At 45.2% G+C, this 142,408-nt stretch overlaps 8 protein-coding genes and 1 pseudogene across 10 annotated transcripts in view; 6 read left to right on the forward strand and 3 right to left on the reverse strand.

Annotated features, from left to right (window-relative positions):
- dusp27 (dual specificity phosphatase 27) overlaps nt 1–11,616 on the forward strand; it is a 13,895-nt gene extending 2,279 nt beyond the window's left edge. Inside the window, exons 3-6 of the mRNA XM_056301461.1 lie at nt 619–737; nt 5,180–5,411; nt 6,350–6,567; nt 8,281–11,616. Coding sequence (XP_056157436.1) covers nt 619–737; nt 5,180–5,411; nt 6,350–6,567; nt 8,281–11,117 — 3,406 coding nt within the window. The 3' untranslated portion in view covers nt 11,118–11,616. The remainder of the gene's footprint in view (nt 1–618; nt 738–5,179; nt 5,412–6,349; nt 6,568–8,280) is intronic.
- A 13,381-nt stretch (nt 11,617–24,997) lies between these two features.
- On the forward strand, nt 24,998–39,312 carry LOC130131375 (zinc finger protein 513). Its single transcript, XM_056301048.1, has 8 exons — nt 24,998–25,111; nt 25,400–25,608; nt 27,065–27,187; nt 30,564–30,698; nt 30,827–31,348; nt 34,511–34,695; nt 35,035–35,651; nt 38,233–39,312. The coding sequence occupies exons 2-8, from the start codon at nt 25,569–25,571 to the stop codon at nt 38,288–38,290; spliced, it is 1,680 nt and encodes a 559-aa protein (XP_056157023.1). The 5' UTR covers nt 24,998–25,111; nt 25,400–25,568; the 3' UTR covers nt 38,291–39,312.
- LOC130131377 (small ubiquitin-related modifier 1-like) lies at nt 35,664–37,825 on the reverse strand (annotated as a pseudogene).
- Nucleotides 39,313–39,460: 148 nt separating the features above from the next.
- plaat1l (phospholipase A and acyltransferase 1-like) lies at nt 39,461–42,895 on the forward strand. The gene is made up of 5 exons (XM_056301049.1): nt 39,461–39,645; nt 40,285–40,414; nt 40,942–41,030; nt 42,071–42,235; nt 42,470–42,895. Exons 1-5 carry the CDS (start codon nt 39,637–39,639, stop codon nt 42,533–42,535), a joined length of 459 nt encoding a protein of 152 aa, XP_056157024.1. The 5' UTR covers nt 39,461–39,636; the 3' UTR covers nt 42,536–42,895.
- A 1,122-nt stretch (nt 42,896–44,017) lies between these two features.
- On the forward strand, nt 44,018–60,974 carry ndufs1 (NADH:ubiquinone oxidoreductase core subunit S1). Its single transcript, XM_056300946.1, has 19 exons — nt 44,018–44,104; nt 46,169–46,245; nt 46,938–47,029; nt 48,367–48,474; nt 48,579–48,655; nt 48,917–48,998; nt 49,889–50,019; nt 51,285–51,470; nt 52,361–52,495; nt 54,156–54,270; nt 55,149–55,294; nt 56,505–56,633; nt 56,748–56,877; nt 57,321–57,481; nt 57,673–57,827; nt 57,963–58,138; nt 58,612–58,746; nt 59,896–59,968; nt 60,839–60,974. The coding sequence occupies exons 2-19, from the start codon at nt 46,173–46,175 to the stop codon at nt 60,928–60,930; spliced, it is 2,196 nt and encodes a 731-aa protein (XP_056156921.1). The 5' UTR covers nt 44,018–44,104; nt 46,169–46,172; the 3' UTR covers nt 60,931–60,974.
- Nucleotides 60,975–61,907: 933 nt separating this feature from the next.
- arl6ip6 (ADP-ribosylation factor-like 6 interacting protein 6) lies at nt 61,908–63,872 on the reverse strand. Its single transcript, XM_056300948.1, has 4 exons — nt 63,311–63,872; nt 62,708–62,761; nt 62,286–62,418; nt 61,908–62,041 (listed from the first exon to the last, which is right to left on the reverse strand). The coding sequence occupies exons 1-4, from the start codon at nt 63,570–63,572 to the stop codon at nt 61,948–61,950; spliced, it is 543 nt and encodes a 180-aa protein (XP_056156923.1). The 5' UTR covers nt 63,573–63,872; the 3' UTR covers nt 61,908–61,947.
- Nucleotides 63,873–68,404: 4,532 nt separating this feature from the next.
- On the forward strand, nt 68,405–93,526 carry arhgap1 (Rho GTPase activating protein 1). Of its 3 annotated transcripts, XR_008812374.1 has the most exons (15): nt 68,405–68,526; nt 74,475–74,718; nt 77,896–77,994; nt 78,664–78,751; nt 80,332–80,463; nt 81,097–81,183; nt 81,433–81,531; nt 81,896–82,003; nt 82,223–82,299; nt 84,921–84,998; nt 85,273–85,401; nt 86,667–86,770; nt 87,874–88,094; nt 90,869–91,015; nt 92,844–93,526. XR_008812374.1 is itself a non-coding variant. In XM_056300947.1 (13 exons), exons 2-13 carry the CDS (start codon nt 74,595–74,597, stop codon nt 88,039–88,041), a joined length of 1,293 nt encoding a protein of 430 aa, XP_056156922.1. In that variant the 5' UTR covers nt 68,405–68,526; nt 74,475–74,594; the 3' UTR covers nt 88,042–88,735. The 3 variants fall into 3 exon arrangements, 1 of the variants encoding a protein (XP_056156922.1); XR_008812373.1 differs by having other exon boundaries at nt 90,869–93,526; XM_056300947.1 differs by lacking the exons at nt 90,869–91,015; nt 92,844–93,526 and having other exon boundaries at nt 87,874–88,735.
- A 2,924-nt stretch (nt 93,527–96,450) lies between these two features.
- Nucleotides 96,451–116,725, reverse strand: LOC130131407 (neuronal acetylcholine receptor subunit alpha-2-like). The gene is made up of 9 exons (XM_056301084.1): nt 116,635–116,725; nt 112,204–112,275; nt 108,072–108,223; nt 107,699–107,743; nt 104,404–104,513; nt 103,059–103,278; nt 99,307–99,800; nt 97,841–98,363; nt 96,451–97,082 (listed from the first exon to the last, which is right to left on the reverse strand). The coding sequence occupies exons 1-9, from the start codon at nt 116,723–116,725 to the stop codon at nt 96,957–96,959; spliced, it is 1,833 nt and encodes a 610-aa protein (XP_056157059.1). The 3' UTR covers nt 96,451–96,956.
- A 4,927-nt stretch (nt 116,726–121,652) lies between these two features.
- On the forward strand, nt 121,653–137,700 carry ephx2 (epoxide hydrolase 2, cytoplasmic). Its single transcript, XM_056301163.1, has 19 exons — nt 121,653–121,819; nt 122,052–122,130; nt 124,479–124,638; nt 125,345–125,535; nt 126,897–127,019; nt 128,308–128,379; nt 128,524–128,619; nt 129,367–129,445; nt 129,601–129,635; nt 130,637–130,663; nt 131,614–131,699; nt 132,046–132,157; nt 133,191–133,265; nt 133,407–133,449; nt 134,336–134,438; nt 134,704–134,773; nt 135,245–135,325; nt 136,973–137,031; nt 137,139–137,700. Exons 1-19 carry the CDS (start codon nt 121,716–121,718, stop codon nt 137,224–137,226), a joined length of 1,683 nt encoding a protein of 560 aa, XP_056157138.1. The 5' UTR covers nt 121,653–121,715; the 3' UTR covers nt 137,227–137,700.
- Nucleotides 137,701–142,408: the final 4,708 nt, after the last annotated feature.

Consider the following 142,408-nt stretch of genomic DNA (forward strand, 5'->3'; position numbering starts at 1 on the left):
GAGTCTGGAGAGTTGGGGGACATAGGATGTCACATTTTACAGCAACATAAGAAAGAGCTTTGAAAATGAGATATCTACACTTAATGTGTGTGTGTGTGTGTGTGTGTGTGTGTGTGTGTGTGTGTGTGTGTGTGTGTGTGTGTGGCTGGGAGAATGAATTTTCTCAAATATTGCTGGAATTTGTGGTGACAACATTGGTGTCCGTCTTCTTTGGAAACCTACACTTATGGTTATTACCATATCAAACGTGGGTGTAAATGCCTTGAGTGAATTGTAAAGATTATTTCCAGAACTGCTCTGGGTCAAAGGTATAGCGTGTCTTCACATTACTCTTTCCCTCATGTCTTATGTATGGGGAGGAAGCAGTTCAATGGACTGTCTTGATTAAAGCATTGATATGGTTTGGATGAACACTGTTTCTCTAATACCTTATATGTGGATTCTTCTAGCAATCAGCCTATGGTCGTTATCAGTTTATGACTATAAGATTAGTCTGCATGGAGATATAGTCTGTATCTCACTCACTCACTCACTCTCTCTCTCTCTCTCTCTCTCTCTCTCTCTCTCTCTCTCTCTCTCTCTCTCTCTCTCTCTCTCTCTCTCTTGCTCTCTCTCCAGTTTCTCCACATCATCTGAGTCCAGGTTCTCCATGATATCTGGTTCTGACGCTGAGAGCATCTTTATGGAGCCCATCCACCTCTCCTCTGCCATCGCTGCGAAGCAGATCATCAATGAAGGTAAGAGCGATGACAGGGGGGATTTAAAGGTGGCATCGAAATGCTATGACATTTTTTTTATTCCAGTTTAGTTTCTTCTTGTTTTTCCTCTTTGTGACTTCCTTTTGTAAAAGTATATGGTCGTTGAGCTTGACAGTGGTATTCTTGATAAACGTATCTGGATGAAGAGAGTGCATCAAGACTGAGGCGGTCAGTTGGAAGGACACACTGAGGAAGGAATTCTGGTAAACCATGTGTTGTTTATTGTGCAGCACAAAAAACAAACCAAGAGGCCGTCCAGGTAGCGTGGTGGTCTATTCCGTTGCCTACCAACAGAGGGATCGCCGGTTTGAATCCCCATGTTACCTCTGGCTTGGTCAGGCATCCCTGCAGACACAATTGGCTATGTCTCCGGGTGGGAAGCCGGATATGGGTATGTGTCCTGGTCACTGCACTAGCGCCTCCTCTGGTCGGTCGGGGCGCCTGTTCAGGGGGGAGGGGGGAACTGGGGGGAATAGTGTGATCCTCCCATGCACTACGTCCCCCTGGCGAAACTCCTCACTGTCAGGTGAAAAGAAGCAGCTGACGACGGCGCATGTATCGGGAGGAGGCATGTGGTAGTCTGCAGCGGGTGGAGGGGGTGGAGCAGCCACTGGGACGGCTCAGAAGAGTGGGTTAATTGGCCGGGTACAATTGGGGACAAAAAAGATGAAAAAAATCAACAAAACAAAACAAACCTGACGTTCAGCCTCGAAATTTTCCCCAAAGTGGAAACAGTTCAGTACCAAAACAGTCTCAATAATCAACAGTCTTTATCCATCCTTTCCAACTAATTCCTGTTTTTAGGCCACTCCAAGTCCAAAGTGACAGGGTGTCCATAAGCTTCTCTCATCTTCTGCTTGAACGTTAACAAAAATGTAGACGGGAAGATCCATCAGGGACAGGTTCGCCCTGTGTTCAAACCAAAGCATAAACCACAAGTAACAGCAAGATTTAAATAGATAAAACAACACAGACTATGTTTAAACTGCAGGAAAATCAGATTTGCCTAAAATCCAATCTGCTGGACTGTCTACTTATAGATAATTTGTTAGAAGTGATCAGGTCAAATTTGTGCACTCAGAAAATACTGAGGTTGAAATATGCAGCCGTGTTTCCCACTGCGGTCACAGCCTGGCGTCACTGTGCTAGCAGCATTGCAAGTGACATAAAGGACAGATCAAAGTCCAACACGAGCACCCAGACCGAGACACATATCTAGAAATTAAATCTGAATCGCATTACAGACCATCAATGAATGAGGTTTAAATCTGATTTGCAAAAATTTCTGAAGTTTCCCAGTTTTTTTGTTTTTTGTTTTGTTTTTTGTTTTTTTGCTGTTCAGACTTGAGGAGAGCAATCTGATTACAATCTGGATATGCCAAAAACCAGATCTGAGCTGCCAGTCTGAACATGGCCGTGTTGACTGGATACAAGAGGCCGACTCAATGGACTTGCACTGGACTATATTAAAAGTTTGAACTCGTGATTCTGAAAAAGATTTGCTCATAGTAGTTTAAAATGCATTCTGGGTAATCAGACAGCAGTCTGATTTGGTTTGACCACATGAAAGTTCAGCTTGTAAGTGGACCAGAGACACACACAAGTTGGACTGTAATCCAATTGCTTAATGGGACACTTCACACCAAAATAAAAAATACTTGTTTTTCCTCTTGCCTGTAGTGCTATTTATCCATCTAGATCGTGTTGGTGCTGAGTTTTGGAGATATTGGCTGTAGAGATGGCGGCCTTCTCTGGGAGACAATGGAACTGGATGGTACTCAGCTTGTGTTGCTCAAAGCGCCAAAAAAATATGTTTGAAAAACTCAACAGCAATGTCTCTTTCCACATATCATGTCCCGGTTACTTGAGAAAATCCACAGACCTTGTTGCTAGCATGTAGGAAGTACTTTCTTAGCCCGAACTACACCTACATGAAACTGTTCACTACAAGATCTGTGGATTATCTTGAGTAACCAGGTCATGATTTCTGGAGAGAGACATTGCTGTTGAGCTTTTCAAATGTTTTTTTTTTTGCACTTTGAGCAACATGAGTGTCATTCAGTTCCATTGTATTCGAGAGAGGGCAGACACCTCTACAGCCGATATCTCCAAAACTCGGCAACTCACGCCAAAACAATCTAGGTGAGGGGCGCCTGGGTAGTGGAGCAGTCTATTCTGTTGCCTACCAACACAGGGATCTCCAGTTCAAATCCCCGTGTTACCTCCAGCTTGGGCAGGCGTCTCTACAGACACAGTTGACCATGTCTGTGGGAGGGAAGCCGGATGTGGGTATGTGTCCTGGTCGCTGCACTAGCACCTCCTCTGGTCGGTCGGGGCGCCTGTTCAGGGGGGAGAGGGAACTAGGGGGAATAACGTGATCCTCCCACATGCTACGTCCCCCTGGTAAAACTCCTCGCTGTCAGGTGAAAAGAAGCGGCTGGCGACTCCACGTGTATCGGAGGAGACATGTGGTAGTCTGCAGTCCTCCCCGGATCGGCAGAGGGGTGGAGCAGCGACCGGGACAGCTCGGAAGAGTGGGGTAATTGGCTGGATACAATTGGGGAGGAAAATAAAAGAAATAAAAAAAACAATCTAGATCGATAAATAGCACTACAGGCAAGAGGAAAAACATGTATTTTTGATTTTGGGGTGAACTGCCCCTTTAAATCACTCCTAAGTGTCCGCGGATGTGGCTTCCTATGCATCGCTAATGGGAAAGTTACATTCAAGGTGACTCAACAAACCGAACCCCTTCAGAAGAGATTGGTTAGTGTATTAGAAAAGCAAAATCAAATACCAGCTCTCCTTCATTATCAGTTCGAGTATCGAATATGGTTTCTAAATTGTCATCAGATATGAGTATACTTTGAGCGCTCAAACCGTGTCCGGTTCAGCATTGAACATACTTGTGATTTCTAAGCCCACATTCAGCAAGCTTAATCTCTTTTAACAGTCTGCGAATTCCTATAAAAGAATCTTTCATTTCCATAATATTTCATTATGGTGTGGCGAGACTGAAATGTTCTCATGTGAGATGTGGTGTCCCGCAGATTGAGGAAATAAATTCTCCCACAGTATCCAACACACACACGGCCTATTACTGCAGCGGGGGAGAGGTTCTTAAAGTGATGATATATTAGCCACTGCAATACATAATGCATGATTGCTATGGCTGCAGAAAAATCTTTCATACATGTCCAATTTTATGTTCATAAAAGTTAGTTACTGTGTGACTGTGTGCTTGTGCTCTTGTAACTACAGAAGTTATGAGCCATGTGCAGTTTAATGGTACTACGCTGGGAAAAAAATAATCAGGAAAGTGTGTGTGTGTGTGTGTGTGTGTGTGTGTGTGTGTGTGTGTGTGTGTGTGTGTGTGTGTGCGCACTTGTTGTTTTTCCCACGTGTCCATGTGTGCATGCTGCTATATCCAAACACTCCCTTATGTAAATCAGTTAGCTTTATGGACCACTGTCCACAAAACACACATGGGTTGAGCATGGCACTGACACAGCTCTCAACAAGGATTTGATTTCCTTTCCTGCAACCACATGTTTAAAATATTTCTATATGAGGGGTAGCGTAGCGGTCTATTCCGTTGCCTACCAACATGGGGATCACCGGTTTGAATCCCCGTGTTACTTCCGGCTTGGTCGGGCTTCCCTACAGACACAATTGGCCATGTCTGTGGGTGGGAAGCCAGATGTGGGTGTGTGTCCTGGTCGCTGCATTAGCGCCTCCTCTGATGGGTTGGGGCTCCTGTTCGGAGGGGAGGGGGAACTGGGGGGAATAGCGTGATCCTCCCATGCGCTACATCCCCCTGGTGAAAATCCTCACTGTCAGGTGAAAAGGAGTGGCTGGCGACTCCATATGTATCGGAGGAGCTATCTGCAGCCCTCCCCGGATCGGCAGAGGGGGTGGCGCAGCAACCGGGACGGCTCGGAAGAGTGGGGTAATTGGCCGGGTACAATTTGGGAGAAAGAAGGGGGGGGGGCAAAAAAAGACTCTATTATCAGAGGGATACATATATCACAGCAAAGGCACCTTAAAGGTAATTTTTCAAGGGTATTTCAACAGCTTGGTGAGAATTAAGAGACGCTTATTGTTTATGAAGTTATCTTTAAAAGTAGTATGCATAAATACATTTAAAAATAAAGAAGAAAATAAACAATTGCTAATTTCATCCCTATATCAGGAATCGGGAACATTTGTTTGTCACGAAATGTAATTTCCCCCAGCCCACAGCAGGGCAACACAAAGACAAAAACACATCCAAAACCTACAAGAACACTTGTCAACAGTGCAGCCAATACAAGTGGCGTGTCTTCCACCATTTGGATTGCTTGGCTGAAGTCTTTTCCTTGCATAAATTTCAGTTACTCAACCTGATGATGGTGGTGATGACGATGATGATTCCTTCGCAGAGCTGCCACCTCGCAGTGTGCGGGTCGAGTCCATCCCAGAGTCCATGCTGGAAACTGCAGAACAGCTGATGGTGGAGGACCTCTACAACCGGGTCAAGGACATGATCGACGACCGCAGCCCGTACAACACCCCCTGCGTCCTGGACATCCAGCGGGCCCTGGTCCAGGACCGTGTGGAGGCCCCCATTAATGCCGTGGACGAGGTGTGGCCCAACATATTCATAGCCGAGAAGTGAGTCTTAACAGGTCGACCTCCTTCTCCTCAGCTCCCAGTGTGTTTTTCTGTGGGGGCCTGTATTTGCACCCTGGGCATTCTGACATGTATGTGTATATATACGTATATGTATGCTAACAGGTATGAATAGTTTCGAACGTGTCTATGTGTGTATGGATTCATCATTGAGGGTCGGCGCAGTGGTGTTGTGCTTGTCGCTGTTGCCTCGCAGCACAGGTTTCGATTGTTTCATTTGCATGACATACCCATGTCTGTGTCACGTGCAAGTCCAAAGAAGTGCACACCGCTTTCAAGATTTAAGTTTACTGACACGCATCAATATATACCACTCAACCATGAGCTAGTGTTGTCATTTATTTGGCTGAAATAGTTTTTCTTGACTAATTGGGACTTCACTTTTAAATGAACACCCATGGGGTGTCTGGGTAGCGTAGCAGTCTATTCCATTGCCCTACCAACACTGGGATCACCGGTTCGAATCCCCGTGTTACCTCTGGCTTGGTCGGGCGTCCCTACAGACACAATTGGCTGTGTCTGCAGGTGGGAAGCCAGATGTGGGTATTTGTCCTGATCACTGCACTAGCGCCTCCTCCGGTCGGTCGGGGCGCCTTTTTTGGAGGGGGAAATTGGGGGGAATAGCGTGATCCTCCCGCGCGCTACGTCCCCCTGGTGAAACTTCTCACTGTCACGTAAAAAGAAGCGGCTGGAGACTCCACATGAATCGGAGGAGACGTGGTAGTCTCCAGCCCTCCCTGGATCGGCAGAGAGGGTGGAGCAGTGACCAGGACAGCTCGGAAGAGTGGGGTAATTGGCCGGATACAATTGGAGAGAAAGGGGGGAGGGGGGGTCCAAAAGAGAAAAAAAAGAACACCAGTGCTGCATGGGTCAAACTTAAGCTAATGAAACACGAGTTTACGGTCTCTTGTTTCTTTTAGATCAGTGGCGGTCAACAAAGCTCGACTGAAGCGCATGGGGATCACCCACGTCCTGAACACCGCCCATGGCACAGGCGTCTACACAGGCGAGGCTTTCTACACCGGCATGAATATCCAGTACATGGGCATCGAGGTGGATGATTTTACAGATGTGGACATCTCCCCTCACTTCCGGACGACGGCTGAATTCTTAGATGAGGCCTTGCTGACGCACAAAGGTGGGGTTATCTGTTTGTTCATCCATCTGTGTTTGGGTTGTCGTTTGCCCATTTGGATTTGTTTTTTCATCGTCTTTCGGAGTGAGACGATCAAATCACCTTAGGTTTCCCTTGTCTCAGCTGAACAGTGTGCATTTTAATCATGGTCATGATTTCCTTTGTTTCTGTGCAACTGAACTAAACTAGGCTAAACTAAATTAAGCCAGACAAGACTAAAGTAAACGACATTAAACTACCCTAGTCTAAACTCAAATACACTATGTACATCAAACCTGACAAAGCAAAACGGGAATAAGCTACACTAGACTATAAAATACTCAACACCTGACTAAAACTAGACTACACTGGACGAAATCAGCCTAATTTAGCTCCTTTCTGTCCTTTTGTCTGTTTGTGTTCTGCTGGCTAGTGTATTGATGTGTATATTTTTATTTTTGCTCTTTAGAATTAATTAATGAGAGATGAATTCAGATCCGTCCGTTGGAAGGTGGCTCACATGGAGAAGCCAAATAATCCTTATCAGTCTAATATGAATTCATGGTTGGAGGTCACGTGCGAGCTAGTCCTCTGTCCATACATATCTTACATGCCTTTGGCACTCGATAGATTAGTAGATGTCTTATCACTGGCATTTGGAATGATTGAGCAACAAATTCCCATTATATTGAATTGCTCACGTCTCTCTGCTGTTTTAAAGTATGAGCTGTGGCTTAAAGCACTCATCCTTCCTCTTGAAATCTACTTCGTGTAATTAAAGCGCTCATATGACGAATGGCTGTGACGTCTCCTTAGCTAATCAGGTGGTTGTTGATGCGGCTTTTCAGAAAAAGACATGTAGCCCTCCCACCAAATGCTCATTTAGATAATGTACATAGGTAGTAGTACTTTTGTCCTACAAACTGCCACAAATACATTAAAATGCATGGGAGGGGGCGTCTGAGTAACGTAGCGGTCTATTCCATTGCCAACCAACACAGGGATCACCGGTTCGAATCCCCGTGTTACCTCCGGCTTGGTTGGGCATCCCTACAGACACAATTGGCCGTGTCTGCGGGTGGGAAGCCGGATGTAGGTATGTGTCCTAGTCGCTGCACTAGCGCTTCCTCTGGTCGGTTGGGGTACCTGTTGGGGGTGAGGGGGAACTGGGGGGAATAGCATGATCCTCCCACGCGCTACGTCCCCCTAGTGAAACTCCTCACTGTCAGGTGAAAAGAAGCGGCTGGTGACTCCACATGTATCGGAGGAGGCATGTAGTAGTCTGCCCTCCCTGGATCGGCAGAGGTGGTGGAGCAGCGACCCAGACAGCTCGGAAGAGTAGGGTAATTGGCCGGGTACAATTGGGGGGAAAAGGGGGGGGGGGGTCCAAAAAGTAAACAGATGAATTGACTTCCTTTATGCTATTAGGTGCTCTTCTGGGTTGTTGGTCAGCTAAAAACATGATTTGATTCAGCACCAATTTATTTTACAATGTTAATGTTAAGCATCCAGTCAGTATTGGATGCTAAATTGAAAATGAGCAGTCAAAACTAGACCTATTTCCAATCACAAACTTAACACAAGGATCCTGTATAGTTCTGCTCACAACAAAGTCACGCAACAGTTGTGCTTTGCCTCTCTGATGCTATGTGTCCTTGTTTGTTTTTTTTGCTCCTACTGAAAAGTAATTGTGCTCAAATTGCAGAATAATTGATGAGAACTTTTTCTTACCTGCAGGTAAGGTACTTGTGGACTCTATGATGGGCATGAGTCGCTCTGCTGTCCTGGTGGCATCCTACCTCATGATCTTCCAGCACATGACCATCATGGAGGCCCTGACAACACTGAGGAAGAAACGTGCCATCAGTCCCAATGAGGGCTTCCTGAAGCAGCTGCGAGAGTTCAACGAGACACTCATGGAAGAGCGTGACGACGATGATGACACCCTCAGCCAGTGCTCCGTCATTGACGCGCGTGCCCGTGCTCGCATCTTCGGCGAGGGCGCTGTCAATGACGATGATGACGAGGACACGGAGGAAGAGGGGGAGGAGCGGAGCATGATGGGTGTGAAAGCACACTCCATCATGATGGAGGAAGAGGAGGATGGGGCCAGCGTCATGAGCAGTGTGGCCTCCAGCGCAGCTGCTACGGCCCTCAAGAGCGGCTGGACGGGAGTTACAAACAGGCCAGGCGACTCAGGAATGACGGAACCCCAAGGGGAGCTTGTCCTACCTGGGACAGAGGGAGCAGAGCACAGGGAGGAGGAGGATGATGGCGTGGGGAGCATGATCCGCGAGTGGCAGCGGAGGAATGAGAAATACCAGAATGAGGAATGGTGGGAGGCACAGCTGAACAGCGACACAGAAGATGAGATGTCGCTTATGGGGGAACAGCTGGGGAGGAGGACCAGGGAAGGTGCAGATGCCGATCTGGAGAGCATCACGAGTGAGGATGTCCGAGCGGTGAAAGAACGGGTGACGCGGCGAACCAGGCGACCGCCCTCTGACACCATGTCGACCTCAAGCTGCACCAGCTATTCCGACTTGTGGAAACAGCGCCTGAGAGAGATTGAGGAACAGGCTGCTGCTCGTTACCGCGTTAAAGATGAGGATGGAGATGGGGAAAGTACCGCCACAGAGGAGGGAGCAAAAAAGATTGACGAAGACTTGGAGAGCATTCTCTCTGACACCAGCTCCATGTACAACTTCTGCCAGAAGAACAAGGAGAAGCTGACGCCTCTGGAGCGCTGGCGCATCAAGAGAATCCAGTTTGGCTGGAACAAGAAAGATGGGGAGGATGGAGAAAAAAGCTCCATAGGAGGAGGAGAAGATGATGGTGAGGGAGAGGCTCGGACGCCGGCTTTGGAGGACGTCAACCTGACTGCCTACCAGACGTGGAAGCTTAAGCAGCAGAAGCGTTATGGGGAAGAGAATAAAGATGAAATCCTGGAGATGAGCCGAGGCGAGGACTCAGCCACGGCCAAGAGGAGGCAGAGGCGCGAGGAGCTCCTGGAGCGTTCCCGGAAAACCCTGGAGGAGAGCCAGTCCATGTGCGGTTGGGAGGCGGAGAGCTGCGTCAGTGGGGGAACCATTCCTCTCTCTGCCTTCTGGGCTGGAGCCGGGGTGGCGGGCCCACCGAGCGTCGCCAACGATGACAACATGTCAATGCTCAGTGGTAGGTCATCCGTCATTTCCTCCGTCTCGCAGGCTCGGAGTAACAGATCGACACATCCTATGGGTCCACCTCACCCTATAACTCCTGTCCCTCCCATTGTTCCGGTGCCGACTGTCCAGGGCCCCGGAGGGGAACCCATGGTCAACCTGGCCAGCATACAGAACTGGATTGCTAATGTGGTCTCAGAAACGCTAGCTCAGAAACAAAGTGAAATGAGCTTGCCTCCTCCATCACGCGCAGGGTCAGTGCTCAGCTGCGGAGGAGCCTCCAGTGTGGTCTCAAGGCGTGGCGTGAATGATGACAAAGCATCCATGTTGAGCGGGGCATCATACTCCAGCGTACTGTCCCGTGCTCATGCCGGGCGTACAGAGTCAATTCTCTCGGATGGCGGTTCATCTGGTGTCTCAGGGCTCACAGGGCCGGGCTCCAGCCTTGCCTCCAGGAAAACTAAAATCACCACCACCAGTGTTCCTCTGTACAGCCTCTTCCAAGACCATGTCAATCTAAGCAAGCTGGACTCCATGGACAAGGAGATGAAGTCTGAGATGAGAGACAAGATGGCTGTCTATGAAAAGAAGAAAATCCTGGAGGACAACAAACGCAGCACGCTATACAAGAAGAAGAAACCAAAGGACGATGAAGATGAGGAGGAGAAGGAGGAGGAAGAGAGAAAGAGGAAAGAGGAGGACTTTCTCAAGGAAAAGAAGAAAAGAGCTGAGAAACTGACGAGGAGCTATGGCCTCTCTGGGTGCCTGAATCTCAACACGGCACTGGAGAAAGACAAGAACACCAGCATCGACGACTGGCTGAAAAGCGTCAGGCCTCCACCGAGGAAACCCACCACAGACGGAGCAGAGCCCGACCCTTTGGAGGGCGCCTACGACGACCTTGATGCGTCCGCCTCCGAATTCGACTTCTCCAGTCGTAGGGCCTCCTGCACTGTCGATGAAGAAGAAGAGGAGGGGGAATACAACGTCACGTCCAGATACAGGTCAAGGTTTCACACAGACTCCTCGAATGGGGATGTCAGCCCGGAGCGTCTTTACCGGGGCGCCGGGTCACCTTTGGGAACAGACTTTGCCTCTAACGGATTCAAGCAGTCCACGAGATCATATGGCACTTACGAAGAGAGCCGCAACGGGACGAGCAGCTACCGCGACTCCTCCACCAAGACGAAGTTCGGGCACCCCTCACGATACGAGAGCGGTGGGACGGAGGGTGGGCGGAACCGAAGGGAGGTGGCAGGGGAAGAGGAAGAGGATGAAGTCGCGGCCTTCATTGCCCAGACCAGGCAGAGGATCAGGTCTCGGGCCACCACCACGGATTATGAGAGCGACGAGGTGCTCACTGCGTGGAGGGCGCAGCAGGAAACCAAGTTGCATGGCAGGAGCGAATCATAACAGCACGTACCCACGAAATGGGGACGATTTCCCTTTTGGTAGAGAGAAAAATAAAATGAGAAGTGATCCCAAATAGCGATACTGCTTAGCGAGAGACATCCACATGCAATTCTTTAATTTGAAGTTTGTCTCAAAAGCAGTTACGACACAGTGTTGTGTCCCGTTGATATGAATGACATTTATACCGTCAGAGAAATAAGCACCTTTCCCGCCTCTGTATTTTCTATAAGAGAAATATGCAGCATGCTGTGATGTCTTCTGGTAATGAGTAGAGATACTGTTGTTCCTTTCATTTATTCTAGATGTAACATGTAGGGTTTCTACACTTTAAAGGCACTCTCGCTCTCTCTGAATGTCCAGCTGATGTTACCATAATATGCTAAAGCGTCACGGGTCATCTACATATCTTCACAAATGATCCTGTGCAATTTCTGGAAGGAGAGGTCGATCCAGTTTCTATTGTTACAATATATATTTTGTTATCGCAATAAATTATCTGAAAAGACCGGCTTGTCTCGTGTTGTTGCTTTTTTTTTAATTAAAAACATGAAAAATTGTGACTTGGCAAGTCTTTAAGATGATCATATGTGCTTAATTGATGTGTGTGTGTGTGCGTGTGTCCGGATTGTCCCCCCCCCCCAAAAAAAAATGGTGGCATTTGAAAACCAAATGTCACCAGAATTGTCTGTTTTACAATTGATCCATATTAATTCGTTAGCCAGCCTGGGAGATCATTCATGACTAAATTAAAGTTAGAGAGGAAACAGCATTGCCTACCAACACGGGGATCGCCGGTTCGAATCCCCATGTTACCTCCGGCTTGGTTGGGCGTCCCTACAAACACAATTGGCCGTTTCTGCAGGTGGGACGCCGGATGTGGGTATGTGTCCTGGTCGCTGCACTAGCGCCTCCTCTGGTCGGTCGGGGCGCCTGTTCGCGGGAGGGGTGGGGGGGGGGTAGCGTGATTCTCTCACGCGCTACGTCCCCTTGGCGAAACTCCTCACTGTCAGGTGAAAAGGAGCGGCTGGCGACTCCACATGTATCGGAGTTGGGAGGAGGCATGTGGTAGTCTGCAGCCCTCCCCAGAGCGGCAGGGGGGAGCAGCTACCGGGGCTGCTCGGAAGAGTGGGGTAATTGACCAAGTGCAATTGGGGAGAAAAAGGATTTTTTTTAAAATAGAGAGGAAACAGCAACGGGGGGGGGGGGGGTTGTCAGATTTGGCAGAAAGTACAGAAAACAACAGCAATCGTTTGTGTTGCGTCCGTTACAGTGTGAGCCGAGAATAAGCAAGATAGCGCTTGTCTTTGCAAATGTTCTTTACTCATTACAGTAGTGTTGACAGTATGTTTCAGCATAAAAGCATGCATCTTATAAAAAAAAAAACAAGAGTAAATGAAAATGTGCTGTGAGTGATATACCAATTAGTTAACAACAGTTTTGCTATACACATGTTCCCAGTTGTATGGACGTGTGCCATAAGGTTTAGGCATTTTTGTCAGCCATGTAACCATCTAGTTATAATTTTCATGTGTCACAGCGCCATCTAGTGGAGTATTTTCCTATGGGAGAGGGAGTAAGTGGATACTATGACGCCACAAAATATTTGCTGTTTTTAATTAAAGACATGCTTGACGATCACTGATGGGTTAATTAATGATTTCCTTTGCCATGCTTTGGTTTTCATGGAGGGTTTTATGGAGGAGTTTCAGTATTTTTCGATACAATCAAATATGCCTTATTTTGTCAAACAAAGAGTTAAACTCCCAACCTAACCCCTAAAAAGTGAAAACAAACCTTTGTTAAACGTTTAAATGCTTCTTGCTTTTTACCCGCACATCTCTGTGTGTGTAACCTGTGAAAGAGATAAAAATGTGGTCACATGAAGAAGAAAAGAAGTACGGTGTCAGCATCGTTCCCCCTCACAATACCCAACAGCCCTGTGTCTACCGTGGAAACTACTACTTCCAAAGACCTGAAGTGGGGGACCAACATCAGCTCCATCCTCAAAAAGGCCCAGCAGAGGAGAGCAATTGAGGGAATTTGGTTTGCCACCCCAGATAGCAAAATTCCTGTGGGCTGGACCCGTCCCACACCCGACATTTATCTTTCTTTCATCCGGCCCACATACCACGTGGAATGACGGCACTTGGGCGGTCCGTTCCTGTTTGCAAGATCTGGGCCAGAACCGAGCCATAGCAATGCCGCATGTGCCACATATTTGCCAAAGGTGGCCCATATTTGTTTTGTGATATTTGGGCCATATTCACCGTTTACCACACAGGCCGCTTCAGGGTCACATCCAGATCACATGTTGCCCAGAGCACCGCATCTTTGCCAAAAAAAGGCCCACATTGGATTTGGCATACTTGGGCCATATTTGCTATTATACATGTGGGCCACTTCAGGCTCACATCCGTTTTGTCAGGGCCAGAAGAAGGCCATCACTGTGACATCATAAGTGGCCCGCATCCGGGTTGAGCCAGTTCTACACCGCAGTCATTGCATCTGTCCTGTGCACATCCATCATGGTCCGGTTCGGAGCAGCAACAGAACAGGATGGGAACAGACTGCAGCGAACAGTAAGGACAGCAGAAAAAGAAAAATCATTGGCGCTCCCCTGCCCACCCTGCAGGACTTGTACACCTCTAGAGCCCCGAAACAGGCAGGCAGAATCAGCACAGACCCCCAAACACAGGATACAGTCTGGTTTGATCTCTGACCCTCTGGTAAGCGCTGCAGAGCAATGTGCACCAAAACCACCAGACATAGCAACAGTTGTTTTTTTTCTCACAGGCAATCTCTCTTAGGACCACTTAACACCGACATGTCTTTATGCATGCTCCATCCAGGTAAGATGTCCAGGTAAGAATCCAGGTAAGAAAATCAAAGAAGGTTGGATCAGTTCATCTGGACACAACGTTTATTGACAGATACGTGTCATCACTCATCTAAGTGACCTCTTCAGTCTCAACTGACTGCAGGTATCCCCACCCTTATAAACAACACAGTGGCATAACGCCCGAAACCAACGATCGGTTTCATAAGCAAATATGGGGGTGACCATTAACTAGAGTTTCACTGGCCATGTGTACTATTCACTATCCTCTGTGACTAGTACACATGGCCATTGAAACTCTAGTTTCACTTGGATGGGTGACCTCCCGGGACACCGAGTTGCTGCTGGAAGTGGTGTTGGTGGGTCAGTAGGAGGCAGTCTTCTCTCTGGTCCTAAAAAAATCAAATCCCAATGTCCCAGAGCAGCAACGGGGACACAGTGTTGTAGGAGATGCCATCCGAGGTCCCGACTCACTGTGGTCATTAAAGATCCCATGGCACATATCACAAAGAGTAGGGGGTCCCCCGGTGTCCTGGCAAAATTCCCCACCTGGCTCTCTCCATCTGGCCACCTAATCATCCCTCCATGTAATTGGCTCAATGAGTCTTCCCTCTCCACCTCAAGCTGACGTGTGGTGAGCGTTCTGACGCAAAATGGCTGCATCACCCGGGTGGGTGCTACACATTGGTGGTGGTTGGAGTTTCCCCCTTTCTCTGTGAAGTGCTTCGGGTGTCTAGATCATGTAACCCATTAGCATGGTGCAATAACCGACACTTATTATGTAAACATGACACTTTGCAAACAGCCCCTTCTGGGCAAGATGTCCCACCTACACATCTATGATGTGCACTACCTCTTTCTAAACCAGATGTGCAATACAAATGTTTGTGCAGTACAAATGTACAATTGTAAATCTACATTCAACTGCGCTATACTGGTTACAAATTATTGCTGTTATGGTTGTGGTTGTAACATGGGTGTATATAATATAGATGTAGTTGTGAGGTGGATGGTAGGTGAACATATAGTGTATACTTCTGGTACATAAGATAATATAGTGTGATATAGGAGGAGTATATAGCATTGTATATAGGCATGATCAATCAATCAATCAATCAAGTTGCATGATGGGTTGTGGAGTTGTGGTATTGGTATATGGTACAGTGTATGGGCAATATAGTGTATAAGTAATATGGTATATTATATAGGCATAAGTTGTTGATTATTCAGCCATAACAAGACTGTGATACCTGTTGTGCATATGTGCTTGCCTCCGATGTCCTGTTGTTGTTCCACTTATTTCTTCTGTTTTTTTATTCTCTTTCATTTGTATTTTTTTTCTATTTGTGTGCGTGATGTCTGCAAGTGCTAGAAGCTGCTGTGTACCGGAGTCAAATTCTTCATGTTCATAGGCACACTTGGCCAATAAAGCCGATTCTGATTGGGATCCTGATTCTGTTATCGCCCAGCTCATCTCTCAGACACCAACACGTCGGCGGGTAAGTGCCTTTCCTCTGACGCAGAGGCCAGGGATCTGCATGCAGCCCACCGTGTTGCTATACAGGCGGATTACGTCAGAGCCGTTGCATTGGCCTACCGTGCATGATTTCGCTTTCTTATGTTGCAACAGCCTGGTGAAATTCCCCATAAGAGCTTATTGAGAGGCTTTGCATACCACAGATAAACCACCGGAGACACCGGAGAGAGAGAGATGAAGATGGCACTGACGCGCACCCACCGAAAAGACTTTCAAGAGGGACAGCTCAGGTTGGACGGTTTGGAGACAAAGCAAGAGAGGCAAGATTGAGATGGTTTGGACATGTGTGGAGGAGAGATGCTGGGTATATTAGGAGAAGGATGCTGAATATGGCGCTGCCAGGGAAGAGGAAAAGAGGAAGGCCAAAGAGGAGGTTTATAGACGTGGTGAGGGAGGACATGCAGGTGGCTGGTATGACATAGGAAGATGCAGAGGACAGGAAGAGATGGAAACGGATGATCCGCTGTGGTGACCCGTAATGGGAGCAGCTGAAAGTAGTAGTCTCACAGACCCATCTCAGGGTGCACACACACACATCACTCATATGCATACGCAAACTCCTCATCAACACGGGGACAGGATGTAGACTACAGACAGAAGGCCTGCGATTGAACCCAGGAGCAGTTGGGAGGCAAAATGTGCACACCAGTATGCTGCCAGTATAGTGTAATATACTTTGAATTGTTAATCACTGAATGAAAATGTGCATTTGGATGGTTTCCTGCGGTGCACAGTTATGTGAAACTGGGTTCATGCTCAGTCACAGATCGTGTGACGCATAAAAGAAACGCATTAGCATTGCTACAACCTGCTCCCCATACTGTTTCTACTGTGGAAACTAATTTGGCTTAAATCATGATGAGGGACCACCATGAAACAAGACTCTTGTATTGGGCTGACACCTCTGACGACTTTACTTAATATAACAAATCCCATCAAGTTTGTAGTCAATCATCACATTTTCCCCCTTAAAGTAAAAAGAAAGCACGAGGAGAAACTTGCCGACTCCTGAAGTAAAGGATCACACTGAAGGGATTAAAGTATTATACACACGAGTCACCAGACTGCAGATTGCGAGATGACGTACTTGGTTTTTCTGCCAATCATTGATGATGATGGTGAAACTCACCTCCGTCTTTCTGAGTGGGAATGGTTGTTTCACATAGACGGGAGGTTACGGCCAGGCAGGGAGCTCTGACGGACCTGAATTAACAAGGGAAGAGGTTTTTTTCGGTTTGTTTTGTGTCTGATCGAGATCATTTTGCTGTATTGCTTTCCATCTGTTCACCATTTTCAGCAAAGTAAGAACAAACGGTCACTGCCGGCTGAATTGATCATGGCCGTCTGGTGGGACGGGGCGGACATGCTGGATGATGTGGATCTGGAGGTGAACTCCATCGCCTCTCGTGTAATTCAGGCTATTGGCCTCTTTGGAGACATCCTGTCTCTGGAGGACGCCAGAGGGCTGACGGGGCACTCTCCTGAGGACTCGGGAGAAGCTGGAGTTGGAGGTGCGGTGGAGAATGCGTCGGTCACAGTGGACGAGAAGACACGAGGTCTTACTGACACAGATGAACTAAAGACAGCAAAGGAATTATTCAGAAGACAAAGAGAAAGCTAGGGAGAGACGGAGAGATGAAGAGCAAAGCAAGGGCCGGAAATATGGAAATGGAGAACAAATGGAAGAGGAACAGGAAGGAGCAGAGAGAAATGAAGAGGCCAAGCAGTTGGACATTGACGAAGAGGGGCGCATCATGGAAGATGAAGAACAGGAAACCATCGAAGGAGATGAGGATGAAAATGTAGAACCAGAAGAGGACACAACAGCAACAGCCGAGGAAGACGTGGGAAGGATAGAAGCAAGGAAAGAGCAAAAGACGGAGATGGAGGGAGAGGAGGAAGGTACAGAAAGGAGTGAAGGAGAAGAAAAAAGGGAACCTGTGGGGGAGGAACAGGAAGCTGTGGAGAAAGAGGCCACAGAGGACAAGAACACAGAGAAAAGGAACGAGCGAGAGGAGGAGGAATTAAACGTGACAGAAAAAGATGAAGAGGAGAGAGCTGTTAAGGAGGAAGGAGCAGATGCAGAGGATGGGATGGAGAAAGATACAGCGGAAAAAGAGGAAGAGGAGGACAGCGGAGGAGAGGAAGATTTTGAAGAAAGCCCAATGGAGAAGACGGACGAAGAGACGTGAAGAGAGCGAGAACAGGAGATGGAGAGAAGGGAGGAGGACGAGGCAGAGGAGTGACAAGACGATAAGGGGGAAGCGAGAGACCAAAGAGAAGAGGGGGGGAGGATGAGGAAGAGGAGGCAAGTGACATGATTGAGGAGAACCATCCCATCCAATCAGATTCATGCAAATCACCATCATCTTCACCACCGTCATCATCATCACTGCTACCACAGCTGCAAGACTGAGTTTATGAGAACATCTGGTGATTACACTGGTGAAAAGGGGAATCTTGAAATCACTGCAGCTCACTGGGATCAGATCACTGAAACTCCCAGTGTCCCTCTAATTGGACAAAACACTGCTGCCAATGACCACAGTGGAGGTATTTTATCCATATCGCCGAGCAATGACAATGAGAGCGAGGGCAATTTGCCTAGCTTCCACCACACACCCTGATGATGCCCCCATAACACACAGTCAAACTATTCTCCCACTGACTCCCAGAGAGACCGTCTCTCTGTCCTCTGCTCCCCTTCGTCCAACCGACCCCGAGGTGATTTCAGAGAAGTCGCAGAAAACTCTGAACTGGTGTGGGTCAGAAACTTTGGGTGGAAAACGCTTTGCGTTGACTCCGGCCGAGTTAGAATCGCCGGCCTCAGATAACGAGGAGATCTTCGGGGTCCCATCGCCGCCATTATCACCACCCTCGGGACACCGAGGGGTATTGGAAACACTGACTCTGGAAACGTTTGTGGTAGCAGGCCAAACTCCACCTGTACCAGCACCTGAAGAGGAAACCCAACGCTTAACACGTGGAATAAAAGTTCCCACTGAAAAAGGTGAGCTGAATATAGTGTGGAGAAATACTACAAAAACCGATATTACTACCACTGCTACTACTACCATCAGTACTTTTGCTGCTTCTACAATTACTATTACCAGAAATATCCATATAACTAGGCAGTAAGTAGTAGTACTAGTATAAGTACTGCTACTAGCACAAATATAACAGTGACTACTACTATGAATACTACAGTGAATACTCCTGTGACTACTGTTACTACTATGACTACCTCTATACTACTGCCATCACTAATAATAATGTGATGATGTCAAAGTCAAACTAGTGATGTCTTTCAAGAGTGCTTTCAGTAAGGCCGATCTCACATCAGGCCACAAAAAGCAACACAACTGTTTGTGGACATGTTGCACTGTTTGCTTCTAAAGAAAAGAGTGCAGATTTGAGCAACGTAGGCGCCTCTGTCCACGGCACCGGTCTTACATAACCGCAATTACGGTTGGCCGGAGTTTCAAAGCAGCCCAAATTGGGCAGGAAAGTTAGTTCGCTCGTTAAATGCCAATTAAAAACTTTGCACCACTGCCAAAACCAAACACGCGATGACGTAGCTTCTCGGACCATCAGATTGCTTAACGACTTGATACGGTTTGGTATTTTAGAGACACGAACAAGCAAAGAAATGGCCAAAAATGAACTTTTTTGATATTCTGCCTCGACAGGATTGGATTCTGCGTCGCTGGATGAGAAAGCGACATTGATGGACGCCGCTGGTCAATCGGGGATGGGGGCCGGACAAGGAAACAAAATGGTGGGGCCAACACAGAAGTCATCCAACGGGGGGGCGATGAGCAGCCCTGTGCTGGAAGTGACACAGGACGAGGACGAGGAGATGAAAGGACTGAGACAGGATGCCGAAGGGCCCTCCCATGACACGAGCGGGGAGGCCAGTGAAGCAGATGACAAGAAAAGCGGCGACAGTCAGTCGTCAAAGTACAAAACTGTGTCATACCGACGGATCCGGAAAGGAAACACCAAACAGAGGATTGATGAGTTCGAGTCTATGATTAACTTGTGAGCAAGAAAAAAAAGTTTTGTTGGTGGGTTTGGTTTGATGTACAAAGTGTGTTTTCCTATCGATGCAATGCAGTTTGGCCTCCGCCTAAAAACCAAAGGGTCAGTCTTGATGCGCGCTCAATAGAAAATCAAAGAAGGCTGAATCAGTTCATCTGGATACAAGGTTTATTGACGGATACGTTTCATCCCTCTTCAGTCTAAACTGGCTGCAGGTGTCCCCATACAGTTGCATAACCACCGAAACCAACGATCGGTTTCATATCCAAATATGGGGGTGACCATTAACTGCAGTTTCAGTGTCCATGTGTACTATTCACAGAGGATCATCTTACAATGCTGTGACTGCTAAAATTCCCAAATCCTCCCTGAAGAGTACACATTGACCAGGTTAATGGTCATGCCCATATTTGCAAATGAAACCAGTCATTGGTTTCAGTCGTTATGCAACTGTATTGTTTAGCAGGGGTGGGGATACCTGTAGTCAGTTTAAACTGAAGAAGACAACGTATCTGTCAATAAACGTTGTGTACAGAGGAACTGATTCAACCTTCTTTGACAAAGGGTCAGCCCCAATATGCGCCGAACCCACACCCACTTATTTACAGCGAGTGGCTCTGAATAAGATCAGCCAAATGCATAAGATATCTCTACTACTACTACTACTACGGTCGGCTGCTCCCATTAGGGGTCGCAACAGCGGATCATCCGTTTCCATCTCTTCCTGTCCTCCGCATCCTCCTCTGTCACACCAGCCACCTGCATGTCCTCCCTCACCACATCCATAAACCTCCTCTTAGGCCTTCCTCTTTTCCTCTTCCCTGGCAGCTCCACATTCAGCATCCTTCTCCCAATACACCCAGCATCTCTCCTCCATACAAATGCACAAGATATGAATGCTGGATAAAACTTGCTCCTCATACTGACCAGGAAGATCTTCATCACCCTGTTGAGCACTAAACACATTTTAAATAGTGGAAGACTGTGATTCCCACCCCTTCAACGGGGAGCACACACGCGCGCACACGTGCACGCACACACAGACAGACACATGCACATTAGTTTTTAAATAACAACCAAGACCTTAATGGTGTATTTACTGGAGCTATGCTTGTGTCTACTTTGTGTTAAAACTACTTTTGTGCATTAAACACCACTCATCCTCTAACTGTGTGAGGAAGATTACAAAAGAGAACATAGAAATGAAAAAGGCCGTTTGCAACTTGCAGGGGCACCCGTGTAAAGTCCTTGCTTGGATGCCAGAAGGGATTAGGGGCCATATTATACTGGGGTTAAGGAGGGAGCACTTAACCCCCACAGAGTTTCCATGTTGCCTCTTTCATTGAGTCCTGCTGCAGAGTGAAGCCAGTTCTCATTAAATCTTCCCTACGCCTGCGACCGGTTTCACTGTGGCTGGTTCCCGTCGCGTCGCTTGCACGTGCAAGAATCCAGAGCCCACAGCCGACTCCACCGACCAGAAATATTGCATAAAGACGTCAGGTCACACCCACGTGGCTTTGGCTAAAATAACATCGATCAAACACGGTGTGCTTTCTAGTTTTGAAACGTTAAATCATCCAGTTTGCGTAACAAAATATCAATAAGGGGTGAATTTTTGTAATTTAGTCAATTTTTAAATTTGCATCCAAGGCCCAGTTTGTGTTCTTAAAGCATAGCATTTGCATCTATTACATAGTACTTCTGGCACCAAACCAAACCCGTCCGATCAGTGGGTAAGAGAGGTTATGAATGGCAGTATACAGGAAACTAATGATAGCTAGCCTAATATTACGTGATGTTGTGGAAGTTTTATCACAGTGTCCTTAAATAATCAATAGATGAGCTGGAATTAAACAAATGGCATTGATTAAATAGTATTTTTATGACTTTAAGTAAGTGCAGAGTAACAATATAAGCAGGGGAAGTTTAGCAGTAGTGGCTGATAGTCTGAGCCAGAGCAGAAAAAAAATGTATATATAGAACTCTAATTGCATCAAAAATCCTCTAATTCTATCCATAAAGTCTGTCACTTTGGATGATGTCTTCAAGTAAGTTTGAAATTTTTTTCCCAAGTCAGACGGCCTTTGTTTTGTGCTGATGTCAGAATTAAATGGTATTGTAAGAGCTCATGATGCCTTGTTTGCACTTAATTAGTAATGTGTTGTTTTGTCAGACAATTATTATATATAGACAATTAATTTGATAGATTATTGTTTTATAGGGCAGCATGGTGGTGCAGTGGTTAGCACGGTCGCCTCACAGCAAGAAGGTTCTGGTTTCGAGCCCCTTGGGGGACTCCCGGGTCGTCCTCTGTGCGGAGTTCTCACGTTCTCCCCTTGTCTGTGTGGGTTTCCTCCGGTTTCCTCCCACAGTCCAAATACATGTAGCTCAGGTGAATCGGCTATATTAAATTGTTCCTAGGTGTAAATGTGTGTGTGATGGTCTGGCAGCCTGTCCAGGATGTCTCCCTGTCTGCCATCCAATGACTGCTGGGATTGGCTCCAGCATCCCCGCCACCCTGAGAGCAGGATAAGTGGTTGGGATACTGGATGGATGGATGTTTTATCAGAATAATAACAGATTTGTCAGTCAACACAACTGATGCATCCAAACTGATTGTAGATAATTTTATCATTTGTAAATACTCGTGTCCCTTTTGGGTGTGAGACTCATTACTTTATTTGCATGTGACATGGGTGATGTATGGGTTTAATTATTCTTATTTTACTGTATTTTGTTTCTATTATTTGATCGCCATTGTTGTCCCTCCCGAGTAACTTCGTGGTTAGCACTGTCACCTCACAACAAGAGGATCCTGGATTCAAAATACATCTGACTTCGAAGGGTTGGGCCTTCTTATTAAAACTCAGCTCAATAAATATAAATCAAAAGGTCTCCCTCCAACTGTTAAGCATCTAGACTTCGAGTCACTTGAGGTGGAATCTCATCATTTATTATCTATGAATTTAACAGACTACGTTACCCTGGTACGCTTCCTCAAAACCATAGATCTATATAACAAGAGCAAAGAAGGTTGAATCAGTTCATTTGGATACAACATTTATTGACAGATACGTTTCATCACATCCTGAGGACCAATCTGTGATGGTCGGAAGTCGGCACGCCCTGGTATCTGCCTTTGCCTGCCTCCATTGCACTCAATGCTCATCCCCACGTGTGGTGGGTCCACGGGGTGGTGGTGCCATGTTTTGTTTTTTTTGCTTTTTTTTTTTTAACTGGGCCTGACCAGGCCCCATTGGCCAAGGCCAGGCCACCAGACGCTCGCCGGCGAGCCATTTTCCCAGGTCTGGCTCCAGGAGGGGGCCCCGGTTTCCCTTTTCCAGTCTAGGTGCTGTAGCTCTGCTGGTGTACTTTCATTAGGTTTCTTGGGAACCAGAGGGTGTGTTCCAATTATCGGGGCATCACACTGATCAGCCTCCCCGGGAAAGTCTACTCTAGGGTGCTGGAAAGGAGGCTCTGACCAATTGTTGAACCCAGGAGGATGGCCAGGACAGAAGTGCTGAGGGAGACATGGGAGTTGACCAGCCAGTCTGCATGTGTTTTGTGGACTTGGAGAAGGCTTATGACCGTGTACCCTGGGGCACTCTGTGGGGGGTACGATGGGAGTATGGGGTACCAGGGCAGTTGCTGCAAGCCATCTAGTCCTTGTATAACCAAAGTGAGAGCATGTGTCCGCATTCACGGCACAAAGTCAAACACATTTTCGGTGGGTTATCTGCTGGAAAATGGTGGATTGCTCCCTCCGGATTGGGGATGAGTTGCTGCCTCAAGTAAAGGAGTTCAAGTATCTCGGGTCTTGTTCACGAGTGAGGGTAGGATGGAGCGGGAGATTGACAGGCGGATTGGTGCAGCATCAGCAGTAATGCGAACGTTGTAAAGGACCGTTGTGGTGAAGAGGGAGCTGAGCCAGAAGGCAAAGCTCTCAGTTTACCAGCCAATCTTCATTCCAACCTCACCTATGGTCATGAGCTTTGGGCAGTGACCGAAAGGGTGAGATCGCAAATACAAGCGGCTGAAAGTAGTTTCTTCCGCAGGGTGTCTGGCCTCAGCCTATTAGAGATAGGGTGAGGAGCTCGGACATGTGGATGGAACTCGGGGTAGAGCCTCTGCTCCTTCGCGTCAAAAGGAGCCAGTTGAGGTGGTTCAGGCATCTGATTAGGATGCCTCCTGGGCACCTTCCTTTGGAGGCTTTCCCAGGCATGTCCAACTGGGAGGAGACCCCGGGGTAGACCCAGAACTCGCTGGAAGGACTACATGTCCTGTCTGGCTTGGGAACGCCTTGAGATCCCCCAGGAGGAGCTGGAGGGCGTTGCTGGGGAGAGGGGTCTCTGGAGTGCCCTACTTAGCTTGCTGCCACCGTGACCTGACCCCGGCGAAGTGGCTGATGATGAGATGGTTAGGGTTTGTGGAAGACCCCAAGCGCACGACACCAGGCAGAGAAAGAGTTAGCCGAAAACCGGCGTAGTTTATAAATAGTTCAGAGCGAAGGTCAATACAGGAGGACAAGGAGCAACTTAGAAAACAGGAAGTCCAAGAAAACTCACTGGTAATCCAAATTGGGAGCGCGGCAGGATACTTCCACAGAGACATTTCACAGAGAAAATAGTAACCAAGGGCTGAGATAAACTCGGAGAGCAATGCACAGGGAGGGAGGAGTAACCATTTCTGAGAAGAAGTTAGGGCACGAACTTGCGCTGAGCTCTGGGAGACCAGCAAACTTAAGCCCAGCCTTGACGAGCTGATCAGCTGCAGGTGCGGGATGCCGACAAGCCTCAGGGGTGAGCGGGAGCGTGCCTGGCTCGTTCCCGTTGCTAAGCGCTCAGCTCCCTGGCCGCGCGCTCAGAGGTCCCGGGCGAACCAGCGAGATCACGTTGGGAAGGGGGCACGTCCGGGCGGGCCGTAACAGAGATGTTTCATCACTCATCCAAGGTGACCGCTTCAGTCTAAACATACCGCAGGTGTCCCCACCCTTATAAACAGTACAGGTGCATAACGACCCAAACCAACGACCAGTTTCATATGCAAATATGAGATTAACTACAGTTTCAGTTGCTATGTGTACTATTCACAGAGGATTAGGGAATGTTTACAATCACAGCACTGTGAAATGGTGACAGATGTACTCTTGGTTTGGGTCGTTATGCATCTGTATTGTTTATAAGGGTGGGGATACCTGCAGTCAGAGGTCACTTAGATGAGTGATGAAACGTATCTGTCAATAAACGTTGTATTCAGATGAACTGATTCAACCTTTGATTTTCTTACCTGGATTATTGAACATGCATAAATACATTATATCGCAAGATATACGTCTCAAAAGGCAAAAGAAGCAATGACGTTGCTACATCAGTGGCGGGCAGCAACGCACAAAACCGTGCCTAGTCTGGCGGAAAGCAGAAGAATACTACATTACCCACAACTACGAGTCTTTCACTGACGTCACTCGAGGAAGTGTACGACTTGAACGCCAGTGGCGTGTGATCGGCAAATAAAGACGCTTTATAAGAAGATACTAAGTGTTTTCGACGCTTCGACAGTAATGCCGCCGCGATATTAAAGGTGGGTTTGACGGCATTTCGATATCAGAAACGAAGGTGACTGTAAAATTGAACCTCTGAAGTGGCATCTTTATCCTGAACGCTGGCATTGCTATAGCTAGCCATAACTAGCAAGATGGCTCCGTCTATTTACTGTGGGACAATAACAAAGAATGAATCGGTTTCAAGAGTAACAAACGCTCGACTTCATCCAAGGGGAATCCTTGATTATAGGTGATTCGATATTTATGTGATACCGTTCTTTTAGGCCTCACGTGATTGTATAGTATGTACTCGTTTACTGTTTCAGGCAGTAGTTGATTATGGCCCCGGCATGGTCCTGACCCCGCTGCTGCTAGTGTGTCCGCTGGAGGAAGAGGAAGAAGGGGATGATGACATGCGTTTAGAGAGCTGTCTGGCTGGCTGACGGACAAACCAGAAGATCCCCGATCACAAGGCCGACTAACAAAGAGACGAAGATGCCGAGAAGGAAACAATCAAATCCCCAACCGGTGAAATGTGAGTCCTTTCATCAAACGCGGCCGGTTAGCTGTTCGTTGTGAAACCAGGGATAACTTGTGCTGTTGGGATAAGAACTTGCTCGTCAGTGTTCCGTTTTTATCTTTAGTTGACTTTGAGGAAGTGGCTCCATTTCACCGTTTTATCCGTACAGAAATACTTTGTTTTTCCATTAGGTGTACTTTAACCGACTCTGCCTCCCCGTTCGTTTTAGTTTGACTCACTCCGATGACAAGCTCGGATATCAATGTTAGATTTATGCTGGATTTTTTTTTGGGCCATATTCATGCTGTGGACCGCTTCCTTGCTATCTCTGTGCGTGCACGTGTATGTACCCTCTACCCTGCTTTTTCTGTGTGTGTGTGTGTGTGTGTGTGTGTGTGTGTGTGTGTGTGTGTGTGTGTGTGTGTGAGAGAGAGAGACAGACAGACAGACAGACAGACAGACAGACAGACAGACAGACAGAGCAAGACATGATATGGGAGGCATATTATGTTGCTCTGTGAGTGCGCGGGCGTCTGTGTGTGTGTGTGTGTGTGTGTGTTATCTCATCCTGAATGTTCTAGCTCAGTTGGGCTTAACGTCCTCTCTTCCTCTTCTCTGCTTCCTGTCATTGCTTCCTCTATACAGGCTATGGCAGTCGCCCCATACCTGAACTTACTTCTTCCCTCTTTCCCTCCTTCCTTCCTTTTTTCCCCCTTTCATTGTTCTCCTGTTTCTCTTCTTGGAAGGGGTGAACCCTTCCAACTCTTTCTTTCTTATCATCTCCCTCTTCTCGTTTTGTTTCTCCAGTTTCTCTTGGTATCTCTTTCGCTCTCTTAGTTACGTATCATCCTTTCTTTCCCCTTCCTGGATTCTGAGCAGACTTGGCTTCCTCGCTTCTCCCCAGTCCTCACCCTGCTACTCTTCCTCCTCTGCACTTATCTCATCCTCACCGGCTTCCTTTACTCGCCTGCCAATGTCATCTCCTTTCTTTTCTCGTTCTCCCTGTTTCCCTTGATGCTCCTCCTGCTGCACTACCCCTTCATATTCTCTTCCTTCTTTTCTATGCAGGCCCTTCAGAGATCATTCACCCAGCATCACAACTTCTTACCCTTTGAATGTTTGTCGACAGAAATTGATCTAATGTGTTCACTTGAAATCCAGAGATTTGATTTTATGTACAAATTGAAAGAGCTTTTTTTACTTTCATTGTCCCACATAAACTGAATGTTGTATTTCAATATTTAAAAACATGACCAATGTCAAAATGGCTTTTAAACCTCACACCAGATGCTGTCAAAAGATGTAGTTTGTCAGGTGGCTCATGTAAATTTTCAACTGGAAATGATTTTCCTGTGATGAAATGAGCTGGTGTTCAACCAAAAAAAAAGTATGAAACCATAATTTTCTATAATCAGTAATGAAATTGTCCATGTTGCGCTGCTTCAAAGTGAAAGTGTGTTGTGTTGTGTAGTGGAGTCAGAGGACGGGGTGGTGGTGTGCGAACCGGGCTGCTTAGTCTTGGAGAGTGACTTCCTGCTGAGTGGAGAACTGGAGTTCGGAGACTCTGAGATCATGGGTCTGGACAGAGACACTGGTTAGTGCTGTTTACATACACTCATACATACATGTACACACTCACACACAATGTGCGTAGTTGCATGCAGCAACAGCCACAACCAAATGCTGGTAAATTGTGACTGGCTGGTAAGCTCAGTCTTCTTGACAACTAAGTGAATTTGCACCAGCACTTTCTTCATCTTGGTGGGATCCTCTACTCCTCTGCATAAAGTAGGGCCCTGGGGGGGCGTCTGGGTAGCGTAGCGGTCTATTCCGTTGCCTACCAACACGGGGATCACCTGTTCAAATCCCCATGTTACCTCCGGCTTGGTCGGGCATCTCTATAGACACAATTGGCCGTGTTTGCAGGTGGGAAGCCAGATGTGGGTATGTGTTGTGGTCGCTGCACTAGCACCTCCTCTGGTCAGTCTGGGCACCTGTATGGGGGGGAGGGGGAACTGGGGGGAGTGGTGTGATCCTCCCACACACTACATCCCCCCTGGCAAAACTCCTCACTGTCAGGTGAAAAGAAGCGGCTGGCAACTCCACATGTATCGGAGGAGGCATGTAGTAATCTGCAACCCTCCCCGGCTCGGCAGAGGGGGTGGAGCAGCGACCAGGATGGCTCGAAAGAGTGGGATAATCAGTCGGATACAACTGGGGAGGAAAAAAAAGGGGGGGGGTCTAAAAGAAAAAAGTAGGGCTCTGTAAAGTTCTGTTCAATTTTTTTGCCCCCATTTTTAGTTTTCTTTGTGTTATTTTTGTATTCAAATTTTTGTCTTTTTACCCATTTTTACAACAAGAATGTTTGTGTAGTCAACTACAGCAATAAAAACAAAAGCAAAATGGCCATGGTTTTTTTTTCTTCTGTGCTCCATGATGCTGGTTGCTTCAGCATTTTTTTCTCCATCCCATTGTTTCCCAACCAAGTCCTCATTTATCTCCTGTCCTGCAGATTTTCATTATAACCTTGCTTAGGAAGGGCTGCTTGTACTTATTCAGCCAATTAGCACTTAGGTATGTCAGATTTGGCACACCTTCCATAATTTAGTGCTATATAATATGATTAACAGTGTTAGTCGGACCCGGTTCAGGAGCCGCATGCGGCTATTTGATGACTACATTGTGACCCTTTTAAGTCTCCCATTTTGCATTTTCTAGTGCTTTTTAACCATATATTTAACCAGATATTGTGTGAGACACTTGCAGAAGTAACATTCTGCTGATGAATTTGTAGCTGACTAGACGCAGCAAGAAGGTCCTGGCTTTGAGCCCCGGGGTAGTCCAACCTTGGGGGTCGTCCTCTGTGTGGAGTTTGCATGTTCTCCCCGTGTCTGCGTGGGTTTCCTCCAGGTGCTCTGGTTTCCTCCCACAGTCCAAAGACATGTAGGTCAGGTGAATCGGCCATGTTAAATTGTCACTAGGTGTTAATGTGTGTGTGTGTGTGTGTGTGTGTGTGTGTGGGTGGGCCCTGTGATGGCCTGGTGGCCTGTCCAGGGTGTCTCCCCGCCTGCCACCCAATGACTGCTGGGATAGGCTTCAGCATCCCCGCGACCCTGAGAGCAGGATAAGTGGTTTGGATAATAGATGGATGCATAATATGATTTGTTGAGTAACTAAAAGTGAAGCTACCTTTGCAGGGTTGCAAAAAAAATCTGCAGGACTGCGGGTGTTTGAGAACTGGGTTGGGAAATGTTGCTCTGTCTAATAAAACAAACTTACGTGCCTTTACTGATGTGTGCTTTGATGCCTACTCGTATAAACAAAGACAGAGGCACGAAAGAGTTTTTGTGTGGAAGAGCAATGGATGGTCTGTATACAAATTACCTTAAATTATTAATAAGTTCACAAAATTTTCAATAACTTCCCACAAATCTCCAGAATCTGCACATTTCTATGTGTGAGCACCTGCTCAAAGAGTGGAGGTACAATGAGTCTACTGTTCTTGGATAAATGTAGTAATAATGATAAAGAAAATCTACATTTGTCACTCATTTGAGTTCCTGCCACTATAATCAAGACATTATTCAAATAAAATGGCTCCATTCCCAAGATATCACCAATGGGCGACTTGGAGATCAATGTTTTAACGTGTTTGTATTACTTGAATACGAACACCGTACACATTTGACTGCTTTTTTGTAATGCTGGTTAGACTAGATGTCCACACAACAAAACAAGTTTTGCACCGCACATTCAAAGGTGTCAGACCTGTACTATAACCTGTTCCAGTCTTAAAGAGTACTGCTTTTTAGATTTGTATTTATAGTGAAAAAGCAAGCTATATGGCTTCATTTCATTGACAGACAGTTGATCCCCAACTGAATCCCCCTTTCTTCTCTGAATCCCCTGCTCCCCCGTGCCCAACTTAGGGGCATTTTTCAGAGATGAGAGCAGCAGAGCACAGCTGGCACTCGGGGGTGATGTTACTCTTTCAGTGTTTTCTTAAAGAAGCAACGTCATAAAGTGGAACTGACGGCATGTTGTTTCATGTTGTTCAACCAACTGTTTAGCCAACCTAACCAAGCCCCAACGCCTTGCACAAACCGCACACCATGGAGCTAACAGCACGTTTATGAAAACTTTTCAGGCTTAGTCAGGATGGCACAATGGTTGGTTTGCCACAAATCTATTACTGGGTTGTGTTCAAAGTATTCCTGTGACTTTTCAAGGTGCACAATGTATATATCCTGCAAGATGTTACCCAGAGCTGATAGAACATCTTTTTGCACGAGCAAAGTCTTTTTTCCACTAATTACAAATGGTGGAGAAAATTTATAAAATGGTAATAGAAGAAAATCTACAGACATCACCTTTCAAACAGTTACGGCTTGCCCTTTTTTTCCCAATATCAAACTACCACACTCAACACAAAGTTATCCCAACTACCCATTTTGCTCCTTCAAAACCAGACCGACTCCAGAGCCATCCTATCCCTGCAACGGTGGGGGTGAGGCTTAAATTGGAGGGAGTCTTTCCACATTTGTAATTTTCTGATTCATATCTGGTTCCTTTAAATAGAGGAGTACAGTTTGCTGCTCAGGCTTGCCGTATAAACAAGTGTACAATGCAAAATCTTGTTCTTGGTCGCACCAAAAAAACATTCTAAGCTGACACTCAAAACTCGCTCTTGGGGGAAAATTTACCTAGTCACACAAATGAGGCTCCACCAGCTCTCAGGCATTATTTTGCCCACAAAATTATAGTCAGTAGTTCATCTCATACTATTTATTTTAACACAGCAGATGTGAAATCTAGATATTTTTGTCAAGCTAACAGGATTTAAGTTGGCTCAGAAATAAAAACAACTGACTTTTAATGTTTTCCTGATTGGTGTTGTATTCGCATCCCTGAAATTGTGTTTTTGATTGTCCTTTGGGTAGTTTTTTCATTGTCTCTCTGACCTCATCCAGGTATGACAGTCTTCTCTCTGAGTGTGGAGGACGACCCCTCGGCACCAGCAGAGTCTACTTTCCCAGCGTTTCTTTCCTGTAAGGGATGTGGCCAGCTTTTAGGAGACACCCCTTTAGGGGCGGGGCTAGATTTAGGTAGGTGCTACACCCTTTATTTCCCAAACCCAGTAAGGCCAACAATAAAAATTCAATCGTCTGTTGGATCAAATGGACAATGATTTAACTAGTTCTGCGCTAATAAATTCTATTACGTTTTGTTAAAGGGGCGGGGCTTGACCTAGAGGCGGGGCTTTATTGCCTGACGTGTGAGGAAGGCCTCCGGTCGAACGCTTGTCCAGGAGTGAACGATGCATTGCACGTAGAAGGGCCACACCTGGACGATCGGGCCGTTAACAGCCGCTCACACAGGAAGCGGAAGAGCGGCAGTGGCAGCGAGATGGGCGGGGCAGGCGAGTTGTCGCCGAAGTTGTACACGTGCTCACTGTGTACGTTTGTCTCGCGGTACTCCAACCATCTGAAACGCCACATGAGGACCCACGATGGTCAGAAGCCCTACTGCTGTCCCGTGTGCCCGTACGCCTCGGCGCAGCGCGTCAACCTACAGCGCCACGCCCGCACTCACACGGGGGAGAAACCGTACCAATGCCACCAGTGCAGCTATGCTTGCAGTTCGCTCGGTAACCTACGGAGGCACCAGCGCATGCACACCCAAGAGAGACCGCAGCGGAGGGAGAAGGAGAAGAGGCGAGGGAGGCGGAAAAAAACAGATGGAGAAATGGAGGAAGGTAAATGTGTGCTGAATTACACACACTAATGCACTATCACAGTCTGGGTGGGGAAGTTTTCGTTTTTCTTTTAATGGGTGTGTCCTTCCTTTATTAAAAGTAGAATGCACTCGAGATGGGGAAATTACCAAGAACAAAATTATAGTGAATTTTAACAGTGGTTGATAATTTTGCATAGAAAGCCAGTTAACTAGCGCACTGTACATACACAGACCCAACTCTAAAGTTAATGGTTTGGATCCCGTTATGTCGTCCCTTCTCTGTCACCCCTAACAACTTTACTCTCATTCTCCCCCTCAGAAAAAAAAAATGCCCCAAAAATATCTTAAAGAATGAACAAAGCAGTCTCTGAAATCTAAAAAAGTAAAAGAGGAATCAAATGACAACAAACTCCACAAAGACATCTGGTTAATAGAGTTCTACGCACAAGAGAAGGATGCTGAAAAGTGGATTAACAAGGTGCTTAGACTAACAAATGGGTGATGGAGGTGGATTTAAATAGTCCCGCTGGGGGAAAATAAAGCTGCAGGGCCGTGGTTCTCAACTCCGGTCTGTGGAGGCCATGGTGTAGCTGATTTTCCATTTTACCAGGTAGTTAATTGTGTTAACCTGGTGTCATGTATAAAAACTTCTCAATTAGTCGGCGGAACAGAAAACGAGCAGCTTCTTGTGTCCAAAGGACTGTAACTGAGGGCCACTACGGTAGAGTAAGTAAGTAGAACAGAAAAACACCGTTGTCTTTGTGTCTGAGAAGATGTATGAAAGCTGTCGTTCTTTGTGACCCTTCATGCGTGAATTTGTTGGGTTTTATTATTGGAAACAAAAACCAGAGCAGAAAAAAACCTCAAGTTGCAACGTCAAGAAACTGAAAGACCTAAGAAAAGAGGAAGAGGAATTCTTTTTGGTTCAGTGCTTGGTACACAGGTGAACCACCAAGCTGGAGCTTCTGAAGGGAGAGCTCCACACAACAGAGTTTTGTTGGAACAATTCACCAGTGAAATGACCTGAACTACAAGTGACCAGGAAGATAGACAAGTTTTAAGTTAGTTTAAGTTGAGAAGGACACTTTGGGAAAGGATATGATGCAAAGTACCCTTTTTTTTTTCTTTCTTTCTTTTTTATCTGAGTGTAAGCTTGTGTCCAAAATAGGTTGAAATACAATCTTTTTTGTCCCCAATACCAATATCTTTTTCAGATCCTCCTATATTCTACTTGAAACCCTTTTTAATCATTTCCTTTCTTTTGTAATATCAAAAATTACAGTATGAAATATAGCTGGTTAAATGCCTGTGAAGTTCTTGGACATGCCAGAGGTTTTACTTGGCTTCTTGGAATGTTTGAATAGAAATATAATTATATACAGTGTATATACACTACCGTTCAAAAGTTTGGGATCACCCAAACAATTTCGTGTTTTCCATGAAAAGTCACACTTATTCACCACCATATGTTGTGAAATGAATAGAAAATAGAGTCAAGACATTGACAAGGTTAGAAATAATGATTTTTATTTGAAATAAGATTTTTTTTACATCAAACTTTGCTTTCGTCAAAGAATCCTCCATTTGCAGCAATTACAGCATTGCAGACCTTTGGCATTCTAGCTGTTAATTTGTTGAGGTAATCTGGAGAAATTGCACCCCACGCTTCCAGAAGCAGCTCCCACAAGTTGGATTGGTTGGATGGGCACTTCTTTGAGCAGATTGAGTTTCTGGAGCATCACATTTGTGGGGTCAATTAAACGCTCAAAATGGCCAGAAAAAGAGAACTTTCATCTGAAACTCGACAGTCTATTCTTGTTCTTAGAAATGAAGGCTATTCCATGCGAGAAATTGCTAAGAAATTGAAGATTTCCTACACCGGTGTGTACTACTCCCTTCAGAGGACAGCACAAACAGGCTCTAACAGGTACTATTTAATGAAGATGCCAGTTGGGGACCTGTGAGGCGTCTGTTTCTCAAACTAGAGACTCTAATGTACTTATCTTCTTGCTCAGTTGTGCAACGTGGCCTCCCACTTCTTTTTCTACTCTGGTTAGAGCCTGTTTGTGCTGTCCTCTGAAGGGAGTAGTACACACCGGTGTAGGAAATCTTCAATTTCTTAGCAATTTCTCGCATGGAATAGACTTCATTTCTAAGAACAAGAATAGACTGTCGAGTTTCAGATGAAAGTTCTCTTTTTCTGGCCATTTTGAGCGTTTAATTGACCCCACAAATGTGATGCTCCAGAAACTCAATCTGCTCAAAGAAGTGCCCATCCAACCAATCCAACTTGTGGGAGCTGCTTCTGGAAGCGTGGGGTGCAATTTCTCCAGATTACCTCAACAAATTAACAGCTAGAATGCCAAAGGTCTGCAATGCTGTAATTGCTGCAAAGCGAGGATTCTTTGACGAAAGCAAAGTTTGATGTAAAAAAATCTTATTTCAAATACAAATCATTATTTCTAACCTTGTCAATGTCTTGACTCTATTTTCTATTCATTTCACAACATATGGTGGTGAATAAGTGTGGCTTTTCATGGAAAACACAAAATTGTTTGGGTGATCCCAAACTTTTGAACGGTAGTGTATATATATATATATACACACACACACACACACACACAATATATATACACAGTATATATACACAGTGTATATATATATATATATATATATATATATATATATATATATATATATATATAATATATATATATCGGGTGGCACAGTGACCCAGTGGTTAGCACTGTTGCCTCACAGTAAGAAGGTCCTGGGTTTGAACCCCAGGCCATCCCAGGTCCTTTCTGTGTGGAGTTTGCATGTTTTTACTGTGTCTGCGTGGGTTTCCTCCAGGTTCTCCGGTCTCCTCCCACCATCAAAAAGACATGCATGTTAGAGTTAATACTCCTGTCTGTGCCCCTGAGCAAGGCAGTGGAAAGAAGAACTGGAGTTGGTCCCCAGGCAGTGCAGCTGCCTTCCGCTCCTATACAATGGGATGGGTTAAATGCAGAAGACACATTTCATTGTAACCCACATTGCCAAAATAAAGTGGCTTTCTTCTTTCTTACTTTCTTCTTATATATGTGGACACATAGATAAAAATATAAAAAATATTTCATCTTTCCTGTTATCTCCCACACTCCTTCTTTATCTCATCTTCCCTCCTTCCCTTTTGATGCAGTGGTGTCAGACTTGACCCTGCGCGTGTCCCAGGACCTCCAGACACTAGGGGGCCTTGGCTCTCCGTCCGCCCCCCTTCCTGACCTCCTCTTCCCGCTGTGCTGCCATGTCTGCGGCCTCACCCTGGAGGAGGGTGACCTGGAGGTAGAGAAGGCAGAGGAAGATGGAGAAGGAGATGGAGGACAGGTGTGTGTATGTGTGTGGTTTAGTTGTCAACACTTTTCTGTGTCGTTTACAGCTGCCTTCGTTTTTGGCCCAGTCGGTGTTTTTGTATCCTTATTTTGTACATTGTGTTGGAAATAAGTGTGTACGGTATGAGTGTGTGCACTTTCAGTATGATTGTCTCAGAAGAGAAGTGAAATCTCTTATCTCTGTGGCTGTAATGCCACATGTGACTCATTAAATCACACAGGGAATTGATCACATGACTGTGGCCATGTGCAGTGCTCCATGGTTAAAAGGTCAAAACAGTTGAATGAATCTGTGATGGGATGTTTGTTTTGTTTTTGTTTTTTTTGGTTATAGATGTGCCAGCGATGCTCCATGGACCTACTCGCCAAAGATCCAGCCAGACCACCGTGCAGCCCGGAGCATTCCCCAGGAGCCAGGCGGGGTCGACGGGGAACCAAGCTGTACCGGTGCCCGCACTGCCCCTTCCTGTCCCACTACCCAAACCACCTGGCCCGCCACGCCCACACACACTCGGGGGAGAAGCCCCACCGCTGCCCCCACTGCCCGTACACCTCGGCGCACCTGGACAACCTCAAGCGGCACCTGCGCGTGCACACCGGCGAGAAGCCGTACAAGTGCCCGTCGTGCAGCTACGCCTGCGGGAACCTGGCCAACCTGCGGCGCCACGAGCGGATCCACTCGGGGGCGAAGCCCTACCATTGCGGCGTGTGCGGCTACTCCTGCAACCAGAGCATGAACCTGAAGCGGCACATGCTGCGGCACACGGGCGAGAAGCCGTACGCCTGCGCCGAGTGCAGCTACACCACGGGCCACTGGGACAACTACAAGCGGCACCAGAGGAAACACGGCCACAACACGGACAGCTGGGACAAGCACGCGCCGCTCAACGGCCACAGCTGGGGCAGAGACACTCAGGAGAGCCACAGTCAGGGACAGGGAGACGTCAAGGGGTGACGTGTGTGTGTGTGTGTGTGTGTGTGTGTGTGTGTATGTGCGCGCGCGTGTGCGTGTGTGTGTGTAAGAAAGAGAGTTAATACCTGCTATTGTTTGACAGGGTTCCTACTGTCTTGGGAAAACCTTGGAATTTTTATTTGATTGTTTTCCACGCCTGGGAAGAGGTAATACTGTGTGCATACTCGGTTTTTGAGAGAGGAAATTTGATTTTTTTTTCCTCTCCCTAATGGGTCATACCGTCGAGCTGTTTGGTAAAACTGGGCATCTTTTGAGTTAAAGAAAAAAAAAATTCAAAACTATTTCAAATGGCAAATTCCCTGATTGTAAAGATCTGAGACAGACCAAAAAGGTTTGAATCCCCCATCCAACTAATGTGAAGCATGGACACGTGCTTTAAGTACGGATGCTGGTTAACACTATGGAAACAGGATTTTTCCGGGAACTGTAAAACGATTTTAATTTGCTAAAATGTAGTGTGTGTGGGTGTGTGTGTGTGTTGTGTACACTGGTAATCTCCAGCCCATCCCGGGTGGGACCGAACTCAGGTGCCTTAGTGGCCAGGGACTCGTTGAATGACAAAATGCTGCACTGACTTAAACTACGGGCATTAAAAAAAAAAAAAGCATGCAGGTATGTGTGTGTGTGTGTGTGTGTGTGTGTGTGTGTGTGTGTGTGTGTGTGTGCGCATGTGTGTGTATGTTTGTTTGATTGATGGTGTGTGTGCAAGTGTGACCCGACCAGGAGAGAGTTTGTTGCACGGTTTGTTGATGACGTCACCTTTCAACTGCACAAGTGAACAAGCCATCTGGGCGTATGCAGGAACGAATCGTATTGCTTACAGAACACCAGAGAGAGAGAGAATGTCTGCATCTCCAACTTTCACGGTATCGTGCAGCAGCATTTACGAGGACGTGACGGCTGCCATGCCGTGAGGTCTGAGCCATGCTGTGTTACTTGTGCCGTATCACTGACCGGAGGAATTTACGGACAACAGACGGTCTTGCTCGGCTGTTCTTGCTCGGTTAAAGTCAGCGCGTTTCTTTGGCGAGAGACGTGTAAGCAGCTGCAGCAGGGGTGGCATTCATTTGACATAGCAAGTGTCGCGTCATTTCGGTGAGGGAGACTGTCCCGTTACTGGGAGATCACAAGTTCAATGATCACAAGGCCAATTCTGTGTGTCAACTCTTGACATTGTTGAAGTGTCCTTGAGCAAGACATCAAAGCCGTACCTGTTCATTCATTTCCCAGCAATGGTCTTTTTGGGGGGGGGGGGTCCCCCCTTTTCTCCCCAGTTGTACACAGCCAATTACCCCACTCTTCCAAGCCATCCCGGTCGCTGCTCCACCCCCTCTGCCGATCCGGGGAGGGCTGCAGGCTACCACATGCCTCCTCCGATACATGTGGAGTTGCCAGCCACTTCTTTTCACCTGACAGTGAGGAGTTTCACCAGGGGGACGCAGTGGCTGAAAGGATCAAGCTATTCTCCCCAGTTCCCCCTCCCCCCCCAAAACAGGCACCCCGACTGGCCAGAGGAGGCGCTAGTGCAGCGACCAGGACACATACCCACCTCCGGCTTCCCACCCGCAGATACGGACAACTGTGTCTGTAGGGACGCCCGACCAAGCCGGAGGTAACACGGGGATTCGAACCGGTGATCCCCGTGTTGGTAGGCAAGAGAATAGACCGCCACGCCACCCGGACGCTCAACATAGGCACTTTCAATCATTCCAAAGTCCACCAGTATGTTCTTGATAGACTTCAATCATATCCTCGTCCTCCAGTCCCAGATCTTCGGGGGTTCGGTCGTCTGCGGTTCTCGGGCCTTGGAAGAGAAACCTTGGCATGGTCATCTGGACTCGCTGACTCCGGCTGTAGGACTCCTTCAGCTTCTTCAGACGTTGTCATCTTCACTTTGAAGGGAATTTCGCTGTCGTCCTGAGGCCAATCACGTTCTGTTTCGCGTACCTCCCCCCCTTCTTACCGCCCCCATCTTGGCTGGGTGGCTTTGTCTCCACATCTGACATGATTTTCATCTGCGTTGGTGGAGATTTGTTCACAACGGGTGTAGCCGCAACCAGCTCGCTGGGCTTGTAGCTTGTTGTGAGAGTCCTGCATTCTCACAACAAGCCTCACTGAATGACAAATGCTGCACTGACTTAAACTACGGGCATTTAAAAAAAAAAAAGCATGCAGGTGTGTGTGTGTGTGTGTGTGGGTGTGTGATTGGTGGTGGTGGTGTGTGTGTGTGTGATTGGTGGTGGTGGTGTGTGTGTGTGTGTGTGTGTGTGTGTGTGTGTGTGTGCACGCAAGTGTGACCAACCAGGATACTCACTAAATGCAGTCCTCCAATCATGTTTGAACGAAAGCATTTTGCAGCCTATTTAAAATCAGCTGTGTGCTCGCTCTATGTGTGTGTGTTTGCCACACACAGGTTGTTTTTTTTTTTTGTAAGCTACCAGTCATGAAGCCAATCTGAAGAATTGAAGTGTATATTTTTTTTCCGACAGATCTATATTTTGTAAATGTGAGATTACGTGCATCACAGCTGATCCCGACGCTTTCTCCGTTTTCCTATAGGAACGCCAGACCCCACCGCCGTTTTGACACAGATGTCTCCTTTCACTGTCGAGGTTAGATTAAGCGGACACGGGAGGGATCCAGGAGGCACGGACCCGCGGATGAAAATATATTTTAGGGGGTAGGGTTACCACGCCAGTCTGAAATTGCACAAGAAGTCTAAAACTGTGGAAACAATCCAGTCACACAAACACAAGGATTGTGTTTGTGTGACTGGCCTTACGTTGGCATTGGGCCCACTGTCATTTTTACACACGTTTGTTGTTTGAAAATGTTTGGTCAAGCTTTATAATTGATGTGAATTCATGCAACAAGGTGGGGGTGTGGGTGGGGGCTTTGGGTCCAGGCAAAGAATGCCCAGACTGATGTATGGAAAACCTCTCTTGCAGCCTCGGTCGGGTCGAGGAGGGTGAATGATATTGGATTGAGCGTTTTCACAAAATGCCGAGACGACATATATGACTTTATAGGACATGTTGATGACGTTTGTGTGGTTTTTTTGTTTTTTTGTTTTTTTTTTAATTATACTGTCAGGTGGTGAGAAAGCCTGGGTTTGTCTTCGTTCTGCTGGTCTTTCTCCGAGTCGCCATCACACACTGTCTTCCTGTGTAACCTCCTTCACAGTGCCTTCATAGCTCTAATAAAAGAAGTTTTAGACGGTGAAGTCGGCCTGGCGTGGTGTCGGGTTTGTCAGGCTGTTGGGGGCTCAACGTCGGGGCACCGATGCTTCACACATGGCGTCCACTTCCTCTTTTGTTTCTGACTTAGGAAACACCTGCCGACAGGGAGCCAAAGTGCGCAATGCATTTTCACGGTACAGCTCACTTCGACAGCGTCGAGTCTCATTTAAGAAAAAATTCGAAGTATTCCCCCAGTTTCATTTCCAAACACCCCCTGCAGTGCAGTCCCGTCACAGGGACTCTACACCCCAGCATGTCAGTAGGCAGAACAGCAAAACAATGTGGCATCTTTTGTAAAAGCAAACCTGGATAATAACCTATACATGCATGCAATAACCTATGCATGTGTGCGATAACCTATACATGCATATAATAACCCATGCATGCAATAGCCTATACATTCATACAATAACCTGTACATGCATGCAATAGCCTATGCGTGTATACAATAACCTGTACATGTATACAATAACCTATACATGTATGTATACATGCACCCACGATTTCATGAACTCTTGATAGTTACATGTAAATATGAGAGATTGTGGTCCGTCAGTACTTGTGCAGTGAGATCCCTACATCAACACACCCCTTATGTAAAGTAGATATAGGGGTGTGTGTGTTTGTGTGTCTATGTTTGTGTGTGTGTTTCTTGAGAAGTTTGGGCACGGTGCAGACTCAACTCCGAAGGAACTGAACCGACGACAACTGTTTCTCTCAACCCATGGGTGCAGTAAGTACAACAAAAACAAAAAAAATGTTTATAACGTTAACCTCAACATCTACCAGTCACTAGTCCGTGTCGTTTTCTCTTGTCTCGCCTGTTGAGCGTTTATTGACGGGGTCTCGATGATGTGATGGTTATTCGTCTATGAATGAAAATCTCCCTTTTATCCGCAGGTTTAACTTCTACTGCATCTCTGGTCGCATAACTATTGACTCGGTGTCCAATATCGTATCAATATGTATTGCTTGTATCGGTATATGTTGAGTTTCAAAATGAGTGACGTCTGGTGTGGAAACAAAGCTTACTGATGTGTTATTGGGGTTTTCGTGCCCTTCACTTGCCCCAGATAGGGACATTTTAAAGGATTACTTGCTTTGTGTCCATCAAGTTGATAGAAACACACTTGAGTGGTTCTTGTGAAATGGGGGGGGGGGGTTGTGTGGTCAGAAGTGGGTGGAATGGGAAAGGCCCTGTCCACTTTCTGTCACCCGTCTGACCTTCTCTGACCCCCGCCCCCCACGCGACGAACTGCCTCCTCTAATGCTGAAAACATCAGCTAGATGGAAGTCATGTGTTTCAGGAAGAAAAAGCTCGGTGTGTTGCTTGATGCGTCAGCCTCACACTTTGTGTTGTTGTTTTTTGAAGAGAGATTCACGTCCCACGTTGTACCCGGGGGACATAGTGGAGTACCCCAGGAACAAATACTTCTCTCATTTTGGAGTTTACTATGGAGAGAGGGATGGGGTGTCCTATGTCGCCCACCTAACATGCAAAGGTATATCTGTCTGTCTGCCTGTCTGCCTGTCTCTCTGTCTGTCTGTCTGCCCATCTGTCTGTCTGCCTGTCTTGTCTGCCTGCCTGTCTGTCTTCCTGCCTGCCTGTCTTCCTGCCTGCCTGTCTTTCTGTCTCTGTCTGTCTTTCTTTCTGTCTGTCTGTCTGTCTGTCTGTTTTTCTGTCTGTCTGCCTGCCTGCCTTTCTGTCTACCTGTCTTTCGGTCCGTATGCCTGCCTGTCTGCCTGCCTGTCTTTCTGTCTGTCTGCTTGCTTGTCTGTTTGTCTGCCTTTCTTTCTGTCTGTCTGTCCAGAATAGGTAATCATGCAGTCATTCACACAGCATACAGGTAGTTGTGAAGTAAGTCTTTTACTACTGTGCTTAGCAGCTCCGCAGGCAGAGGGGAGCTAAGTATCAAATGCCTTGCTCACAGGCACACTGTATGTCTGTTTGCTTGTCTGTGTGTGCGTGTGTGTGTGTGTGTGTGTGTGTGTGTGTGTGTGTGCGCGCGCATGCGTGTGTGTGGGACAGATTCTGAGTCTAAGCTCATGCTCTTTGGTCGAGCCATGAAGTCAGAGGTCAGGTTGGATCCTGTGGAGTTGGTGGGGAAAAAATATAAGGTCACACACACACACACACACACACACACACACACACACACACACACACACACACACACACACAAGCCTCACACCACATACTCATATTGATATGAATATAATAGTCATATAATATTCATATATAAATATAATATGAACAAATACATATACTATAACAACCCGAACACACACACTACACACTAACACACTGTATATACTGATTGACGGCCCTGCTCCCACACAAGCAGTGCTATAGTCACACTGACGTGGCTATAGTCACACTGACGTGACCATAGACAGAGAGGGGCTGGACTGAGCATCAGATACGCATCAGCACTTCAGCCCAACACAATCATTTACATCAGCAGAGTGCCCCTGCTGACAAGCTACACACACACACACAAACACACACACACACACACACACACACACACACACACACACACACACACACACACACACACACACACACACACACACACACACGTCTGCTTAGTTTGGCTCATGTCCATCAGATTTTGATCAGTTTAGATGTATTTGCTCATTGTGAAAGTTGCCTGACGTTCAGCAGGAGAAATAAAAGTGTGTGACAGCGATTACCGGACTTATGTTGAGGCTGTAAAAGCTTCACATTCGTGTTGTCTGAAAAAAACAACAGTAAAACGGTGTTTTTAAGATAAAACGCAAGGTCAGTTTCCACCTACGACCTCGAACGTTTCATGAGGAAATTTCAAAACTTCGATGGTTAAATTAGTTCTGGAAACTATGTTGAAATATGGAATCTGGCTCTTCCCTGCAGACCTTACGAGTCTTTCGCTAATTATGCTATACTTAAAGACTTCTGGAAATAATGAGTGAAATAAAATTGGACACACACACTGTAAAATACATTACTTGAAGTGCAGTAGCTCCTCTTGGCTGGCTTGCAGAGAATCCAGCCATTGGATATTTTTGCCAAAATGTCTTGCAGCTCTCTAGGAATCCCTGCTGTCGGTCACTGTGTGCCACTTTTTACAAAGTATAACAGCTAACTTTATATAGATGTGGTTTCATCACTGCAGGTCAACAACATGCTGGAAGGTGTGTTCCCGGCCAGGGACTTCCACAGTGTGGTGAAGATGTCCATAGATGACATGTTGGGCCGGGAGGTCACCTTCGATATCTTATTCCACAACAGCGAGCACCAGGCCACGCTCTTCAGATACGGCGTCAAGAAATCTCAACAGGTGTGTGTGTGTGTGTGTGTGTGTGTGTGTGTGTGTGTGTGTGTGTGTGTGTGTGTGTGTGTGTGTGTGTGTGAAGTAGTGAGAAATACAGAAAGAGAGTGGGACTGAGGGAGGAAAAATAAAGGAAGAGTTACAAGTCTGTGTTTCTATGTCTGTCTATTTACATCTGTCTTTCCCTCTATTTGTCTGCCTGTCCGTCTTATCTCCTGATCCCTCTTTCTCTGTATGCTGCAGATAGAGGAGATTTACGAACACATCATGCCAGCATGGAAGAAATTGTTCAAGAAGAATCTTCTCTGAAGTTGCCCCCTGTACCAAGGCATCAATTATTTACTAACCACCCTCCACCCACACCATCCTACAACCGCCCCACACCACCATCATTGGGTGTCAAGATAAAACGCTTTAAAAATGTAATCCATCCTCATCATTATCACCACCGGCCTTTGAGAGTGTAGATCAGCTTCTGAACCACTAGAGGGCAGCCTTATGCTACCGAGCTACTGACCGTAGTTAAAACGTGTAAAGAATTAGTGTAAAAAACATGTTTCGAGGTCAGATTAAATAAAGGTGTAGTTTTATTACTACGTAGTTGAAAATGTATTTTAGGCAATACATTTAAATGTATTTTTCGCCAATAAACAAGCATTTATCTGTCAATGGTATGTGTTGAAATGGCTTAATGGTCTCTCAGTTTATGAAACACACTCAGCCGCCAGGGAAGAGGAAAAGAGGAAGGCCAAAGAGGTTTATGGATGTGGTGAGAGAGGACATGCAAGTGGACGGTGTTACAGAGGAAGATGCAGAGGACAGGAAGAAATGGAAACGGATGAACCGCTGTGGCGACCGAAAGTCGCAGTAGTAGTTGACTCAGCCGCAATTTCATTTGACGCCCTCAGACAAACAGAAAATGCTTCTTTAAATTGCATTCACAAGGATTTTTACAAATATGCTGTATTTTCTGGAGATACCATCGTTCTGTGTGTTTATAATCAAAAGTGATGCTGGGTATATCGGGAGTAGGATGCTGACTGTGGAGCTGCCAGAGAAGAGGAAAAGAGGAAGGCCAAAGAGGAAGTTTATGGATGTGGTGAGAGAGGACATGCAGGTGGTTTGTGTGACAGAGGAGGGAGGATGCAGAGGACAGGAAGAAATGGAAACAGATGATGCGCTGTGGCGACCCCCAACGGGAGCAGCTGACAGTAGCAGTCGATGCAATGTGACGATAATCAAAAGTGGCTAAAAGTGAAGCAGCAATTTCGGAATTAAGTTCATTTGTGGCGCTTTTGAATTCATAAAGAAAAACGGTGATAATCAACCACTGCAAATAGTCCTATTGACAAATCATCATGCTCGCACCCAAGCTCTATTCCATTTCTATTCTGTTGTCGATTATATATTGAAACACATTGTCCAGGTTTGTGATTTTGTGCAGTCAGGGAAAAAAAATTACGCCATAGTTTTTGTTGTCGAGTTAATTAAATCACTGAAAGTTTAATCAGTGTTGACGGCAGGCTTTTAAACAGCTCCCTGATTGGCTGTTTCTTAAACGCAATGCACGTTGGGACTCGTAATTGATCTGTCTGCTATGTACACGGTGTTGTATTTATCGCTTACCAATATCTAATCTTCTCACCCATGGACGAGTCTGATCAATAATCCGAGAACAACGCCTGTATCAACTTGACATACAATTAAAACTGTGACGGGACTTTATTCTATAATGTTTAGTCGAATTTGGAGCTTTTATGCTGAAGCCGAACGGAAACGCTCGCAGAAGCACTTCCGCCAAATTCGCCATACCGAAACAATCGGGTCGCAAGTGTCCTAACACCGCTGTTCTGGTCAAGAAGGCCAAATAGCGATAAGGTAAGAAGCCAGAATCGTGTTTGTCTGTTGTCGGTATGAAAATACTTCAACATGTTGAACAGCCAAGATAAGTGGGAACTGTGGCGTTTGACCTTAGAGCTCAGGGAGTTTGGTACAACACCGCACCGTCCGTGTCCTTGACTAGCGCTCCACTGTAGGCTAGCGGTATGCGCCTTTAGCCTGTTAGCACTTTAGCATCGTTAGCCAGCCCTCTGTTATTGACCGACCTTATGTGTTACATGTATTTGCGTTTTGGTAGTTTGGTTTTTCCTCCACTGAGTTATATCCTCGTGTGGGTGTGTGATTGTTAAACAGTTCGTTGTGATTGTCAAGGTTAACTTCACAGGGCAAGGCAGCAAATGCAGACCGGGTTGATAATAGAGAGGCAGACAGATAACCTAGATAGCTTAGATGATAGATGGATAGATAGAGAGATAGCATTGACAGACAGACAGACGATCTGTATTGCTCAAGTGGAAAATTGTTTCGCACTGCAGAGGGACAACACACACTTCCAGACAGATGTCTTTATTATTGATCGAGTAGACAATTGTTTTGCACTGCAGAGGAACAACACACTTGCAGAGCAAGAGTAAGAAACATACACTGATGAGCCAAAACATTATAACCACTCACAGGTGAACCGAATAACGTCGATCATCTCCAAACAAGGGCACATGTCAAGGTCTGGGTAGATCAGACAGTAAGCAAACAATCCGTTTTCATAGTTAATTTTTTGGATGCAGGAGAAATGGGCAGAAGTAAAGACCTTAGTGACTTTGACAAGGGCCCAATTGCTATGGCCAGAAGACTGGGTCAGAGCATCTCTGAAATGGCAAGGCCTGTGGGATGCCCCCCAGTCAGCAGTGGTGAGTACCTACCGACAGTGGTCCAAGGAGGGACAAGTCACAAACCGGCGATAGGGTGTTGGGCACCCAAGGCTCATCAATACGTGAGGGCAACGGAGGCTATCCCATCTTGTCCGAACCGACAGAAGGTCTACTGTGGCACAAGTCACAGAAAATTTTAATGATGATTACAGAAGGAATATGTCACAACATACAGTGCATCGCACCCTGCTGTGTATAGGGCTGCGTAGCCACAGACCGCTCAGAGTGCCCATGATGTCCATCGTAAAAAGTGCCTACAATGGGCGCGCGAGTGTCGGAATTGGACCTTGGAGCAGTGGAAGAAGGTCGCCTGGTCCGATGAGTTCTGTTCTCTTTTAGATCATGTGGATGGCTGCGTACGTGTGCCGTTTACCTGGGGAAGTGATGGCACCTGGATGCACCGTGGGAAGATGACAAGCTGATGGAGGGCGTATGATGTTCTGGGCAATGTTCTGCTGGGAAACCCTGGGTCCGGCCATTCATGTGGAAGTCAATTTTCACACGTGCCACCTACTTAAACATTGCCGACCAGGCACACCCCTTAATGGCAATGGTATTCCCTGATGGCAGCGGTCTCTTTCAGCAGGATAATGCACCCTACCACACTGTGCACATTTTTTGGGAATAGTTTGAGGAAAATGATAGAAGTTTTCAAGGTGTTGCCCTGGCCTCCAAATTCTCCAGATCTCATTCCAATGGAGCATATGTGGGATGTGCTGGACCAACAAATCTGATCCATGGTGGCTCCACCTCGCAACTTACAGGACTCGGAAGGATATGCGGGTAATATTTTGGTGCCAGATACCACAGGACACCTTCAGGGGTCTTGTGGAGTCCCTGCCTCAGCAGGTCAGCACTGTTTTGGCAGCACACAGAGGACCAACAGCATATTAGGCAGTTGGCCATAATGTTTTGGCTCATCGGTGTATTGTAAGGTATGGCAATAGAAACATTAGACACTCTTGTAAGTTTTGAAAAAAATAATCTTTAAAAAACGAACATAACAATGGTTATTTGATGAACAGGCATTTGTTTCATTGTGGTAGGTAGAATGCAGTAAGTAGGAAGTACAGTTGTCTTTGTGGTTATATATTTTTGTTGACGGTGACATCTACCATGTTATCTCATGCTCCATACCTGGCTGTTTGCCTGGTGCTCTCTCTCCGTCCTCCAGCGTCATGTTACGTTTGCCGACAGTCGGGCGAGCTTTGGCCAGTGCAGCCAAGGGCAGCCTTGCCCCTTCAAACAATGGTAAGCCATCTTGTGTGTGTGTGTGTGTTTTGGTACTTACAGGGAAGAATTTGGAGATCATCAATACCTTAAATTACGTCTTTTGTTGATGACACATCAGATATGCAGCATATCAACCCTGTGAGGGGACTGACCTGTGAAGGATGATTTTATTGATGTGCTTCACTGTGACTTATTAAATTCTGACCTCACTCATGTTTTGGTACTATGGACATTGTTTTGTTGTCCAAGCTCACTTTTAGCTATGATATTGCATCATATAAGTTAAGCCTGTGGTTTTTTTATTACCCGTGTTGTATTCTTACGTAATATTAACATGCACTTAATGTTATATGACCAGTTTCCCAAGTCGAATGAATGAGAAGTACTTATTTTATGTGCATGATGTTTAATAAAAGGTATTCCCAGATATACATAACTAGAGAATGTCTGTTGGTTGTTCACATTATAATTGTATTAGTGGTAAAGACAGGTAATTATCACTAAATGACTATCTCCTCCAATCCATTTCTCTTGATTTTTACTTTTGTCAATTTTGGAATACAGTACAGATTTCAGTTTTTATCAGTGTCAGTTTTCCCCATGCTTTTACCTTTGTCTCAGCTCAGCTTAGTTTTAAAAAAGTATTCATGTGTTGCTTTATTTTACTGTCAGTTTGCTTCAATAACTTTGGCGTGTGTATCCAATTGCAGTGCGTACCTCCGTGCGTGCCGCCAGTAACATGGTGGAGGTGTTCGTGGATGGGAAACCTGTGGAAGTGGAGCCTGGAACCACTGTACTGCAGGTAACAGACAAACATCCAATGCATCTTTTCACTACAATATGAATTTAATATGTGCACCATATAGCACAGAGGGAGACTGAATTTGTTGACGCTTCTTAAGCGCTCTGGTCATGTGTAATGATGGCGCAAGTAAAGCCAAGGTGTGCAAGGTACCAGTAGACCGGAAAGAAAACACACTCGGGGATTAAAGTTCTCTGTCGCTGCGATGGGTTTCCGTCAACTGGGTTTTCCTGATAAGAATTAAGGCCTTTACACACCGGGTACGTTTCTTTTGTGCGATTAATTTGCACGTCAATATTGGGCAGCATGGTGGCGCGGTGGTTAGCCATGTCGCCTCACAGCAAGAAGGTCCTGAGTTCGAACCCCGCGGTGGTCCAACCTCGGGGGTCATCCCAGGTCGTCCTGTGTGTGGAATTTGCATGTTCTCCCTGTGCCTGCGGTGGTTTTTCTCTGGGTGCTGTGGTTTCCCCCACCATCAAAAAGACATGCGTGTCTGTGCCCCTGACCGAGGCATGGCAAGATGAACTGGAGTTGGTCCCCGGGTGCTGCACGGCAGCTGCCCACTGCTCCTAGCTACACAGCTAGGATGGGTTAAATGCAGAGAGGAATTTCCCCATGGGGATTAATAAAGTATATCAAAATCAAAAAAAAAAATTTTTCAAACTTGATTTTGTCATGAGTACTTTTTGAGTAGAGAGAGTACCAGAGTAACTACTAAATTTTACAGATTGCATTATTATGGGTTGTTTGTAGCCTTCCTTAATGTTGCTAGGCTAGCAAGTGTTTATAGTCCGTTTATAGTTTGGTGTTATAATAGGATAAATAAAATACATATGAATATGAATTGGCCCGAATCCATGATGATTTAGAAACCATAATAAGGGACCAATCTGGGATCATTTTGGAATTATATTACATTTTTTGACGATAATGAAATAAGATCCCTGTCCTTGTTTGCCTGGGTGGCTTCCTTTTCTTTGGATCATGACTAGTGCCGTATCTTCTCTTGTACAGATCTACCTTTTATTTTATAGTCATTTTATTTCTATTAGTGGCATCATCAGTGAAATGTCTCTTTTGATATGTTAACTTGTCATTTACCAACTTTTTCATAATCAGTAAACATTTTGAATTACAAAAAAAAAAGATTGACTTGGCTTGGAAAAAAAACTTTCAGTCAAAAGATTTTTTTTTTTTAGCTTTGATAAAGTAGTCATTTTACAATACAGAGTCAATTTGAAGCCCTAAGTTGTTGTTGTTGCATCGTTATGATTTTGTCCACTCAAGCTTAGTGAGTCCATGTTGTCTTTGATAATAACTCTTCCATGTGCTCTCAGGCCTGTGAGAAGGTGGGAGTCCAGATCCCCAGGTTCTGTTATCACGAACGTCTCTCTGTTGCTGGGAACTGCAGAATGTGCCTGGTGGAGATTGAAAAAGCACCAAAGGTAAGAACAAATACCTAATTGGTTTATTTAGGGCAACAATTAAGAAAAAAAAGCACACATCATTGACCAAACGCTGGTTTGTTTGTCCATCATTTATCCCTTAGCCCGTAGCAGCCTGTGCCATGCCAGTCATGAAAGGCTGGAACATCCTTACCAATTCAGAGAAGACACGCAAAGCCAGGTATGCACACACACACACAGACACCCATGTAGTCATTAATACTGTCCCTAGACATCTAGAATCAGTGCTTATTGTGTTTAGCCATAGGAGTTTCCCTGTTGACCCAGAAAATGTAAGCTGCACACTACAAAAACTCTTTCTGTCTGCCTGCCTGCCTGTCTGCCTGTCTGTCTATCTGTCTGTCTGTCTGTCTGTCTGTGTCTAGTATTTGACTCATTGAACATTTGAATAGTTTGACTGACATTGTGTGTCTGCCATCAGAGAGGGAGTGATGGAGTTCCTGCTCGCCAATCACCCACTGGACTGTCCCATCTGTGACCAGGGTGGAGAGTGTGACCTACAGGTAATACAACTGGGGCTTGAATGTAATTTATTAAAAACTGGATAAATCAAACTATTAGCCAGGCTTTGGTTAGAATATGGCAGTGAACCAACCGGCTTGTATTTAATTATGTCTTGTGATTTAAAAAACAGATTAAGTCTGCTTACTTCAACATCTTGATGTCTGTGTGCCATGGGTTTTTATAGCTACATAGTATTGTCACGTACAGTGGATTTTGAGTCATTGACTTTGGCAGGAAATTAAAAAAAAATTGGTAGTTTATAATCCTGGCCTACGTTTTGGCCATAATGGGTTTTGCTGCATGTTGTTCGCTTCCTTGATAGGTTACTTTTTTAGAAATGGTAGATCTGCGAACTTTTTGTGAGTAGATATGAGGTTGGGATATTAAAGATACTCATTATTTTAAAAGCTAAACATGCTGAAACAGGACACAAATTTCCAAACCAAGACCCTTAATCTAAGTTACATACAGAGGTGCAATGGTTAGCGTGGTCGCCTCACAGCAAGAAGGTCCTGGGTTCGAGCCCTGGGGTAGTCCAACCTTGGGGGTCGTCCCGGGTCGTCTTCTGTGTGGAGTTTGCATGTTCTCCCTGTGTCTGTATGGGTTTCCTCTGGGTGCTCCAGTGTCCTCCCACAATCCAAAGACATGTAGGTCAGGTGAATTGGTCATATTAAATTGTCCCTAGGCGTGTGTGTGTGTGTGTGTGTGTGTGTGTGTGGGGGCGCCCTGTGATGGACTGGCAGCCTTTCCAGGGTGTCTCCCTGCCTGATGACTGCTGGGATAGGCTCCTGCGACCCTGAGCAGGATAAGCGGTTTGGATGATTGGGGATACATATATATGTATATATATATACACTTTTTTTAACCACTTGTTCTCCTGTGTTACCAGGACCAGTCCATGCAGTTTGGCTCAGACCGCAGTCGCTTTTCAGAGGGCAAACGAGCAGTGGAGGACAAAAACATCGGCCCTCTCATCAAAACCATCATGACCCGCTGCATCCAGTGCACCCGCTGCGTTCGGTGAGAAGGCGAGAAAGTGACAATGGCAGCAAATGTGTCGTTGAGAGTTTTGTCAGATTGAGAGCACATGTGGTGTTGTTGTGTTACCACCTAAGCCTACTATATTTTTTGTGTTCATGAAAATTAACTTTTCTAACCCGCTACAATAATCGCCTTCATTTTCTGCATTTGCAATTAGCATCTATTCACCTTCACAGCAGCTGAAAAAGATTATCTATAGTATGCTTTTGATAGAGCACATTCTTATAGTCATCTCAGTTTATTATGGAATTACAAAAAATTGTGGCAAACGTTTTTAAAGAAGAGCTGAAATGGCTTTGATATTATTTTTTTATGTGCGCTTTAAGGTGGATCTAGTTGAAATGGAATATTTAGGTGATACATGGCACCTGTCAAAAAGATCCAAATTTTGACCTCGGAATGGATCAAATCTATCATTTTTTTTCTTTTTTTTTTGGACCGCCCCCCCCCCTTTTTTTTTTTCTCCCCAATTGTATCCGGCCAATTACCCCACTCTTCCGAGCCGTCCTGGTTGCTGCTCCATCTCCTCTGCCGATCCAGGGAGGGCTGCAGATTACCACATGACTCCTCCAATACATGTGGAGTCGCCAGCCGCTTCTTTTCAACTGACAGTGAGGAGTTTCACCAGGGGGACATAGCGCGTGAGGGGATCACGCTATTCCCTCCAGTTCCCCATCATCCTGAACTGGTCCCGAGTGACCAGACGAGGCGCTAGTGCAGTGACCAGGACATACCCACATTCGGCTCCCCACCTGCAGACACGGCCAATTGTGTCTGTTGGGATGCCCGACCAAGCCGGAGGTAACACAAGGATTTGAACCGGCAATCCCCATGTTGGTAGGCAACAGAATAGACCACTACCCAGACGCATTGATAACTTTCTTACAAAAGATTTGAAAAATATTGTGAGTAATGACACACTTTTTGTATGACAAGGAGGACGGGGAGAATAATCAGTTTGATACAAGAGTTCAAGATGATAAAAAAACAGATAAAAAAAAAATCTGTTTTGCTTAAAGGACAAGAAATACAGGAAAATACAAAACTTCAAGACTGCAATATATTCTGCATTTGCATTGTTAGATCACTCTACATAGATAAAACTACATTAGGGTATCGATTATTGGCAAAACAGATGAAACTCAGTGCGCTTTTAAAAATATTTGAATTTTAAACAGAATTTATCCAACCTGTTTCATGTTGGATAGCATAGGAGTCCTAATTCCTGTGTGTGTGTTTCCCAGTTTCGCCAGTGAGATAGCTGGCGTTGAAGATCTGGGAACAACAGGGAGGGGAAATGAAATGCAGATCGGGACGTATGTGGAGAGGATGTTCATGTCCGAGCTGTCTGGCAACGTCATTGATGTCTGTCCCGTCGGAGCCCTCACCTCTAAACCGTATGCTTTCACCGCACGACCATGGGAGACGAGGTAAGACAATGGGCTGCTGGCTGTCTGTGTCAATCAACTCATCAATCAGTCAACCAACCAATGTATCAATGAGTTTCACTCTTTTTATTCTACTATACATGCCATTAGATAATCTGGCCTATGGTTTAGACGGTTGTTAAGATGGGGCAGTTTTAGCAGAACAGGATGGAACCTCCCCTAATCCCTCAGTAGCACTTTTTGCTGGGTCACAATCAAAGGTTGATGTTGTCCGAGGTTCAGAGTTAAACTAACTTCCTTTACAGTGTTTGTCCAGTCATAGTGCGCATCAAAATGCTGTGATAAGGGTGTGGTGGCCATCTTATCCTGTTTACGTCACAACCACCAGTGTCAGAAATGTCTTCTTCATGGATCACGAATTTGGCTGTGTGCAATATTTCATTGCTGTGATACTTGAAAATATTTGCTCTCATTAGTATTGCAATGCAAACAAAGCACAAAACTACCTTGTATATAGGGTATGCTATAACACTATACTTTGTTTTATCACTTGTCCATGTTAGGTGAAGTATGGTAAGAGTATGTAAATATTTTATTTTCTTGCAGCATTAGTCAGTTTGCGTGTTTCTTTTTTTATAGGCTGGCACAAATCCTTTCTGGGTCTTCTGAGAACGCTAAACACAATTGTGAAAAATGATAGCGTGGTTTTGTGCATAGAAGCCATGCTTAATGCAAATGACAGTGGTTTGCAGAATGCCCCTCTCCTCTCCATCACTATTGATTATTTATTTATTTATATATTTATTTGTTTATTTATTTAGTTATTTACTCTTGCACTCTGTCTTACTGGTTTGGATTTACCTTGTTTCTATTCTGTCTTTTTCCTATTCTCTCCCCCGCTCCCTCACTTTCCTTCTCCTCGCTCCCTGCAGGAAGACAGAGTCGATAGACGTGCTGGATGCTGTGGGAAGTAACATTGTGGTGAGCACCAGAGGAGGGGAGGTGATGAGGGTGATGCCCAGACTCAATGAAGAGGTCAATGAAGAGTGGATCTCTGACAAGACCAGGTAAAACACACACGCACATGCAGTATATATATAGATCAGAAGAGACCCATACTGTGCTCCATGTGTCTTTATGTCTCAGTGGTAGCACTTGACTGGACGGCATAACAAAGCCATGATGTAAACTATGAGCTTTGTTTTTGTTTTTTGTTATTTTAAACTTTATGCCCCGATACCTCAGCAAACACTGAAATGGGAAATTAAACGTATGCCAAATTCTTTGGCAATAAATAACTTGTTCCATCAAAACGTATTGTATCAAGACAGGAAACACATTTGCGTAGAAAGTATTTAAAATACGGAAATGAAAACTAAATTAAACTGCTACTGCGCTGCTTGAAAAACGGCAAACATCGTAATGTTCTTTAGGGCCGTAGTCAACCAAAGAACATCTTGGTCGACTGAAATTGTACCTACTCTTCAATGAGTCGCGGGGAAGAAAAAAAAAATCTCCATGTTATTATCTCTAGATGAACTAAATCAGCCACACTGTGCACTCTACCTGGTAGCCTTATTAACCTACATAAATTATAAACATAAAAAGGTAGTATTTGCAGTATATTAAAGCTTCTTTAACCTAATTATTTTATACTGAATTGATAGACTCAGCTGACCAGCATGCCGTGCACTTCCCCATATTTATATGATTTCTGAAAGTAGAACTATACCAACTGGTGATCCCAGCACAAGAACTGTTGAGGAATATACAAAATAATTGTTTTTCTACCTAAAACGACCATGAGCCGTCAAAAAAGATGGCTCGTAATTTGCGCGTGATCGTGCACGTCATGTCACTGTTTATGACATGTGTTGGTCGCATCATTTCCTTCGCAAAGTTCGTTGCTCTGTCCTAGAAACACACTAGCGTTCTGCAGTGCAGAGTAATAGTCTAAACTTGATTTTTGATTATTGCCAACATGTCTGGTTACAGACGCCGTTTCAGACACACCATGACTACCACCGAGGCGTTGCAGTATTTACAGGTGTTGGACAGCGGCCATTTTAAATTGTTTGAAACATAGTATTAAAGTTGTTAAAGTGTTAATTTTAACACGTCCATAAACCTCCTCTTTGGCCTTCCTCTTTTCCTCTTCACTGACAGCTCCATAATCAGCATCCTTCTCCCAGTATACCCAGCATCTCTCCTCCACACATGTCCAAACCATCTCAATCTTGCTTCTCTTGCTTTGTCTCCAAACCGTCCAACCTGAGCTGTCCCTCTAATATACTCATTCCTAATCCTGTCGTCCTTCGTCACTCCCGATGAAAATCTTAGCATCTTCAACTCTGCCACCTCCAGCTCCACCTCCTGTCTTTTCATCAGTGCCTCTGTCTCCAAGCCATATAACATAGCTGGTCTAACAACCATCTTGTAAACCTTCCCTTTAACTCTTGCTGGTACCCTTCTGTCACAAATCACTCCTGATACTCTTCTCCACCCACTCCACCCTGCCTGCACTCTCTTCTTCACTGCTCTTCTGCACTCCCCATTACTTACTCCCCAAGTATTTAAACTCATACGTGTCCGTCACCTCTACTTGCATCCTCACTATTCCACTGTCCTCCCTCTCATTCACACGTATGTATTCCATCTTGCTGCTACTGACAACCGGGAGACTTACAGCCCTAATACTCCTTTTGTTGTGTGCTTGCTTATTCTCAGGTTTGCTTATGATGGTCTGAAGAGGCAGCGGTTGACCCAACCACTGGTAAAGAATGCCTCTGGTCAGCTGACTCCTACCAACTGGGAGGATGCCCTCACACGTGTGGCCGGGGCAGTAAGTGTATCTGTTTGTATGTTGGCGTGTCAGGAATAATGATAATGATGTGCAGTCATTAACACTTGTTGTTTTGTCAGAAGTAGACATTTAGAGATGCGTATGACTTGCAGGGACCCAATACTTAAATGAAGTGCCGATCAAAAGCAGGAGAACTGCAGTTATTTGAGATCATGCACATCTGAATCATATTTCCAAGGCAGATTCAAATATAATAACAGCCGCATCTTTCAGTTCAAACCCAAATCAAAATGAGGAAATTGGGACAGGAGAACAATGCATTGTGGAACCACAGCCGGATGGTTGATTGAGTTTGGCAGAAAGATGGAGAACTGGCTTTATGATAATTATTTTTGGGATCAAGTGGACAAAGCGGCTATAAATTGCCAATGGTGCTCCATATTACCTTGTTCTGTTGCTCAATTTTATGTATTTAATCATTGTTATTTTTGGTTCTCTAAAGCAGGCTTAACAGTTTGGACTTAAGAAATTGTTATTACAATAGAAATGAGATGCAACGAGGTCTTACTGAAAGCGAGCCAACAGTCAGGATTTATGGCAAACACAGAAAATTGAATCAGTTCATCCGGACACAACATTTATTGAGAGAAACGTTTCTCTCAATGAATGTTGTGTCCAGATGAACTGATTCAACTTTATAGGATTTCCTTATCTGGATTATTGAGCATGCATGAAGACTTCTATGGTAAACATTTTGGGCCAGTTTGACATACCTACCAAAGAGAACCAAACTGCAAAAGTTCATAAATTCAGGACCAAACGAGACTTCTACATAGAATCCATCCAAGCGTGTGTGTGCCGTCAGTGTAACATGAGCCTTATGTGTTACGTATCTGTGTTGTTGTTTACACCTGTAGCTGCAGGGGGTGCAGGGCAACGAGGTAGCTGCTATAGCAGGAGGGATGGTGGACGCTGAAGCTCTAGTCTCCCTTAAAGACCTACTCAATAGACTCAACTCAGAAAACCTCTGCACTGAGGAGCTGTTCCCTATGGCTGGAGCAGGGTAAGAGTGTGTCATTTCTTCTATAGTGGTATCTGATAGGGTCATGCCCCAATGAACGCCTCTAGACTGCAGTTCACTTACCTTACGTACACCCAGATGACTCTAAAGCGGATTATGCTCGTTTAAAGTCTGAATCTTTTGCTGATGTTTGTGAATTCTGTGGGATCATTTTGTGTAAAGCACTTTATAACCATTGTTTTGAAGATGTTATATTATTATTAGGGTTCAAGCCCGAACCCTATTGTTTTTGTGTTGGTTTATTATTTTCTTCAGAAATGTTTGCACAAATTCCCATGAGATGGTAAATGATAGAAACATGAGATTTTGTCAGTTGATTGGCAGTTGTGTGCAAGTGCTGCCCAAGAAATGACTCCAATCAGTCTGATGGGGACACTATAATAAAAAAGGTCAAAATTTTGGACTTTGAAAAGTCCTACAGTAAGTCCGATTCACACAAAACTTGGTACAGTCCGTCTATCCTCGCTCTACAACTTTGCCTCAAGAACCACTAAATTCTGCCTGACTATGTTTTCTGCCATTTTGAATTTTTTGAAAAAGACATTTTTGGCTTCTCCTTTTAAGCCATTGGTCCGATTGCTACCAATTTTTTTGTGGATCATTATCGGATCAAGCTTATCAAAAGTTGTGTAAAGCTTGTTGATATCTTGTTTAGTTTTCAAGATATTGACCAATGAACGTAAAAGGGCGTGGCTCAGAACAGAAATTGACCAAAGTCAACAACCGTTGGGCCAATCATCACAACATTTGGAGGATATGTCCACAGAACTATCTGAAACAAACCCTGAAAGTTCTATTCAAATCACCACTAGGGGGTACTACCAATGCGGGGGAAAAATTGCCCTGGCATAACACAAATCAGACTATAAATCAGAAATTGTTTGGCCAGTCATTACAGAACTCGCAGGATTTGTTTGATAAGTGTTGAACAACATGTTTAAAACTATTTTGAAATCGCTTAATAGGGGGCACCACCAGTTCCAAACACGTTCATGGGCCTGGTGCAAATTTGGCTATAAATCAATGAGTTTTCCAAGCATCACCAAACTTCGTTGATATTTTTAATTAAGCTGTTGAAGCTTTCAGCTTATAAGGGTCTGTCACTTGCTGCTGTATTTGTAATTATTATTACTGAAAGTGGTATGGAATCTACTGCAGTGGTTAACACTGTTTTCTCTTTCCTTATCTGAAGCGCTGACCTGCGCTCCAACTACTTGCTGAACTCCCGCATTTCAGGCATTGAAGACTGTGACCTGCTGCTGCTTATTGGAACCAATCCCCGCTACGAGGCTCCGCTCTTCAACGCCCGCATCCGCAAGAGGTATTCTCGCACGTCACGGCTTTCCTTACTTCGGAAACAAATTTACTCTGGTCGTCTGGTCAGGTCTGAAGTAGATTCTCGGAATAATAATACTTCGTATGCTCTCCCTGATAGTTGGCTCCACAATGAATTAAAAGTAGCCCTGGTGGGTCGCCAAGTGAACCTGAGTTACACATATGACCACTTAGGAGAGGAAGCCTCAATACTGCAGGAGCTGGCTAACGGTACACACCCCTTCTGTCAGGTAAAGACACAAAAAACATGTTTGAACTTGAGTTTTAGCTGTTGGCTTTTGTAGTAGATGTTGGTCAAGGTCTTCTATAAGTTTGGTCTACCATATGTGCTCAGCTACACCCACTTATTCTACTGCACTTAGCTGCTATGCTGAGGATGTAAAATGGTTTACATGTAGCATCCTACCCCAGAGTAGCCAATAAAATGAGCGATTACTAAAGTGTTTCTGAAGTGTATTCATGCAACAGCTATTGTCTTAAATATAAAGTATCATAAAGGACATTTGTTTTTATGCTAATTTTCAGGATTGTAGCTTTGGAGATCATAAAATCCTTGCAAACAATGACACTAGGTCGATGTGAAGCAGTTCTAAATTCATTCAGAGACCTGTAACATTGTCATACCTCTGCTTTCTCTCCTTGACAAAGTGACCATTTCCTCTTTTCCCGCCAGGTCCTCTCATCAGCTAAGCGTCCGGTTGTGGTGGTGGGCAGCAGTGCTCTGCAGAGGGAGGATGGGACGGCCATTTTGAGTGCCGTCTCCACCATCGCTCAGAATGCCAGGACCAGTAGTGGAGTTGAGGAAGGCTGGAAGGTTCTCAATGTCCTGCACAGGTACAGACATGTCCAAAGGTTCCGCAGATTTTAATTTAAATTTAGAACAACAATTTCAGCAATTTCAACCAAATTATTCAACCTTTAGGTGATATTGTTCACTAGTACTTTTCATATAAATCTATGATGTTCCTGGTGTCAATGACTTATTTCTGACATTCTGACTGGTTGACGTGTGTGTCCATCACCAGGGTGGCCAATCAGGTTGCAGCATTGGACTTGGGCTACAAGGCTGGAGTGGAGGCTATCAGGAAGAACCCACCCAAAGTTCTCTTCTTGCTCGGAGCTGATGCAGAATGCATCACCAGAGCCGACCTGCCCAAAGACAGCTTGATCATCTATCAGGGTACATATACACATGCATGTGCAGTACACTTATAGGCAGGCTGCGTCACACCGCTGACTGAATTTTGAAAGAAAAATTGAACGACCTGTGCAGTCTTCTCGGCTCTGACAAACCTACCTCCCTCGGTTTCTCCAGGTCACCATGGTGATGCCGGTGCACCCATGGCAGACATCGTCCTGCCGGGCGCCGCGTATACAGAGAAAAATGCCACATATGTCAACACAGAGGGCAGGAGCCAACAGACCCGTGTGGCCGTCACTCCTCCTGGGATGGCCAGGGATGACTGGAAGATCCTGAGGGCTATATCCGAGGTGAGGAAATGAGTTCCTTACCTTTCACATCTGCTTTGATGTCCGATGACTGATAGTTTTGTGAATTAAAAATAACTTATCTACAAATAATTCCTAACCCAGCCAACACCCATGTCAGGTCTACCCCATATCTTAGATACCACAACCCCCCCCCCCCTTCTCTAGAAACCCTTGGGACAGTAGAACTGAGGAGAGCTACGAGAGAGGGTGTCATTCCCCACCTGTTAAATTCCCAAACGACCATTTCCAAGAAATAATTCTCCCTACAGAATATTATAAATGATCTAAATCCAAATACATAAATGGAATCACTTTAGGTCATTATGTAGAAATTTGTTTTCACTTTGATATTTTAATGTTTGTCAGTTGATCAACGTCTAAAAATGTAAATTAGTCAAAGGATCCTTTACAAAATTCTAGTTTTACTTTATTAGTTGTTTTAGTTATACAGTTGCGTATGTTTTTGTCTGTAGCTGGCTGGTGTGTCTCTGCCCTATGACACTCTGGATGAGGTACGGGCGAGATTAGCAGAGGTTTCTCCTAACCTGGTACGCTACGATGACGTAGAAGAAGCTAACTACTTCAAGCAGGCCAACGAACTCGCACAGGTACGTTCATACACGCATGTACACACACCAGTTTGTGATCTCCGGTGTCCCAAACCGCAGAAAGCATTTTTAAACCAAAAAAAGGCAGCGTTAAATTACACCCAGCAACTTAGTTTTACGTTAAAGCAAAGGCTAATTAAGCTGAGATTGGAGTAGACAACGAATGTCTTTTTTGGGGGGGATTTTCCCTTTTTCTCCCCAATTGTATCCGGCCAATTACCCCACTCTTCCGAGCCGTCCCAGTCGCTGCTCGACCCCCTCTGCCGATCTGGGGAGGGCTGCAGACTACCACATGCTTCCTTCGATACATGTGGATTTCCTAGCTGCTTCTTTTCACCTGACAGTGAGGAGTTTCGCCAGGGGGACGTAGCACGTGGGAGGATTACGCTATTCCCCCCAGTTCCCCCTCACCCCCGAACAGGTGCCCCGACCGACCAGAGGAAGCACTAGCACAGCGACCAGGACACACACCCACATCCGGCTTCCCACCCACAGACACGGCCAATTGTGTCTGTAGGGATGCCCGACCAAGCCGGAGATAACACGGGGATTCAAACCAGCGATATCCCTGTGTTGGTAGGCAACGGAACAGACCACGACGCTACCCGGACGCCTGACGAATTTGTCTTTAATGATGCTCAACATGTCAAGGTTACTTGATCCCAGCGCACAAATTCATAGAATGTCTTTGCCTACTAGGCTGAACACACTACACATCTAGCTAATTGGGTGGCGACGTGTTCAGCTTTTGCGTCCCAGCACTAGGTTCACAAGGGAACAAGAAAGGGAGCGTTTCCTGCTAACCAAAACATTTCCGCCATGGTTTCAGAGGAAGCACTGACGGTACTATCGGCAGACTTCTGTTCTGGAAAAAGTCAAGGCAGGTGTTCTGTTGGCGTTCCACAAACCTCACTTCATGTTCTTGTCTCTACTGAGGAGCAACATGGAGGAACATGTTGTCACTCCATAAGATACTGGACAAAATGACTTGAACAAACAAGTCTTAATGCTGGAGCATTGAAGGGCGTCGCTTATGTCGAATCTGCAGTCTTGTACTATTTAACACTACATGAGTATGTTGTAATTTGGGACATTCACAACTTTGTGAACATTGCTGTTTCAAAATCATTGTCTTTCTTTCTTTCTCAGGCAGTGAATCAGACTCTCCTAGCTGCTCCCCTAGTACCTCCTCAAATCACAGGAAAGGATTTCTACATGACAGGTGAGCAAGTTTTTAATGGACTGTATTCAAATTTATATGCGATCCACTATTTGCTTTTGCTTTTTCCGGTAAGCTACGCATTATTTGTGACAGATCTTGAATTCAATTACAGTAATCCAAATTGCATTTGAATTTTTATGATGCAGATTGGCTGACAGTATTAAAATGTTAATGAAGCAGCGATTTGACGTTTCATTTTCAGTCACGTCCTGCATAAAGGTTGACAATGTTTAAATTTGCCTCTCAAATTTGAAAATTGCACTGCAGTGAAACAAGTGCAAACTATTCTCTCATTTAAACTCTGCAACAATGTCATAAATTAAATTTAGATTCATCAATACTATTGCAATTGCCTTTTGAGACTGACAACCCAGCTCAGGTAGTGACATCAAACTAAGAGATGAGTTCATCATCGATGCGAGTCAAAGTAAATCCAGACCAAGTGGGTCATCCCTTTCTTCGCCCATTCCTCTTTTTTTTTTTTTTTTTTTTGATGGTGAAACCGGAGCACCCAGAGGAAACCCACACAGACACAGGGAGAATATGCAAACTCCACACAGAAAGGACCTGGGATGGCCTTGGGTTCGAACCCAGGACCTTCTTGCTGCGAGGCAACAGTGCTAACCACTGGGCCACCGTGCTGCCCTCTTCACCCATTTCAATCTAAATATTGTCTTAAACCAATTATTAACCATTATAGAGATATATCTAAGTGTAGTTCTCAAGATCTGTTGCACTTACCTGGCTCACTTAGTGATTTTTTTTTTTTTTGGCTGTTGGGGGATAAACAAAGTAAATCAAAATCAAGTTTTTCTGTTTAATTTTACACTAAGAATGACCATCTCGCTACCCGTCTCCCTTTGTCTCCAGACCCCATCAGCAGGGCCTCTCAGACTATGGCCAAATGTGTGAAGGCCCTCACCGAGGGAGCGGACGCTGTCGATGAGCCGTCTATTTGTTGAAACACGGGTGTGTGTGTTTGAAAGGAGTCCACACACACACGATGACACACACTCAACTCGGCGCAACTGAAACCAGTGTCTCCTTTATTTAATAATATTGTCGGTGCTTGTTGTACACAGCTTATCATTTCTGCTCTTGATTTTGAGGAGTGTGATTGTTTTGAAGGGGAGAAAAAAATATTAATTATTAAATATGAATAAAATCTTACATTTTGTTTTTATTTCAGGATTTTTATTTATTGCCATTCATAAATTTAACTTAATGCGGATTTCCTTTAGTTCGTACACAAAATAAGATCACCAGTTAATTAGAAAATTCCTAATAAATGAAACATTTCTTTGTCAGTTAAACCAAGACTTCAGATTGCATGTGTTAGGTTAAGGCCAACATGAAGGATAATGAGGCTCATGGGTTGTTACCGAGACGTATGCGTCTACAACCAACACAATTGATGCCGGCAACTAATAATTATGTCAGTCTTCTTTGCAATTCAGGGCCAGTCGGCGGAGTCAACGGTAATTTTAAACACTAAACTCGAAGCCAATCAGATGATGACTTTAGTAGTATAGGCTTAACACTCATTTATTTTCCTTTCAAAAACGTTTTTAACAATATTATAATCAAGTATAAATTGTACAATAATGTAAAGTAACAGATTTCACTTCTTTCTCTGTAGATATCACAATATTAGAAATAATACAGTTTTGGCGTATCTGGTACCTTTCTGTTTGAATGAGCTTGCTGATTTTGATTTGCAGTTGTTCACATTAAGGTGCACAAAAGGCCAGCAGTCAGGAAGAAATTACACATTGCCCTTTTTATCTAAAACTTTTGAATATCTACGGGACAGCCATCAATTACGAGAATTTATTCTAACCACTGGCAAAACTGCATATATTTTTTGTTAATGTGATTTTCTCTTCTTTTTTTACCATTAATCTTGGTTTTGGCACAACACTTTCCCAATGTTCATTACCAGCAGAGTAATCAGTGCATGCTGGCTATGAGTGTCCACTTCAGCTGAGGCTCCAGATCACGGTGATAGTAGCCATAATCCCGTTCAGGACCGCCACACCGTAGCCCACATGGAAAGACTCTGCTGGTGTGTCTCTGAAAGTATACCGAAATGCACGCACACACACACACACACCACTTCAATCAGGTGAGATAACTTGTTTTGCAGCAATTATTCTAAAACCCAGATATTATCCCAATATCCCAAGATTTGTTGTTGAACTTGGCCCGTATGGCAAATTCAAAAGGGGGTGAAAGTTTATCGCTTGAAGCCTCAAATGACCCCATGCCCCTCTGCAGTGTATGTGCATGGATGAGATGAGAGTGATGGGTGTTTTACCTGAGGCGGAGAAACGCTACAGGTTTCAGAACCGCCATGCCAGATTGGTACGAGTCAAGGTAGGTGAGAGTCCATGAGAAAACACAGCATATACAGCCAGCTGACACTGACAACACCAGGATGCTCCAGAACCCTGCCAGAAAGAGACACATTTAATCCCTCTCCCGATAATAATCCTTCAACCACATTTCTCTCTTAATGCCAAGCAGCAACTAGGCACCTCACAACTGCGAAAGCATCCACTTGCATCAATGCACCAACAAGGCTTTAGTAAACCATAACCTGACATGTAACCTGAAATGCTTGTGTATTCGTTTCGGTTCATCAGCAGAACTGAATATTTTACATGAATGTTGGGTTGTTGCCATTAAACAAGAAAATGTTTGAAATTGGCACGTTGAATACGTTTAATTAATACTCACCAAGTATTCTGACTTCAGTCCCGTCCTCTGCTTTAACTCTCTCAGCCCGCAGTTCTGAAAGACAGATGATCCCTTCATCATTGATCAGGGCTATCATTTAGATCAGCCCTTCACGACCCAGGCTGCAAACTACTATTCAGAGCTGAACTACGTCATCAAAATGTGGGGTGTTGACCTAAAATAAAATGGTAAAACATGCAATATGTATGAATGACTTTCTCTATTAAAATTGTGCTTAACTTTTAAAAATCAGGAGGGTTGTAGCAATACTATTCAAAGCATTGCTAATTTAAAAGGTATTTCATTTTATTGTTGCTAATATAGGGCATAAGTTGTCCTATTTAGCATTCAGTGCTTAATAACCAAGACAGTATCTACATAGAGTTTTTCATAAAATGCAGTTCAAAGTGCTTTACTTTAGAAAGAAAGACAAACTAAAACAATCACAAGCAGAGACGGGGAAAATAGAAAAGCAATAACAGTGCAACAACAGAAAAAAAATGTGAAACAACTTAAGAGTGTATAAGATAAGAAAAGTAATTATTACAAGCGGGACGGAAACAAACGCGTCCCCCTACACGCATGCGCAACACACACACACACCTCTGAGGATGGGGTAGAGGAGGGCGCAGAAGACTCCGGCGGCCCCAATGGCGAGCACGGAGCAAAGAGATGAAACTAGCACGACGGGCCACCGTTTGGCACAAATCAAACACCACCAGGTCCGCTCCGGTAAACCGTCGTTAATCCCTGCAGTCGCCGAGTTGGTCCCTCTGTAAATCCGACCGTCGCTCTCGTAGAACCCGTCCATTTCCGCCGCCGACTTCCGATACATCTCATCGGCGAACAGACTTTTTAACGGCATGCGAACTGTACTGCTTCCGGTCGCTCACTCCGGATTATAAACAAACCGGGCAGCAGGGCCACACGGCTGGACTGTTTCTCAGGCGCTTTAGAGTAGTTTGCATGGCCGACGGGAAAAAACTTCTGCACACATTTCCCCCGAATTCGCAGGCACTTCCGCATTCCAACGGGGGACCAGGCGTGACGTCATCGAAGCCCCCCACCCCGCCGAATTCCTGATTTCAGAGCGTGAGCGGAACAGAAGGGCCGGATGTCACGCATACGATTTACGCGCCACACTGGAGAGCGCAGCAATCCTCAAACCTCCGTTTTCACTCTGTTTAGATTTATGACCTTCAACAAACAACGGAGCTTGGTCATGAAATCATGAACAAGTGGATGCAGTCAAGCCGGAAAGCACATCGGAACCAAAGTACCTGTATCCCCATACTATGCGGGGGGGGGGATGGGGTCAAACCTACAGTTTTTACTCTTCTAAATGGCCTTGAAACAGATTTAATTATATAAGTCATGGTTTCCAATAACACGTTTACGCACACTTATTGATTTGTCATATCATTTAAAATTCCCTATGAAAAATGAGTACAATGTTGATTTATTTATGAGATGTTCGATGTTAAATGTGACCCCGTTACATGTGAGCACGCTCTCCCCAGCTCATCTGAAACTATATGAAATCAAGAGGAAGAATTGCATTGTGCACATCAAACCACCCAGTACAACATGTAAGCGTTGTACCTATATGACAACAGTCCAAACCAAAACAATGACACAATTGCCCTGTTTTAGCCAGCGTCACCTAAAACAAAATGACCTTTTATGTGGTTACATCAGTGCCAACGTCACCATTTATGTAGATGTCATATAACTCACGTTCTGAAACTTCCACTAGAGGGCAACATAATTCCTACATGTTTTATGCATCTGAAGCAACATTTCCAACTAACCAGGGGGCAATGTTATAATTTGGATATGACCCATTAATGCAGGGGTCAGGAACCTTTTTGACTGGGAGAGCCATAAAAGGCAAATATTTCTAAATATATTTCATTGAGAGCCATATAGTATTTTTAACGTATAATAAATTAAATATGTCTTACTTTTAATGCGACTTCTGGTGCTGCATGGTTTTGCTGATGGCCTTGTAGTCTGGTTCATACGTGGTGAGGTTGAGCTTCATGCAGGCGTTGAGGTTTCCATCAGTTAAACGTGAGCGTAGGTTAGTCTTAATGTTCCTCATATGCGAGAATGACTGCTCACATGCATATGTAGAGCCAAACATGGTCAATACGGCAATACTCACACGCTGCATTGTGTGGTATGTCACAGGAAGCTCGTTCCAAGTTTTAAGAATCAGCTGGTCTTCAGGTTGAAGATTTTTCATTTCTGTCCACTTGTGTTCCCTCGCCAGCTCTGCTCGCTGTCGCGCAAGACTTTCCAACTCTCCATTAAGTGACTTGAACTTACTCATCCACATGTCTGATGCCTTCAGGTCAGCAACTTCCAGCTCAAAGTCTCCGATAGAGACCCCGGGGATGCATGTCAGGTCGATTTTGTCCACTGCACACTCATGTGGATGAGTGATGAACTTGAAAAGACCAGTGCGCGCACGAAATTCTCCAAAACGTGCTTTGAATGACTGCAGGAGATTGGACGTAAAGCCAGCTAGCTGCTGGAGATCCAGATGTTGAGTGGAGTCACTTGCTAAGCATGCATCTCTAAATTGTTGCAGTCTTTCAAAGTGCAGAAGACGACCTGTTTCAATGTCCCTGAGAAAGGCTTCCAGATGGCTTTCAAATGCAAACACTGCTTGTTGAAGGGATGAGATTGTACTTCTAATACCTTGCATTTTCACATTGAGCTGGTTCAGATGGCCAGTTATGTCCACGAGATAGTGAAACTGCAGGAGCCAGTCAGTGTTGTCTAGCTCAGGATGCTTGACGCCTTTCATTTCAAGAAAAGTCCGGATTTCACTCAAGCAAGCTGCAAAACGGCTGAGCACCTTCCCCCTTGACAACCAAGGCACGTTGCTGTGTAAAAGCAGACCGGTATAATGATTCCCAACTTCTTCTAACAGAGCTTTAAACTGTCGATCATTTAAAGCTCGGGCAACAATAAAGTTGACCACTCGAATGACCAGAGACATCACCTCACCAAGCTCCTGGCCACACGTCTGAGCGCAAAGCGCCTCCTGGTGCAGGATGCAATGAAAACTTAGGATGGCTCTCTTTTCATGTTCACGGAGAAGCGCTACAAATCCTTTGTTCTTCCCCAACATACAGGGTGCACCATCAGTACAGACAGAAATAAGTTTATCCATCGGTAGTTTTTTTTCTTTAGCAAACTCCATGAAAGACGTGAATAAATCCCCTCCTCTTGTTGTCCCTTTCATTGGCAAAACAGCCAAGCTTTCCTCACGCAGTGTGTCACCTGCAGCATACCTGGCAATTATACTGCACTGAGATAGATGGCTAACGTCTGTTGACTCATCTAACGCGAGAGAAAAGTATGTCCCGGCGTTTATGTCCTTAATTTGTGTTTCCTCGACTTGATTTGCCATCATGATGCTACGATCGTGCACAGTTCTTGCTGACAGGGGCATGTCTTTTATTCGTTTGATTATCTTGTCTTTATTTGGGAAGTCATCAAACAGTTCATTGGCCACATCAAGCATGAATGTTTTGGCATACTCGCCATCTGTGAATGACTTTCCATTCCTTACTATTGCCAAAGCACCCGCAAAGCTAGCGGAATTCCCGTCACCTTGCTTGGTCCACACACGTAGTTGCTGCTGACTCGTCTGCACTCTCCGCTGTAGCTCCTCGCATGCCCTTTTCCTGCTGGCCCCCGCTGGATATTTCCATGCAAATGAAGCATGGTGCGTATCGAAGTGCCGCTTTATAATTGACCGTTTCATCGATGCAATGTTATCATTCCATATTAGACATACCGCAGATCCTGCTCTCTCCACAAATGCAAATTCCTCTGTGCACGCAGCCTGAAATGCACGGTAATCATCGTCTTTTTTTCTTTTCGCCATCTTTTCCGTTACAAGGGTTGAAGCGGATAAACTAGTTGGCTATCTGATAAAATTGATTTCTTCACCTTTACAATGACCCGGACAATGACCCGGACATGCATTGGTTCCCGGCCCGACCCACGGGTGACCCGTGACCCGTGAAATTTATCTTCAAAACGAATTTCTGTTTACTTTAAAATGACACAGTATTATTAAGAAATATCACAAGTATTTTAAAATCAGTTCCAAACTGATTTTTTTTTCAACTCAAAATTGTCTGGGAGCCATATGCCGTCACCGGAAGAGCCATATATGGCTCGCGAGCCATAGGTTCCCGACCGCTGCATTAATGTTAGAAGGTAATTACTAGGCGAGAAAATAAAATGCAAACACCGAATTGCAGACTCAACCAGCAGACACTTCAGTCAATCCCATGTCATAGATGTACTTAACGTGCCACGGGCCCTCCTGCAAAGTACTGTAGCGATAACTGAAATGCTTCAGTTGTTGCCACGCATTGTCCCACAGAGAGGTTTTTGTTTTGTTTTTTCGTTTCAAACATTTTCATGGTTATCTACATCTGATGTCTTCTCTTGCTCAGAATCTTCCCCGACCTTGTCAGTTAACAGTCAATACACTTGGCCAAAGTGACCACACTGGCTTCAGCTGAGTCAGCACGGTGGTTAGTACTTATCGTTCAGCAGAAGCCTGGCCTCGATCTTGCCATTGCGGTTTAAATCCACTGTCTAGAATGGTCAATTTAGAGACTATGACCTTTAAAACGGTCCACAAATGTCAGGCTCAGCAGGTTGCGTTCTACCAGTGAGTCAGAATGAAACGGAGAATGAATGGGACGACAGAAAACGAGTGGAAAGTGCTGTTCTGGCAGTCTGCTCTGACCTGGAACAGGATTTCTCAATTCCAGATACGGATCTCTCAGTCTCTGTAGCACTCATGATGTTTGATGAGCAAAGTCACATGCGTACAAGACAGTCTGTTATAATGGTGGTAACAACAGCATCCAATTCAAATTCAGCACATGGGCTACATGCGGTTGGAAAGAACCTCGGTTTTTAGAGTTCATAATGTAACCGGTTCTTTTCTTGCCCGGTGCGGGATTCGATACGGGGTGTACTGCGCCACAGGGCGACATCACTAACCGCTCGGCTAAAGGGTCAGACCCGTTAGCTAGGGGCTAACGTGTCTTATTAGTAGTTTACAATAATTAATCAACTTTCAGTTTATTAGCCATCCGATCTGTCTTCCTATTCTCTAGTATGTTTCCAAATTTGACTTGAGGCTAAAAAACTTCGAGAGCCACCCGATTTCTCCATTCAGTTGCCAGGTAGATGGCAACAAAATACACCATGGACAACTGTATTTGATATCTTAGTTTAAGTGGGTTCTTTTGACAGGTACTTCTATTTTAAAGCGACTTACAAGAAAAAGCGATTAGCAGATACATCTGAGTGTCACCAACTGGCATCACAGAGCACTACATAGTAATCATATAGTACTTAGCACTATGAAGTCGTAGTAGTTGTATTTGCTATACTAATCATAGCCAAAATTGCATGTCACGTCGAGAGTATTGCTGTTTAGTGTGTCTGTGAATAGGAAAATCAAAATGGGAAGCACATATACCACTATATCCAACGTGTGATTATTTCAGTTGAAAAATGTCGCTGGCAGCTGTTGCATTGCGTCAGCTCGCCTTATTCTGGCACAGCCCCGGATATATATATATTATTTTTTTTCAAAACAAACGCGTGCTTTAACTTTGGAAAGAGCTCGACCGGAAGTGGCGGCTCAGCGCATATTTTCGCTGTCAACAACAAAGCTCCGACCATCAAACTAGCGCGACAAGCAACACCCCGACGGGCAGCCGATCCCACAGGACAGATCCGTCTCCAAACACGCAGCTCACCTCCGTGAGGTGAGTAACCCCGTCACCGCGCCTCAACTAGCGCACACTTCGACGCCAACACCTTTGGAGCGTTCGAGCCCGGAGCCAGAATCCCACTACTGAGGCGCAGCACCGCGAAGCTAAGGTCGCGGCGGCGTGACTGATTCACATGGAGAGTGGTGTGTTTTAAGCGCGCTTTACGCGGCGGATCCCGGCGCACCGACGTCAGCCAAAGATGAGCCTGAATCGATTTATAAAGCCACCGCTGACGTAGCCGCATTCAGCCACAAATACGTAGGCTACCTGGCAAGTTGGCTCTCGTTTGGCAGCCCGTTTACCCAGTCGCCAGCTTTGCGACACGTTTTTTTCTACGTCTCCGCTTGTGTTACGATCAACCCGTTTGGTGTTAATGTGGTCGGCTAACAAAGGAAAGATGTTCGATTAGTTGGCTATCTGCCGATTGTTTTTGTGAGCCAGTGTGACGTGAGACATAATCATAGCGATAAGCCTGCTACTGGAGGAAGGAGCTAGCGCCCCCTGGTGGTCTCGATTATCCCTCAGAAATGCCGCCCGTCGGCAATATACAAATCACATTTTACTAGCTCGTAGTTATCAAACGTATGCTCGTGTTCTTCCTGTAAATTGCTCTTGAGAAACACCGATTTATTGATGAGTGATGACGTGATCGGTGTTATATCAGGAACAAATGCACCCAACAGGGGCACTAGACCCCCCCCTTCTCCTCCTGTTCCGGATGGCAGCTTGGTGTCAACTGTGTTGCTTTAATTAATGAAGTTCACCTGCAGCATGTGGTAACCACCAAGTTTGATGAAGAGTCAGTGGCACAGACCAGCTGTGGACATTATGATGAGTTGCATCTTTGACAGCCAGCCAGGGATTCATAAAGTTGTTTGTATTGTGTTGTAGAGTCCTCGTGTCATCTTCTCAGTTATTTAGAGCAGGTGGTGGAGCTCTCATTGCTCCATCAATCTCTCCAGTCTACTCTCACCGTTTAATTTGGACCACATACGTAGAATAACCTGATCATATCTCGGGATTTAGATCAGTGGTGCGGGTGACACCCTTCAGCTTCATCGCCTCTGTAGCGAAGTGATGGAAAGTGGCGGCGGTGTCAAAACACAGAGATGTGCAAAACATTTTGAGGGAGGCAATGGGCGCAAAAAAAAGGAGCATACATTGCTGAACTTGCTTACCCATTTTTCTTGCTATCAATGGCTGGTCATCAGCAAATGACACTCATATTTCTGGAAAGGAAGAAGACCGCAGCAGTTCAATACCACTTCCTCTGTCACAGCTTATAACAAGTGTGATTTCACCACACAAAACACAGGCATACACTGACTCCGCATGGTGCCTTAGCAACTTATTTAGTGTGAATTGCAAAGAACTACTCATAAAGCAGGAAACAATCTTCTTTTTTTTTAAATGAGTAAATTATTATGCAAAATTGGACGTTTCCCCCTGACAAAATAGTCAACATTTCCTTTTTAAATTTTGAACAGAGAATTGGCTCAACAGTAATGGCTCCACTGTTAATATTTCAACTGCGCGCACAATTTGTGGCATGTCAGACTTGGAAGGAGGAGGGGGGGGGCTAGCCTCTCTTTCTGCAATATATTCTTTGAGATTTGTCATATTTTGAATGTTGCCCTCATGTTGTAATGTTCTGCTCCAGCATAATCTCTCACTGTGTGTCGGCCACCAAAATACTTGACTCATTTTGTGGAGGAACCTGCGTAGTTATTTCACATGCGTTGTGGCATTTGACTTTGACCTTATGCAGCATAAACGAGGGGCATACTTTGCTCCTTATATCTGAAGGATTCAGTTTCAACCTAGATTTGATATGTGGAGCTTGGAGTGGTAAAGAAAGAATACTTCGGTGATTTTACTATTTGGCCAAACTGTCTTGCAAGCTCAAATTAGACTATTATGAGAACTAGTCTGGCAAGCCACCCGCCTCTGGTCACCCGCATCTTTTCAATTCATTTGTGATGAAAGTTGAAGAAGGTTTACCCGTTAACCACTGCAGCCGGCGCAGTTGTCCACAGTACCGGTTGCCGAGTTTGCAGTGCTGTGACGTCTGACACGGTATATACATCACTCATAGACACACAAAAAGGGGAAGACCATCTCAATTCGCTCCCCTTCAAGAGTAAGGACCTATAAAGAAATCTTTCGTGTCATCATCAACTCTGACCTCAGCTTTTTGCAGTCATGTCTTCCTGTCATATGGTCGCAAGCCTGTGGTCCTTAAAAGGGATTTTATTTTTACCCCCTGCTGCTCCCCGAGAGTACCAGTGGCTTTTGCGGTGGAATTTGCGACATTCAAAAATACCACAGTGACGTATCCAAATGGCTTCTTAGATGCATGAGAATTCTCTTGTATTATATCTGGAATGTCCTGTTATAGGAACTCAGTGGGTTACAGTATCATATTGTGGATTTATAACACTGATACACCCCACACACACACACACACACACACACACACACACACACACACACACACACACACACACACACACACACACACACACCACGACTGCAACTCCATCTATGCTTGACTGTCTTTTCGCCCTTCAGCGTCAAATGGCATACAGTGTAGTAAATCTGAAATGCCATTAAAATGATTGCAGGGGGGGAACGCATAGCATGGGGTGGACATGCGTACACGGCAGTGATCCTCATGTTCGCTTTCAGCAGCTAACCTTCTCTCCCTGTGTACTTAGTTGATGCCGCGGTAACAGGATTAAAGCGATTTTCATTTTGGGACTGCGATTCTGTCACGGCCCTCCGCGGGGTGTGTGTGTGTGTTAATTATGTATTTTCCCTTTTATTTGAGGAACCAAAGCCCAACGACCTCGAAGGAGAATTTCACTACCCCCCCATCCCACCCCACCCCCCTTGCCCCATTTTCCTCTGCTATGCAGCTCGGCCATGATAGAAAAAGAAGGGGGATGAGACTGTTTCCGTGTGTGTGTATGTGTGTGTGTGTGTGTGTGTATTTCTAGACAGATAAGATATTCGATGCTGCACCGACTTCAACAATTGTATGGAAGAGTTTTTTTTTGGACACGCTCTTCTAGGTCTGGGTGTTGTGGACCGGTGCGGTTGTAGTTGGGTAGCAGATGCTGCACTGCACCACCCCCGCCTTTGAATTTCCAGGAGGTAATAATGGAATTGGTTGAACTTACTGGCCGTTGGCGTTGACCGACTGCCTCGCCTATTGGGAGACTGTGACTAGCGTCTGGGGTCCTACCGTTTCGCACCAGTCGTGTATCTGGCTAACTCAGATCTCTGTTGGAGTCAAGTCACGAGACATACTACATTGGCATGTTAGAAACCGTGTTGTCGCTCCAACCCATTGGTGTTGTGTTGTGAGAAAATGATCCAGTGTCGCGTTTTTGGTAATTCTCCCCTGAAACACCCTGTTCTTTCCCTAAAATCACCGGATGACAGTCCCGCTGGTTGGTGTCTGTCCATTTTTAGGACGTTTATTTAGGGATTTTTGAGCATTTGTGTTATCCCACCCTGGTTTTCCATTTCAACACCAATGCAAGCTACGTTGAATCGTGTTAGCAAAACGCTGTTGTAAAAGATGTTTTCGATGATGTGTCTTTAGGAAACGTGCAGAAGGAGTGTCTCCACATCACAACGTCTGGCAAAACGTCTCTGGTCGCAGACCGACTCGCTTTCCGCGGACCATCAGTTAGTTGCACATGTTGTTGTATTTGTGTGCACTGGGCCGGGCAGCAGCCATAGGCGGCCAGTGTCTATTGGCTGGTAGTGATGTTTATTTAAAGCAACACACTGTCATTGAGCATAACATCAAAGAGCGAGACACACACACACACATACACAAACACACACACACAAACACACACATATACACACAGCGAGAGAGAGATACACACACACACACACACACACACACACACACACACACACACACACACACACACACACACACACACAGCGAGAGAGAGAGAGAGAGACAGACACACATACACATACACATGCACAGAGGGGGAGAGATGCAGAGAGACACACACACAAAGAGAGAGATACATACACAGAGAGAGAGAGAGAGAGAGAGAGAGAGAGAGAGAAACACACAGAGACACGAGAGAGACACACACACACACATACACAGAGGGGGGGCAGGAGGTCAAGTCTTACACATGGCAAAGAGGACAGAGAGCGGGGTTGAGAAGTATGGAGGGAGCGAGAGAGAGAGGACTGTTTGAAAGACAGTGGTAGGAGGAGAAAGAGAAGCGGAGGAGGAGGAAGGAAAGTTTGCGAAAGTGAAACGCAGAAAGGGAAGAGGCTTATCGATGAGGAGCAACAACATCGTGTTGCTTCATTCACGCCACAGGCTGCTGGCTCCATGCTCTTTTCCGAATCGTGTGTGTGTGTGTGTGTGTCTGGCTGCATGTGTACATATGCTTTGTTTTATTGCATCTGTGTATACTTGGCAGCATGTGAACAGGTGCACACTGTCTTGTTAGGTCGACCTGATGCTGCTGTCAGTTTGTTCGGCTAATAAACCTCCTTAATGAGTCCTTAATGAGTCCTTAATGAGTCCTTGAGCTTGTGTCCTGGTGCCTTCGGTGTCGGCCTCTTTCTCCAACTCACTGCCCTGTTTTAATGAACTGCTACTGGAGTTTGTTTTTGTTTTTTAAAGTAATTTGCTTCGCCTTTTTTTTTTTTTGTGCTTTTTTCCCCCCTCCCCAATTGTACTTGGCCAATTACCCCACTCTTCCGAGCCGTCCTGGTCGCTGCTCCACCCCCTCTGCCGATCCGGGTAGGGCTGCAGAGTTTCGCCAGGGGGACGTAGCGCGTGGGAGGATCATGCTATTCCCCCCTGGCCCCCCCCCGAACAGGCGCCCCGACTGACCAGAGGAGGCGCTAGTGCAGCGACCAGGACACATACCCACATCCGGCTTCCTACCCGCAGACACGGCCAATTGTGTCTGTAAGGACACCCGATCAAGTTCGAGGTAACACGGGGATTCGAACTGGTGATCCCCGTGTTGGTAGGCAATGGAATAGAGACCGTTACCGTTAAGAGAATAGACCACTACGCTACCCGGATGCCACAATAATTTGTATTTTTCTCTTGTTTTTTCCTAAATATCTAGTGATGGCTACCTTCTCCTTTAGAGTCGTGCTCAAAGCTGGTGGTAAAATGAACATGAACCCTGGATGCCATTCATGGAGCTGTAAACGTTATGCCATTAAAAGTATCATCACAACATTGTTGCCAAATCCATAATGGTTCATCTCAACTTAATTCCACAGCGACAGATGGACCGACTGGGCTGCATTTATTTTGAGCGAGCCAAAGTGGCCGTCGTGACCATCCACATGGAAAGTGATCCAATACTAGTCGCCTGGATTGGTGGAAGGATTGTTCCCGACGCGACGGTGTTGGTTGAAAAGTCATGAGACCAGCCTGTAGGGTGGTTGTCAAATCCACTAATTGATATTCGTTTTACGGTGCAGTCTAGTATTGGCACATCCGCCACCTTTTGCCCAAACTGTGTGTCTATTTCCTGTTAATTCAAACACCTGGCAACCAAATCCACACCTGGCAACCAAATCCACTCTCGGTGTACTGCCTTCTGGTGGTGATGAAACACCAGACACATTAAAAAAAACAAAAACAAATGAAAACATGCGTCACACTGCCATTTTTTTTCTTTTTTTAATGGGGAATTGATTAAAAAATGAAGGCTGAAGTGTTCGTATTTAAACTGTGCACTTGCTAAACGGCTCCGATGGATACAGATGATCCATCAGTCTGGATTGATCAGATTGGTCACTGATCGGGCCCATCAGTGAGTGAGTGATCAGTGAGAGTGAGAGATTGGTGATGTTAATCATCTTAATTGTAAAGTCAACAAAATGTCTCTTAAGAACAGGGTCAACCAAGTTGTGCTGGTCTCTTGTAGGACTCTGGCTGCCGCGCTGTGAAGACCTCATCTGTGCTGCGTGTGTGTGGGTGTCCGTGTGTGTGCACGCGAGCGTGTGTGGGGGTGTGTGTGTAGCATCATTCTGCATATTGCCAAGTGATGTCTTCGGAGCTGTTAGTAGACTTGGGTGAAGACTCCCCAACCCCTCAGTTGGATCAGCTTAAACTGTCCCCACTGGAGGATCAACAATGGCCTCCTGACCAGTCAACCATCACCAAGTCAGGTAAGAATCACACACACACACACACACACACACACACACACTTCAACCTATACCAACACTGACCAGTAAACACCCATAGTGTGCAAAGTAGACCAGGAAAACAGGTCTTCTTTGAACCCTAATCAGGTCAAATGTATTTGCATAGCCCTAAATCATACCCCCTGTTCACAGTCGCTTGATTCAGATAAGAAAAAAACTCCACAGGCGCCATGCATCAACACCATTTTAGTGCCATCGAGCTCTCATCAATCAATCACAATTTATGTTTGGCAAATTTCATACATTAAAATGCACATTGTCAGTGCACAGATACGAAGTAGGTAATGATAGAAGAAAACAAAAACAAGATAGTGGGATAAAGAGAAAATGGAAATAACAAAATTAAACATAAGTGAATGGAGTGAAGAAATACGAAACGGAGTCAAGAAGATGTAAAAGAATAAGGAAATGCAATGATATGACATAATCTGTAATTGATGACTAGCAAATTAGCAGCTATGAAGAAAGTAGAGGACAGGTCAGTGAAGGTCAACATACAATTAAAAACTCATCTTTTGAGTAAACCTTTAAAAATTGCTGTTCTCGGTTTCATTATGAGACTTCCTCAGTTTTAGGGCCTCATACACGGAAAGCTGCTTCATTGTGAGACTTAGTTGTTGTCTTCTTGGAACAGTTAGAAGATTGTCTGTAGATCTGAGGACTCTACCAGAAACATATTATGCAGTATGTCATTAATGTAGGCTGGAGCAAGTCCGTTAGGGTAGTCCAACCTTAGGGGTCGTCCCGGGTCGTCCTCTGTGTGGAGTTTGCATGTTCTCCTCGTGTCTGCATGGGTTTCCTCCGGGTGCTCCGAAGGAAGACATGTAGGTCAGGTGAATCGCCCATACTAAATTGTCCCTAGGTGTGAATGTGTGTGTGTCGATCCTGTGATGGACTGGCAGCCTGTCCAGGCAGTCTCCCCGCCTGCTGCCCAGTGACTGCTGGGATAGGCTCCAGCATCCACGCGACCCTGAGTAGGATAAGCATTTTGGACAAAGGATGGATGGACGAGAATCACGATCTAGTCTAGCACTAATTGAAGCCATTAAAGAGAATGCAGAGTCGGAGTGGTGTGGCATTTTATTGTTTGTTCCTGTTAGTACTCTAGCTGCAGAAGTTAGGACTGGTTGCAACTGTCTTTTGGTTCTCTTTGGCAATCCTGGCAGCAGTGCATTGCAATAGTCGAGCCTGCTAATGCACGAGCCAGTTTCTCATGCATGCAGTGAGGTGAACCCCAGCACAACACTCACACGGATGGAGAGAGAGTGAGAGTGATGTGTAGCTGGAGCCAGTGTGAACGATGCGAAGTCGGTCATGAACAAAAGCAAACACGAGAAAAAACACTGCAAATGCTCCACCATGGTAGAAGTCGTTTCAGTGTGGTGTAATATTCTACATGGCAGAATGGGGGAAAAACTAACAGTGCTGTTGCTACCTGAGGACCACATTGAGAACCACTTCTCTAGTGAGTCTCAAGTACTTTCTCCTTTCCATCTAGGGTCTAACGACATGACGTTCTCTCCTCACCCTTCAAAGATAGCTTTTACATCACCAGGTACCTGGGTGGCATGGTGGCCCAGTGGTTAGCACCGTCACCTCACAGCAAGAAGGTCCTGGGTTCGAACCCCGGGGTTGTCCAACCTTGGGGGTCATCCCAGGTTGTCCTCTGTGTGGAGTTTGCATGTTCTCCCCATGTCTGCGGTGGGTTTTCTCCGGGTAATCCGGTTTCCTCCCACCATCAAAAAGACATGCATGTTCGGGTTAATACTGCTGTCTGTGCCCCTGACTGAGGCATGGCAAGACGAACGGGAGTCTGTCCCCGTGTGGTGCACAGCGGCTGCCCACTGCTCCTAGCTACACAGCAAGGATGGGTTAAAATTAGAGAATTCCCCCCCCCATGGGGATTAAGAAAGTAGTAAAAAAAAAAAAAATAAATAAATAAATGTGCTATACTTCAAGTTTTTCATGCAAAACTGAAAGTGCTCAGCTTGTTACGAACCATCCAGCATAAACCCAGGTACGAGGGGCATGTGGTTGACGTAAGTTTGACAACATAGCAAATATTCTCGTTTGTATTCGACAAAGTATTCCAGTTAACACAAAATGCTGCGTTCACAGCTCAGTTGGGTTTTTTTTGGGAGCTAGCTTGGCTGCCATTTTAAGGTTACAAAGATTGGCATGCAAATGAATGTAGTATTTAGTGCTGTATACCGTTGGCGTACTTAAAACAATAGCTCATCTTTTGTGGTTGCTCATTTTAATGGCTGAACATGGAAGAATAAGACGGATAACGGCAAGTTTGAAGAAAAAAAAAGTGAAGTTCTGTGTTCAAGCAGGCAGAATTGGCAGACTCTAAGCTCATGAAAGACCCTAAACAACAGGTGCTATAAATAACACCAATAGTCCATCCATCCATCCATCCATTATCCAAGCTGCTTATCCAAATACCGGTCACGGGATGCTGGAGCCCATGGTTTTCTGTTTGGCGGTGGGGAAACGCTGCCACAAAAATGGCAACTTTTTCATTTTGAATGCATCTCTGGGTTCGTCAGACACCAATGCAGTTTAGTAGTTTTGCCAAAGATGTCAGTAAATTGAACCAAAATCTTCAGGATTGTAGCCTTCGTGAAAAGAACAGGGAATTAGCAGATGTTTTACTTCGTAATCCTTTGCAGGGCTTCATAAAGCCTGCTCAGTAAAGAGCTTGCCAGAGCCAGCTCACCAGCACCGAGGATTCTCTTTGCTAATCACATACGGGTGCACAGCGGTGTCTGCATCCCATGTGTCTGGCTTGAATAATAACGACTCGCAGAAATTAATTATCATCGCTAGCACTCTGCTGAGAGGACGCGGTGATGAAGAGTTTTCCCCTTCCTCGAGGTATTTTACATCTCCATAACTGTAGTTACCCTAGCAGCTCACCACCTGCATTGCAGATCCAGTTCGTCATCTGTGTAAGAGAACCGGTGCTGTACCCGGACTCTACTGCCAGCCTGTTCTCTGTTTCTTGAATAATGTGTGTATATTCTGAAGACAGACGCCCCACGTCCAGGATGCAAAGACCCTTACTTCCTCTGGGGCTAACCTTACCATGACATTATAGTCGGTACACATGTGTTTTGTGTGTTTGTGTTTCAGAGACAGAAATCTCTCAGCAGTATGGTGCGGGTTCTCCTCATCTGTCTTGGGACCACCCCTTCTACGACATCGCCAGACATCAGATCATTGAAGTGGCGGGTGAGTCTTTCAGTCAAAAGCCTCGGTTATGCCATGCCTTGTGATGATTGGTTAGAATAGTATGTTCTCCTTGGAGATATACGCAATGTTTTGGGGGTTTTTTTTGGGGGGGGTTCTAATCAAACATCCCTTTTGCTCACTTTTTAAACTCAGCCAGTGTTTTGTTGTGTGTCTTCAGGCGTGCAGCGCACTCTAGTGTTCATATATGTGCATGAACATCAGATGTTGCCTCGACCAACTAAAGAAGAGAACATGTGGCTTATGCAGAGAGGGGAGCAGGGGGTCATGGGTTAAATGAAAAATATCACAGCGTGATCATACAGTAATTATTTTTAACAATCAACTTGATATAAAAAAGATTGGCAAAATTAACTATGATATGGCCAAGTCCTTAATCGATTAGTTTATTTTCTGGCAAACTGTATTTCATCATTTTTTTTATGGTGAATTTCTCGAGTGGTTTTGTTGGTACATTTCAGCTGGTGGATATCGCACTTCAGAAAAAGACATCGGGTTCTTGATAGTTTTTACAAGACAAGTCTTTTTTATAAAGTGTCACAGTTGAAAGAGTTGCAGATTGTGAGAGGGTTGTCTAAATGACAATTGGTCAGAGGTTAAAGCTGATGATGTTTAATCGCCAACTCTCCTTCTGTCGATCCCCCTCTCCAGGCGATGATAACTTTGGCAGAAAGGTGATTGTGTTCAACGCTTGCCGAATGCCCCCGCACCACGAGTTGGACCACCACAAGCTGCTGATGTAAGTGCTAATGGAGTCCAGCTTTGGCTCCCATCCAACTCCACCGTCTCCTATCGAGAGCTGTACTCACTTCCCCCCAGACGGTAACCTAAAGTCATGGGCAACATGCAAAGTGTTCCTCCTTACATTAACCAGCTATAAGTGCGTTAGAGTGCGTTACTCCTACGTGTATTTGCTGTTCATTTTCGGGGTTTTTTTTTTTTTTGGTGGATTTATCCCCTTTTTCTCCCCAATTGTACCTGGCCAATTACCCCACTCTTCCGAGCCATCCTGGTCACTGCTGCGCCACCTCTGCCGATCCGGAGAGGGCTGCAGACTATCACATGCCTCCTCCGATACATGTGGAGTCGCCAACCACATCTTTTCACCTGACAGTGAGGAGTTACACCGGGGGGGGCGTAGGACGTGGGAGGATCACACTATCCCCCCCCGAACAGGTGCCTCGACCGACCAGAGGATGCGCTAGTGCAGCGACCAGGACACATACCCACATCCGGCTTCCCACCTGCAAACACGGCCAATTGTGTCTGTAGGGACGCCCAACCAAGCCGGAGGTAACATGGGGATTCGAACCGATGATCCCTGTGTTGGTAGGCAACAGAATAGACCGCTATATTACCCAAACCCCGATCATGAGACAGTCTTAACCCTCCGGCTTTAGGCTGTTCTGTTGTGCTGTAATTTTTTGTGCGAGCATCGCGCAAAGTCGCATTCTTCATGTGTAGACAAATTAATTGGTCATTGCACTGGTCATTGTTTAGGATTTTACTCTTCAGGGCTTTTAGCTGACATGCTCATTTGGAGCAATTACACCCAAGTTCCCAGCAGGAGAGATTAGATATGCACCTGGAAGGACTTGTGTAAATGTGGCCTTTGTTAGCTGTCATCTTCTCATCGGTGACTTTTTTTGATAAAGTAGGAAATAGATATAAAAAACATTAAGGGAAGAGGACAAACTGTTACCACAACATGGGCACCTGGCCAAGAACCAACACGTGCCAATAGCACAAACTAGTAATTTGCAGAAGAAATGTCCACAAATGGGTGTGTAGGCGGTGATTCAGACTGCTACTTGGTTGGCGCCTAACAGCGACAGAAGCTCGGTGATCATGGAAGTCATCAACCAGCAGGTTTACTTGCAGCCAATTCAAACCCCCATCTTCCACATCATCTTTCCCATCGCACCGTTTTCCTGATGGCATTGGAGAACTGGCATGCATGACAGTAGTTCTAGCATAGTGTGGGTGGTGCTTAACAGATAAATGCAGCAGCTAACCATCCGTCCATCCGTTATCCAACCGCTTATCCTGCTCCCAGGGTCGCGGGGGGATGCTGGAGTCTATCCAATAGTTTGAATATGGTGCTGGACAAAGAAAGTGAGAGACTTTTACTTCTGAATGCAAATGGACATGAGCCTATTGTTGTGGGGACAAATGGAGGTGTTTTTGTGTGTAAAAACTGTCAAAGCTGTGTTTATTTCAAAGACTATTTAGCAAGTGATGAAGACTCTGCATTGACAGCGCTGAAGAAATTGGCCTTTCTCATGTTAATGCAGATGTTTTGCTCGTCTCTTATCGCAGGTACCTGAAAGGAACGCTGGACCAGTATGTTGAGAGTGACTACACGCTGATTTATTTCCATCACGGCCTGACCAGTGAGAACAAGCCGTCTCTCAGCTGGCTGCGAGATGCATACAAGGAGTTTGATAGAAAGTGAGTTGGCTGACACCCATGACAGCTCTGGAGGAGTGTTGAGAGCAATGTACATACACATAGCCACCACACATACATCACTGCAGTCAGTTGTGTAGACTTAAGTGATGTCCAGATACTTCTTTTTTTTTGCCTCCGATCTGAGTCATTTAATAATGAGTATGACCCCGTTTACACTTGGTTTTAAAATGTGTTTTTTGCGGTCGGATCACAAGTGGACAGCGCTAAATACAAGTGTAAATGACCACCAAAACATTTTGTGAACCGGTTACTGAAACCACTTGCCGAGGTGGTCTGGGACACATTTGACAACATATCTTTTGTAGTGTAAATGCTAATGCGTCCTGATGCGTCCCAACAAGGACGTAATAGGACATCTTCTTCGGCGTAACGAAATCTGATCACAAGTGGTCAGCAGGACACATTTGGAGACGCATGATAGACACAGGTGTAAACGGTGATGTGTCTCGCTGTCCACTTGTGATCCCATCGCCCAAAACCCATTTCAAAACCAAGTAAACAGGGTCAGATCTGATTCCTGAGCCGTTGTTTAGATTATATTGTCCCACGTTATACAGCTGCACACACTTCAGTACATTACTGTTGCGTTTTAACATGTGTTTCGGTTTTCAGGTACAAGAAGAATATCAAGGCTCTGTACATTGTACACCCCACCATGTTCATCAAGACTTTGCTCATCCTCTTCAAACCCATAATCAGGTTCGTACTGTTGGTATTTCTACTAATACATCTCATAGAGTCATACTTCTTCATGCTGGCTCCCTGTTTATTTTGGAAATAATTCCACAATTTTACCGATTCAGCCGTAGTAACTTTCCCCAACATGTACCTGCTGAAAATAACCCAATATTTAAGGCTCTGTGTGTGTGTGTGTGTGTGTGTGTGTGTGTGTGTGTGTGTGTGTGTGCGCGCGCGCGCGTGCGTGTGTGTGTGTGTGCGTGTGTGTAGTTTTAAGTTCGGCAGGAAGATCAACTACGTGAGCTATCTCAGCGAGTTGGAGGACGTCGTGAAGTGTGAGCAGCTGGTTATCCCCGCCCGTGTCAGAGAGTAAGACAGGAAATAACGTTTCCTCACCCCTCGTAGCTGCTCTGAGAACACTGAAGGAAAAAATGTTTCAGCTAAAGAATAAAAAACCAACAATGGACCATCTAATAAAGAAAAAGAACGTTGTTAATAAATATAAGAGTCTTGAAAATTGTTAATAAGTGAGCGACTAAGTTTTATCCTTGTGAATAGCTTTGACTGTGACGGATATGAACACAGATGGCATGACTCATAATAACCATTAAGCCACAGCTTGTGTACATTATACTCACTCATAACTTAAGACACGGGGTGAAGTCAAGGCAAGATGCAACACTTGTAGTACAGATCTCATCTACGTCATAATTCTACCACCGTCCGTGTCCAGGTACGATAATAAGTTGAGAGCCTCTCTGAAGCCATCGGCACAGCCCCCCATGTCTCCCCCTCGGAGCCCTCCGCTCCCCAACCAGGTCTTCGGCGTTCCTCTTGCGCTGTAAGTCACTCCGTCACCTTTTCAGTCTGTTTGCATGTGTCAGAGAAATTGTGAAGAGCCGATTGAGAATTCGACCACACACGTGGTCAAGTGTTGACGACATTTCTGCCATATGGTCTGTATCTGGAACATCCAGGTGGAGATAGCTTCATTAATTGTTGGCTTACCTGTGGTGGGTGTGTGTGTGTGTGTGTGTGTGTGTGTGTGTTCATTTGTCAGGTTGAGACAGAGGAGTCCAAACGAGGATCCAGTTCCTGTGGTGATGAGAGACACAATAAGCTTCTTGTCAGAGCAAGGTGACATTCTTATCTTTATTTAACACCGTCAGCTTTCTCATAACTAGAAGTAGAAAATAAAAGGAGGTTGAGGTACTTTAGGTCCTCCTTTTTGAAGTTGATCTTAATGGGGGGCAGATCCGTTCTCGTTGGAAGGATCTTTGTGACGGACTCACTGGACTGGTCTGGCTTACCAGGCTGAACTGGTACCGGTGTTCCTGTTTGGCGTTGACCAGTGACCTCAGGCCCTTTTATTTTCTGCTTCTGGTTATGCATCCCTCTTTCTCTCCCATAGTTCTTTTATTCACGGTGGCGCAGTGGTTAGTGCGGTCACTTGATAGCAAGAAGGGCCTGGGTTCGAACCCCGGGGTGTCCAACCTTGGGGGTCATCTCAGGTCGTCCTCTGTGTGGAGTTTGCATGTTCTCCCCGTGTCTGTGTGGGTTTCCTCCGGGTGTTCCGGTTTCCTCCCACAGTCTAAAGACATGTAGGTCAGGTGAATCAGCCGTACTAAATTGTCCCTAGGTGTGAATGTGTGTGTGTGTGTGTGTGTCGGCTCTGTGATGGACTGGCGGCCTGTCCAGGGTGTCTCCCCGCCTGCCGCCCAATGAGTGCTGGGATAGGCTCCAGCATCCCCGTGACTCAAATCCGGATGAGCGGCTTGGATGATGGATGGATGGAGCTTTTTCCTAAAGTGTCAAACAGCCGATACTCTACAACCTGATAATTGGCTGAGTAAAACAGCATTAAGTAGATGCGCTACATCGGCTTTCTTTCACAGCAAGGTGTAATTATCTTTATCCTTGTCCTCAACTTTGAATACTTGGAAAGACTAGAACCACAACATGAAATGACTAAACACAACTAAGACAAAGCCAGCACGTGGGCTGTCATCTACCAACGGATTGGTGTTGGCCGGGACAGTATCTTCCTTGACAGTTTACACAAGGTTGTTGTTCAAGGATACTGTTCACTGAACAAACACCAGCCAAACTGATCCACGGTATCCACTGCAAGGCCATGGCTGGTTTCCCATAATCCTGTTTGCTTTATCTGGTACCAGCTGGTGCAGTAGATGATAAATAAAACAAAAAGATGTTACGTGCCGGCAATGATACAATGAAAGGATCAGGAATGACACGTTTGTGGTCGTATGCACTCGTACAAGAACGTGTGTATGACATGCATGCATTTATAATGGTGACCGAGAACATTGAAACCATTTCCTTGTCGCTTCCTGAAGAAACAAGAAAAGACTGATTTTAAAGACTGCAGTACAACCCTCCAAATCAGCTGTGTTACACTAAAATTAGAGATGTATTCTGTAATATTTTCATCTCAGTCTTACATAAGCTGTTGGGGTGTATTGATTTATTTGTGAACTGAATCTCTGTTCAGTTCTTGCCTCATTTCACGTGTTATGGCCTGTTTTCGGCTCTCTTTTCGGTTTAACAGATTGTAAATATTATAAGTATTTCTACTGTGGGTGTCTGGGTAGCGTAGCGGTCTATTCTGTTGCCTACCAACACGGAGATCGCCGGTTTGAATCCCTGTGTTACCGCCAGCTAGGTCGGGCGTCCCTACAGACACACTGGCCGTGTCTGCGGGTGGGAAGCTGGATGTGGGTATGTGTCCTGGTCGCTGCACTAGCGCCTCCTCTGGTCAGTCGGGGTGCCTGTTTGGTGGGGAGGGGAACTGGGGGGGGAATAGCGTGATCCTCCCACGCACTACGTCCCCCTGGCGACTGACACGTTACTTTGCACTTGTTAAGAAAATAAAAGCATAGCTCAGAATCTGGCTGGTATGGACATCAGCTATTTGATAATACTGCAGGTTGCAAGCCAGCGTGCAGCCAAAGTAATCCATCATAGTCTATTCTCTCTGCAGGGCCCCACTGAGCAGAGCTGGTTTTGTGGCATTGGGTCCCGCCGGCTCTTGGCTGCGTCTGTGGGGTTCCTGACATTGTCTTGGACGGTCACAGTTTCACAAAATTTGCCTTGCACGCTACAATTTTATTACCCAGCACATTTAAATTTGCTATGCATGAACTGTGTGTTCTACATGACCTCGCTCTTTGTTGTAATCAATGCTGTTACATTATGATTCTGTTATTTTTGTGTATTTTGTCCATTTGAGGGCGGCACGGTGGTGCAGTGGTTAGCACGGTCGCCTCACAGCAAGAAGGTCCTGAGTTCGAGCCCTGGGGTAGTCCAACCTTGGGGGTCATCTCGGGTCGTCCTCTGTGTGGCGTTTGTATGTTCTCCCCGTGTCTGCGTGGGTTTCCTCCGGGGGCTCCGGTTTCCTCCCACAGTCCAAAGACATGTAGGTCAGGGGAATTGGCCATACTAAATTGTCCCTAGGTGTGAATGTGTGTGTGTGAATGGGCCCTGTGATAAACTGGCGGCCTGTCCAGGATGTCTCCAAAGTCAGCCTGCTTCCAGGTTAAGGAAGAAGGATGTCTTGCTTTTCCAATCTCTAACTCATCCGCATCTCTGTTTTCAGTCACAAGTGTATTTTATTTATATTCTCTTATTTACTTGGTGAAAGGCGTGGGTAACATATAGTACATGTGGGTAACATGTAGTACACACGTATAAGCTCTGTTCTGGTTTTGTGTCTGTGTGTCTGTGTGTCTGTGTGTCAGGTTTGGAGATCGAGGGGATATTCAGACGTTCTGCCAATGTTACTCTGGTCAAAGAGGTCCAGCTCAGATACAACTCTGGTAAGATCAACACACCTGTTAGTTTCTAACAAAACTCCAAAAACCACAACTTTTTTACAAATGTTAAACCTACAGACACACACAATCCCCGAATTATTAATCCACAAACTCAAAGGAATGTTGTGATGTAATTTCTTTTTCTTTGTAATTTGGTCATTTCTTGATTAGTAATCTTGGAATTGTGTGTGTGTGTGTGTGTGTGTGTGTGTGTGTGTGTGTGTGTGTGTGTGTGTGTGTGTGTGTGTGTGTGTGTGTGTGTGTGTGTGTGTTGTAGGGGAGTCGGTGAGTTTCAGTGAGATGGAAGACGTCCACTTGGCTGCTGTGATCCTGAAGACCTTCCTGAGGGAACTACCAGAGCCCCTCCTGACCTACCAGCTCTACAATGACATAGTCAACTTCAGCTGTAGGTTGTTTGTGGTGTTGTTGTTTAAGCTGGCACACGCATGCTTTGAATATTTACGGCCACTTTCTCTGACTTTTGTCTGAAGAGGATTGACATCTAGGAGGCAGGAATTGGGAGTCATGGCACAAAGGATCAAATAGCAATGGCTGGTCCCTGGTTTTTACATCTTGTTTTTTTTTACATCTTAAAAAAAAGGGTGAGACAAGAGGCGTCCGGGTGGCGTGGCGGTCTGTTCCGTTGCCTACCAACACGGGGATCGCCATTTCGAATCCCCGTGTTACCTCCGGCTTGGTCAGGCGTCCCTACAGACACAACTGGCCGTGTCTGCGGGTGGGAAGTCAGATGTGGGTATGTGTCCTGGTCACTGTACTAGCACCTCCTCTGGTCGGTCGGGGCACCTGTTCAGGGAGGGAGGGAGGGAGGGGGGGACTGGGGAATAGCGTGATCCTCCCACGTGCTACGTCCCCCTGGTGAAACTCCTCACTGTCAGGTGAAAAGAAGCAGCTGGTGACACCTCATGTATCAGAGGAGACATGTGGTAGTCTGCAGCTCTCCCCAGATCAGCAGAGGGGGTGGAGCAGTGACTGGGACAGCTCGGAAGAGTGGGGTAATTGGCTGGGTACAATTGGGGAGAAAAGGGGGGAGGGGAAGAAAGGTTGATTCAGTCTGAGACTGTCACTCGTAGGCTCACAGTCGACTGTTTTGATCCTGATCTTATGGTGTATTTTGTTTTTTCGAGGTCATTTGCAGCATCTGTTGTGTCAAAGCATTTTAGGCAAGGTTAATTTCTAATAACCATCTGTCGAGTAAACTGGTACAGATAAAATGGAGAGGGACGCCCTTGCTAGGAGGGAATTAATCAGCTGCAGCAGTAGTGGTCACTTCCCCTCCCCAAACAGCACTCTCCAATCTAAAATGAGTCTGCTCTGTAACAGTAATGAGCTCCTGTTTCATACAGCACATTTCACATCAGCATTAAAAAGCTTCACGGACAAAAAATGGCTAAAAGATAATGAGCTGCAGTGACTCAGTATATGAGCACAGAATCAGTGAGTCAGTAATTACTCTGTTGTCTTGTATATCCACACCCGTACTCGAGACAAGATTAAGCAAATTTCCAGAAGTCAGTATCTGAAAATCAAACCGTTGTTCTTTTCCACTGAATTCCCAGCTCTTGTGTCCACAATGAAGGAAAAGATGTCGGCTCTCCAGTAACACCTCTGTTTTTGTTTCGCTGAAAATGTGTTTGTTTCCTGTTGCCCTAGCTGTGTCCAGTGACATCCAGGTGACGACTATGAAGACGCTGTTGGAGTCACTGCCAGAGGAAAACTACGCCTCTCTAAGATACCTCATCACATTCCTAGCCCAGGTAAAAACACACTGCTCTTAAGAGTACTTGAGCTACAGCAACTGCACAGAGGAGCCGCCTCTCTCCTGTCTGAGAAAACAGAGGCAGCACGCTCTTCTGTGAGAACTTTTGCTATCGTGACATATCGCACTGCTTTGTGGGATACTCATGCCAGCATAGTGTCCAGTGTTTGCCTACTGCAATATATTTCTGGATGAACTATGACATCCAGGTATTTTTCACATACTATTTGGTACATACTGTGATTTTGGACATAATAAATGCTCACATACTATTTTGGCTTTCTACAAAGTATGCCCCTGTGAACTCGCCCCCGTGAACTCACCACCTGCTGGGATGAGCATTGGGGTAGGGTGGGATGAGCATTGGGGTAGGGTGCAATGCAGGCTGAGTGGCAGGCAAAGGCAGGGACTGAGGCATGCCGACTTATTGCATCACAGACTGGTCCAGGAGGACCAACTGGGAAGAGACCGCCGGGTAGACCCAGAACTTGCTGGAGGGACTACATGTCCATACTGGCCTGGGAACGCCTTGGGATCCCCCAGGAGGAGGGCGTTGCTGGGGAGAGGGACGTTTGGAGTGCCCTACTTAGCTTGCTGCCACCGCGACTCACCCCGGAGCTGCGGCTGATGATAAGAGAGAGAGAAACAGTATGCTAGGTTGCGATTTCAGATGCAGATTTCTGATGGCTAAGAATCAATTATGAGGAATTAAGGATTATAAATGAGTATATACAAGAAAAAGCACCATTAGCGTATCATGGCAAACGTATTCTTAAGCAACGCTCACATTTTTACATTCATGAGGTTTCATGAGAAAGGAAAACTGAAATTAAAACAATCAGAAAAATCACCAAAAAATCCTAACAGCAGCATATTTAGTGACAGTCAAGATGAAATTAAGACTTGAATATATTAAGAATTAGACGGGGTTTGAGATTTATCACTGTCAAGTGGACCTACTGTTTATGTAAGGCACTGATGTGGAACTACTCCTTGAAATGTCAGCGCCACAGAGATGCTTCTACAAGTAATCCCGATATTTGTCTCGGTATGATCTCTAAATAGCTTTTCAAGGCCTCAAAATCTGTCCGTGTTTTTCAGGTGTCCTCCAACAGTGAAATAAACAAGATGACCAACAGTAATCTGGCGGTGGTGTTTGGTCCTAATTTGCTGTGGGGGCGGGACAACGCCATGTCACTCAGCGCCATCGGACCAATCAACAACTTCACCAGAACCCTGCTGGACCAACAGCATCTGATCTACACCTAAGCCTCACCCCCGGCCCTGCATTTTCTCTCCTCCTGATCCAAGCAGCACCTACCGTAATATTGAAGCAGTTCTCTCGTAGCATTTAAACGTCACCTAGCCTTGCTCTTCTTGATCAATCAAGATGATCACCAGGGTTCATACTGACTGATAGCATTTAAAATAAACCTATGTCTTCACCTAGTCCCTCCCGTTACCCTGTTTTCACCAGTCAGCAACATAAAGAAAGGCCATCTGAACCCGTAGTATTTTCTTTTTTGTGTTAATATGATTGAATTGATTATTTGTAAGTTTCTTTTTCATTCCAAGTGGTCTTGACTGCAGTCATTTTTCAGACAGTACTTCCCGGTTGGCTACCCATTTTCAGTTAAGATTTGTGCCAATATAGTACCACTTTTAAACCAGATCTTGCCTGAGGTTTAAGGGAAATGGTATGAATTTCAGCCAAGTAACCTCATCCTGGTGGCACAGAGCTCATTATTCAAACGCTACACAGTAATTGACTTGGTGTCACATGACCAATATGCTGCTCGGCTGCAGTGTGAAAGAAACTGCGGGTGCATTTAATCTCTCTTCTTTAACCCTTGGACCCCACCCTCGTACTCCCACTTGTCATTTGCAATAGGTAGCTGCCCTCACCCCCACCCCCACCCAGTGGCAAAAAAAAACAACAACAAAATCTTAACTCGCACAAAACTTAAAAGACGACTTGGAATTTGATGTTTCCTGTTTACCTTCACAGGTTTGTTAGGGAAACTAGTTCCAGTCCACATTGTGTGTAACTTCAGCTGTGTTTTTAAATGTGTCTTGGAACCCAAACAGGGTACGATCTAGGTAACACCTGGTTATCTATATTGGAACTTTATTAGATATAAAATGGGGTCGACATGACCCCCCTGGTCTCTTCTCTGTATATCTGTGGCTTGCTGTTGTTAATTTGTCTCTCTGGTGTTTTCATTGTAGTGCCAAACACATGACTAGCCTCCAGTTTTGTCACATAGATGAGCGGCAGTGGTACAAAATAAAGATATTGGTAAATATTGTTAGACGTGATAAAAGCATTGGGAGGCAGATCAGGGTTGTTGCACTGAAGAGGTGAGGAGAGGTGTCAATGGTAGGGCAGAATGGTATGTCGTCGGACCATGAAAGACTCAGGTTAACTTTAACAGGATAAACTTCGTATCAAACTTCCAGGACAATCTATTTGATTGCTGTAAATATAGCAGGTAGTAGCATATTGGCTGTATGACCACCAGTAGTTGTGAAACTACATGTCAGGAGCCAAGAGCTGTTATGGATCCTGAGCCTTGGGTTCTAGTTTGGAGAAAGCATTTGTCTTTTTTTTCTACCCTATTTTGTCCTTGCTATACTACATGATAAGGGCACTAGTACATTCGAATGAGCCTGACTCTCAACGGGGAGGAGATCTACTCAGTTTGGGTCACAGGCTGAGAAAGATGAGGAGCCTCCCAGGAAAGATGCTATCGCTTCTATCAAATATTGTTCTATATAATGAGGAAAACAGTACAACGCCCTCTTCCTCTTCCTGAATTAACTACACTATCATAGCTTCCATCAAAATTTCCTCTTGTGATTTCTCAAGTTGGTCAATATAATTCACATTTTCTGTCTTTATTATTGTGTTACTACAGTATGGTTTGTCTCATTGAAGTAGCCTATCGTGTTTTTTTTTTTTTAAATGGTACAGATAAGCAGTTGACATCGTGATAATAGGTAATCAGAGGGGGTAAGCAAAAATTGGTGACCACTAATGCCTCCACTATAAGGTCCACTGTAAGTATTGCCTACATTAACGTTGGTAGCGTTTGTCCATTGGTATGATTAGCATAATGATGTCTTATACTGGGTTCTCTGCTGTTGGAAGGTCTCTACCGATTCACTCGTGTCAAACTTAGGAGAACAGAAGGGATGTATGCGCTACAAGGCGAAGTTGGTGATGCGCTTGTGTAGACAACCAAACATTTACCTGCCATTTCTTGCAGAACTTGTACTAGCCTTGGCTGTACTGTATGCATCCACTGGCCGTATCAAGGTGGCTGTTTTCTATTTGCTGAATATCAGTCGTGTGCAGGGAGACCTCATATAAATTCCCAAGAACGTGAATAGAAAATCAGCCAGTCAGCTGCTTTTACGCAAGCCTTGGTTAGAAGATACTGATCTATTTATTCCTGTACTTCTTTTTTTTTTTAATCGAGTAGCTATGGCTGGGGGATGCTTTTTTTTTTTTTTTTTTTTGTTCCATGTCCATCCAGACTACTTTCCGGAAGAAGCTGTAGCACTCAACCTTTCCTGTTTTTTTTTTGTTTTGTTTTTTTTTTCCCCAATAACTCTACAGACATAGAATTGTACTGGTTTTAAAATATTAGGGCTCTACTTGTGTGTAGGATTTGCACTACATTACAGTTAGTACTGAGAACAAATCAGTGTGCTGATGCAGAAAAGTATGGTTTTCTGTGTTTTGATAAATGTGTCTCATTTAACAATTCCAGTTTTTGTGTAAAGACACTTTTAAGTTTGGCTCATGGGTCCGCTGAGCTGAAAGCTCTAAAGTGGTGTTAAGAGTTATTGCTGAAATTTCTTTGTAATGGTTGGCTACTTGCTCATGACGCCTTCTCATCGCTTTCACTTGACGTCGTGGCCCCGGTCTGTGACTGTTTTGGCAGCTTTGGTAAATTATGCGTACTCCAAAATTTACCACCGAATATCCCTTGAAGTCATCTGCCGGCTGTGGGGCTACGGTAGGGGTGTTGTTGGTGGTGGTAGTACTTTGTATTCATATCTTTGCTTGTCTTGTATTTGGCTGATGCAGAGCCATGTCCGGGTACAACTGAGACGGGCCGCTCTGTACTTCATGGATCAATGTCACCATGGCCAACATACTAAAGAGCAGCTGCTACACAACCACCAGGCGTCTGATGAAAGTCATTACCGTGGATTGTGGCGCTCATGGTTGCAGGTAAACTTCAGCAATGTGCACAGCTTTATTAAATGGTGTTATGAGGGTAGCTTTATCGGACTGATAGATATTTGGAGCAGTGAAGCTATTCCAGTTATTGTTAACACAGAAAAAGGATGATCATCTTCATGTTGGCTTGGAAGAGTCTTTCTGTTTTTTAGTCCTTATCGAGCACATTTACACTTGTTTTGCTTCAGGCGATGCCACACAGGACAACTGTGTTGTTAGTATTGTTGCTTTAACACAGGAAACTCTTTTGGACGAGACATTCAAATCGTTTTCCATTTAAGTGGCCGTGTATCTCTCTGTTGCCTGCTGTGAGTGTCGGCCATCGAGGCTGACGAAGCCCCGTGTCGACTCAACACACATGCACTGTTGGTCTGCACAGGATGAAACCAGTGACGGCTTAAATGGAGCTTGAAGCACAGTGTGTATACCTTCAGCGAGACTGGGTTTTATTGTGATGACAAGTTAGAGGAAGGACCGACACTGTGCGATCTGCACTGGGGTTTAAACCACAGGGTAGCAGAGGAAATAATCAGCATTAGTCTAGCTAATATTGGTAGCTATATGTACCATCTCTTTATGCGTCACAGCTAGCAGAAAAAACAATCGCTGTTTCACCTTTTTGTTTTGTTTTTTAAACTTATTTACCATTCAGTGCTATGTGACCATTGTAAATGCCAAGGCCAAATTATATACATTATGCTTTTATCATCATTAAACCTTTATTATTTTCTTATTGGGAATATATGAGCTTTACTTTTTGTTGTTGTTCAGTGCCTGAAGCCTTAATTTAATCAACTCAGTTATTTTTCACCCAGTTCCAATTTACATCCATCCAAAGAAGTATGCTGTTGTTGAAAGCTAAATGATACCTTAAAGAAACAAAATTGCTCAACAGTATATTTTTCACCCAAGGTCATCCAAATCTATGAAGTCGAGCTTGAACCACACAGGTACCAAAAAAAAGAAGGTGACTAAAATGTAAAAACACTGGTATAAACTCGTGTGGTCCAACAGTTTGTGTTGTCTTAACATCTGGTTTATATGTGATTTATTTTTTAACATTCAGTTCTTCTCTTCCTATAGTCATACAGTCTTTGTTAATGACTACAAGCCAATCAGTGCTGTGGGTACTATTGTATTGTTTATTGTTGTCAGCCCAAAAAGGAACCCCTATAGATTAATAGTGACCTTGTAATATTGTTGGATTAAACATTATGATGTGACTGAAAGCTTGAAGCAACAAAAAGAGACCTGTATTCTTCACTGACAGAACTCGTTCAGTCTTGTTAATGCCGTTGCTATTGACATGGAAAAAGTTGTGTGTGTGTGTGTGTGTGTGTGCGTGTGTGTGTGTGCACGTGTCAGAGGTCAACATTTAATCCTGATGGAACCTAACACGCAAAGGTTGAACTGATCCCCCCCCCCCCGCAATATTTTGGAGTTCAGAAAGGTACAGTTAATAAACACCATTTTTACTGAAACGCCGGGCCTTTAGTCGGAGTTAGGTTCAGATGTCAGTCAGGCTTTGTTTGCATGTGCGTGCCTTAACTGCCCCCCCTCCCCAAGTGATTATGTGAGTAGCTGGTCAATGTGTGACTGTGCCCCATTCTTTCATAGATTAAAACACAATCTGAGCTGCGGTTCAACAACACAGCTTTGTCACCAGCGAGGTAACAAAGCTGTGTGTTTACTGATGGAACAAAGTCGTGCATTAGCAAACAGGCTTAGTGTGTGAGATAAGTTGAAAAAAAAAAGATAAATACAATATAAAAAGTTGCTGTTTTAGCTGTGACTGTTTTCTGCACATATCTATCTGTAGTTGAACGCGGCTCGGCTGTAATCTTGGATCGACCGGATTGGGAAAGTAACCCCCGCCCCTACATGTAATCCATCACAGATTGCTGGGTACCTGGTCATCAGCAGCAAGAAGACTGAATCACTGTAATGTCATCTGATCGTGCTGTTTTTTCGGGGCTGTATTTGCTCATAGATCCGTCAAATATAAGTTTATCTTAATTACTCACAATTTACAAACCTTTCCAATTGCTCTATTGTCAAATTTAGCCAGTGATTATTTGGAGATGGCCCATAATCCATAACGAGAAGTAATTTAATTTGGTTTCCAAACATAACCTTAATCCGATGAGAATTGTTACATTGTTTTAATAAATCATTACCTTCTCAGTTTCACGATCAGTGATGTCATCCGCGTGCACATGCCCTCTTAATTTCTCGAATCTGGCGACAGATTACAGCCTGGTTATAATCTATGGAGTTTATACTGTAACTCTGTTTCCATGGTGACAGTGAACAGCGTTTCTCTGGAGAAATCATTTGGTTTCCAAACAGTTTTGCTGTAACTTATAGTGCTCTTATTTTCTTAACTATTTTTCATCGTTTTATTTTTGATATGCCGTGGATATTAGAAGTCTTACCTGTATGATCTAATGTAATGGTGATATGATGTCAGTGTGTGCAACCAATAAACTAAAATGGTGAACAGAAAAATTTCCTTTAATCTGTTGACACAAAAAAAAAATCTGCTATGTACATTGTAGTACACATTACATATCACACAACACTGGAAGAGCATTTGACTGCACATAAGGTCCCGGGTTCAAGTGTTTCCGACTGATTTATTTAACCACGAGGCTAGATATTGGCCTTGTAGACTATCAAGATGCATAAAAATTGCTTGCTCAAATAAAGGAGACAAGTGGGTGGTTATTATAATGTTTTATGACGACGAACACTTTCCCTGTAGAGATGAATGGGGCATAATTTCCCAGATCTGTAAATATTTAAGTCTAAGGAAATCAGATCTTAATGTATTTAAGATTAAAACTCTACAATTTGTCCCAGCCATGTAAGCAGAAGGCAGCGTGAGAAAGACTTGCTGTGAATAATATTCAAATTTGATTTTAGCCAAAGTGTGAATAACGAGCCCGGTGTTAGAATAATCAAACTGTTACTTGTTACTGTTACTTACGGGTTTGACCGGCCCATCAACGGTAAAATGGGACAAAATGGCAATTTACCTTTCTAATTCAACACCACAGGCTTGACTATTCAGCTTTAGGGTGCAGCTTCAGTTTGCATCAGTGGTGGAAGTAATGTCATTCTGTACACGGTGTCGGAACTGCTGCCCCCCACTGGTGAGATTATGAATTGACCTGATCATTTTAATGCCGTCGTAAATATGGTACTGCACCACTAATGTAACTCAACAAAAATCTGTTAAATCCATTAATGTTAACCTTTCCCCTTTGCTTCATGTTTTAATAATCTGTTTAGTTTATCGTGATCCTGATCAGGTGTAACTTGCCAAAGGGACATTACAGGGCATGTAGGTGAGCGCAATCACAAGCTACTACTTTCATTCATTCATTCATTCATTCTCCAAACCGCTTTTCCTTACTCAGGGTCGCGAGGATGCTGGAGTCTATCCCAGCAATCATTGGGCGACGGGCGGGGAGACACCCTGGAATAGATCTACTACATTATTAAGACCAAAGATGTAGAAATCAACATGAGGATGTTAAAACACAAGCTAACTTTGTGTCATATCCATTACTGAAAGTTAATCACAAAACGTCTGGGGGAAAACTGCGTCCACTGAGAAATCATTGGCAATTTGAAAGCTTTTCCCATAAAGTGAAGTTGCCTGCCATCGTCATTTCATTTGTTTCCATCCTCATAAACTTTGAAGTACTGTATGGCAGATTTTTTTTTGTTGCATTAAAACTAATATTTTTTTTATATTGTACATGCACTAACCACTAGGAACTGCACGAGTGCACAGTTTTACAACTCGGAGTACTCCTTTAATGAAAATCTGGAGTAGTCTGGGGGGGGGGGGTCCGTGGGTCCGTACGGGAGGTGTCCTGCATCAATTAAATGAATATGCAAGTATGATGGGGTTCGTCTCAGCACATAGAGCAAAGCATAAAATCAATGAACACATGGTCTTACCTTGCGCAATGGTGAAATAGGATGATACCGGCGATATTTTAACGTTATTGTTAACCAACTTTCTACTGTAGCCCAAGATAGAAAGTTCAGTTAACAAAGTGGGTTTTGTTTGTGTTTTTTGTTCTTTCCACTAAGTGTTCTTGTGCGTAGTCGTAGTATAGATATAGCGACTGTTTTGTGTTTGTTTTTTTTTCTAAATTTTGTGAAACCTGGTCATCCTTATTGTAGCGAATTCAGGAGACAGCGCAACCACAGGAACTGCCGCGGCTGGGACGCGAACCCGTATCGCCCGCACCGCAGAAGACATCGCTAACCGCTCGACTAAACGGTCAGATCCGCTAGCTAGCGGCCAGCGTGTCTTCTTATCCATGCACGTTACATTATTAAGCCTATCCAACTTAAATAAAAAAATAAATTAGTAAGATTTGCTTGCATCTATTTTTTTAACGACATTAATGTGTTTAGTCGCGTTAGTGTAGTAGCCTAGTCTACGATAAGACATCCTTGAGAAATCCGCCCACAACTCACCTTCTTCTTGTGTTTACCAAGGGCTCCATCTGGAAACTGAGCGAATGCGAACAGGAAACTGAGTGCGCGCGAACAGGAAACCAGAATCTCGAGAATTGACGTAACCGCTCGATAGCTGTGCAACCCCTTAATAGCCACGTGGACCGAGATCCCCAATCTCTATTTATTAATCGTCTTTTTTTAATTATTTATCGTCTCCTTCTCACTTGGTTACCCGCCCAATATAGCTACTACTTTGAAGATATTTTCATAATGTTTTTGTTTGTTTGTTAGTTTTTTCTTCCATTTACGCTTATTTCATATCGTATTTCAACCCGGAACACGTAGTCCTGAGCCCACATCGTACACGCCCATCCAGTTTAACCGCCAGCTCGTCCTAATAGCGTTAGCTTTGGTGGGGCTCAGCAACATTCACCGTTAAAATGCCTTGTATTTCTGAACTTAACCGGCTGGGTTTTGGGCCAAACTTAGCCTTAAAAATCCGTCGTCGTGTTACGTCTCTCCGGAGCCGTGCTCTGATTTGACCTGATTATTTCATGGTACAGAAGAAAGGTCGTCGTGATTTGAGTGGCGGCTAGTCTCATTTAGTGTGACGAGGGTTCGCCGCCGCCGTTAAGTGTATGAGAGCCTTGCCTCCATCCTGGCTCGGCTCCTTCACTTTCCTCCATTACCTCGGCATTGTGGTGGGAAACCGTTTAATTCGATGGTAAAACGTTTCCTTCTCGGCCCGTTCCATCGTCCTCTGAACCCTGTTTCTGTTCTTTTTTTCTCTCCCTCTATGAAAATCTCCTCTACTTACATCAATTACTTGACCCCGATTCTGTTAGCGAGCTGCACTGCTAACGTCTTGTCGCTCTCTATCACTCATGTACGTACACAGGCGAATGCACAGAAACATTTAATAATAGAGAAAAAGCATTGGGGAGTTTGTCTTTTTGAGTAATGGACGTTATGGGTTTTAGTCCATTCACAGGCACATGCACTCTAAATATCTTTTATATCTTATATTTAAAAAAAATCCATTCCAGGGCAAATATTTGTGGTTAAGGATTTTGTAGTTGGGCTCCATTCTCATCTGAGTCAATGTCAACCAGGTAAATTGAATTCCAGTCAGGCTGCCTGTGTAGCATGTTTGGAAAAAAACAATTTCTTTTCTTACCAAAATAGAAAAGTCAAGTTTGCTGAGTTTTGAGTTCTTGAACCTTGAGAAACTATGCCGCAATCCCCTTTAGTTTGATTTAAAGAAACCTCAGTTCAGAAATCAATCACTCTCGTGCTTTGCTGTGTGTGTGTTCAGTTTTTTTTGTTTTTTTTTTACCTGCCAAAAACTTGACGACCACAGCACATGTCCACACATTTCAGTTAACACAAACACATTCAAAACTAGCTATTGAGTCTTTGCTGATTCTTTATATGGGTGTTCGAGGTCTTTCTAGATCATTCCTGAGAGCCACGGGGGCAGGAAGAGTCCGATGGTACCTAACATACACACAATGATAAACATCCAAAGGAAGATGCGATCGATCACCATGGCGACGTATTTCCAGTCCTCTTTCACCTGGATGGAGAGAAAAAGTAAGAGATGTGAAGGCCAGAGACATATATATATAGTGTTTGTGTGTGTGTGTGTGTGTGTGTGTGTGTGTGTGTGTGTGTGTGTGTGTGAGAGAGAAGGGCAGCTAAGATTCTATTTGGCAATTTTTACTCCATTCAAAAAGATAATGGAGACTCATCGGCTTCATTCAGACACAGCTTCACAATGAGGCCTTATGGGGCCATGGAGTGTCAGACATGTTTCACCAGGTCCAGTATAACCCAATTATCTAAACGATGTCTTTGGAAGTGAAGGTGAAAGTATAAGTTGAAAGTTATAACCTGAATTGTGTATTATCAAATGTGGAACGCATTGCTGAACTACTTCCTGGTTCAACTTGCAGGAATGATCAGCCTATAATTACACCTTAGGTAGAAGTAACCATCAATAAACTACCCAGCCACCACAATTAAGAAGTCATACATAATGGAAAGTCATGTACAGTCTCACTGAGGCGCTATGTTTTATTTTTATTTTATTTTTGTCATTGTCGTTGAAAGGACAAGTTTTAGGCTTGAGGTGAGAAACCCAGAAAGACGTCAGAAAACTGAGTCCAGCAGTGGCCCAGTGTCAAAGATTGCCTAAATGAAGCCAATGAGTAAAATGGTATAATTGATATGCATGATGGTAAAAATTAGAAAAATAAGACCCAGGTTCTCAACAAACTGGAATTTTTCCTCTAAAACATGATGTGAGCACCATTCCAGCTTAACAGCACTCACTGAGAAGTCTGCATCCTCTGCTCTCAGGTGCTCTGCGATGTAGGACACCCCCTCCAGATCATTTACCACCGCCGGAGATAGGGCGGAGGTGAATGGGCTCTGGATCATACCATGTTCTGGACTAGGGGTGTCCCAGTCCAGGCTGAATATGGAGGGCCTTGGTGGGAGGAGTGTGTACCCTAGCAGCCCTGGGGAAGGACAGGGGAAGGAGGCAGAGGGTGACAGCCTGGTTCGCTGCCGTCCCACCATCTTCACTCCCAACCTCACCGAATCCGAATCGACCTCCCCATCCGTGTCTGTATCTGAGACACTACGGAGGTTGAAGAAACCACCTCTGCCTCCACCACCACTGCCAGCGTCCAAGGAGTCACCCCGGCAACGGTAAATGCATTTTTCATCCTGGTAACTGTGGAGATCCACGTCAGACTCTTGTGTGACCCAGGTGTCGATGTTGGAGTGGGAGGTGCTGTGGGAGGGGCCTGGAATCTTAGGTGGGGGGAGTTTATCGATCAAGCCCTGCCTCCTGAAAGAGCAGGATAGACATAGGTGATAACATTGCGTTGGTGTGCCAAGAGTACAAGCATGTTAGCGAGAGGAGCATCCATCGAAATATTATCACACAGGAGCAAGGAGGGGAAATCGATTCAGTAGATAATCACAACGTTAAGCTGTGATGATTTTAAGAATTTCCCCTCAACTGCAATGTTTCAGTACAATGAACAGATAATGTGAGGAGGTTTGATATAATAATTTCTACATCTCTGAATGAATTTGAATTGTTTGACTGTTTACTCGGGGAAACATACACATGTTTTAAGCTTTCTTAACACACGGGGCTTAATATAAATGCATTTAATTGTACATTTTCTTTGGATTATTGCAGTCACTTCTTACTGTAGATAAGAGTGGATGGAGTCTTGGAAAAAAATCTGAATCTTCAATCTCAATATTTTTAATATCGTAATATTTTTAAAAAATGCAATGAAAATATCAATGCAATATCAAATCGAGAGGTACCTGCCGATATCATCAAGACCTGTAGTGTTACCAGTGATGGACTGTAATGTGGGTTATTCTGGTTCCAAGAGGAATTCTTTCAGATAGTTAAGGTAAACTACTGCAGAAGGTGTGCTTGTTGAGTCAGAAGCTGTCGTAGGAAAATGGTAAAAAAACATGAACAATATTCATGACAAACAGGTCTGTCTACACTAAAACATTAGACTCAAAGTTGGGTCTTCGTCTTTCAACTTTGCCAGCCTCCAACCAGGGAGAATAGAAAACTTGCATTACCGGGGGGTCTTGAGTAGCCACAACTGGCAAGCACTGCCTTAGACAAATTGTTTGTAGGTTACATTATTGGTAAATGTCACCACAAGTGGTATTGCTTTTTCAAAAGCAGCCAGTGTCTGGCCACCTCTGGTAGTTTGAAAAGAAAACTACAACAGCATAGAAGTAGCATCGCTGACCTTAGGTCGGGCGGGGGCCGCTTCATGCAGAGCCAGCGTGGCACGGTGGACAGGAAGAGGGCGCGCACCCAGTGCGGCATGGCGTGCGTCGCCGACGAGCGGTGGTGCACATTCAGCACGAACACCGTGATGACGATGGAGAGCGTGACGAAGATCATGGTGAAGAGGAGGTACTCCCCGATGAGCGGTATGACGAGTGACGTGGACGGGATGATCTCGGTGATCAGCAGCAGGAAGACGGTGAGGGACAGGAGCACTGAAATGCACAGCGTGATCTTCTCACCACAGTCGGAGGGCAGGTAGAAGACCAGGACGGTGAGGCAGGAGATGAGGAGGCAGGGGATGATGAGGTTGATAGTGTAGAAGAGCGGGAGCCGGCGGATGATGAAGTAGTAGGTGATGTCCGGGTAGATCTCGTGGCAGCAGTCATATTTCTTGGTGTTGTAGGTGCCCACAGCGTCGACAATGGCCCATTCCCCACTCTCCCAGTAATCCTGGAAAAGACATAGTTTTCCTCACATCTGGTATTCTTTAATACAGTAATACAAGATAGGCCAATCTTTATTGAAACCATGGATGGTACCTCAGGTAGTGCAAGGAAGTGCTGAGGATAGTCGGTGGCTGTTAAGTACCCATAACCACACTTATTGCCCCAGGACCTAACACCAAACTGACATAGCATGTTTTCTCTCTTTAACCAGCCGAGAAGCAGAAATCCATGCGTTTGATTTCTCCAGAATCAATATCTGCAATGCATTACTAAAGTATATGACCACCCCCAACTCCATAAATGAAACATTCATTCATTCATTCATTCATTATCCAAACCACTTATCCTTACTCAGTATCATGGGGATGCTGGAGCCTATCCCAGCAGCCATTGGGCGGCAGGCGGGGAGACACCCTGGACAGGCCACCAGACCATGTAAGATGTAAGATGTGTAAATGAACTATACCACCTTGTAATAATGTGTTATAACAGATTCAGATCTGTTAACCCTGTGAAAAGGTCCATTAAGATGTGGGGTCCTTTCACAAACAAGACCCCAAACAGTAACTGTGACCGTAACCCAAATGCCTTGCAGACCACCATGTCATACCCAAGTCAGGCAGTCATGTTATATGTTATCCACCTCTTATGTATGAAAAGGTATATCAAGATGTTTCTCTTCTAGTCTTTGTTCTGTTTTTTTTTTACGCCATTTCTTGTTTTCTGTTCCCTTTTCCGTGCATGTGTATGTTTTGTGACAGGGAGTCCAAAGAGCCGAGTTTTGCCTTGCTTGATGTGTCACGTAGGTGGTAGGAACCTAAACATCATTGCAGACCAGGTACACCCCTTCATGGCTGTGGTATTCCCTGGTTGAGGGTAGTGGTCTCTTTCAGCAGGATAACGCGCCCTGCCACACTGCACATATGTTCAGGAATGACTTGAGGAACATGATGAAGTGTTCAAGGTGTTGCCATGGCCTCCAAATTCTCCAGATCTCATTCCAGTTGAGCATCTGTGGGCTGTGCTGGACCGACAAGTCTGATCCACAGCGGCTCCACCTTGCAACTTACAGGACTTGAAGGATCTGCTGCTCATGTTTTGGTGCCAGATACCACAGGACTCCTTCAGGGGTCTTGTAGAGTCAATGCCTCGGTGCATCGGCACTGTTTTGGTGGCACACGGAGGACCAACAGCATATTGGGCATATGGTGGTCATAATGTTTTGGCTCATCAGTGTATCTTCCCTCAGTCTCAGTCTCACATTGTGGCTCTCTGCAAATACACGCATTTGATTCCATGGACCTTCTTCTAACAAGCCGTCGCTGAAAACGAACCAGTTTGAACCGTCATCCCGCCCCGGCTGAATTACATTTAAAGGCTCACAAGACATTAGGAGAGAGTCGGACACGATACTAAATGTAAGAGGAAGAACAGGAGATGGCAGGATGAGCACCAGAGGGTTGAAGGAAAAGAAGATGGGGGCTAAGAAGAGGATGAGAAAGAAAGGATGAAGACCAGGAAGAGGGGGGACAGCTTTTCTTTTGCTGCCTCAACTGTCAGAAAGATTGGGTGACTTATCCTTGCTGTGAGCGAAGAGGATTATCTGAATGTGTGTGTGTGTGGGGGGGGGGGGTGTGTCAGTGTCCACCTTTTTCCAATTTTGAGCTTGACATTTTTGTGAACGTGTGACGTGTGTGAGGTGTGTGCGCACGCCACTCCTGAGATTATGAAGACGGACAAGTGCTCTTTTTCAAAAACTTTCAAGGTGTGAGCACTTCCAGCGATAACAGGAAGTAACACACCGGAGAGATTTTGGTAAGAAAAGAAAAGGGGCAGTGGGATTTCAGGGAGGGGCGCGTTTCGAGAGAGGCAAAGGTGGATTCACGTCTCTGCCGGTGAACAAGGTTTGAGGACCAGGGGGGGAGTTTATCCGATCAGACACCACAGTCAGGTCCTCGCTGTGCCATGCAATAAAACCACAACCTCTCACCCAACAGGACATCGATGCGCAATCATCTCCATCATCTCATCGGCCTTCAACTGACACAACTAGACACACAAGGGTGAGAACCGTGCAGTGTTTAGAGGGGTCGTTCGGGGTTTCTTGAGTGGAGGTAGGTATATTGATGCATGGACAATAAACCTGTGTTCTGAGATATTTTTAAGTGACAACATGACACATTAATTTTTTTTTAACCATCCACAATAGAATACAACTCTTTAGATGTGTTTGTGATGCATCATTCCCCTCACAGAGCAACTCTTTATCTTGGAACTACTTTCGTTTGTGGAAGAACGCTGGTGTCCCAGTGTATCACTACGCAGTGTGGCCTCTTCACATATTATGGCGCCCAATAGTTCCAAGATAAAGCATCTGTCTGTTTGTGAGGGGAAAGTGTGTCTGTCATATATGACGGACGTTGTGTGTTCAGTTGCGGATGGTTAAAACCTATTTTTTGTTTTGCATGAAATGTTTTTGTTGGCTGACCCCCTTCAGTGATTTTCATGTTTTCTCTGACAAGCTGCCGACTCACGGCCATGTCTCCCAACACAGGACTAATTGCCCAGGCTAATGTCAGTACATATACCTACCTGTGAGTAATTTATACCACCTTGTGTCAAAAAAACCAAAACTATAGGGGTGTCCGGGTGGTGTCTGTTCCACTGCCTACCAACACGGGGATCGTCGGTTCGAATCCCCATGTTACCTCCGGCTTGGTCAGGCGTCCCTACAGACACAATTGGCCGTGTCTGCAGGTGGGAAACCGGATGTGGGTATGTGTCCTGGTCGCCTCCTCTGGTCGATCGGAGTGCCTGTTCGGGGGGAGGGGGGACTGGGACACGCTATATTTACACTGGGGTGTATATATAGCATGATCCTCTCACGCGCTACGTCCCCCTGGTGAAACTCCTCACTGTCAGGTGAAAAGAAGCGGCTGGCGACTCCACATGTATCGGAGGAGGCATGTGGTAGTCTGCACCACTCCCCGGATCGGCAGAGGGGGTGGAGCAGAGACCGGGACGGCTCGGGAGAGTGGGGTAATTGGGGAGAAAAAGGGGGAAACAAAGCAAAACTATCCTCCCAGGTTTACTGTTTATCAAGTGTCTGTTTTCTGTGTTTTGTGTCTGTGTAGCATGCCATGGCTGTGGAAAGTAGTCCCTCCTCTGCAGAATGTTGTACAATGCCATAACCTTAACAGGGTTTTGGGTGACACCCCCATCCCCACCCATCTCCAACCCACAAGCCATACAACGCCAATACCTTCAGATCCACCGCGTTTTCGATGGGCTCCAGGTCGATCTTGGCCCGGTCATATGTCCAGGAGCCAAACTTCATCTTGCAGTTCTGCTGGTCGAAGGGGAAGAAGGTGACGTCTATGGAGCAGGAGGACTTGTAGATGGCCGGGGGCACCCAGCGCACGCGGCCAGTGTAGAACAGCTGGGCCTTGGTCATGTGAGTGACAGCGAACTCTCCATCGGCGCTGGGCGGGTTGAGAGTCAATAGGGAAAGTAGAGAGAGAGAGACAGATAGTGCTGTATTCAGAGAAAAAAGCAGATTCCTTTTGTAAAGATAATTAAAGAAAACATGCAAAAAGCCCGAGGGAAAAGTTTCCCTCTTGTTCTTTAAAACTCAAAGGTGAGTCAATAAACCCCAAGCTATGCTCATTTACAAGAGCAGCACTTTAATAATTGATAACGAATACCAAATGTTAATGATGAAAACGCTATTTCCATGATGCAAACTTATTTTAACACCCGGGCCCCTCACACTGCACCCTTAGACAGCGGTGTTGCATCAACGCCCAGATGAAACTAGGAATTAATACTTCAGCAGGCCCTGCGGGGGGGAGGATTTGGGTTCGTCTGATGCAAGTGGTCTTTATTCCTAACAGATGCAACAGAATCGAGACCGTTTGTTGGGGCAAGAGGGACATTTGCATATTTCCCAGATTTGCATTACGGGAGCGGAGCTGCTGTTTTGCTCAGCTGCCCAGACACAAAATGCTTCGGCGAGACGGTGCGATGGGCTGCATGGTGACCTTACCGCGGTTCTGCACTCCTCAGCGGGTAAGGACACTGTTATGAATCGAGGAGCTAGTTGTTCACTCCAGACAATTCCCACCTCAACCTTGAAAATGTGAAATTACTGTGTGCGTGTGTACTGGGATGTATGTGAGACTGTGACGTGTGCTTGATGTAATGTCTGTATCTGGAGTAGCTACATAATAAAAAGTAAGAGCCTATTCATGTACTGTTGCCAATATGTGTGGGCTGAATCGACTCTGTGCATAACTGTAGGCCACCGACTTCTGGTTTCTACTGCAGCGGTCATACCAGTTTCCTGTTCTATGGCGCGCACTATTGACAATGGCGTATTTTTCGCGGTGCCAGCGAGATTTACCGTGGATAACTTCCACCTGCACCTACCAGCAAACGGGTGAAACGTTTCAAGTTGTGCATATCAAGTTACGTCCATGAGGATGAGGATACTCATCGTCAATTCAAAAAAGAACAAAGAGGGAAAAAAAACACTTTAATTGTAGTTATGTGGTATTTCCATAACAGCGATTTCCAATAGTGTGTTTGTGTGTGTGCGTGCAACTTACTTATTGTACAGTACAATGTCAGGCACCCAGATGAGCTCAGAGGGAACTCGGATAGATGTGACATTTTCAAAATCAGATGGATGCCATTGCAGCTTGTAGTCAGTCCATTCCTATTTTTAAACACACACACACACACACACACACACACACACACACACACGGAGCTAGACGGCTATCAGTAGAATAGAATTTCAACGTTAATTCAATATATCTGAATTTTTCGGTGGTGTATTTCATTAATGTGAATCTTTAGATAATGTCTTTTTAATTTTGAATTTCTTCAGAGGTGAATTTAGCTGTCGAAATTTCACAATTTGTTAGTACAGGTTTGTTGTGGCAATTATTGAATTCCACTCTGGCATTAAATGAGGAGTGAGACAAAAATCTCTTACAGTATTGTCAGTTTAATCTACTACTACTACTTTCGGCTGCTCCCTTTAGGGGGTCACCACAGTGGATCATCCGTTTCCATTTCTTCCTGTCCTCTGCATCTTCCTCTGTCACACCAGCCACCTGCATGTCTTCTCTCACCACATCCATAAACCTCTTTGGCCTTCCTCTTTTCCTCTTCCCTGGCAGCTCCATATTCAGCATCCTTCTCCCAATATACCCAGCATCTCTCCTCCACACATGTCCAAACCATCTCAGTCTTGCCTCTCTTGCTTTGTCTCCAAACCGTCCAACCTGAGCCGTCCCTCTAATATAATTGTTACTAATCCTGTCCTTCTTCATCACTCCCAATGAAAATCTTAGCATCTTCAACTCTACCACCTCCAGCTCCGCCTCCTGTCTTTTCGTCAGTGCCACTGTTTCTAAACCGTATAACATAGCTGGTCTCACGATCATCTTGTAAACCTTCCCTTTAACACTTGCTGGTACCCTTCTATCACAAATCATTCCTGACACTCTTCTCCACCCACTCCACCCTGCCTGCACTCTCTTCTTCACCTCTCTACTGCACTCCCCGTTACTTTGCACAGTTGACCCCAAGTATTTAAACTCATACGGCTTCGTCGCCTTTACTCCTTGCATCCTCACCATTCCACTATCTCCCCTCTCATTCACGCATATGTATTCTGTCCTGCTCCTACTGGCTTTCATCCCTCTTCTCTCCAGTGCATACCTCCACCTCTCCAGGCTCTCCTCAGCCTGCACCCTACTCTCACTACAGATCACAATGTCATCCACAAACATCATAGTCCACAGAGACTCCTGCCTGATCTCGTCCGTCAACCTGTCCATCACCATTGCAAACAAGAAAGGGCTCAGAGCCGATCCTTGATGTAATCCCACCTCCACCTTGAACCCATCTGTCATTCCAAATGCACACCTCACCACTATCACACTTCCCTCATACATATCCTGCACCACTCCTACATACTTCTCTGCAACTCCCGACTTCCTCATACAATACGTATTGCACTTAAATATAATATAATATGTTCATGAACAGATGCACCTAAGCCTAGATGCTTGAATATGTGCTGATCAGTACAGTACAGCCTCTCGTGTAGGGCAGTTGTTTGTTCTTCCCCTCCTTATCTCATGTCTTCCAGCTCACATCCCACCAAGGCCATTTCTCCAATTAGTGTGCACAGACTTGCTACACTCAGTTAGTTTCCCACACATTCCTTTGCTATCAACCAACAGTTAACAACAGGCCTTTATTTGTGCACCTGGGGAAGACATAAGACTACCTTTGTTCTGTTACATATGGATTATAAGCATCTATCTAAGCAATGTAAAATAAAGTTGAACATGGTTTCGGCCATAGTGGCGAACTGTGGCCCTGGACCCTGGGCCTTCAGTAGGACCATATGTGGCAATAAAAAAAAAAAATCAAACATAGAAATAAAAATAATAGCCAGAGCCCTGTCGCAAGGAAGTACAGCATATTAAGGATTCCTTTGCCCTAACTGACTTCACAACACACAAAGGTGATTCCTGAAAACCTTATAATCCAATAATTGCATTGAAAAACTGAATCTGAATAGTGTAATTTGAAATTGAATGTATTAGTTTGGAACTGAATTCCAATAAACTTGAAACTGAATGTAATATTATGAAATTGAATTCATTTGCTCTGAAACTACCCAGCAAAAAGAAAAACAAACAAAAAAAACAACACGTCCCCAGCACGTCCCCTAAAGGTCCTCCGAACATCTGGTAAATGTCCTTGTGTAGGGTTTTCATTACGTCCTGGGAACGTTATTGCGGGGCGTTCATTGAACGTCATTGAACATCCCGCAATAACGTCCCCGTGATGTCCCAGGGCCATCTAGAGGACTTTCCCCTAACGTCCCTGTAATGCCGTCGAGACATTCTTTGAATGTCTCACAATAACGTCACCGTGACGTCCCGGGGGCGTCTAGAAGACTTTCCTCAAACGTCCCTGTAATGTCCTCTAGCGTCCCCGTGACGTAATGAAAACCCTACATAATGACGTCTAGAGGACTTTCCCCTAACGTCCCTGTGATTTCCCCGGGCGCCCTAACACCTCTGATTTTAAAAATTCAAATCTTCAAATACAAGTCTCCCCAATTCAGACCGCAAAGATTCAGATTGTAGGTGAACTGGGTCAAAGGTCAGGCACCCGGGCTTCGCAGGAAATCTAGAAGCTTTCGGAACAGTCAAACTCGCTGACGTTCAGTTCAGTTTTCATAAAGCAGGTGGCGCTAACACAGCTAGCAGCGTTTAGTCTGGCGCAAGACTTCCGAGTGTAAGAGGTGGTAATGGTTTCCTGTATCGCTGCACCAGAGAGCCAAACCACTCAGAAGCTCTTGCAAACTGGACACCACCCATCTGTTGGGAAGCACCACCCAGTTTAGAGAGATATGTCCAATCAGCTCGCAGTACAGACGAGAACGATGCAAACTGAGCATGCCCAAGTTCAGTGACTGTCGACCAGCAGGTCACTTGCAGGCTAACTGCAACTCCAAGGCTGCTGTTGTTAATTAGGTTAGATATTGACCTTAATTTTCATGAGCTAGGTCCTGTCCTGATGCAGTATCTTGCATAATCTATGTCATAATCCTTCAATGAATATGAAATATGTAAGCCTAATTGTAATTACGAATTATTAAATTTCAGCAGCTAAATTCAACTCTAAAGAAATTTTAAAAAGTAAAACGTCATTATTTAAAAATACATATCAATTAAATACACCACTGAAAAATTCAGATTGACTGAATTAATATCCACATTGTGTTGATGGCTGTCTGGCTGCATACATGCAGGATTAAAAACAACCTGTCCAAAGCAAACTATCAGAATAGCCCCGCTGTCTCTTTCTGACCTGTTTAAGCCAAACGTTGGTTGTCATCATTTGATTCTTCTCATCCTGTTTTGGAGAAAACCAGAAGAGTGAAATTAAAATGAGAGCGAGAGAGAGAGAGAGGTGCGTCTCATTTGAAAATGGGGTAATCTCATTTCTTGGACCCACAAACGTGCACATGAGTTTTGTGTGCATTATGAGCGAGTGTTGATGCCACATCTGTGCCAATGTGTAAGCCTCACACACACACTGTATGCCTTTGAAAGTCCAAAATGAATGTGTGTGTGCATGCGTGTGTGTGTGTGTGTGTGTTCATGCGTGCGTGTGTGTACACGCGCAGGTGGTATCCTTTGACCTTGTGGCCCACGTGTACTGGCGTGCTGGGGGCTCTCACCACGTCTATCAGTTGTGCGATGGAGAGGCCAAACCTGACGATGACCACGTCGGTGATGTTGCGGACGGGGCGTGACCACTTGTTGTATCTTCCAAAGAGGCTCTTGAAGAGGTCGTCTTCGGCGTGGGCGCGGTTCCAGTCTTGACTCAGAACTAGAAACCGAGGGAGAGAGAAAAAAATAGTAGAAATAGTCTTGTTTATGTAAACATATAGTATTTTAATCAGTTAATCAAATGTTTGCAAAGTTGGTTCTGTAACTACTACTACTACTACTTTTCTTGTTCTACTACTACTACTACTACTTTCAGCTGCTCCCGTTAGGGGTCACCACAGTGGATCATCCGTTTCCATCTCTTCCTGTCTTCTGCATCTTCCTCTGTCACACCAGCCACCTGCATGTCCTCTCTCACTACATCCCTAAACCTCCTCTTTGGCCTCCCTCTTCTCCTCTTCCCTGGCAGCTCCATATTCAGCATCCTTCTCCCAATATACCCAGCATCTCTCCTCCACACATGTCCAAGCCATCTCAATCTTGCCTCTCTTGCTTTGTCTCCTGAGCTGTTCCTCTAATATACTCGTTCCTACTCCTGTCCTTCTTCGTCACTCCCAGTGAAAATCTTATCATCTTCATCTCTGCCACCTCCTGCTCCACCTCTTGTCTTATCGTCAGTGCCACTGTCTCCAAACCATATAACATAGCTGGTCTCACAACCATCCTGTAAACCTTCCCTTTAACTCTTGCTGGTACCCTTCTGTCGCAAATCACTCCTGACACTCTTCTCCACCCACTCCACCCTGCCTGCACTCTCTTCTTCACCTCTCTTCTGCACTCCCCGTTACTTTGGACAGTTGACCCCAAGTATTTAAACTCATACGCCTTCGTCACCTCTACTCCTTGCATCCTCACCATTCTACTTCACATTCAAATATGGTTCTGTAACTGTTGTACGTAATCTTTGTTCAGAAAATCCTGACAATAAAGGGTCTTGAACTGAATTAGAAAGAGAGAGAGAGAGAGAGAGAGAGAGAGAGAGAGAGAGAGAGAGAGAGAGAGAGAGAGAGAGAGAGAGAGAGAGAGAGAGAGAGAGAGAGAGAGAGAGAATGGTGACCCTGTGATTAGAGACTGTTCTGGAGGTTTAGCATCACATTTTCAATTGCAGAATGTTAAAAAGCCAAACCAAAGTGCCCTTGAGCAACACATTCAACCCCTTCCTCCTCACTCACTTTAAATTGGTCAGCATGAGAGCTGAGAAATAAGCATCCGCAATAGGATGCACACCAGCGCGTGCACGTGCATGTGCACATTCCTGCAAACGTACACACAGACACACAGACAGCAGTGTGAGTGAGACTGGCTTGATCAGATTCCTAACATGGCTTCTTGCTGGCACTTCTTTCCAGGGAAACCCAACCAGGATGGAGCTCATTGTGCTCATACACCAACCCACAATCTCAAAACTGTGTATGTGTTTGTACAATGTGTGTGTGTGTGTGTGTGTGTGTGTGTGTGTGTGTGTGTGTGTGTGTGTGTGTGTGTGTGTGTGTGTGTGTGTGTGTCACCCATCACCTCTGGCCAACTGGTGCCCCAAGTACCAAAAGATATCAGCTGTGTGCGTACATGCTCATAGCTGAAATTTGAATAAATTCTTATGGGCATTTTCAGCATGCGGGTTCTCCCGTCTTTGACACTGACCTTGGGCCAGTTTGTGCGGCTGTGTAAAATATACAGATGTCATGACGCATTATCTTATCTTGCTGTGTTGTTTGACAGCTCCAGATCTTCCCAGTCACTAAAGACAGCCACGGCGGTGGATCTTTTTACCCCTGCAAGATTTCGTACTCATCAGTACTTTGGCTAATGCTGCTGGCATGGGAGCTAATTATGTTCTGGTGTGAATTAAAGGTTAAACCCCAAGGTTAGTGCTGTTTGATACAATTTTTGCACTTATTTAGTTATTGATTTTTTTTCTTTTTTTGTGTGTGAAATAGTACAATAACAAAAATAACACAAAAAAATGAGAGCGAACTTTTTAGACAGTATATAATTTCACAGGCCACTTTTGAAACTTGCCAAACCGGTTCAGCACCAGATCAGGGTCTGGCCGGAGGGGTCTATTTCAGCTCTTCAGGTCTGCTTTGAGAGCACCGACTGGGGCATTTTCAAAACGGCAGCCTCCTCTGGTGAGCACACAGACCAGGAGGAATACAGTGACAGCCTGCATCAGTAAATGTATAGATGGCATCACAGTCACCAAAACCATCTCTTCACGGGCCAACCAGAAGCCCTGGCTGGCAGCAGAAGTCCGGGCACTGTTGAGGACCCGGAATGCTGGACTCAGATCCGGTGATAAGGCAGCCCTCAAGACAGAGAGGGCCAACCTGTCGTGTGGCATCAGCGGGGCAAAAAGACAATATGCACAGGGAATCAACAGCCACTTCACTGATAGCCGAGATGCTTGTGGAAGGGCATCCAGGCCCTCACTGGCTACAAGCCTCCTCCTCCTAAGACTTGTGGCGGTGCCCCCACCCTCCCAGATGCACTGAATGACTTCTACACACAATATGAGAGACCGACAACGTGCTGGTGGTGAAGACTACATCCCTGATGGATGACCGGGTTCTGCAGGTGACCGCAGATGACGTCAGCCGGTCGGCACCTCAGTCCTGTTACCAAGACACCCAAACTGTTATATCCAGCACACTGGTGGACGACCCCGGGTCCTCCTGATGTAGAACCCGCCTCATAGGACAGCGATGTCCAACCATCAGAGACCAACAAACAGCAGGGGGGGGGGGTTCGGGGGGGTTCACCCCGTACCCCAAAGACACTACACCAACTCATTTCACTCATTAACCCACCTCCAACCCACTGACCAACCAGTCGCTCAGTTCGTTTGGTATAGTGTTCGGTCCTGAATGTACGTGGCCCTCAGTGTTGCCTAGTTTGGATATGGCTGCCCTAAGGCCAACCCTGCCAGCTGTAAAGACCCCACATAGGGCTGCTTTGTTCTTGTAAACTGTTCACTGTAAGGAAGGAGGTGAAAACCAACTAACCAGTATGGAGTTGCACTGGTGTTTGTGTGTTGTGTGTGTGTGTGTGTGGGTCTTCTTTTCACTCACTTATTGTGTTTTGGCAAACAATTTGGCATCGTCAAACAAGCAATTTTGGATTAACCGCTGCAAAAAAAAAAAAAAAAAACACTGACGTACCACAATCAAAAAGACTAATGCCAGCTGCATTGCCAGTGTGTAAATGTGCAACTGTTGTATTGGGCAGAGCATTCACAGTTTAGGATTACATGTGATGGGATTACATTGCATTTTGTTAAGACGGTGGAAGGTAAGATGTCTTGCTCAAGGACACTTTGGACACAACAGCAGTTGATGGACCGAGTGGATGCCACGGCTCTGCCCAATCATCTCTCGCTGATGCCCCATTGACATCTTTTTTTTATTTTTTTTTATTTAAGAAATAACCTCGAAAACCTCACTTGGGAAGTCAGTAAAAAGAAATACGTCAGCCTTGGTGACCGGGGAGGCAGGCAGGACACGGCCATAAATCAACCCTCACTCATTGAAGGTGGGCACCACACACGTCATCTCTGCACACTGACCGACAAAGCACCAGTTAGTTATTTCCTTAAGTGATTTGGTCACCCGGGGAACGAGCGATAGCTTTGTAAAGTTATGGGTTATGTTGACCCCCCCCCGCCGCTCCTCCTGGTTGTTATCAGAGAATTTACAAGATGCAGGTGTCGCAATCCTTCAGAAAGATGCATGAGAAGAAGACCAAAAGAAGAAAGAGCACATAGAAGCTGTTGTGGATGTACAGTTCCATATATTTAAGTGCAACGTGCAGGTACAAAAGGAAAAAGAAAACAAGCATTAAATAGATAAATAAATTACCTGCTTGCTATCATTTTTGAAGGAGGACCCTGCCCTTAATTTTCTCTTTATATACATTAACCCTAATTCTGGATAAATGGTTTCGCATATATTCAGATAATGGTTAATAAATGAGTGTAATAGGGCGGACTGCGTTGTGTTAACTACTAATCCCATATTCATGTTCCCATGTTACTCATATGTGAGGATGGGAAGAGCCGTTGTGAGGTTTAAAACAACTACTCACCGGAGTTGATGGAGATCCAACAATAAACCACAGTCGCCCTCAGATCCATTTTCCTCTCCCTTGTGTATATTTCTTCAGGTCAGGAGGACTTGCGCCACTGGATCAACCCGAGTTTCACCAGAGATGCCAGCCTGTTTCATCCTTCAGCGTCTTATCTTTCCATCGTCCACCGACACGTCCTCGTCCCTAAGGCGTTATGACCCCGCTACACTCGGCAGGGGGGGGTCGAGACCGAACTATTGCGTGTGTGGCCGAATCCTGCATCCCTAACAGAATAGGTACGCGGCGTTCGCGCGGGGTGTCGCGGGAACGCGCATGCATTCAGCGCAAAGCGGACCTTGATTTATATTTAATTTTCAAGGAAATAAATTACAGAAACAGGAAGACCAATGAGATTGATTTAATTTTACTAATGTATATCATCAACAAATAAAAAGTCTGGAAATAGTACAAAAAAAATGGGAAACATGCTTTTGGGAACACAGCGTTGTGCTGAACAAGGGCGGTGCAGAGGAAAGTAGGGGCTCCAAGTCACACAGAATGAGTGCGTTTCGATTGGATCCACGGCTAAATAACGACGAAGAAGAAGACTCGCCAACACGTTGCTGTCTGTGGACGCTCCTTACACGATGCTTAAAGGGGCGTGGGCGCTGTCCATGGCACCACTTCACTCAGAAAAGATCAGACGCAGATGCCACAGTGGTCCCAAGACCATCAGAGCCCCCCCCGAAAGACCATAACCCCCCCCCCAAAAAAAGGCTTGGAGGTGCTGCATTTGCACGTGCACACTACATAAGTGGACCACACTCCCCTGTGTGCGTGAGGACCAGACTCCCCTGCATGCACACGTCCCCTGCACGGCATGTGGACTGTAAACCCTAATGCTCAGTCATTTAATAGATTAAGTAGGGTATACTCAATGTTTTCACAAAGTTCTACAAACTTAAAAATGTCAAGTTTGTGTGACATGTTCTTCCGTTTTCTTCCTTTTTCAGTAACTTAAACTCATCATTTTTAATTGGCTTGAACTATTTTTTTAATTAAGCAACGCTTAAACGTATTATGCCAAACTTAAAATGACTAGGCCTAACTAATCACGTGGCATGACAACAGCGCAGCAATAGCCAATCAGAGAGTAGACAGTGAGGACTGGCCAATCAGAGGCAGGTATAGCGTTTCCCGCGCCCGCCCGAACAAAGCACCTGCTTCCGTTCTGCAATCACCAGAGAGCGTTCGTGAGTCTTTAGTGGTCACCAGATAGAGCAACATCTGTTAAGGAAAGCGTAATCTAGCAGCATTAGCTAACTTAGCTGACCGTCTGCCAAGTTTGCTAGCTAGCTAGGTACCGTCGGTTATTGCTAGCAGACAGACAGCTAGCTATACCTCGGAGGTACCGTAACGTCGTGCGTTAACACTGCTGGTAGTAACTTTAGCTATTTAACTGAAAAATAAGCGTCTTCTGAGGGTCTAACTAACGTTAGCTGTAACGTTGTGGTCTTTGATCTGATCTAGCTACTGTTAGCTAACCAATCATGACATGCTATTATGACATGATGGGTCTATATTAGCTAGCTAGTTAGCTGTAACGTTAATTTGCTAGGAGTTTACTTGGTAAGTTGTTTGCAAGCAGACTGCTGCTAAGCCATAACGTCAATATTACTCCTCGTGCGGCAACACGTGCAAACTTTGTGGGTCTAACGTTAGCTAGTTAATGTTAGGTAGCTATTATTAGCTGCATTAAGCTAGCCGACAAGTTGTGCTCGTTCTAGTCTAACGTTAGCTGCTAGCTAACTAACTTTATGACAAGAAGAGGGATCAAACGTTAACGTCGAGTAACTAGCCAGCTAGCTGACTTGGTACATTGTTTGCTTGCAGATTAACGTAGCTACAGCTAATGGCTAAACCCCAGTGCATGTCGATGTGTATTATGTGAATTTTTTTTTTTTTTATTTATTTCTGATTTTTCCCTTTTTTCTCCCAATTTAGTGGCCGATTGATCCCTATTTTAATTCAAACACCCACCCCGTATTGCATGCGTTCGCCAACTGCATCTCTCCGGCCGGCAGTCTCGAAGGAGACGCCTCCCCACTTTCGTGACAAGGCGAATCCAAGCCGAACCACTGTTTTTCCGACACACACAGAGACGCATTCACATGACGAACACAAGCCGACTCCGCCCCCCTCCCGAAGACAGCGTTGCCAATGATTGCTGCTTCATCGAGTCCGGCCATAGTTGGATCTGACGAGTGAATATTTAACTTAAGCCATAGTAACTGCAAATATCTGATTTGCATTAACTGAAAATGTTAAAGCCATAGTAGGCTAACTGCAAATATTTGAGTAGCAGTGACACTGAAACTGTTAAAGCAATAGTAACAGTTACTATGAGAGTACCATTGACTGAAAATGTTGAAGTTGTAGTAACTGCAAATATTTCAGACGCATTAACTGAACCTGTTAAAGCCATAGTAAAAACTACTATTAGAGTACCATTGACTGAAATGTTGAAGTTGTAGTAACTGCAAATATTTGAGACGCATTAACTGAAAATGTTAAAGCCAGAGTAACTGCAGATATTCAATTGCATTAACTGAAAATGTCAAAGGTATAGTAGCTGGCTGCTAATATTTGAGTAGCATTGACTGAAACTGTTAAAGCCATAGTAACTAAATATTTGAGTTGACTTTATCACTTTAATTTACCTGTCTCTGTGGTTCCTTGTCTAACCCTTCTCCCTCCCTCCGTCTGTGGGTGCGTTGCCTTCAAAACCAAGTTTCGACAGCAGTGCGCCAGCCTTCAGCCCTGCTCATACCAAACTTGCCAAGAAGTGCGCCTGGGTGCATGTGGACTCGCTGCTCAAAGCCCTCCGCCTGCCTTGTGCCCGCCACCCCCCGTCTCCACAGACGTCCAGAGGTGAGCCCCGCCCTTGGTGGCGTGTCGTGTGTCTGAATACACCGTGCAGAGTCAGTTAATTTACCTGTCTCTGTGGTTCCTTGTCTAACTCTTCTCCCTCCCTCTGTGTGTGTTGCCTTCATCACCAGGCTTCGACAGCAGTGCGCCGGCCTTCAGCCCTGCCCCAACCCTAAGGCTGTCAAGAACCTGTGCGCCTAGGTGAGCGTGGACTCCTTGATGCTTCCAATATGGCCTGGCATTGTAAAATGTGCTCTTCTTCTTTTACTTAAAGAGCGGAGTTATTTGGACACTATAGACTGCAGCACAGCTACTTCTCCAGAGTTAGCCCTCTGCCATGCCTCTATACAGATTGCATATGTACATTTCAGACACTTGATGCGCTGCGTACACATTTGTCAAGATGTCATACTATACAACTTAGCAGTTGTGCTGAACAGTCTGAGTCAGCCTCAGTTATTTAAATGCTCCTTATGCACATTTCAACAACCCTTTTCTGAATCCATTCTCTTCAACCATCTCAGAAAGCATTTAAAAAATCATGAGACAGTGGCGTGCCCTTATAAGGATTGTAGCTATAGCACAAATGTGTATTCTTCATTCAATACCCATAAAAGTAGAGAACACCAAGCAAGTCTTGCATCAGACTTTCAACCTGGCCTTGTCATTGAGGACCCCCAGAATCACCAAGCAAGTACTTCTGATGTCACTTGTGATTTGCATGGCGAGTCCCCAAACCAGAGCACAGAAGGTGGCGAAGATAAGTGTGATACTGATCTTCTAAGAAATCAACTTAAAATGAACGTGTCTTCCTTATTTCTGAAGATGCAGGCTATCCTACATGTCTCAAACACAGCTGTTCAAGAAATAGTGGACCACTTGAATGAGATCTTCACTTTATTTCAGCCATTGATCAGGGAGGCAGTTAATGACATATTGCAGAGAAATGGTCACAATATTGCAGAGTCTACACTGAATGAAGTTGTTGGCGCTGTCATGGACTCCAATATTCTATGTACATCCACCTCGAAAGGTGCAGAGTTGTCTTCATCCAAGCACAGAAAAACCTTTATTGAGCGCAACTATCCATGTGTGATGCCAGTGGAGTATCGGTTGGAACAACCTGGACACACCAGCATGTATGTTCCCATTCTTCCAATGATCCAAGAGTTTAAAAACACAGACATCCTTAACAAGATTACTGAACCAAATACTGCACCTGCTCAGTATGTGTCATACTCAGATGGCTCTTGCTTCCTTGAAAATGAGTTGCTGTCTTCAGGGGACCCCATCCTACTGCTTCAGCTATACATCGATGATCTTGAAATTGCCAGTCCGCTTGGCACGTCATGCAAGATTCACAAATTTACAGCTGTATATTGGGTTCTTGCAAATGTGCCACCTAAATACCGATCAGCATTACATGCTACATACTATACAGCTAGCAATGCTGGTGAAAGTGACAGACCAAGCGTATGGATATGCAGCTGTACTCGCTCCGCTGCTACGTGATGTTCATACTCTGGAACAAGATGGCGTCTTCATCAAAAGTCTTGGTCAGAATGTCAAAGGCACTATCTTTTGTGTTTCTGCTGACAATCTGGCTGCTCATGGACTTGGTGGCTTTGTGGAGTCATTTAGAGCAGGCTGTGTTTGCAGAGTCTGTCTTGCCACATGTGAACAGTTTCAAACGGCTTCAGTCACAGAGGGAGACTTTGTTCAGAGAACCAAAGCCAGCCATTACCTGCACGTACAAACTGTTCAAGGAGATGACACTTTGAGCAGCCATCTTGGTGTTAAAGGTGACCGTGTCTTGCGCGAGTCCCTTGATTAGTTCCATCCAATCACAGGATTTCCTCCAGACATACTCCATGATCTTCTAGAAGGCATCGTTCCTGTGGAGCTTGCTCTTTGTATTAGAGTTGATCCGGCTGAAGTATTTCACTTTTGAGTATTTGAACCAGAAGATTTCATCATTCCCATATCAGCACTCCTATAAAGTGAATAGACCTCAGCCAATTCCCAAAACATCCCTTTCTTGAGGAACAATAGGAGGCAATGGGCTTGAAAATGCCACTGTGATCCGAATGCTTCCATTGCTTGTGGGCAGTGTAGTACCAGAGGGTGATGCGGCATGGGCAGTTTTGATGGCGCTGAAAGAGGTGGTAGAGTTAGCATTGTGCCCTTCATTTACTGATGAAACCTTGGAGTATTTTCAGAGCAAAATCAATGATCATAGACAGACACTAGAAGAGTTTCTCCCTGAGTTTAGGCTCCATCCTAAACATCACTATGTGGAGCATTATCCTGCTCTAGTGAAGGGCTTTGGGTCCTTGCTGCATGTTTGGACCGTGCGGTTTGAGGCCAAGCGTCGCTTCTTCAAGAAAGTGGTTCATGAGTGTGGTGGACTGCCTAAATTTGGCAAAATAGAACACATCTACCTTGTGAATCAGGAGGTTTCTTTTCTGTGTTGTGATTACAACTCCGGGTATGTAGAACATCTTCGGTCCTATGAGCTGTCAACCACACTAACAATGTCTATCTATTTGCAGTCTGATCTAAATAATATAGTCCCACTCTCTGCATACAAGATCGACCGCTCGCTGATGCTGACTCCCAAGCGGTTCATTCAAGTTAAACAGAACTGAGTCCAGCTAATGGTGAGTAGCCGCTTTCAACGTGTGTGCTTGTGCATTTTGCAATCTTTTTCCTGTCATTTTATCTAACCTTAAGAATAATATTATCTATGGGTATTGCTTTCCTTTAACATCCCAAATTCTTCTTTTCATTAGCACAATGGCAACTGCAACCCCAGAACCCATGATCCTTCGCATTGTTGAACAAGACCAGGCTAGAAAATTAAAACTCAGTTCAAGACCTGCTTCTGTTAATGCACTGATCGGGATCATAAAAGAACAGATGGAACTAGACATTGATTTCACTTTGCTTTACGAAGACCCAGACTTTGGTGGGAAACTGTCTACCCTTGCTGACATTGAGGAATTGCCACAAAAAGCTGTTGTGCACATCTCGCCTTCTGAAGACACCGGCTCTCAAGCATCCACTGAACTACTTTCAGATGTGTCTTTTCCAGAACGTTTAAGCAGATGGCCTCATGGAGCTTTTCCAGTTCCCACATTTTCTTTTGATGTTGAGCACTACACTACGATACTTGCCAGGTATATCTTGGAAAGATCTGGCGATGAGTGACTGGAGGAACCAGGTTCTAGGGAGATGAGGGTTGATGAGAAGGTGAATACAGGTGTGCAGTGGCTAGCTGTGTAGCTCATTTACCTCTCAGCTCAACTCGTTGCACCTATGGCTCGTTGACGGTGGAAAGCTCGTTGGGAGCGAGCAGAGGTGCCGGTGGCGTGCGGGGCAGGCACAGAGGGGGAGGGGAGCGTGTGTGAAGGTGGAGCCGTAACAGTTTGTTGATTGTCTCTCTCTTTCATTTAGGACAAGCCTGATGGGCCAGAGATTGGCGATGTTCCAGTGGCCCTGCTTTCGGTCATCACCGACAGTGAGACAAGTCCCGTACGCTACCAGCCTGACAAAGTATCAGTCGTCATTGAAAGTGAGACTGTGATGAGCCTTCTGAGGTTTGGTGACGCCTTTGTAGTAATGTTTGGTTTCATTTATGCTTTGCACCTCAGTTATCCCAAAGGACTGAAACACTTTTGAATTTATTCAGAAGATTTTACTTGGTCTACAAGATGGTAAACTGTCGCCAAGGCTGCAGACTCTAAAGAATGACATGATGATGTAAAAACATACTGAGACTTTTTTTTAAATTGGGCATTATACAAACTTACATTGTAGCAGCTGAAAGAGCTTAGTCCATTCAGACTGATCATCTTGCTGATAAATGCTGCGTCCAGTGTGGGGAAGATAAGTGTGACACTGATCTTCTAAGAAAATGAATGTGTCTTCCTTATTTCTGAAGATGCAGGCTATCCTACATGTCTCCAGCTATTCAACTCAATTATTTTGATTTTATTATTTTTATTACTGAACCAAATACTGCATCTGGTCAGTCAGTATGTGTCATGCTCAGATGGCTCTTAACTTCCTTGAAAATGAGTCCAATAGAGCACACCTGTCCCGCCTACTTTGGTGACATAGTACTGGACCCGGCAGTCACCAAATTTTAGTTTAACATCCAATTTTATAGATTATAGTAAAATGTGACAAACCCCATAGATCTTGAAATTGCTAATCCGTTATTATGAATGTTATCAATGTTATTGTTTAAAGAAAAAAACTGTTATGCTTGATAAATAAGCTTGGTTTACAAAATAATGTGGTGTGCCTTTTTTTTTTTATCTGAACGAGTTTCCAGAACTCAGAAATTTTGACGTAATCGGTTGCCACAAATTTTTTGAGTTCTGGGAACTTATAGTTTGTCATAGTAACTGCAAATATTGGAGTTGCATTAACTGAAAATGTTAAAGCCATAGTAAACTGCAAATATTTAAGTAGCATTGACTGAAACGGTTCAAGCCATAGTAACTGCAAATATTTGATTTGCTTTAACTGAAGATGTTTAAGTAAGAGTAACTACACATATTTGAGTTGACTTTATGATCACTTTAACATTGATCAAAATGTATAAGTCCCTGGTAATCTAAACTTTTAAGTTCTGGAAACATTTAACCTTTAAGTTTATAAACTTTAAAAAAAAAAGGCGACTAATTACGTCATTTTTTTTAGTTCTGGGAACTTGTTCGGGTTTACAGTGTGAGGGAGTATCACTGGCCTGCTGGCTACCTTCATCAGCTGCAAAAGCTGCAGTTCTAACTTGATTTTCAACATCATCAGACAGGCTTTTGAGGTTTGGTGACGTTTACACTCACACAGGACTCCCCGAATGTACAAAATGATCTGTATATTGTCCGTTGCCAAGTTTATTCCCTATATGTGAGAGCCCGAAGCCTTTTCGATGTCTCTAGTGGTTCATTATTGAATCGTATTGACTCCAGACCTCTCCAGATTAATAAATGATTCAATTAGGTAACAGACACATTATTAATATCAGCAGCTTGAGGGAGACTGCATGGCACACACACCACTGAGCCACCCAACTCCACAGCAGTGCCTTTCTCAGCATTAAAGGCGATGTAGGAGAGTGGATGGGGGGGGGGGGTCATTGATGTACCCTTTGGGAATTGAACCGAAAACTGGTCACAGACCAACTTCTCCGTTACACGAAGTTCATTGCTGCATCATGTTGACGTGATGTGGGACTGACTGAGGCGATCAGTATGCACGTTGTTCGATCAGCTAACGAGGCTGGTTGAAATTCAGCCCCTGGTTGACAGATTAGGCTGGATCTCCTTTACAGCTGACGATGGAAGAATGGGGAGATTAAAAGTTTCCCACTCATCTATGCTGTCAAGTCACCTCAGGAGGTTTTAGTACACAGCCAACAATTGTGCACGTATGCGCACGAACGCGCGCGCACACACAGTAAAAGCGAGGTCAATGCAACGTGTGTGTGTGTGTGTGTGTGTGTGTGTGTGTGTGAGAGAGAGAGAGAGATAGGGTGTGTGCGTGAGAATCAATGGTTTCCTGGGTGATTATGGGTGAGTTGAAGCTGAACTTGGTCTCAAATCAATTACCAGCTTCTTATTTGCGGGATAGTGATGGCTGATGTGTAGTTTAAGAGTCAACATTGTTTTTAGACGATTTTAAATGAGGTGCAGGGAATGCATGATAATGCTATGTGTAAGTGAAACATGTTAACTGAACCTTCTTTTTTTTTAAACCATAAAAAGTGACACAATATAAACAAATTCAAACAAATTCTGCTATTAAATGATTCGGCATGGCTCCAAAATGGATTTGCATCAACGTAGATGTCAATTTGGTGTCTTTCGGCCACCCACATCAATGCTGCACAACGCACGTACAGGAACAGAAATGACCTCAGATGACTCGTTCAGTGATGTCGAACCCTATCAAGAACATGGTTTAAGTTCCAAATGCTGCTTGAAATGGACAGAAACCAGGATATCAGGTTCAGCCTCATGTGTACGGGCGTGTGAATTCTGCGCAGACTGAAATAATGGCCAATGTTCATCAGTCAAATCCGACTTTATTAATTTTGCACATATGAGTTCATTCAGCTTTCCGGGATCCCCTTACCTGGATTACTGAGCGTGCAACGAGACTTAACATTGCACACTTCTCCTACCGGGTATCGAAAGCAATGCAGTGTGCTTAGCTGTAAAACAATGCAGTGAACGTGCACAGATGACACAAGGGTGGTGGAATAAAGAGGAATCGTAAAGAAAGAGAGAAAGAATAGAATGGCCCGCGAATCATCAGCGGATGAAATGCAAAGAGAGGTGGCGAAGACGCGAACGGGTAAAAGGACGTGTTTTAAGTGGGTGTGTTGCCGTCTGTCACGGAAAACGCCGACTGTGCGCGTACACGCGTCCGCGACGGTGCGCGTAGGGGGCGTGTCCATGTGTGTACTGTGTACAAAGGTCCAGCTCGGACGGTCAGTGAAACGAGTCCCCCCCCCCCCGTAAGGCAGTTGTGCGCTTATATATGTGTCCCCCCCCCCCAACCTGTTCTGTTTGAAAAGCTGTCGAGGCGAAATGTCGCAGAGGAAAGCGGTCTTGTTCAGCTTCTGGGGAGTCGTGGCCGCTGCCCGGCCTGGCGTCGTGTTCCGCAAGTTTGAAGAGTCGCACCAACTCCCACGGTAACGCTAACGGGGCTCTCCGCCGAGGACTGCCGTCTTTACTTGACTCTCTCCGGGGCCAAGTTGGCGACCGCGGTCCTCGCTTCAATATCACACCGCCGTTACAGACTCCACAGTATTTTGATGTCTTGATGCTACATTGCGTTGTTTCTGGTCACTCTTGATTATTATCATTATTGTTTTTTTGTTTTTTGCTTGTTTGTTCGTCTGTTTGTGTGGGTTTTTTTTTTAGTGGATTCCTGTTTAACGTTGTGTCCCCAGAGAGCAGCGCGGTGAGCGGGGCGGAGAGAGGCGACATGACGCTCACCCAGGTGACAATACGCACTTATATATATATATATACATGTATATATATGTATATATATATGTATATGTATATTAAATCCCACTGCTCGTTTTTCTAAGCTGCAAGTTTGTAACAGGATACGAGTTTGATCAGTTTTAGCTATCACCTCGATGACGATCAAAACTAACACGAAATATGCACACTGCCTGTGCACATTACATTTCCACCAAAGAAGTGCAGTTTGCATGACATAGTAATGCATTGTTCTAAAAACCAGAACTGGCATAAACACCACAGGCAGTTAATTTCCTGTGCAAATACCTTAAGGATACTCAAGCTTCACAGCATTTTGGACATTCTTATGGTATGTCAGGGTATTGCCCAATAAACTTTGCAGAGCCAAAAGTAAACAAGTTCAGCAAGCTTCATACAATAAAAGACCACACCGTTATGCCTTAGTTACCATCCACTATTACACTGGCATGATTCACTCAAACTTGATATATTGTTCCAATTTTCCGAGGATCAGTATATTTCCTCATAAACATATACACACACACACATACACATACATACATATGTGTGTGTGTGGTAAATTTATATCCTTTGAGTTTTTATGTTTTTTAATCAATGACCCTCCCCGTTTACTCTGCATCTTAATTTATAGGCCCCCTAATTCAGTTAGTTTTATTTCTGGCTTTTCTGACCTTCTATTTAATGTCATGTCAAAATATGATAGGGTGCTTATTCTTAGTGATTTTAATGTTTGTGTGTTGTCCTTCCCATTCCCCGACTTCCCATTTTTTGGATCTTATAGACTCTTTTAACATCATTCAGTCTGTTAAAGGGGCCCCACATTTCAAAGGCCACATCTTAGACCTTGTACTCTCATCTGGTTTCTCTCTCGAGTGTCTTAATCTGGTGGATATGCTTGTAACTGACCATAAAGTTGTCGTTTTCAAAGTTCTGCTAAAAGTCGCTATTCCTAGTCGCTATCCTAAAACATGCTCTCGCATTCTCAAAACTGGTTCTGCAGTTAGATTCTGTGATGTTTTTAATTCATCATCCTTTAATCCCTCTATATCTCCTCTCAATCCAGATGCACTGTTAAATTCATTAAGTGATCAGTGCCTATCCATCCTTGACCAAATTGCACTGTTTAAAACTAGGAAACAAAAATCAAATAACCACCCCTGGCTGAACGATCACAATTGTGCCCTTAGAAGATTCTGTATAAAATCAGAACAACAATGGAAGGTCAACAAGTCCAAATTAGCACATAACACCCTTAAAAAACCAAATGTTAATTTATGAGAAAGTAGTTAAGGATGAGAGATCAGTGTACTTCTCAGAATTAAAATCTAGAAATAACCACAATCCTAAAGCTCTCTTGAGGGTAATTGATTCTGTTATTAACTGTCCCTCCACTTCTTTTTTGAGCCTGATTTTGAGCTGTCAGACAAATTTCTCACTCATTTTGTAAATAAGGTGGAAAATATCAGGTCCTAAATCCAACCTGGCCCTTGCATTCATTCCAGTCCCCATGTTAATTCTGCGTCTTTTACACAGTTTCAACCAGTTACAATTTCGATGTTAGAGAATACAGTCTCCAATTAGACATCATTCCCACTAAGCTGCTCAAGGAGGTGTTTTCAACTTTTAACCCTGTTATTCTGCAAATTCTCAATAATTCCCTGGCCTCTGATTCTTTTCCACACAGTTTTAAGCATGCCATTGTTTACCCATTGCTGAAGAAACTTAATTTAGATCCCCTGTCCGTAAGTAACTACAGACTAATTTCCAAATTGTCTCATTAGATTCCCTGTCCTTAAGTAACTACATACCAATCTCCAAATTGTCTTTTTTTAATCTAAGGTTCTGGAGAAAGTAATTTCATCTCAGTTGATTTCTTTTATTAACACTACTAGGGTTTTTAACAGTTTCCAGTCTGGCTTTAGAGTACTTCTGACTGCAGACAGAGGTGACTGCTTGATTTTAGTTCTTTTAGACTTAAGTGCTGCCTTTGACACAATCAGTGACAGTATCCTGTTACATTGCTTAGAGACCTTGGTTGGCACCAAGGGCTCGGCTCTAGGTTTATTACACTCTTATCTCTCCAACAGAACTTTTTCTGTTGTTCTGGGTAGCTCTACTTCCTCGATGGCTCAGTTGAGTTGTGGTGTCCCTCACGGCTCAGTTCTTGGCCCCTTCTGTTTGCTATATACCCCTATATGCCCCTTGACCAGGTCATTCAAAATCATGATGTGTTTTACCATTTTTATGTTGACGACACTCAGTTATACATGCCACTAAAACCTACAGATCCTAGCACCCTAGCTGTATGTATGTGTTTTTGTCCATTTGTGGATGTAGATGATCCCAGTGTTCGAGGCAGAGTGTGCGAAGGCGGCCCAGGACCAGGGTGTGACTTTACCAGAGGACTGGTCCGTCCGAACCCTGTTGGAGGAGATCCGAGACAGGACGGACATCCGCTCAGCTGTCCTGCAGACTGCTGATGCTCTGCATCGCAATGGTCCAGTTACAGTAATGCACACACTTACCACACACACTTAGAAATGAACTTACAAGCCAATGTTTGCCACATACAAATGTATTTGTGAAAGCATGCACACAGTTCTCAATTATGTCTCATCTGAACTGGTGTCGCCCTGTGCTGCCTCTTTCGCTCCCTCTGTAATACCATCTCATTCAGTGTGCCCGCCATCTCATAAACCTTTTAACCATTAGCTGCTATCATGTTGACCATCACAGATTAATAGCCGGGGGGGTAATGTCCATCCTTCATAAAGCTCGGATTTGTCTCCATTCTCTACATCTTACGTGGCTAAAATATTTCATGGTCAGCTGGTCCATTTTAAACACTCTGCGACTGCAGCCAAACTGTATTCAGTGCTGTTACAGACACATAGTAACTGATTGCTCCATGTCTTTATGTAGAATGATGTTTATAGTTAACTACTTAATTTTGGGTGTTGGGTATGTATAGTTATGTATGGACTACTTTCTATCTATAGTGACATATATGATCATATATGCCTTCGACTCCATGTAACCACGAGTTGTCCCTCTGTCACCATGTGCGTCAGTGTACACTTGTGTTACTGTGTTAGTTTGTCCAAATTTTTACACCAATGTCACCAAGATAAACTCATTCATGTTGATTGTACTCGGTGACTAAACTGAGTAACCATATCAATACCCCACAACATCATCACCAGGTTTGTTGACAGCTGTGCTGGCCAATCAGTGGATAGATGACACTGCGGCTGGAGATGGTTGGGCCCGCCTACTTTCTCTGCTTGGCAGCCATTTTGATCTGGTCCAACAGTCCTGTCGCTCAGGTCACAGGGTCCCTGAGGCGGCCATGTTCACTTCTGCTTTGCAGCGCCTTGGAGTTACCCCACAACAGGTAGAGAAAACGCATTTACACACAGCGGCAAAAACCAATTACTGATGAGCACAACAAAGGTGTCAGCCCAGTTTGTGTTTGATATGAGAGCATTTTTAAAGAGTATAATTATCTTGCAAACAATAAGAATTGGATATATGAATGCGAAAGGTCATGAGACATTTAAAAATGAATGTCAGCATTAGCTAACATTTTCTACCCAACATTGCATTAAAACTATTTTCTGGCATTTGGGTGGTGTACCAGTCTATTCCGTTGCCTACCAACACAGGATTGCTGGTTCGAATCCCCGTGTTACCTTCGGCTTGATTGGGCGTCCCTGCAGACACAATTGGCCATCGCTGGGGTGGGAAGCCAGATGTGGGTATGTGTCCTGGTCGCTGCACTGGTCCCTCCTCTGGTCGGTTGGGGTGGCTGTTCAGGTGGGAGGAGGAACTCGGGGGAATAGTGTGATCCTCCCACACACTACATCCCCCTAGCAAAACTCCTCACTGTCAGGTGAAAAGAAGCAGCTGGTGACTCCACGTGTATCGGAGGAGGCATGTGATAGTCTGCAGCCCTCCCCGGATCGGCAGAAGGAGTGGAGCAGCGACCGGGATGGCTCGGAAGAGTGGGGTAATTGGCCAAGTACAATTGGGGAGAAAAAGGGGGGAAACCCCCCCCCCCCCAAAAAAAATTAAGTCAGGTTTGCTTAGATTGTATATTTAGAAACAACCAAGTGTGGCCAAAGCTGTCTGTGAATATTTGAGGGCTGGGAATAAAAAGAGAATTGCCTCAGAGATGTTGCAACTAACAATGGGTAGTTAAGTCACACACAACACATGCACTCACAATATACCCATCCAAGAAAGATAAACACACACACACACACACACACACACACACACACACACACACACACACTCATACATTAGTGGTGACCGTATGAATTGTGTTTCTATTTATGAAGACTGGGTCTGTGCCAGGGGAGGAGCTGCTTGGCTTTTGTGTCGCTTTCAGGCGTTTTGCCCTCCTAGATTAAACGAGAACAGGACCAAACTGCTTCAGTAGTTCACAACAATACAAAGCCCTTTTCAGCCTGCCAGTACATGTAAAACTAATTTTAAACCACCACATACTGCGGTATCTTCAATTCTGTAAACCACAATGGGTGTAAAAAGAGGTAGCAGGGCAAATGTGTTTCACCAAGGACCTTTGAATGACTATAAAGATAGACGTTTGAGGGACAGGCTGCAATTTACAGAACAAAACCAGATCAAATTACTCCTTTTTATACACCTTCTTGAATTTCAAATGGACAGGGATTGGTCACTGGACCCAGCAGTGCACAATGAATGGTTATTGTCTCGTCTGGTTTTCAGGCACTATGGCTGGCTGAGGATGAGGAGGGCGTTGAGGCTGCCAAGGCGGTAGGGATGAAGTCCATCTTGGTGGAAGATGTTGATGATGCACTCAACCAGCTGGCTGACTTCACTGGAGTACAGGTATGACAACACTGACAGAACTTGACGAGAGTCCGTTTGAATTACAGGGAAGAGGGGGCATCCAGGTAGCATAGTGGTGTATTCCGTTGTCTTACCAACACGGGGATCGGCAGTTCGAATCCCCGTGTTACCTCCGGCTTGGTCAGGCATCCCTTCAGACACAATTGGCTGTGTCTGCGGGTGGGAAGCCGGATGTGGGTATGTGTCCTGGTCACTGCACTAGCGCCTCCTCTGGTCGGTTGGGGGCACCTGTTCGGGGGGGGGGGGATAGCGTGATCCTCCCACGCACTACATCCCCCTGGTGAAACTCCTCACTGTCAGGTGAAACGAATCAGCTGGCGACCACATGTATCGGAGGAGGCATGTGGTAGTCTGCAGCCCTCCCCGGATCGACGGAGGGGGTGGAGCAGCGACCGGGATGGCTCGGATGAGTGGGGTAATTGGACGGGTCCAACTGGGGAGAAAAGGGGAAAATCAAAAAAATAAAATAAAATTACAGGGAAGACAGCGCGCTACATCAGTTTGAAATAGGACCATTTGAAATGCTGAGATGGCGGCACTGACAATGTAAGGCTGTGCAAAGTCATACTGTCAGCAGAACCGGCCAGTCGAAGTATCTCTGTCTGGAGAAAATCCACAAGTCACTCACTGAGCTTCACAGAGCCACAGTACTGTTATTTGTGACAGATGGCATGCAGATTTCACTGATTTCAGAGGCGGTGAATAGTGCCTGTGTAAAGCGGATAAAAGACCTTTCGGTGAAAAGGCGTCCTGCGAAGCAAACTTGTCCCACTCCATGTTGTTCACAGTTTGCCAGTGTTCCCCATATGTGAAACGCAAATGATAAATATGTGTCTGAGAATTTGATATATAGACAACTCCCCATTGAAAACTTAACCTCCCTTCCCCCCAAAAATGGACAAAAACCCCTTGAGCAAGGCACTTAACCCCAACTACTGCAGTACAGCTGCTTGGTGGTCAACAGAAGACGGCCATGGTTGTAATGGGCAGCTCTCTGGTATGAACACTGAAAAGAGCGTTCATGTTCCTAATTTAAAAAACAAAAAACAAAATATTTGACGAAGTTTGATTCTTAGCTGGTTGATATGGACTGACTGACCGGTTGAATAGCTGGCTGAAAGGCCGGTATGCTGGCTGGCTTACCAGTTTGACCAATGTGCCTTTATGCAAATGATTCAAGTCCAAGTAACTGTGTGTGTCTGTGTCTGTGTGTGTGTGTGTGTGTGTGTGTGTGTGTGTGTGTGTGTGTGTGTCTCTCTCTCTTTAGGCTGTAACAGTGAGCAGCTTTCCACCATCTTGCATCCCAGATGCAATGCCACATGGCTATGTCACCATCAGGGTAATGGCTGAGTCTTTGCAGGTTGTACTGATTGAATGGATGATATATGAAGTAATGATCCTGCAGGTGTAAGTAGTGGCCACCGTGTGCTTCCGCTGTGTTTGATTTTGTTCTGATGTACTCATTGAGTACTTTATTTTCTAGCCAGGGATGAGGACCCATTATGTAGAGATGGGCTCAGGCCCCCCGGTTCTGTTGTGTCATGGTTTCCCTGAGAGCTGGTACTCCTGGAGGTACCAGGTACACACACACACACACACACACACACACACACACACACACACACACACACACACACACACACAAACAGATGCATAAACACATAAACATTTACAGATGGGTGAGAAATGAAAGGAGAACCCTGAAAGCTTGGCCCCGACAGCGAGGGAGTCCAGGGGCTCTGTTATGCTGTGGGGAGGCATTTTCCTGGCATGGTTTGGGTCCACTTGTCCCGTTAGAGGGAAGGGTCACTGCAACTCAATACAAAGTTATTCTGAGTGATCACCTTTATCCTATGATGAGACATCTCTATCCTGATGGGAGTGGTCTCTTCCAGGATGACATTGCCACCATCCACGGGGCATGAGGGGTCACTGAATGGTTTGATGAGGATGGAAATTATGTAAATCATATGCTATGGGCTTCACAGTCATCAGATCTCAACCCAGTTGAACACCTATGGGAGCTTTAGGGTCGGCGTCTTCGACGAAGCTCTCCTCCACCATCATCAAAACACCAGATGAGGGAATATCTTGTGGAAGAATGACGTCCATCCCTCCAGTAGAGTTCAGAGACGTGTAGGATCTATGACGAGGAGCACTGAAGCTGTTCTGGAGACTCCTGGTGGCCCAACACCTTACTAATGTTGGGCTATGTTGGGCTTTCTTTTCATTTGTCACTCGTCTGTGGAAACATTTTCAAATACAGATTTAGAAGATTCCAGATTTTACATCGTTTTAAGTGATATGAAATTCTTTACTCTTCCAGATTCCAGCCTTGGCAGAAGCAGGTTTTAGGGTCTTGGCATTGGACATGAAAGGGTATGGAGAATCTACAGCCCCCTCAGGTGTGTGTGTGTGTGTGTGTGTGTGTGCGCGCGCGCGCGAGTTATAATCTCAGAGATGTAGTATTTTACCATTTAACGACGCGAGATGTTTCATTTTTCAGAAGGATGTTTTCATTAGAAATGTGACATGTGATGTATTTATTTTTGAATGACAGATATCGAGGAATACTCACAGGAACAACTCTGCCAGGTAGGGAGGTAGGGGTGGTGCACTCATACACTTGAGCACAGAAACACACACATGGACATCTCACTACATGACTAGAATTTAACTTGCGGTGTATCCAGGCATGTGTACATGTTGACACATACATGTACACAAGAGACAAATGCACAAAAACATACGCACAAACCCACTACATCTGACTATAAAACATGTAAGCATGCATGCTAAAAATGCATAACATGGGGTGTCCGGATGGGGTAGAGGTCTATTCTGTTGCCTACCAACACGGGGATCGCCAGTTCGAATCCCTTTGTTGCCTCCGGCTTGGTCGGGCATCCCTACAGACACAATTGGCCGTGTCTGCAGGTGGGAAGCCGGATGTGGGGGTGTGTCCTGGTCGCTGCACTAGCGCCTCCTCTGGTTGGTCGGTGGACCTGGGGGGGAATAGCGTGATCCTCCCACGCGATATGTCCCCCGGGCAAAACTCCTCATTGTCTTTCACATGTATCGGAGGAGGCATGTGGTAGTCTGCAGCCCCCCCGATCGGCAGAGGCAGCGACCGGGATGGCTCGGAAGAGTGGGGTAATTGGCCGGATACAACTGGGGAGAAATGGGGGGGAAAAATATAAATAAATAACACACTCACACTCATTCTGATAAAACGCTGTGGATCACATTGAGTCAAATCACTTTTACCTCACATAAAACTACACTTCCACAAAGGTTTGTCATGTGAATTTTGCAGGTTTGCCGTTTTGTCTGAAGAAAAGCAGAGTGGAAGCATGAAACTACCGAAAAACTCCTAAATAAGAGATTATGAGCTCAAAAAAAAAGGGCTACAAAACAGTTAAAACGGAAGTAGATGTCTTCCGATAGCAGATAATGCAGCCGATTCCTATATTCAAATATTTTTGACTTTTAAAATTCCCTTGGAATTTGATTAACATTTGGATGGTGTAGTTCCCTTTTGCAGTTGTTTTCTCAATCCATGTCCCTTTTATTCATTCTTTGCATCTCTGTTGTAGGATCTGATCGCCTTCATGGACAAAATGGTAAGATTCATGCGTCCACCAGTGTCATAAATGGAGACGCACATTAAAAAAAAAATCCATCTTAACAAGTCATTTAATCGTGAGTTTCAGAAATTTCTGGAGACACATTTCGGCATGGCAGCACGGTGGCGCAGTGGTTAGCACGGTCGCCTCACAGCAAGAAGGTCCTGGGTTCGAGCCCCGGGGTAGTCCAACCTTGGGGGTCGTCCCGGGTTGTCCTCTGTGTGGAGTTTGCATGTTCTCCCCGTGTCTGTGGTGGGTTTTCTCCGGGTGCTCCGGTTTCCCCCACCGTCAAAAAGACATGCATGTTAGGGTTAGTACTCCTGTCTGTGCCCCTGACCGAGGCATGGCAAGACCAACTGGAGTTGGTCCCCGGGTGCTGCATGGCGGCTGCCCACTGCTCCTAGCTACACAGCCAGTATGGGTTAAATGCAGAGCAGAATTTCCCCACAGGGATTAATAAAGTATATAAAAATCTCCAAAAAAGAAACCAAAAACAATTCAACATTCAGCAATATGTTAAGTTGGAAATTTTTTGCAGTTTGGTAGCATCAGTTAACTACCAGAATCTTAAACTCTACTACCCCTGTCACATACAGGCGTGTGCACAGACACACACACATACACACACACACATATCTATCGATTTAGCTATCTATCTATCCATCCTTGTATTAGTCTTTCTCTCTTTATCTGCCTCTCTCTCTCTTTATCTCCCTTTCTCTTTCACCACTGTTTGTGTTTGGACATTTTTCCCCTTTCTCCTGTCGTTTTCTCCCTCTCTCTTTCTCTCTTCATTTCTAGCTGTCTTTCACTCTTCTCTTACGTCCGACTCCCCTATCCTCAATCCTCTGTCTGCTTCTCTCTCTCTCTCTCTCTCTCTCTCTCTCTCTCTCTCTCTCTCTCTCTCTCTCTGTCTTCTCATTGACTCTCTGACTCTCTCTCTCCAGATGATCCCCCAGGTGACTCTGTGTGGCCATGACTGGGGTGGTTCTCTGGTCTGGAGCATGGCACAGTGTTTTCCTGAAAGAGTCAAGTGAGTATACACACACACACACACACACACACACACAGACTACCAGTACACATGCACATATATCCAAAGATTCACATCACAGGTTTATACGAATGTTAACACACTGATGGACACATCACAATATGCACAAACATACACCTGTGTGCACAGAAAAATTGCTCAGACACAGGTTTAACATTTGCACATGGGCCCATGCGTACAAACACACACATTTGCACATGTAAGGTTTGCACACACAAACCCAGAAACTCAAACTATAAACACAATTTTTCAAATATGGTGGGCAGAACGACACTCAGTAAGTGTGTGTGGGTGTGTGTGTGTGCGCGCGTGCTTGCGTGTGTAGGGCGGTAGCATCACTGAACACGCCACTCTTTCCTGTGGACCCTTCTGTCTCACCCATGATGAAGCTCAAGGCTATACCCATATTCGACTACCAGATCTACTTCCAAAATCCTGTAAGTGTGTGTGTCCACGTGACTGTGCTGACGGAGGTGAAGGAGAGCCAGGCAGAGAAAAAAGGGAGAGACGGACCAAGAAATATCTTAAGTATGTGAAGACAAAGGTGCAAAAAGAGGAAGAAAGAAGGATAAAGTATTTAAGGTCCTATATCTTCACAGTTTAGTGCATGTTGTATAAATACATCATTATCCAGCACCTTTTCCTTTCACAGTGAACAAGATATTTCTATGGGCATAGTACATTTTTTTCCATATATTTATTATTCAATGTCATGATGATGATGATGATGAGGCTGCCTGGCCGATGATTGATTGACAGGTGACAGCCCAGCCAGCTGTGCTGCAAATCCAGAATTTAACAGTGCTTAACAAAGGGATGTTTGAACATCTAGAAAGACTTGTCAGACACCACGTATAGTAATTATATTATTCATATATAGTAATTATATTATTCATATAGCTACTGAACATTACTCTCATACCCCCCCCCCCAAGTAGTTCTTGTGCAAGTGTTGTTCTTTGGATTATTGCATTGATATTTAAAGTAAAAAGTTTATGCAGTTCAGTCACTCAAACTGTGATTTGAAACTGAGAGCCAGATAAGTAGAGCATTTCATCGTCTTTTCATCTGGAATCACAACTCAATATGTTGAATGCCAAAGCTTGTGGCGTAGTTATTTCTCTAGATGATCTGATGTGAGGGCATGTGTTGGCTTGTTTCAACAAGCGATGAGAATGCCAGCGCACTAAAATGACATAAACTGGAGTGTGTGAGACGGAGCAAGAGAGAGAGCGAGTGGGCCATAGACAGACAGGCGGACATTCAGCATGTGGGTGTGTACGTGAGCCAAAACCCTCCTCACTGACTTGGGTTATTGTTCATGAAAAAAGACCTGCTCAGATGATTTAGATGCGTATCCAGATGGTTTTGCTGATCGTGCCAAATGCTACAGCGCCTCCACTGTCCTATTGAGGGTGTGTGTGTGTGTGTGTGTGTGCGTGTGTGTGTGCGTGCGTGTGCGCATTGCAGGGTGTAGCAGAGGCAGAGCTGGAGCAGGACTTGGAGAGAACACTTAAGGTCTTCTTCAGTAGCAGTGAAGAAACAGTGAGTACACACACGCATACACACACAAACACACTTATGATCTCTTCGAAAGTAATGGTTTTCATCTCACATGCACACGTATGTGCTCACACACCTCCATTCTTTCAGTGCACGCCTTGACTGTGTGTGTGTTCTCATTAGGTGAGTCGTCCTGTCATCAGGACCACTGGGGTGTGTGCTAGAGGTAAGGCTGCACGGTACATATCACTCCATATACACGGCTCAGCACACTGCCACTACATCATCAGTAGCCAAACAGGTGGAGATAGTCTCTGATGCTGCCAGAGTCAGCCCTTCCAGTCTTGTGTAGCGGTAAAACGTGTGCTGGGGGCGTCCGGGGGGCGTGGCGGTCTATTTCATTGCCTACCAACATGGGGATCGCTGGTTCGAATCCCCGTGTTACCTCCGGCTTGGTCGGGCGTCCCTACAGACACAATTGGCCGTGTCTGCAGGTGGGAAGGCAGATGTGGGTATGTATCCTGGTCACTGCACTAGCACCTCCTCTGATCGGTCGGGTCGCCTGTTCTGGGGGGGGGGGGGGGGATAGCGTGATCCTCCCATGCGCTACGTCCCCCTAGCGAAACTCTTCACTGTCAGGTGAAAAGAAGTGGCTGGCGACTCCACATGTATCGGAGGAGGCATGTGGTATTCTGTACCCCTTGTCGGATCGGCGGAGGGGGTGGAGCAGTGACCGGGACGGCAAGGTTGAAGTATTCAAAAAAAGAACGTGTAATCAATTTTGTCTTTGGGCACCTGCAGAGTGCCATCTAGACTTTCCAGTTGGATAGATGGATAGATGTAAATCTATAGAAAGAGGAGTGATAAAATGTGGTCAGTTGGTACCGTGACTATTACATATCTTATCAACACAACCTGTATGTAAAGTAGATGTAGATATGTAGCCTGATAGAGTGGAAGGGAAAATAAAAAGTGACAAGCTTTATGACAGGTTGACCAACAGGGGAATGGAAGATAGATGGAGACTGTAGGCAGATATTGAACACAGTTTGGGTGTCAGAGACTTGTGCGTTTGTGTCACGGCGATGGTCTTGTGCTGTGCTGCGTTGCAGGTGGTCTGTTGGTTGGTTTACCAGAAGAAATCCCCTTGAGCTCCATTCTGACTGAGGCCAGCCTGCAGTACTACGTCAGCCAGTTCAAAGCTAGTGGGCTCAGGTGAGCATGCGGAGTAGTCAGCTATTGTGTTTTTCTGTTTCTCTCATTTTCATGCTCACTCAGTCGCTCATTCATTGACATACTCTTCAACGCAGTTGGTTTGCCCCATACTTTCCTTCCTCTGTCCCTCACTCACTGTTCTCCCTTATGCTCTAGATAGATGGATAGGTACTTTATTGATCCTGAGGGAAATTGAAATACATACACACACACACACGCCCACACAGATCCACTCAAAAGTCCTCTTTTTGTCTTTGTCTCACAGGGGACCGCTAAATTGGTATCGCAACGTTGAGCGGAACTGGAAATGGATGTGCTCTCGTCCCAGGGGGAAGGTTTGTTGTGATCCACGCAGCAAATTTCAGATTTGAAAACCATTCGCCTTATTATGAAGAGTGTTGCTGTGACACGAGGTGACCGCCGTTGTGTTTTTGGCGGCGGCGGGAAGGGGATGATGCCTTCTTTGTTTGAGAACTCAAAGTGAGAGAAGTTGGTTTAGCTGGAGAAGAATGGTTTTAAGGATGACTTTTATTCTAAAGGAAAACATTTATTTTAGGGTAACTGATGGATGGATTAATATAGATATCCAGACAGAGGAGAGAGAAAACGATGTCGGTCAGTATTGGGACTATCGGTGCAGTCTTTACATCTTCTTATCGACACATACCATCTGTAAAATTGATATACAATGTCTGTACCAACTGTCCCTCTATCAGTCCATCCATCTTTGTCTCTCTCTCTCTCTCTCTCTCTCTCTCGCTCTCTCTCTGTCTGTCTGTCTGTCTGTCTCTCTCTCTCTCTGTCAGCTGATGATGCCAGCGCTGATGGTGACCACGGGGAAGGACCCCGTGCTGCTGCCTGTCTTCTCCAAGGGAATGGAAGAAATGGTGAGAGCAGAAATATAGCTCTTGCTTCAGGGCGGTTCTTCTTAAATCCGGTTCCTCGTGACACCCCACCTCCACACATGCACAGACACGCACAGGCGTCCATTTGTCACAGAAGAGTTTCCTCACTTTGCTGCAAACTGACCCCTGCATTACATCAGCTGCAGACCGTTACCACCTGTCACTCACACAACATTTGTATTCACCAAACGTGCACATCTTCAGACGCTCGGAGGAAACCCGAGAAAGGAACTCGCCCAAACACAAACAGATCATGCAGACTTTACACAGAGGGGCAGGGAGGAAACTGGGAACCCTCTTGGGATCAGGGAATTATTGCTCAATAAATAACACCCGAGTAGCCTGAATTTGACCTTGATGGACCACAGTGCAGTTGCAGTGCAACTGTGGTTATCACCCTGCACTCACTCAGTGGAACAAACTCAAACTAGAGTAGTTCATAGTCATTTTAACACTCACCCAGTGGAACAAACTCAAACTAGAAAAGTTCATAGTCATTTTAACACTCACCCAGTGGAACAAAATCAAACTAGAATAGTTCATAATCATTTTAACACTCACCCAGTGGAACAAACTCAAACTAGAATAGTTCATAGTCATTTTAACACTCACCCAGTGGAACAAAATCAAACTAGAATAGTTCATAGTCATTTTAATACTCACCCAGTGGAACAAACTCAAACTAGAATAGTTCATAGTCATTTTAATACTCACCCAGTAGAACAAACTCAAACTAGAAAAGTTCATAGTCATTTTAACATTCACCCAGTGAAACAAACTCAAACTAGAATAGTTCATAGTCATTTTAACACTCACCCAGTGGAACAAACTCAAACTAGAATAGTTCATAGTCATTTTAATACTCATCCAGTGGAACAAACTCAAACTAGAATAGTTCATAGTCATTTTAATACTCAAATATCTCAGTCAGAGTTGAGGATAAAGTGGTCTGCGCTCTTATCACTGTCAGGTCCAGGTAGATTTCCAGATGTTGCCGTTTGTAATTCAATTACCAATGCATTATATTTGCATCAAAAAGAATGATTATGGGCATCTGGGTGGTGTGGTGGTCTATTCTGTTGCCTACCAACACGGGGGATTGCCGGTTCGGGAGGGAGGGAGGGGGAACTGGGGGGAATAGCGTGATCCTCCCACGTGCTACGTCCCCCCCGGTGAAACTACTCACTGTCAGGTGAAAAGAAGCAGCTGGCGACTCCTCATGTATTAAAGTAGGCATGTGGTAGTCTGCAGCCCTCCCCGGATCAGCAGAGGGGGTGGAGCAGAGACCGGGACGGCTTGGAAGAGTGGGGTAATTGGCTGGGTACAACTGGGGAGAAAAGGGGGGAGAAATCGAAAAAAGAAAGATGTGCATGGCACGGAAATGTTGCTTTCCTCAGTGAAAATGTCAAACGAGGAAGGTCTTAATGTTGTTTATGAGAGCCGACCATTATGCTTTTATAAAGTAGACCACCGACACACACACACACACATTCATAACTTCCTCATCCATCCCAGCTAGGTCTCTATATAGCAGGTGCTCGTCCTGGTTTACTAGCAGGGTGAACAGTTGTCTATAGATGGTGAGTATTGGTAAATAACACCTGGATGTGTATCTGAATTCCCTTACAGATCCCAAACCTCACCAGAGGACACATTGAGGAGTGTGGACACTGGACTCTGATGGAGAAGTGCGTTTGTGTGAGAAAGAGACAAAACTGAATTTTGTTGAAATGTTTTATTAGTTAACCTCGAGCAATATTGAATAAGTGTGTGTGTGTGTGTGTGTCCCCTCCAGGCCTGCCGAGGTCAACAAGATTCTGATCCGTTGGCTTCAGGACACGCACAACAACAAGGCTGCGGTTCCCATCAACCCAAAACTGTGAGGCCGAGTGTCTGGTCAGATTCATGTCAGCCATCCGGAACGTTCTGCGTTGAGTTTAGTAAAAAATATATCCCGGAGTCATTCAATAGTTTTTATATGAACGTCACCAAGGGTTTACCATCGTTTTTAACAACATTTTGTTGAATCGGTGCAGTATTGAGCCCTTTCTCATAGTAGGTGACCTTTTTTATTTCGTTTTCAATTTGCGGAGCTTCAGTTTTGTGTCGAACTCGTCATGTGCCTCTCATCTCGTCACCTGAAATTTACAAGAAACAATTTGTTTTAAGACAAGGCATGACCGCACTATATGAAAACCTTACCATTGGTTTCTACATTCCCTGTTATGTTTGTGTAACTACAACATCATGTTTGTACCCTTTCCTACTCTGTGTGGATCAAGTCTAAATACCCCTGTGTGTAAACCTGCTTGGCTAAAATGGAAAACTTGCACCATTAAAACATGATGGCATACCAACGGCTGACAACGTGCTGTCAGTTTTTGATCACACAGTAGTTTTTACTTCCTTCTCATCTTTTATCCCACATGTTTCCTTGGCATAACTAGAAAATAAGGGAGTGAGACTGAGACACTTTTCTCCTGCTTCTCTTACTGGTCTCCATCAAATCACTACATAAGATCTCAAGATGTTTTTAATTTCTTATCTCTTCGGTTGTTTTTTCTATTTGTCTAAATCGCGTGGTTTTACAGAAGAGACGGCAGTCACACTGACTGCTTGGACTGTTATTGTCCTCTGCGTTTGAACCCAGTGGGTTTAGGGTTAGGGTAACAGGTGGTCTGCACCAGATAGTGAGCTTAAACCAAACTCTGCAAAGTAAGGACATGTTAATGATGACAATGAGCGAATAGAAATAATGAATAAATGACCAGAAGAGAAAAGACTGGAAGAAAATATAAATGATGCAGTACACACAATGGGGTCTGAAATAGTGGGGACAAAAACAGAAAGAATGGACTAAATGTGGAAGGTGGTGTGGGTGATGGTGATGAAGTGGACCGAGTCGTGCAGGCTTGGTGTAACAAGTTTAAACCAGTCTACAACTCACTGTTCACACATTTGTCTGTCTCTGTTTGTCTGTCTCTGTCTCTGTCTGTCTGTCTGTCCATCTGTCACTCTCTTTGTATCTGTCTGTCTGTATCTCTCTTTGACCGTCTGTCTGTCTCTCTCTTTGACTGTCTGTCTGTGTCTCTCTTTGTCTGTGTCTCTCTGCCTGTCTGTTGCTCTCTGTATCTGTCTCTCTCTGTCTGTCGCTCTCTGTGTGTGTGTGTCTCTCTGTCTCTGTGTGTGTCTCTCTGTCTGTCTGTCTCGTCTGTCTCTGTCTCTCTCACTCTCTCGTGTGTGTGTTCATATGGTAGGTAGTTCATGCATCCTCACAATGCCCCAACACAACAGGACAGACATCCTGGGGACTCTTAATGGTGGCCAGTTTTCATTGTGTCCCTTCAGCCATCCAGTGGATCAGTAGTGTATGTAGACCACCACCGTGTGGCATCTGCCCAACACACAGTGCAGATCCTGCAGCGTAAACCGAGCTGGGAAAAGGCCTCGTCGCATGTGAGTTTAACACTGAACTCACCCGGAAAGGCCTTGAACGCTGGAAAGTGAAACGAACAAGTTTCTGCTTTCATTCTCCGTGGCAGACGAGCAGCGGGCCCGCCTGCCGGGAGTGAGAATACGCCGTCTGGAATCAGACTCAGTCGTTCTCCCCTCGGTGAGGCGCCCTCTAAACGATGTGATGAAGAAATTCCATCTCCCATACGTTCCTATATCCACACACACGGTGATGGGACGATGACTTAGGGCTTTCTTCTTCTCCCCCCCAGCTCCCCCTCCCCCTGAAATTAAACAATTAGAGCTGCAGTCACCAGAAACATAAAGTAAAGGAGGAAAAAAAGGTGTAAGGATGGAAGAAACAAAGACGGCGAGTCAGTATTGGGTTTTCACTGCCCTAATTTCCGACACGGCCGGGATGATTTGAACGAAATGGTGCTGAGCGATAATCGGGTAAAACTGATATTTTGGTCTCAGTGAGGAAAAACATTGGCTGTGGGTAATGTCTGACACAGGGCTGATAACGGGTGAAATGGCACGTACACACACACACACACAGGGCGCGTTGTCTCTACGCTGAGCAAGATGCTGTATGGATGAGTTAATTGAATTGGCGACAATCGTGATGTCTAATCCCAGCGCTGGCAGTCTCTCTCTCTCTCTCCCCCCATTCCTCTCGTTCCATCCAGCTCTTCCTCCCTTTCTCTCCAGCTTCTGGTTCTCACACTCCACGCGAGTGCCTGGGGAGGATGGGAGAGGTGGGTTAAAGTTATTGATCAGAGGACTAAGTTTAGATCTTCAACACACAGTAAGAGGAGAGACATGAAGAAGAATTGAGGGAGAGAGAAACCGAGAGGGAGGAAAACAGAGTTGGGAGAGGAATTTGGGACACAGGGATGAGAAACACCGTTATCTCTTTTGGACGAGAACCATGGGCCTACATATAATTATTGAGTCCGAGACAGCATGATACAAGACAATATATTTTTGTATTTTCCATCATCTCCCTGAGGGCCAGTTTGCGATGCCGGAAGTTTGCCCCGCCTTTGCCTGCCGCCCGGCCTGCATTGCACCCTACCCCAATACTCATCCCCGCGGGTGGTGGCTCCACGGGGTGGTGGCTCCATGTTGGTTTTTTGGGCTGGGCCTGACCAGGCCCAACCACCAGACGCTCGACGGGTCCCTCCCTCCCCAGGTCTGGCTCCAGGAGGGGGCCCCGGTTTCCCTTTCCCGGGTGAGGTGCCGTAGCTCTGCCGGTGTCATTTCATTGGGTTTCTCGGGAAACTTCTCCATGTCCTGCCGAACTCCGCAGAAACGATTAACACACATGGAGGGAGCACAGGGCCACAGTTAGAGATACACTTCCTCATCGCTGTATATCCTGCAAGACCTCTCTACATCCATCACTCCTCCCTTCAAAACAAATGCATATGCTGGGAGGTGAATGTAGATCTCTGCTGCAAGAGGCCTGTGCAAATGCTTATGGCGGCTGAATTATTCTGCTAAACACCGCCGCTTTTGTCCATGGGAATGTGCAAAGTCGACAAAAAATACAAAAGTCCTTTGAGCAGATATAGGAGCACTGACTCATGTCCACAACTATTCAGGCAGGTTTTACCCTGTCCCTGATTCATTCCCGTGATCACCATATGCATTGGTAGAAACAGAATTTTTACCATCATATCGTTGTAATCAGAACAAGCATGCATTTTATTTATTTACCCCCCCTCCCCACTTTTTCTCCCCAGTTGTATCCAGCCAATTACCCCACTCTTCCGAGCCGTCCCAGTCGCTGCTCCACCCCCTCTGCCGATCCAGGGAGGGCTGTAGACTACCACATGCCTCCTCCGATACATGTGGAGTCACCAGCTGCTTCTTTTCACCTGAAGGTGAGGAGTTTCACTAGGGGGACGTAGCGTGTGGGAGGATCACGCTATTCCCCCCAGTCCCCACGCCCCGAACAGGCGCCCGACCGACCAGAGGAGGCGCTATTGCAGCGACCAGGACACATACCCACATCCGGCTTCCCACCCGCAGACACGGCCAATTGGGCCTGTAGGGATGCCCAGCCAAGCCGGAGGTAACACGGGGATTCGAACCGGCAATCCCCGTGTTGGTGGGCAACAACAGAATAGAATTGTAAACTTGAATAAAATATCTAATATAATCATGAACAGACGCACCCAAGCCTAGATGCTTGAATGTGTGCCGATCAGTACAGTACCGTCTCTCCTATAGGGCAGTTGTCTTTTCTTCCTCTCCTTATCTCATGTCTTCCAGCTCACATCCCACCAAGGCCACTTCTCCAGTTAGTGTGTACAGACTTGCTACACTCAGTGAGTCTCCCATACATTCCTCTGCTATCAACCAACAGTTAACAATAGGCCTTTATTTGTGCACCTGGAGTAGACGCCTTATTAGACTACCTTTGTTCTGTCACATATGGACTTTAAGCATCTATCTAAGCGCCCTGTGATGGCCTGGCGGCCGGCCTGTCCAGTGTATAGGGTGTCTCCCCACCTGCCGCCCATTAACTGCTGGGATAGGCGCCAGCATCCCCGCGACCCTGAGAGCAGGATAAGCGGGTTTGGATAATGGATGGATGGATGATATAGGTCATACATGGTCAAAGATTAAAAGGAAGCAATCATCATGTATGAATTGATCTCACACACACTATCATTCCCAAATCCCAAACTTTGATGCTTTGAAGTTGTCCATGGAAAATTATCAGGTGTCGTTTAGGCCATATGTCACGAAAGCTTGCACATACACTACTTTTTCCTCACACATACACACAAAAAGCTTGCACACACACTATTTTTACCTTGAACATGCACATAAAAAGCTCACACACATACCACCTTTTCCTTTATGTGTATGTGTGAGGAAAAAGTAGTGTATGTGCAAGCTTTCTTGGGCCTAAATGGCACCTGATAGAAAATTAATAACAAACTTGTCATTTAATGATCTGAACATACTATACACCAGATTTACATGAAAAAAAATACTGGGCCCCTAAACAGCCCAAACATAGGCATTGTGTATGTAAACCTCTTTTCTAGTCTGGACCTCAATCCCAACTGGGCTCACACGGGGTCCCCCTGCTCCAGCGGTGCTATACTGCGTCTGTTGTCGTGCGCTCTGAGGGCTGGCGGAGCGGCGGTGGCTGTGGGAGCCGTTGGAGTTGGACCCTTCCTTGACCCAGAGCCCAGCACAACTGACCCAGTGTTTCCCTTGTGTCAGCAGCCCTATGTGTACCTCTATCCACATGCTTGAGTAATAATGCTGTTGCGTCTGCCAGCTGTGTGTGTGTGAGTGTGAGTGTGTGGCTGCTTTGCCTTCGTCTTAGTGTGTGTAACATTACCTCTAGGCCCACCTGATTTTCTCCATGCCCACCCACACTGTGATTTCTGCCTATGCCTCAGCTATATGCACAACTGGATCAACACCAAAAAGACAGCTAATCTGCAGCAACAACAACGCACACCACTGTGCACTATTGCAGCTATTGCAGCATCACCATCAGATCTTCCTTTGTGTCACTCAGCAACCAGATTTCACACGCGCACACGCACGCACACCACATGGCATAAAAACAACTAGAAGAGT

Source organism: Lampris incognitus, chromosome 21 (assembly GCF_029633865.1).
Source record: "Lampris incognitus isolate fLamInc1 chromosome 21, fLamInc1.hap2, whole genome shotgun sequence".
Lineage (NCBI taxonomy): Eukaryota > Metazoa > Chordata > Actinopteri > Lampriformes > Lampridae > Lampris > Lampris incognitus.

Coding starts and splice junctions, on each gene's coding strand:
- arl6ip6 (XM_056300948.1), bottom strand. CDS start 63,572: ATGCCGTTAAAAAGTCTGTTCGCCGATGAGATGTATCGGAAGTCGGCG. Junction 62,419..62,707: donor GACTGAAGTCAGAATACTTG/GTGAGTATTAAT, acceptor TCTTTCTGGCAG/GGTTCTGGAGCATCCTGGTG. Junction 62,042..62,285: donor GTAGCGTTTCTCCGCCTCAG/GTAAAACACCCA, acceptor GTATACTTTCAG/AGACACACCAGCAGAGTCTT.
- ephx2 (XM_056301163.1), top strand. CDS start 121,716: ATGTCGCAGAGGAAAGCGGTCTTGTTCAGCTTCTGGGGAGTCGTGGCC. Junction 128,620..129,366: donor GGTACTCCTGGAGGTACCAG/GTACACACACAC, acceptor TTACTCTTCCAG/ATTCCAGCCTTGGCAGAAGC. Junction 135,326..136,972: donor CCAAGGGAATGGAAGAAATG/GTGAGAGCAGAA, acceptor ATTCCCTTACAG/ATCCCAAACCTCACCAGAGG.
- LOC130131375 (XM_056301048.1), top strand. CDS start 25,569: ATGCCGAGAAGGAAACAATCAAATCCCCAACCGGTGAAAT. Junction 25,609..27,064: donor AAATCCCCAACCGGTGAAAT/GTGAGTCCTTTC, acceptor TGTGTTGTGTAG/TGGAGTCAGAGGACGGGGTG. Junction 30,699..30,826: donor AGGGGCGGGGCTAGATTTAG/GTAGGTGCTACA, acceptor GTTTTGTTAAAG/GGGCGGGGCTTGACCTAGAG.
- arhgap1 (XM_056300947.1), top strand. CDS start 74,595: ATGTCTTCGGAGCTGTTAGTAGACTTGGGTGAAGACTCCCCAACCCCT. Junction 74,719..77,895: donor GTCAACCATCACCAAGTCAG/GTAAGAATCACA, acceptor TTTGTGTTTCAG/AGACAGAAATCTCTCAGCAG. Junction 78,752..80,331: donor GACCACCACAAGCTGCTGAT/GTAAGTGCTAAT, acceptor CTCTTATCGCAG/GTACCTGAAAGGAACGCTGG.
- ndufs1 (XM_056300946.1), top strand. CDS start 46,173: ATGTTACGTTTGCCGACAGTCGGGCGAGCTTTGGCCAGTGCAGCCAAG. Junction 51,471..52,360: donor GCACGACCATGGGAGACGAG/GTAAGACAATGG, acceptor CGCTCCCTGCAG/GAAGACAGAGTCGATAGACG. Junction 57,482..57,672: donor GTTCTCAATGTCCTGCACAG/GTACAGACATGT, acceptor GTCCATCACCAG/GGTGGCCAATCAGGTTGCAG.
- plaat1l (XM_056301049.1), top strand. Junction 41,031..42,070: donor TGGTGGGGAAAAAATATAAG/GTCACACACACA, acceptor TCATCACTGCAG/GTCAACAACATGCTGGAAGG. Junction 42,236..42,469: donor GCGTCAAGAAATCTCAACAG/GTGTGTGTGTGT, acceptor TGTATGCTGCAG/ATAGAGGAGATTTACGAACA.
- LOC130131407 (XM_056301084.1), bottom strand. CDS start 116,725: ATGAGCAGCCAGATTGTCAGCAGAAACACAAAAGATAGTGCCTTTGAC. Junction 108,224..112,203: donor TTGGATCTCCATCAACTCCG/GTGAGTAGTTGT, acceptor CTCGGTTTCTAG/TTCTGAGTCAAGACTGGAAC. Junction 104,514..107,698: donor CCAACGTTTGGCTTAAACAG/GTCAGAAAGAGA, acceptor GTTTAAAAATAG/GAATGGACTGACTACAAGCT.